Source organism: Pongo pygmaeus, chromosome 1 (assembly GCF_028885625.2).
Source record: "Pongo pygmaeus isolate AG05252 chromosome 1, NHGRI_mPonPyg2-v2.0_pri, whole genome shotgun sequence".
NCBI lineage: Eukaryota > Metazoa > Chordata > Mammalia > Primates > Hominidae > Pongo > Pongo pygmaeus.
This window is the reverse complement of record NC_072373.2, coordinates 20,003,743-20,137,814: the sequence shown is the minus strand read 5'-3', so window position 1 is coordinate 20,137,814 and position 134,072 is coordinate 20,003,743. Positions and strand designations below refer to the sequence as shown.

The 134,072-nt window shown below is 43.2% G+C and overlaps 1 protein-coding gene and 1 long non-coding RNA gene across 6 annotated transcripts; one reads left to right on the top strand and one right to left on the bottom strand.

The window, feature by feature from the left end:
* Nucleotides 1–92,943: 92,943 nt before the first annotated feature.
* LOC134740273 (uncharacterized) lies at nucleotides 92,944–96,803 on the bottom strand. Its single transcript, XR_010127621.1, has 2 exons — nucleotides 96,737–96,803; nucleotides 92,944–95,406 (listed from the first exon to the last, which is right to left on the bottom strand). It is a non-coding gene; the product is annotated as an uncharacterized LOC134740273 (long non-coding RNA).
* Nucleotides 96,804–96,835: 32 nt separating this feature from the next.
* Nucleotides 96,836–130,901, top strand: RAB4A (RAB4A, member RAS oncogene family). 5 transcript variants are annotated; one of them, XM_054488301.2, is made up of 8 exons: nucleotides 96,836–97,147; nucleotides 112,236–112,316; nucleotides 114,528–114,642; nucleotides 121,268–121,330; nucleotides 122,913–123,067; nucleotides 124,414–124,509; nucleotides 128,254–128,390; nucleotides 129,201–130,901. In XM_054488301.2, exons 1-7 carry the CDS (start codon nucleotides 97,117–97,119, stop codon nucleotides 128,367–128,369), a joined length of 657 nt encoding a protein of 218 aa, XP_054344276.1. In that variant the 5' UTR covers nucleotides 96,836–97,116; the 3' UTR covers nucleotides 128,370–128,390; nucleotides 129,201–130,901. The 5 variants fall into 5 exon arrangements, with proteins under 5 accessions (XP_054344276.1, XP_054344284.1, XP_063527413.1 ...); XM_054488309.2 differs by lacking the exon at nucleotides 112,236–112,316 and having other exon boundaries at nucleotides 96,845–97,147; XM_063671343.1 differs by lacking the exon at nucleotides 114,528–114,642 and having other exon boundaries at nucleotides 96,877–97,147; nucleotides 122,951–123,067.
* Nucleotides 130,902–134,072: the final 3,171 nt, after the last annotated feature.

Here is a 134,072-nt window from a genome sequence, read left to right as displayed (position 1 = left end):
AGTGCTTACCAGGTTCTCCAAGGCCACTCCAGCCCACACTCAGAAAGAGCCCTGATCAGCCTGACTCCATTTCAGCTCAGACACTGCCCTCCCAGTCTCTACTTCCCTTAATCACCACATCCTCACGCTGGACACTGTATCGGGGTATGAGGCAGGGAACCTATTCACAGCTCCAAAGGGGCCTGGTCCCCTATTTGGATCTCCCAAAGGGTACTTACTTGTTTTCTCCACTCTTTGAGATTTTTGCTTAATTTCAAATTTCCAAAATATACCATACGTGAACACTAAAAATGTTAGAACACTGTGGCTACCCTACTATGCCTGGACAGGGAAAATTAACAGCTGATAAACTGTAAGTACAAAGGATGCCAAAGTTAATTCTTCTGAGTTTTAATATCATCTAGATAAAAAACAAGATATGCAGCAAGTCTACACCTCAGCGCTCTCCAAGTGACACACCCACTCACATCTGCACACACATTACTCACACTCATACACACTCTGTCACCCTCACATACACTCACATTTATTCACATGTCCTCTAGGCCACACACATGAACACCCACACACACAGATGCCCCAGTACGTTTGGACACACATAGCAGAGGCTCACCCCCAGAGCTTACATGAGAGCAAAAGAATATGCCTTTCTAGCCTCACACTACTCAGCACTAGAATCTACTGGTCCAACAAGACTAGTCTCATTACAATGCCGTAAACTTACCCTGCAAACCAGTGTTGGCCAGTCTCTGTGTTTTTTGTGGATGAATCCCCCAAATGATTTCATTCATCTTTCAAAGCTCAGCTCCAACCCAATCTCCCTCATAAAGTCTTCCTCAACTACTATTAATACCTCACGTCTATAAAAGGCAGAGTGGCCAGTGGAATGCAGCTCACAAGCAAAATTGGGGACCCACTGCTAGAGCCCAGTGCCTTCCTGTCTGTAGCCTGGAGGCGGCTTTGGCTGGCTCACTGAGTCTCCCAGCCCTTGGCATGGAACAGGCCCTTCATCAACAATGAGCCTTCTCATTGACTCTTAAGAAGCTGTGACTTTATTCTGTAGGTGATGGAAATTCAGTGGACACTTCTAAGAAGATTAACCCTGGGAGCTAAGTGATGAGAACTTATGAACACAGAGAAGGAAACAAAAGTCACTGGGGTCTACTTGAGTAGGGGAAGGATGGGGGGTGGAGGGTGGGAGGAAGGAGAGGAGAAGACAAGATAACTATTGGGTACTGGGCTTGATACCTGGGTGATGAAACAATATGTACAACAAACCCCTGTGACACGTCTCTACCTATGTGACACATCTCTACCTATGTGACATGTCTCTATGTGACGTCTTTACCCATGTAACACATCTTTACCTATGTGACATGTCTTTACCTATGTTACCTATTTAACAAATAAAAGTTAAAAAAAAAAAGAAAATTACAGAACACTGCTGGAAAAAATATTTAAAAATTTAAAAAGATTAACACAATCAAATCTGTGTCATAGAAAAAACAAGTTTGGCAGTGGGGGTGGGAGGGGCTAGATTCAAAGGGAGAAAAGCTAGAGGCAGGGAAACGGACAGTCATTACATTTCTGCATGGGTTCAGTTTGTCAGTAGGCTCATGAGCTGCTAGCTCCAGAGGATGCCTGAGACCCCATGTAGTCCAATCTTCTCCACTTACAGCTGAGAAAACTGAGGTGGGGAGAAGAGAAAACATAGCACGTTCTAGCAAAAAGTCAACAAAGGCATGTAGCAAAACCAGACCTTTGCTACCCAACCTCAAAGCACATACGCCACAGTGGAGGATCAAGGCAGAGATACAGGCAGGAGAAGAAAGATCCAGAACAGAACAGGACCTAATTACTTCCAACATGAGTGACAAAGACCATAAACCCCAAAGGAATTGCAGCGAGGGAAGCATCTGCATGAGCTGGGAGACACGGAGTGGAATTTGTACTGGAAAATGCTTGTCCAGGAATTGTGAGTAGGCATTGGGGGACCCCTCCGGAGTCCACTCAACTGACAGAAGAGAGCTAACATGGGATAATACATGTGGTTGGACACATGGGATGCAGGAGGGGAGCTCATGGAGGGCACTGAACCTCAAGCTAGTGAATCTGGATCAGATTTAATTGGCAAAATATAGTCAGTGCGACTGCACCGGACAAATCAATCTGGCTTAACTCTTTTTTTTTTTTTTTTTTTTTGAGACAGATTTTTGCTCTGTTGCCAGGCTGGAGTGCAATGGCACAATCTCAGCTCACTGCAACCTCCACCTCCTGGGTTCAAGCGATTCTCCTGCCTTGCCTTCCGAGTAGCTGGGATTACAGGCATGTGCCACCACGCCCAGCTAATTTTTGTATTTTTAGTAGAGACGGGGTTTCACCATGTTGGCCAGGCTGGTCTCGAACTCCTGACCTCAGGTAATCCACCTGCCTCGGCCTAGCCACCGCGCCCTGCCCAGCTCAACTTTTATGTAACAAAGTTGTGAGTTTTTCAGTCATCATGGACTCCCAGGTTGAAGGTCACATGACCTGAACCTGCGCAGGGGATCCAAGTGTGCAACCACAGTGGGGACCTACGTGCTGGGATGGAAGAGCAGGGACTGAGTTAAGAAGCAGACACTGGATGGCAGGATCCGGGATCCAATCAGATGGAGCTCCGGCATCATCCCATGGCAGGAAGCAGTCAAACCATGCCTCCAGGCATCACCTCATTGCAAGATCCATTCAGACCACACCTCATTACCCTGCGCTTATAAAACACAAACCAAACCCCAGCTTGGGGAGGCAGACTTGAGCATTTCCTACTGTCTCTTTGCCAGTTGAGTCGCAATAAATCTTTTTCTTTTCTCAAAAGCTGGCACAATGGTATTGGCCTCTATGCGCATTGGGCGGCAAGCCACTGATTGCTAGGTTAGAAGTGTTCTTGAAAGTAAGAACAGCTGGATTAAATTTGTATCTTAGGAAGATTTCATCAGTCAGCCTTCAGGATGATTTAGAGAGGACAGTGGAGTTGGAATGACAGTTTTGAAGCTCATGTAAAAAGTCAGTGTATCTATCATTGTGTATTGAATAATCCCATAACTTAGTGGCTTAAAACAATAATCAGTGACTTGTATCTCTCAAAGTTTCTGTGGATCAGGAAGTCAGGAGTGGCTTGGCAAGGGTAGTCCTGGCTCGGTCATGAGCTGGAGGCTTCAAGCAAATGTCAGCTCCTGACCGCAAGTAATGTACCTGCCTCGGCCTCCCAAAGTGCTGGGGTTACGGGCATGAGCCACTGCGCCCAGCCTCCCTGCTTTATTATCTCCATTTTGTAACTGACAGACACTAATCCAAAAATCTCAGAGCTGAGGAAGCACAACCTTCAGACCAACTCTCAGAAGCAGGGCAGAATGAGAAAGACACAGAACCGTACAACATTTGAATCACGATGAAGACTTTCAACAACATCATTCAGGCTCATCCTTCACTAAACCTCCCTACCTGCCTCCTGCCCCATCCCTTCATTTAGAGCTGGGCTCCTGCTGCGGGCAAACATCTACTAGGGCCTGTATGGGAGTAAAGCAGACCTCAGCTAGGGAGGCCAGCAGCAGAAAAACTCGACTTTCACTTTGGGTTTCTGTTTGACTCTTGAAAGCCACATCACCAGGCCTGTTATGCAGCTAGGAGCTATGAAGGTGCAGGGAAAGAGCAAGATCAGGGAGGGCAGCTCACAGAAAGCCTGTGTCTACCCACATAACTGAATTCTGCCACTTCATGGATACTGTGAAAGAACACTCCACTTAAAGAGAGTCACTACACAGATACCCTAACCTGTAAAACACAATAATTGGGAACCAATCAGCAAAAAGGTTTTTGTATTTTTTATTGACATATCACAGTTGTACATATTTATGGGGTGTATGTGATATTTTGATACCTGTATACAATGTGTAATGATCAAATCAGAGTAATTGGAATACCCCTCACCTCAAACATTTCTTTGTGTTGGGAACATTATATTTTTTTCTTCTAGTTTTTCTTTTGAAATATACAATAAGTTATATTGTTTTATTTTGTTTTTGTTTTTTGTTTTCGTTTTTGTTTTTTGAGACAAGGTATCACTCTGTCACCCACGCTAGAGTGCAGTGATACAATCACGGTTCACTGCATCCTCAACCTCCTGGACTCAAGTGATCCTCCCACTCCAGTCTCTCAAGTAGCTAAGACTATAGGCATGTGCCACCACATCCAGCTAGTTTTTCTAGAGACAAGGTTTCCCCATGTTGCCCAGGCTGGACTTGAATTCCTTGCCTCAAGTAATTCACCCACCTCAGCCTCCCCAAGTGCTGGGATTACAGGCATGAGCCACCATGCTTGGCTTACAATAAACTACTGTTAAGTATAACTTCTCTACTGTACTATTGAATACTAGAACTTATTTCTTCTATCCAACTGTATTTTTGTACCCCTTAACCTACTTCTCTTCATCCCTACAGCCCCCTTCTCTTCCCAGCCTCTGATAACCACCATTCCACTTCCAAAAAGTCTTTAAGGGGATGAAAATATAAGATGTGAAAAGATGAGCCCAAATTGGAAAACTGGGATAACAATCTCAACATTTAACAAAATAGAATTCAAGTTAAAAAGAATCATAGGTTACTGGCAAAAAGAATCATACAGCCAAAAGATATAATCACCTAAATTCAAAACCATATATCCTCAAAATACATGAAGCAAGGGTAAATCAACAGTTGTGGGTGAAGACTTAGCACACCTTTCTCAAACACTAATGGCTTGAGCAGATAAAAATTACAAGCAAAGATATAGAGTATGCTTGAACTATGAGTTATATACAGGACTCAATGTCTAACAAAGGGAAGATACACATTCTTTTCAGGCATACATAGGATGTTTCTAAAAATTGACTATGTACCTCAATGGTCAATTCTAAAGAATCAATATTATATATATATCTCCCATATATTCTGTGACCACATAAAAATAAAATTAGAAATCAATATCAAAAAAGTATCTTTTTGAAATACCATATCCAACTAACCCTTAAATAACATGGAAGTTAGGAACATTGACCCCCCGCTCAGTCAAAAATTCACATATAACTTTTGACTCCCTCCAAAAACTTTGCTAATAGCCTACTGTTGACAGGAACATCACCGATAACAAAAATAGTTGATTAACACATACTGTGTATGTTATATGTATTATATACTTTATTCTTACAATAAAGAAAGCTAAGCAAAGAAAATATTATTAAGAAAATTTTAAGAAAGAGAAAACACATTTTCTATTGATTAAGTGGAAGCAGATCATCATCAAAGTCTTCATCCTCATCGTCTTCACATTGAGTAACTGGGGAGGAGGAGGAAGAGGAAGAGTTGGTCTTGCTGTCTCAGGGGTGGCAGAGGCAGAAGAAACCTCCAGTATAAATGTGGACCCGTGCAATTCAAACCTTTGTTGTTTAAGGGTCAACTATGTCTGGAAACCAATTAACATACTAACAAATATATTTATATTAAAATAAACTAAAAGGAAAATTATAAAATAAATAACAATGAAAACACTGCCAAGCAAAACCTGGGGTGCCAGGCCCAGATGGTTACATAGGTAATCTCTACCAAAATTTCAAAGAATAAATAATATGTTACATAATCTAACTGACTCTAATAGCGTATTAAGAAAAATTACAACCAATTAGTATACAGCTCAGGAAGGCAAGAATGGTTCCGTGGAAAACATTTGTCAATGTAGTTAACATTACTAGAATAAGGGAGAACAATTCTATGATTATCTCAATTTCTACAAAAGAGACACTCGGTAAAGTTTAATAACTATGTATTAAGGTGGAGGAAATCTCTTAACAAATTGAAGAAACCAAAGATAGAAAGGGAATGCCTTAACTTAGAAAAGGTTCTACATCAGAAAACTTAGAGCAAATACTCTGCTAAGGGAAAAGCTTGACCCTCACTCCCTTTAATTGTGAAAGCAAGACCATGCTCTTCCGTCCAGGACTGCCCTTTAACATAATCCTGAAGGGCTCAGCCAACAGTGCAAGAAATAAAAAGGAAAGAGCAGAAGAGTGGGAGGGGAAAAGATAAAAATATCATAATTTGCAAACTATAGGATCATCTATAATAAAAAAACAAATGGAGTTTATAAAGATCATTGAAGACCAGAAAAACTTACAAAAATCATTTGTAGCATTTCCCTTTACCATCAAAAGTCAATAAGAGAATGATAATAAGATGATGATTCACAAGAGTGACAAAAATTATCTTGTATCTAGGAATTTAATTACAGAATACTTAAAACCTAGGCGGGGTTTGGTGGCTCATGCCTGTAATCCCAGCACTTTGGGAGGCTGAGGTGGGCAGATCATTTGTGGCCAGGATTTCAAAACCATCCTGGCCAACATGGTGAAACCCCATCTCTACTAAAAATACAAAATTAGCCAGGCATGGTGATGTATGCCTGTAGTCCCAGCTACTCAGGAGGCTGAGGCAGGAGAATCGCTTGAACCTAGGAGGCAGAGGTTGCAGTGAGCTGAGATTGTGCCACTGCATTGCAGCCTGGGTGACAGAGCGAAACTCCATCTCAAAAAAACAGAAAAAAGAATACTTAAGGCCTGTATGGAAAACAAATTTAAACTCTTTTAAAGGACTTTTTTCAAAGATCTGAATAGAGGAACATTTCACACTCTCAGCTGGGTTAGTGTAATAGTATAAAGATATCTATTCTTCCTCAAACTGATGTATAAATTTAATGCTGCACCAATCAAAATTAATGCCAAACTTCTTGAGGAATTTGATAAGCTCATTCTAAAATGTATATGGAAGAATAATGTCCATATATAGCTATTTATTTTGAAAAAGAAGAGCAGAGAGAGACTTGACCTACTAGATATTACCACTTTCCCTAAAGCCACACTAATTAACAGCATGACAATGGCGCTGCAGCAACAGCCACAGTAGTGAGCTCAGACACAGGCCCAGGTGTGTTTGGGGCTATGATAAAAGCAGTTCCACAATCACTGAGGGAAGAACAGACTATCTAGGATGGGGTTGGGAAAACTCACTTGCTATGTGGCAAAAAATAAAAGCAGATGTCTAAAGCCATGTATAACAGTGGAATCCAGATGGGATCCCACCCAAATGTGGAAGGCTGGATTACAAGTTTAATAGAAGATGATATAAGAGAATAACTTTGTGACTTAGGAGTGAAGACGAACAACTTAAAAAGAATCCCCAAAACAGAACGAAACAGAAATTAAATACTGATTAATAGCATTGGAATTTAGCAGTTCTTTTCAACCAAGAACCCCAGGACAGAGTTAATATTTTGTACTTATTTAACAAACATTCATATATACTACATGTCAAGCTTTACTATGTGTTCTGGGTGCTTTAAAATATTGACTGATTCAATATTCTTAGCAACCCCATGAGTTGGGTACCATAAGGTACTGAGATGCACAGAAGTTAATCTGCCTAGGGTCCCATAGGTAACAGGCACAGCTAGAATTCAAACTCAGGTCTTTAGAGCCAAGTTCTAAACCACTGACCTACAGGGCCATGCCACAGAGTGGTGACAGATTGGGACAATATATGTGCTATATCCAAAACAAAGAAGGACACAAATCTAGAACGTACAAAGAACTTCTGTAAATCAACAGCGTAAAACAGAGAAGCCCAATAGAAAAAAAAGGGTGCCAAGTGTATGAACAGGCAATTTACAGGAGAGGAGATACAAAGGACTGCTGACAAGCCTTCAGAAGAGATATTTAAACTCATTATTATCAGAAAAATAAAAATTAAACAACAAAACATCACATTACACCTATGAGATTGGCAACAAGTCAAAAGCTGGGCATGAGGCTCCAGGAGGCTAATTGCATTGCTGGGGCAGGGATGGGATGGACTGGTGCAGTCACTCTGGAGAGCAACTTGGTGGTTGTTATTCCATCTAGGTGTACGCATACTTTATGACTCGGCAAATCCAGCTCATTCATATGTATATTTATGTATGCAGGTATTCAGGAGCTGGATATATATGTAAATCTTCCAGGGAAGTTCTCACAGATGTCCTAGAGGGGAATGAATGTGTGAATGTTCATCCCAGTTTGGTCCTGGTACTGGGGAGTTGAGGGGGACCTGGAAACCTGTTTCTAGGTGAAGCAACGTATACCATGTGGTGGGTACTCACTGTGGAATCCTATGCAGTGGTGTGAAACCACACACTGGGTGTACACACAAAAACACAGACAGAGAAACATTGTGCTGAGTAAAAAAGGAAACAGAATTACAACTATAGCACATTACTATTTATGTAAATTGAAAAGCACACTTACACAAAATTACAGTATGTGTTTTATAAAATATATTTATTGTCTTTTTTTTTTTTTGAGCTAGGGTCTTGCTCTGTCTCCCAGGCTAAAGTGCAATCATGGTTCACTGCAGCCTTGACTTCCTGGGCTAAAGTGATCCTCCCACCTCAACCTCCACAAGTACTTGGAACTACAGGCACATGCCACCATGCCTGGCTAATTTTTAAAAGATTTTTTTAGAGATAGTATCTTGCTGTGTTGCCCAGGCTGGTCTCAAACTCCTGGCTTCAAGCGATCCTCCCTCCTCAGCTTCTCAAAGTACTGAGATTACAGGTGTGAGCCACCGATCCTGGCCTATAAACAAATATTTGTACTGATGTAAAGTTTATGCATAAACTATATTGTTTTTAAACTAAATGTTTGTTTACAAATGAAAAGATGGATACAGACATAGATTCAACATGAGGAATGGTTGCCCATGAAGGAAAGAAAATGAGAGTGGAAACGCCTCTAAAAAGGAATGAATAAATTAAAATTAGAAACCAGGGTGGAATCTTGTGCAGAACAATGATGATTAATGTGCCCTGAGCCAAGAAATATGATTAACTCAGCCCTCCATGTCATGTCTGAGTCAAAAAAAGTGTCCACAATTATGAAACACAATGATTAGGAACTGATCTTTTTTTTTTTTTTATACACAATGGTGTCATCTATCATAGCGTCTCTTTAAACCACAATGTTTCCATATCTCTTTAGACTATTTTGTTTTTTAAAAAGTAAGTTTCCAATTAAACTATTAAATAATGCATCTGTCATACAGGGCTACACCCATATGCCTTTAATATATATATAATATATACATATAAATCAGACATGTTTGCTATCTTTGTCCTAAACAGGTACTTTGGTCTAATTTTTAGAGGAATTGGTCTCCAAACAAGTCCTTCAGAACTAGTCATGACAATCTACTGGAGATGGAAAGAGATCTTAGAAATTCAATCCTACCTAGTGAAGAAATTAAGTTATAGCTGTTTCCTGTGTGACTGCTGCTGCTCTTCCTTTCTCTACACATCAGCTGTGCATGGCCCCTGGGTTGGGCGCCATGCACAGCTATCCTGGGGGCCTGGATGGTGGTGGCCTGTGGCTCTCAGTTTTTCACTCCCTCACTCCTTCCACGGCTGCTGTGTGATGCAGTTACCTGTGTCCATTTAGACTGTCTAGTTTTAACTAGATTCATGCTTACAAAACAGGCATAAAAGATTCCTGCAAAGAAACTGCAGAGGGAAAATAAAGTTAACGAAGCAAGCCAGCTGATCCAGCAGAAAAGAGCAATGGTGGCCTTCTCCCTACTCCTGACACTAGCTCTTCAACAACCATGATAACAGATAAAACAATGGCAATCGAATCAGACCAGGTGAACATTCAGCCACAAACACCGAAACCATCAAGAAGATGTAAAGCCTGGATTTACAGCCACTATTAATCTCTCTTATGTGTGTGTTGTGCCGTGACAGTGGCTAATGATAGCATAAACCATCAAGACATTGAGAAGCTAAACAAAAACAAGCATAAAAGGACAGACCCTTACAAGTTCTTCAGCAATGGTTAAAGTGAGGAAATATTTAATCCACCACTTTGAAAAGCTCACTGCACTTAACGACAAATTTAAAAACTTCTTTCACATCTTCTCACTTCATAACAGTAGACTAAAAACATCACTTAACATTTGGGAAATGCACAATTTTTTCCCTACTAGGGAATTAGATTTCCTTGCTAGAGAAAAAAAAAACGGCTGAAATAAAATATGAAAAACAACTTGGCAACAGACTAAAATGTAATCCTTTGTTAATAGATACTATTGAAAGACACATGTTCAAATGTTGGTGAGCATTTGAAGAAGCAAGCATTAGAATACGTTGTGTAGCCAGGGAGGTTTATTATACAAGAGGAAAGTACGGATGTCCCCAACAGGTCTAGGCTTATAGCATTTGTTAGGTTCTGTATGGATGGTGAAATATAGCTTTTTCGTTCTGCATTTTTAATAGAGATGGGGTTTCAGCATGTTGGCCAGGCTGGTCTTGAACTCCTGACCTCAAGTGATCCACCCCCTTCGGCCGCCCAAAGTGCTGGGATTATAGGCATGAGCCACCGCGCCCGGCCGATGGTGAAATCTGTCTTTTTTTTTTTTTTTTTTTTTTTTTTGAGACGGAGTCTGGCTTTGTTCCTCAGGCTGGAGTGCAGTGGCGCAATCTCGGCTCACTGCAAGCTCTGCCTCGCGGGTTCACGCCATGCTCCTGCCTCAGCCTCCCAAGTAGCTGGGATTACAGGTGCCCGCCACCACGCCCAGCTAATTTTTGGCATTTTTAGTAGAGATGGGGTTTCACCGTTTTAGCCAGGATGGTCTCGATCTCCTGACCTCGTGATCCGCCTGCCTTGGCCTTCCAAAGTGCTGGGATTACAGGCGTGAGCCACCGCGCCCCGCAGAAATATATCTTAAAATCTCTTTTTCTGTGAACCACTAAAGGATGCCCCGGAGAAGATGCACTCAACATTAAATAACAATTCGAATAAAAATAGTGCCCCACAAGAAGACTGCAAGGTGCAGCCAGAGAGGGATCTGCTGCTTTCACTCGAACTTTCTTCTTTAAGTACAAGAAATTATGGGATTAGGTTTACAAATAAATAATTAATTACAATAATTACAATAATTACAAATAAATAAATAATTACAAGCCTCCCTTGAAATTCATTTGCAGAAAAGTTACTGTGGCATACAAGTTGACCACAATGCTACAAGTGCTGCCGAATGTCACCATTGTGGTTAGTTTTATTAAAAAAAAAAAAAAAGAAAAAGAAAAAAAAAAAAGATCTCGGCCGGGCACGGGGACTCACGCCTGTAATCCTAACACGTTGGGAGGCCGAGGCGGGCGGATCACGAGGTCAGGAGATGGAGACCATCTGGCTAACGCGGTGAAACCCCGTCTCTACTTAAAAAAAAATACAAAATATTAGCTGGGCGTGGTGGCGGGCGCCTGTGGTCCCAGCTACTCAAGAGGCTGAGGCAGGAGAATGGCATGAACCCGGGAGGCGGAGCTTGCAGTGAGCCAAGATGGCGCCACTGCACTCCCGCCCGGGAGACAGAGCGAGACTCCGTCTCAATAAATAAATAAATAAATAAATAAATAAATAATCTCTAAACTTTCATTCCAGATAGTCATGAAATTTTTATAGCACAAGGGTTGCCTCGTGGCCAAATACTTAGAAACCTCATCAAAACCAATCATTTCTATTGTACAAGATGTTCCAAGTTGGCTGATAACGTTTCATGATTATATGTGGCATTAAACAGTCTGCTTCCCAGCAGATATTATTAAGACATCTAAATAAATTTTTACAACATTCAGAGTCTTCAAGGTAAAGGTAAAGTTTTAACAGGAGTGAGAGAATAAGTCTTTTAGAAAGAAAGGTGTGTACTGGAGAAGGCATTTTTAAAACATGTGTTTGAAAATGTTTCCATCATTATATAACTTCATTCCTAAAAACCATAAGTGTGACACCAACAATAACCCTCATTTCTACAGGCTTTAAAAACTTAGTAACACCAGGAAAATAAAAAGACAACCCAAAGAATGGGAAAAATATCTGTAAATCATTTATTTGATAAGGGACTTGTATCTAGAAAATACTAAGAACTCTTACAACTCAATAATTAAAAAGACAAACAACCCAATTAAATATGGGCAAAGGATTTAAACAGATATTTTTCCACAGAATATATAAATGACCAATAAGGTCATGAAAACATGTTCAACATCATTATTCATTAGGAAATGCAAATCAAAACCACGATGAGATTACACACACCTACTAGGATGACTACAATAAGAAAAATAAGTATTGAAGAAGAAGGGAAAAAATTGGAATGCTCACACATTGCTAGCAGGAATGTAAAATGATACAGCCACTTTGAAAAAGTTTGGTGGTTCCTCAAAAGAATAAACATAGAGTTTCCATACAACCCAGCAATTCCACTCCTAGGTATATGTACAAAGAAATGAAAACATACAACCATGTAAAAGATTGCACTTGAACGTTTATAGCAGCATTATTCATAATGGCCCAAAGTGGAAACAGCCCAAATGCCCATCAGCTGATAATGGATAAATAAAACATAGTATATCCATACAGTGAAATATGAATTGGCCCTACAGAAGAAGAGAGTACTCACATATAATACAACACGGATGAACCTTGAAAACATTATGCTAATGAAAGAAGCCAGTCACGAAAGACCACATGTTATTCCATTTATATGAAATATCTGGAATAGGTAAGTCCATAGAGACAGAAAGTGCATTAGTGGTTGTTTAGGGGGACTGGGGACAGGGGGAATATGAGGAGTAAATGCTAAGGGTGAGGGTTTCTTTCTGGGGTGATGAAATGTTTTAAAATTGATTATAGCGATGGTCGCACAACTCGGTGAATATACTAAAAGCCACTGAATTGTACATTTTAAATGGGTGAATTGTATCATTTGTGAACTATATCTCAAAAAGCTTCTACCAAAAAAATCCTTAAAAACAGAACTTTCCAACCTGTTTTTAAAATTTCCAAACAACGTATACATAAAGACAATTCAATTAATTTGTAAGAACTTCACTGATGAATGCAAAGAAGGTAGAGACTTAGTTACTGAGTCTCACCAAAGATCCTAGCACCATTAGTAGATACAACTGAAAAATGAGGCCGAGTGAGGTGGCTCACATCTGTAATTCCAGTGCTCTGAGAGGCGGAGGTGGGAGGATTGCTTGTCACCAGAAGTTTGAGACCAGCCTGGGCAACATAGTTACCCCATCTCTACAAAAAAAACAAAAACTAGCCAAGCATGGTGGCACACACCTGTAGTCCCAACTATTCCATAGGCTGAGCAGGAGGATCCCTTGAGCCCAGGAGATCGAAGCTGCAGTGAGACATGTGCTACTGCACTCCAGCCTGGGCGACTAAGGAGACCTTGACTTGAAAAAGACAAAACCGGCTGGGCACAGTGGCTCACACCTGTAATGTCAGCACTTTGAGAGGCTGAGGCAGGAGGATCGCTTGAGCCCAGGAGTTCGAGATCAGCCAGGGCAACATAGCAAGACCCCGTCTCCACAAAAACAATACAACAATTAGCCAGGTACAGTGATATGGGCGTGTAGTTCCAGCTACTCGGGAGGCTGAGGTGGGAGAATTGTGTGAGCCTGGGAGGTCGAGGCTGCAGTGAGCTGTGATTGTGCCACTGTGCTGTAGCAAGACTGTCTCAAATTAAAAAAAAAAAAAAAAGAAAAGGAAAAGAAAAAAGAAAAATTAGTGATAAGGCTTAGTACACATCCCATCAACCATGTATGGCTTCTACTTGGATCCAGTGTAACTTCTTTAGGGGTGGCAACAATTAAACCCAAATATTCAAATAACCAGACTTAATCCAGGCCTTTGAATCACCACATTACTCAGAGTTGAGTCAGGATTTTAGAAGAAAATAAAAGCTATCCAAACATACTTCTTCACTGAGAGGAAACAATTTCTGGACTCTTTCATAAATAAATTATATTTTAAAATATTTTTTATTGCATCATTTTAATCTCTATTTTTGTGTATATTTTAGTATAGAAAATATACTAACATGGTTGTATATAAATACAATAAATCATACATCTCCTTTGGGGATGCATGTCCCAAACCTTTTTGCTGATACAATCCGAGGCTGCGGAGACCTAGGTTTAGAGGAAGAAGCTGAAGTTGGGAAGTTGGGAACTTCCAGCTTTTCCCTTACTTCCTGTATGATTCAGAGTAATGGGTGCAAATGTGAGGGGGCTGAGCCACACTCAGGCCACCCTGAGAAGGAGTTTGCGGTAAGGATTGAGGGAGCCCGGGCCTGGAATACAGGCAGCGGCTGGGGCAGACTGGACTCAGGCCTCGCTCTTATGGCCCTCGCAGCTCCATCTCTGCTGTCTGTCACAGTCTGCTCAGTGATGCAGGGAGCTGGACGGCTGGTGTAGCTGATGGCTTGTCATCTCTTGAGCAGAACCTGTTAGGCCGTCCAGCCTGCAGTGGGGCACACCTCTGGTTCAGGTATAGCCACCCCTGTATGCACACACGTGCACACACACACACACACACACACACACACACACACACACACACACACACACACACACACACACACACACACTGCCTGGAGCTGCTTCCTTCACAGAGCGGGGAGTGAGCTGGAAGCTGGGGTCAGGCAGTGTCAGTTGGAGGAGGCGGCTCCTACAGCAGGCATTATGCTTGACAGGTTTCCTATAATAGACAAAAACCATCCGAGGGCTGGCAAGGACCCTGAAACAGGCCATCTTCCCCATCCAATTTGGGGATATCACTGCCCACCCTTTCTGGAGCCGTGTGGTCCCATGAGCTTGAGGCAGAAGGCCTGGATTCTCGTGTCAGCTCCACTCAAGGAGCTCAGACTCTCAGCACCTGCAGCTTCTCATGAGCAGAGCACATAGACACGTCACCAGTCATTACGAGGATTAAGGGAAAGAGTCATTAAGTGGATCTGAAGATTCCTGATACTGCAATACAGACCAGTAGAGCTGATAAACTCCACGGCCTGTGTTCTTCCTAACAAGCCCCTTTTGTTCAGAATTCAGGGCCTCAATGGAAAAGCATCCAGAAATATCCCATGCCTCCTCAGATTGGTGATACCTCAAATGTTACCTTAAAAACTACATGACAGGTATTCCTGACACCCGAAGGACAGGTATGGCATAGAACTTCAGATTCTCAGAGATCAAAGGAAACTCAGCCTAATCCTAACTCTCCATTTTATGTATAAGGAAATTGGGGTTCCTGGGGAGAAGTAACTTGCCCAAGGTCACTTGCAGCTGCATGGACAAGAAAGATAGTCCTCATGATACAAGCCGGTGTTCCCAAAGTGCCCTGCCATTAAACATTATTGGCAAATAACAAAAGAAAGAAAACAGCCCTTTCCACATGCCACACATTATCTAAAGCAATGTTTCCAAACTGCAAGTCATAACATTTTCTTGAGAAATCACTTTTGTAGATGGAAACTAGGATTTTATTAATAAAAATATAACATGGAATAGAAAACACCAAAGTACAGTCAGTCCTCCAAATCTGCAGGTCACACGTCCATGGATTCAACCAAACAGAGGTCAAAAATATTGGGAGAATAAACTGTGTCTGTACTGAACATGTACAGATGTGTTCTTTTTTGTCATTATTCCCTAAACAATACAGTATAACAATGATTTCCACAGCATTTACATTACATTAGGTATCATAAGTAATCTGGAGGCAATTCAAAGCATACAGGTGGATGCTCATAGGTTACATGCTTCTACTACACCATTTTATAACAGGGACTTGAGCATCCATGGATTTTGGTATCCTCAGGGGATCCTAGAACCAAATCCCCATGGATACCAAGAAACAACTATACATCATTGAGGATGAGTATTTTTTCCTGAAACTTTTTTGCTTTTACATGCACACATACATTCAAATGGCATGTACACACACAGAGACACACATAAAAAGGCACAGATGTGTCTATCAATACTGGGTATATATGTATTGATTTACATTGTAAGATCCATTTCTTACTATGGTAGTCTTCAAAAAAGCATGAAAGTCCCCACTGATCTGGGGACTAAATCTGCAGTAAGCATCATCAATGGAAAGAGAAGTTCTTTATGCATACACAGAAGGGGTGCTTTCCAGGTGCCAACCTGGGGATGGAAGCAGACACTGGAATTACCTGAACAATTTCTGCCACAGGTGAGTTTATCAGAAACTAACGTGGAAGACTACAGGTACCTGCAAAACCAGACAGTCCACTTTTTAGGCTCAGGCCACCATTGCTGCCTCAGCTGAGGACATAGCAGTAGTGCCAAGCAAGGACTGGCCCAGCCAGGACCATCCCAGCTCAGGTCTCCTTGGCCTGGCACCTTCTTCTGCGGACTCAGCCTCCCAAGGATCACGAGGATATTAAGACCTAGGTTCCCTCACCTGCCAATGGTAGGAAGATTCCTGGGCATTCGTCAGGGGGCCCACTTTCTACATGTGATAGAGGACAGGTGCATGGTGTTAGGTTTCAGTTCCTGGAAATAGGACATCCTCCCCTCCCTTCTCTGGCCTGTCTGGGTGCAGTGGGCTGTGGACAACAAGGATGGTCAGCAATTTTGTGGGTCTTACACATCTCAAGGGAGCTTCTGCAACGGGATTTGGTAGAAATATTTCTTGAAGTAAATCGGCCACTGGCAAGGGCTTGACAGTTAACCTGGGAATTTAAGCACTGATGTTACAATCCCAGAGTACAAACCTGGGAGAGCCTGGCTAGACCCTCTCAGCCACAAGTCAGCAAACGTGTCGGTAAAGGGTGAGAGAGGAAATGTGGAGACTTTGCAGGCTATATGATCCCTGTCACAACTATTCAACTCTGCCACTGTAAAGCGAAAACAACGTAAACAGGAAGTAAGCACACAGGCAGCAGTGTGCCGATCAAACCGCACCCACAGCCACAGGCAGTGGGCCAGAGGTGACCCACTAGCCACAGCCAGCCAACCCTGCTCCAGTACAATCCCTTCTTTTTATAGATTCAGAAGTTGAGACCAAGGAGAGGAAAAGGCAGTCAAGTCCCCCAAGTACTCACTGCTAGGTACCAGTTTCTTACACAGAGCCTCAGGCAACAGAACATTTTTGCTAAGTAATTTTGTGCTTCCTGAGTGTTAGGTCTCTGAGCCCAAGCCAAGCCATCGCATCCCCTGTGACTTACACGCCCAGATGGCCTGAAGTAACTGAAGAATCACAAAAGAAGTGAATATGCTTTGCCCCACCTTAACTGATGACATTCCACCACAAAAGAAGTGTAAATGGCCAGTCCTTGCCTTAAGTGATGACATTACCTTGTAAAAGTCCTTTTCCTGGCTCATCCTGGCTCAAAAACTCCCCCAGTGAGCACCTTGTGACCCCCACTCCTGCCCTCCAGGGAACAAACCCCCTTTGACTGTAATTTTCCTTTACCTACTGAAATCCTATAAAACGGCCCCACACTTATCTCCCTTTGCTGACTCTCTTTTTGGACTCAGCCCACCTGCACCCAGGTGAAATAAACAGCCATGTTGCTCAGACAAAGCCTGTTTGGTGGTCTCTTCACATGGATGCACATGAAATTTGGTGCCATGACTCGGATCTGGGGGGACCTCCCTTGGGAGATCAATCTCCTGTCCTCCTGTTCTTTGCTCCATGAGAAAGATCCACCTACGACCTCAGGTCCTCAGACTGACCAGCCCAAGGAACATCTCACCAATTTTAAATCAGGTAAGTGGCCTCTTCTTACTCTCTTCTCCAACCTCTCTCACTGTCCCTCAACCACTTTCTCCTTTTCACTCTTCAATCTCTCCCTTCTCTTAATTTCAATTCCTTTCATTTTCTAGTAGAGACAAAGGAGACATATTTTATTCGTGGACCCAAAACTCTGGCACGGGTCACAGACTGGGAAGGCAGCCTTCCCTTGGTATTTAATCATTGCAGGGACGCCTCTCTGGTTATTCACCCACGTTTCAAAGGTGTCAGACCACGCAGGGACACCTGCCTTGGTCCTTCACCCTTAGTGGCAAGTCCTGCTTTTCTGGGGAAGGGGCAAGTACCCCAACCCCTTCTCTCCTTGTCTCTACCCCTTCTCTGCTTTTATGGGGGAGAGGCAAGTACCCCTCAACCCCTTCTCCTTCACCCTTAGCGGCAAGTCCTGCTTTTCTGGGGGAGGGGCAAGTACCACAACCTCATATCTCTGCACCCCAATCCCTTATTTCCACACCCTAACCTCTTATGTCTCTGTGCCCCAATCCCTTATTTCCATGCCCCGACCCCTTATTTCTGTGCCCCATCCCTTATTTCCATGCCCTGACCTCTTATCTCTGTGCCCCAACCCCTTTTCCCACTTTTCTGGTAGGTAAGAACCCCCGAACCCCTTCCCTCCATTTCTCTACTCTCTCTTTTCTCTAGGCTTGCTTCCTTCACTATGGGCAACCTTCCACCCTCCATTCCTCCTTCTGCTCCCTTAGCCTGTGCTCTCAAGAACTTAAAACCTCTTCAACTCACACCTGACCTCAAACCTAAATGCCTTATTTTCTTCTGCAATGCCACTTGACCCCAATACAAACTCGACAGCAGTTCCAAATAGCCAGAAAATGGCACTTTGAATTTTTCCATCCTGCAAGATCTAAATAATTCTTGTCATAAAATAGGCAAATAGTCTGATGTTCCTGACATCCAGGCATTCTTTTACACATCAGTCCCTTCCTAGTCTCTGTGCCCAGTGCAACTCGTCCCAAATCTTCCTTCTTTCCCTCCCACCTGTCCCCTCAGTCCCAACCCCAAGCGTCACTGAGTCTTTCTAATCTTCCTTTTCTACAGACCCATCTGACCTCTCCCCTCCTCGCCAGGCCGAGCTAGGTCCCAATTATTCCTCAGCCTCTGCTCCTCCACCCTATAATCCTTTTATCACCTCCCCTCCTCACACCGGGTCCGGCTTACAGTTTCATTCCATGACTAGCCCTCCCCCTCCTGCCCAGCAATTTACTCTTGAAAAGGTGGCTGGAGCCAAAGGCATAGTCAAGGTTAATGCTCCTTTTTCTTTATCCCAGATCAGATAGCGTTTAGGCTCTTTTTCATCAAATATAAAAATCCAGCCCAGTTCATGATTTGATTGGCAGCAACCCTGAGACACTTTACAGCCCTAGACCCTAAAAGGTCAAAAGGCCATCTTATTCTCAAAATACATTTTATTACTCAGTCCACTCCCAAACATTATATAAAACTCCAAAAATTAAATTCCAGCCCTCAAACCCCACAACAGGATTTAATTAACCTCGCCTTCAAGGTGTACAATAATAGAAAAAAGTTGCAATTCCTTGCCTCCACTGTGAGACAAACCCCAGCCACATCTCCAGCACACAAGAACTTCCAAACGCCTGAACCACAGTGAACAGGTGTTCCTCCAGAACCTCCTCCCACAGGAGCTTGCTACATGTGCCAAAAATCTGGCCACTGGGCCAAGGAATGCCCGCAGCCTGGGATTCCTCCTAAGCTACGTCCCATCTGTGTAGGACTCCACTGAAAATCGGACTGTTCAACTCACCTGGCAGCCACTCCCAGAGCCCCTGGAACTCTGGCCTAAGGCTGTCTGACTGACTCCTTCCCAGATCTTCTCGGCTTAGTGGCTGAAGACTGACACTGCCGGATCGCCTCGGAAGCCCCCTAGACCATCACGGATGCTGAGCTTCGGGTAACTCTCACAGTGGAAGGTAAGCCCGTCCCCTTCTTAATCAATACGGAGGCTACCCACTCCACATTACCTTCTTTTCAAGGGCCTGTTTCCCTTGCCTCCATAACAGTTGTAGGTATTGACGGCCAGGCTTCTAAACCTCTTAAAACTCCCCAACTCTGGTGCCAACTTAGACAATACTCTTTTAAGCACTCCTTTTTAGTTATCCCCACCTGCCCAGTTCCCTTATTAGGCTGAGACACTTTAACTAAATTATCTGCTTCCCTGAGTATTCCTGGACTACAGCTGCATCTCATTGCTGCCCTTCTTCCCAAACCAAAGCCTCCTTTGCATCCTCCTTTAGTATCCCCTCATCTTAACCCACAAGTATAAGATACCTCTACTCCCTCCTTGGTGACCGATGATGCACCCCTTACCATCTCATTAAAACCTAATCACCCTTACCCCACTCAATGCCAATATCCCATCCCACAGCACGCTTTAAAAAGATTAAAGCCTGTTATCACTCGCCTGCTACAGCATGGCCTTTTAAAGCCTATAAACTCTCCTTACAATTCCCTCATTTTACCTGTCCTAAAACCAGACAAGGCTTACAGGTTAGTTCAGGATCTGTGTCTTATCAACCAAATTGTTTTGCCTATCCACCCCGTGGTGCCAAACCCATATACTCTCCTATCCTCAATACCTCCCTCTACTACCCATTATTCTGTTCTAGATCTCAAACATGCTTTCTTTACTATTCCTTTGCACCCTTAACCCCAGCCTCTCTTCGCTTTCACTTGGACTGACCCTGACACCCATCAAGCTCAGCAAATTACCTGGGCTGTACTGCCGCAAAGCTTCACAGACAGCCCCCATTACTTCAATCAAGCCCAAATTTCTTCCTCATCTGTTACCTATCTCGGCATAATGCTCATAAAAACACACGTGCTCTCCCTGCCAATCGTGTCCGATTGATCTCTCAAACCCCAGCACCTTCTACAAAACAACAACTCTTTTCCTTCCTAGGCATGGTTAGTGCGGTCAGAATTCTTACACAAGCGCCAGGACCGCACCCTGTAGCCTTTCTGTCCAAACAACTTGACCTTACTGTTTTAGCCTAGCCCTCATGTCTGCGTGCAGCGGCTACCGCTGCTTTAATACTTTTAGAGGCCCTCAAAATCACAAACTATGCTCAACTCACTCTCTACAGTTCTCATAACTTCCAAAATCTATTTTCTTCCTCATACCTGATGCATATACTTTCTGCTTCCCAGCTCCTTCAACTATACTCACTCTTTATTGAGTCTCCACAATTACCATTGTTCCTGGCCCGGACTTCAATCCAGCCTCCCACATTATTCCAGATACCATACCTGACCCTCATGACTGCATCTCTGTGATCCACCTGACATTCACCCCATTTCCCCAAATTTCCTTCTTTCCTGTTCCTCACTCTGATCACGCTTGATTTATTGATGGCGGTTCCACCAGGCCTAATCGCCACACGCCAGCAAAGGCAGGCTATGCTATAGTACAAGCCACTAGCCCGCCTCTCTCATTTCCTTTCCATCGTGGAAATCTATCCTCAAGGAAATAACTTCTCAGTGTTCCATCTGCTATTCTACTACTCCTCAGGGATTATTCAGGCCCCCTCCCTTCCCTACACATCAAGCTCGAGGATTTGCCCCACCCAGGACTGGCAATTTAGCTTTACTCAATATGCCCTGAGTCAGATAACTAAAATACCTCTTAGTCTAGGTGGACACTTTCACTGGATAAGTGGAAGCCTTTCCTACAGGGTCTGAGAAGGCCACCGCAGTCATTTCTTCCCTTCTGTCAGACATAATTCCTCAGTTTAGCCTTCCCACCTTATACAGTCTGATAACAGACGAGCCTTTATTAGTCAAATCAGCCAAGCAGTTTTTCAGGCTCTTAGTATTCAGTGAAACCTTTATATCCCTTACGGTCCTCCGTCTTCAAGAAAAGTAGAATGGACTAAAGGTCTTTTAAAAACACACCTCACCAAGCTCAGCCACCAACTTAAAAAGGACTGGACAATACTTTTACCACTTTCCCTTCTCAGAATTCAGGCCTGTCCTCAGAATGCTACAGGGTACAGCCCATTTAAGCTCCTGTATAGACGCTTCTTAGACCTTTTATACCTGTTTTTCTCCTTCTGTTATTCCACTTAGTTTCTCAATTAATCCAAAACCGTATCCAGGCCATCACCAATCATTCTATACGACAAATGTTTCTTCTAACATCCCCATAATATCACCTCTTACCACAAGACCTCCCTTCAGCTTAATCTCTCCCACTCTAGGTTCCCACGCCACCCCTAATCCCGCTTGAAGCAGCCCTGAGAAACATCGCCCATTCTCTCTCCATACCACCCCCCAAAAGTTTTCGCTGCCCCAACACTTCAACACTATTTTGTTTTATTTTTCTTATTAATATAAGAAGGCAGGAATGTCAGGCCTCTGAGCCCAAGCCAAGCCATTGCATCCCCTGTGACTTGCATGTATATGCCCAGATGGCCTGAAGTAACTGAAGAATCACAAAAGAAGTGAAAAGGCCCTGCCCCGCCTTAACTGATGACATTCCACCACAAAAGAAGGGTAAATGGCCAGTCCTTGCCTTAAGTGATGACATTACCTTGTGAAAGTCCTTTTCCTGGCTCATCCTGGCTCAAAAACTCCCCCACTGAACACCTTGCGACCCCCACTCCTGCCCGCCAGGGAACAAACCCCCTTTGACTGTAATTTTCCTTTATCTACCCAAATCCTATAAAACGGCCCCACCCTTATCTCCCTTCGCGGACTCTCTTTTTGGACTCAGCCCGCCTGCACCCAGGTGAAATAAACAGCCATGTTGCTCACACAAAGCCTGTTTGGTGGTCTCTTCACACGGACGCGCATGAAACTGAGAAATGGAATTCCTGGCCCCCTCTTGCCCGGGGCAGCAACTCAAAGTGAAGTTAAATTGCTGGGACCTGGAGTTAGTCACCCTGAGTTCAAATTCTGGCTTTGTCACAAGTCACCTAACATTTCTAAACTTCAGTTTCCTTTTCTGTAGAAAATGAACAATAAAAATGACTTCAGCCATGATTGTACTCAAGTACGGAGCAGTAAAGAAAAGCAAGGTCAAGTATGGAAAGCCAAGCATATAGTAAGTGAATGTCAGTCATTGTTTTCTTTCTTTCTTTGAAACGGAGTGTTGCTCTATTACCCAGGCTGGAGTGCAGTGGCGCGATCTCGGCTCACTGCAACCTCCATCTCCCAGGTTCAAGCAATTCTCCTGCCTCAGTCTCTGGAGTAGCTGGGATTACAGGTGCCTGCCACCACGCCCAGCTAATTTTTGTATTTTTAGTAGAGACGGGGTTTCACCATGTTGGCCAGGCTGGTCTTGAACTCCTGACCTCAAATGATCCACCCGTCTCAGCCTCCCAAAGTGCTGAGATTACAGGAGTGAGCCACCAAGCCCGGCCCAGTCATTGTTTTCAATACCCCAAAGTTAAATGCTCATGCCTGTTTTCACCCCAATAATCTACCCCACCCTACCAATACTTCAAAAGAGCCAAAGCTAATACTTTCATGCGCGTCCGTGTGAAGAGACCACCAAACAGGCTTTGTGTGAGCAATAAAGCTTTTAATCACCTGGGTGCAGGCGGGCTGAGTCCAAAAAGAGAGTCAGCGAAGGGAGATAAGGGTGAGGCCGTTTTATAGGATTTGGGTAGGTAAAGGAAAATTACAGTCAAAGCGGGTTTGTTCCCTGGCGGGCAGGAGTGGGGGTCACAAGGTGCTCAGTGGGGGAGCTTTTTGAGCCAGGATGAGCCAGGAAAAGGACTTTCACAAGGTAATGTCATCACTTAAGGCAAGGACCGGCCATTTACACTTCTTTTGTGGTGGAATGTCATCAGTTAAGGTGGGGCAAAGCATATTCACTTCTTTTGTGATTCTTTAGTTACTTCAGGCCATCTGGGTGTATACGTGCAAGTCACAGGGGATGCGATGGCTTGACTTGGGCTCAGAGGCCTGACAAATACATGTGAACTTACTTTGAAAACTGTAAAACACCATGTGAGGCAGCATCGTGTCCTAATCTTTAATATACTCTTCTCTTTCTGTTCAGAGGTCTCCTTCCATGAATATACCATACCCATTCCCTCCTACATTCATTCGTCATGCATTTAGTGAGCACTTTGGAGCCAGAAACCTCTAGGCAGGTTGGAGTGTGCAGGATCTAGTCATATTGCTCCGCTCACTTGCAAAGACATCATCAATTCCCTTACATACTCAAGTCCTATCTCTCCTCCAGATTCAAGCATTAGTTTTTCCAGGCTGCTGCCTTTTGCCTTCTACCGTCTATTGCTATTCTTACCCTTCTGATATTTTCTGTATTACGAGGGCTGGTACCCTGAAACTTGCATGTCTTATACTTTCTTTTTTTTTTTTTTTTTTTTCTTATTTTTAGTAGAGACTGGGTCTTGCCATGTTCCCCAGGCTGGTCTTGAACTCCTGGCCTTCAGCAATTGCATGTCTTATACTTTCTTTACAGGAAGGTTCTAGTCTATCTTCTGCCATTGAGAAGCACTGGCAGGTAGCTGATATTTGGAAGATGAAAGCAAAGGATAAAGCATTATTCTTCTCTAACAGCAGTGGGTAGGTGTGTGATCAGACAGCAGACACAGGGTTTGTAGTGTCTAGGAGAGCTCCTGTGAGTTACCTGCTTTAACTCAGCAGATAGCCGACTTCCTAGAGGTAGCATCCTACAACTCTAGCACTTTCTAATTTCCTCAAATCCAACAGCTATTCTTGAATTTTGTTCCCCCAACATTTCCAACAATTTTCTAAGTACATCATTCTTTATATTAAAACTTTTTTCTACTAAAATAAAGAGTGGTTATACTATTAATAATTATGAGTGCCTTTTTTTTCAGGAATAAAACTTGCTATAAGCAAACAACTGCCTTTATTATTCTATTCCATTAGTGTCAGGCTTCTTAGCTCCCAAATTATGTTGTAAAGTCACTGAGCCCAGGGACGGTGTCTTATATTCCACGTCCACAGCATCAAGTCTAGGGCTGGGCATGTAGCTGATTAAATAACATGAGGCATCCAGGTGCCCAAGTCTGTCATCTGTCATTCAAAAAATATTCAGTGATCTCTTTCTTAGGTCAGGCTCCCAGGAAACAGACACTCAGGATGGAGGTTTGCCTGCAGAAAGCTGACTGGGGATCAACACCAGCAGAGGACGAGAAGGAAGCAACGGTGGGCAGAGGAAGGAGCTCAGCTTTGATGCAGCCACAGCAAAAGCCACAAAGGTCCCCACAAGAAGCCCTGGAGCTAAGATGGCCATTTAGAGGTGTCCCTTCCCACCTATTGGCAAGGTGATATTTATCCCCCGTTGACCAGCCATTGAATGTGGGCTGCCCCCAGGAAGGAGAGAGGGCCTTAAGTGAGGCTCTTGACCACTAAGGGCAACTCCTAGAAAGAGCTTCAGTTGAAAGCCTTGAGCCAGAGCTGTCAGCTACACAGAGTTCCATTAGCTGTGGGAATCAATGTTCAGTCCTAAAGGAGGGTGCTGCATGGCATACCACAGAATCCACTAGAATCCCATCTAGGCATCAGGCACTACATAATAACTAGTAGGTTGAATCATACGAAATTGCTCGTGTTCAACTGGTTTTACCTCCAAAATAGGCAATCGTATATGATTTGATCTAATAACATTACTAAAGTCTACTATATCTTACAAAATACTTTCATACAAATGACTGTATTTGATCCTCATGTCAACCATGTAGGATGGGTGTTCTTATCAACAGTTTGTTATATCTGAGAAAGCTAAGGCCCAAAGAGACCTGGGGCCTTGCCCAGTCATACATCTGGTAACTTTGGAGCTTGTTTTAGACACAAATTCTGACTTCAAATCCAGTGGCTTTTTTCTCGCATAATACATGGAGAAAAAAAAGTCTGTGGCCTTGAATTTCTTTCTCTCATAAGTTTTACTGCCACTTGACCTCAAAATGTGAAAATAACGGACGAGCCAAGCATGCACCATATCACCCTTTTTCGTAGTTCTAACCAGACCCTCTCAGCCAAAGAAGATTCCATTTCCAGCTGGAAATGCTGTCCTGGAGCAGGAATGAAGAGCCTCTCTCACTGGAATTGCCCATGAGGACAAATGCACCCCCCACTTCCGCTATCTGTAGAATCTACAGTGCTCTTTCCACCTCTGTTATGCCCAGGGGAGGCACATTTCCCTGAGGAGAAGAGCCTTCAAACTGCAAAAGCCTGGATCACGGCTGCTTTGAGAGGTGAATATATACATAACTTCCGATCACTAAGCAAATGAGCAATCTGCTTCTGGTCCTGGTCTTTCTCAGCTCCTGCTCCAACAGACTACATCTGTCCTGCAGCGACACTAGAAAAACCACAACAGGTGGAGCAGGATTCTTGGGGAGACCCAACTGCAAAATGCATGAGCTGCATTGTTCATCTCAGGTGTTGTCAACTGCCCCAGGGTGGAATACACATAACAACCCCCCATCTGGGTAGAGCAGAAAGCACACAAGGGTCTTTGGAAGCAGTTGGTTGCTAGAGGCTGGATAAAGCATTGTTCTGGAGTGCACTGTCTCCTCCACGCCAACGAGAAGCAGTTTTTACACATGCCAGTAGCTTGGGGTTGGGTCTCAGAGGCCAACAACGAATAAGCCTTTGCCTCCATGATGTCATTACTTCCAATGTGGGATCTCATTGGCTGAAGGGCTTGTCACTCACTCACCAGTGCTTTACAGGGATGGAATTCTGTGGAGTCCAAGGTTTTCTCGTATAATGGGAGGCTCCCTTAATCCCTGGCTGAATTTGGCTGCTGTTTTTCTCTCCTACAGCTCAGTTCTGAATTATACACACAGCTTGTGGGTATCTTGGGTTTTTGTGCATTTTACTTTTATCAGCATATAAAAGCCCCTCAATTAGGAATCTTTCCAAAACAGTAAATATTTTCTGGACATTAATGCTGCATAACTTTCAGAGAGTCCTGCTGTTGTTTTTGTTACCCCCATTTTGTCCGTGAGAAAGGAGAGCCTAGAGCAGAAAAACTTCCCAGTCGCATTGATTCTAGGGTGAGAACTGTGAGCCTCAGGATACAGATTTTAAAAGCAGAAAGCAAAAAAAGGAGCCACACAGGTCTAAGCTGTATTTTCTGGGCTGCTGATCCAACGACTCCCACTTCACATTGTGCATTAACTCTGCGGCCTGCTGCCCCACCCAGGCCTGTGCCCCCGCCAGGGGCCTGTGTGCAGGACAGTATTGCAGGAGAAGCGTGTTTTAGGGCCACTTGCATGATCTGGAGCAAGTCAGCATGCCTGTGTGAACTCCAGCTTCCACACCATAAAATGAGCTTAACAGGGTCTCCCTGGCAAAGCGGTTGCCAGGACTAGAGGAGATCACTTGCCTGAGTCCCAAGCACAAAATTGGTGCTCACTAAACAGCAGCTGGCATCAGGGTGATGTCTATCCCAGACAAATGCACTTCAGGGGTGCTGAGGGTTACTCCAGTCCGTAACAGGACAGCAGAGAATGCCCACAGGAGACTGTGGCAAAGTGGCTTCCTGGTGCTGGCCTCAGGCAGAGCGGAGGACCACTTATCCAGGAACACAGGCTCAGAATTGCCCATGTGAACGTCATAAGTGTCCCCAGGACAGTGGGGCCCCACCAGCGTGGGGGTCACACTTCTTACAAAGGTTGTATGTGGAACACACTGTTTTCCATCCAAGCAATGTGCCAGCCAGAACTTCACTGAGCCAGCGGCCTGGGGAACTGGAGACATTTCTCTTCTCTGGCACATATGGGGGCTCCCTACACTTGAGAGAAGTGGGAAAGGAGTAAAGAAAAAAATTCCTGGACTTTTATAACCAAAAAATATACTTCTGTTTAGTGTGGCATTAGGTCTGGACACCAGAAAACCCACCAGGGATATGTGTGCTGGATGTGTACTTTTCATTTAACTTGAGGATAAAACGAGGCAACGTCATTCCGGAAAAGCAGTGCAGAGACAAGCCCCAGCCAGGGCCTTTTGGGAGACGAAGGAGTGGGTGGAGGGGGGCACTGCCTGGTGGTTGAGGAAGGGGCTCCAAGATCAAACACTGCAGTTCTCCCACTCTCTCTGCCTTTCCCCTCCCTCCAAGCCCCTTACTCAGTCACCAATACAACTCCCCTGCCAGCCCCCCACCAGCTCATGCCCCCCAAAGGAACAAACAATGCTCACAGAGTCAGCTCAGATCACACAGTCAGCTCGGAAACAGGAAAGCCTGCTAGCTTTTCGCCCAGGTTGAAGGAGAAATGAAGTAGAGAGTGCAGCCCAGGCCCCACTGCTCCATATTCACCACCCGTCAGTGCTCAGGGGGCTGAAATGTGCAAATACAGCACCTCTCAGGCTGGGCGGGTACAAACCATAAGGACAAAGTGACGGCATGTCGCACTCAGCCTCTGAAACTCAGCTGAAAATTCTAGAATGCTCTCTTTAACACAGTCATCTGAATGCTACGAAGGAGCTTTGATAAGGTTCCCAAGTCCTATAATTAGTCATGCTTTGCTGCAAGGCTGTTTTCAATTTACAGCGCTGCTCACACTCAAGCATGCCCTCACATTTGGCGCGTGTATATCTGAGTACCTTCTGCCTCTATACATGTGTCTCTTAGAGGCTTACTACTTGAGAAGCTTAACTCCTTGCTCAGTGGAGACACAGAAATGCTGGCAACCGGCTTAGGGGCTCTCCTCCACCGTAAGAGCCCTGTCCCCACTGTCCTGAGCACACAGGCTGTGTCATAGCTGTCACCAAGCAATGAAATAGTGCCTTTTTTTTTTTTTTTTTCCACAGATGAGGATTCTGATATTTGGAGAACTTTCTCAAGACAACACAAATGCTCAGTGCTGGAATTGCGATTTCAGATTGGGCCTGTCTGGCTTCTTTTCTGCTACATTACCTCAAATCCAGAGATGGAGCGACGGTTGCTCCTTGACACTGTATCAACCAGCCTCCCTGGGGAGCACAAATCCCATTTCCAAGCCAGGCTGGGACTGGATGGAGAGCCACTCAGGGCTCTCCCACTTTGCAGCAATTATGGGTAAACCACGACTTGCAAACAGCTCCCCTTCCACACTTCTGGCACTGTCGCTGACATGTGAGTGGCGGCCATGCACCAATCAGAGAGCCAGCTGGGTGAGCTGCAGTCGCTGGTGCATCCCCTGGCCTCTGCATCAGCAGCAGGAGAGAGCCCTTTAGATGGTCTGAATCAAGTGTCCCCTTCCCTCCTCCTTATCGTCTTTGGCTGAATTTGCCCAAGGTCTTCACTCACCTCAACCCCCAACCCTGAGCCTCCACTCCTGGCACACTCCTGCGGTGCCCAATATTCTCAGACCCTTCACCAAGTCTTGAGCCTAGCTCTGAATTCCATAACTCAAAAGGTAGGTGGACAGCCCTCCTCAGCACTCTGTGGTTAACATAAGTGCCCACCAGGCCCTCCACCTTGATGAGTTGAAGAAGGAAGCCAGTGAGATGCTTCCTGCACCAAGAGATGGGGCATGAGAGGCTCTCACAGGGCAGGCCTGGCAGCAGTGCAAATTTCTTACAGGGCATCTGCCCGCCTGCTCTCTAGACCCTGAGCAGCTCTCACTGGAACCATTGCCAGGAACAGCCAGGGTTTATCATTTCAAACAACCAACCTTCACCCCTTCACTGAGCATCAATCACATACTCAATGCTGCATAGGAGGTACACTGACCCTCAGCTGGCCTGTTAACCTGAATTTAAGAGAACATGTAGGCCAAGGCAGGAGAATTGCGTGAGGCCAGGAGTTCGAGACCAGCCTGGGCAACATAGCAAGACTCTCATCTCTACAAAAAAATCTAGAAAATTGGCCAGGCGTGGTGGCATGTGCCTATAGTGTCAGCTACTCAGGAGGCTGAGGCAGTAGAATCACTTGAGTCCAGGAGTTCAAGATGACAGAGAGTTATAATTGTACCACTACACTCCAGCCTGGGTGATGGAGCAAGACTCTGTCTCTAAAAGAGTGAGAGCGAGAGAAAGAGAGAGAGAGAGAGGGAGGATGCAAATCACTAAGCACATGTGGACAGGAGCTCTGCAGCCCACCAGGTAAACTTCCAAGGTAGACCAGCTAAGTGAGCAGCAAGTCTCCTCAGACACTTAGCTGTGGCCCTGCTCCTCCTTCTAGGCGGACATTAGTTTCTGCTGCAGAGAACAACACACAGTGTAAGATCACCACGTTACAGCTTTTCCCAGGGAAGAATGTTGCATGCTGGGTGCCACAGAAGAACAGCCTTTCCCTCCCATCTATCAGAGCATGAATATCAAACATTGATCTTGTCCCCTCCTTGACCAGGATAATTCAATTCTGTTCTCAATGTTGGCTCCACTTCAGCCTCTGGAAGGAACTTCATCATGGACTGTCGGATCCAGCCAGCAGGCACTGGAGGTGCCAAGGATCTAAGTCATGATGTTTTTCCTATGGAGATGCTGCAGCAATTAATTCCTGGTCAGACCCCTACTAAAACCACAAGAAATCACTGCCATCTTCAGCGTACTGGACTGTGAATGGCACTCTTGTAAAGGTATTTTGCTGAATTCTATATGGTTCTACACATAATAATTCTAATTTATTACACTCTCAATTCTTCAGCAGCAGAAGTGGCACACACTTGCCCTGTGTCAATGCAATGCTGATGGTTGCCCAGTAACAATGCAAATTAAGGATGAACCCCAACCTTCTAAAGATTCTGCCATGTCATCTACAAGTCCTTCCTAAAGAGTTTTCCTTAAATGAGCAAGACTCTTCAACCACTTTCCAAGTCTCTTGATTGTGGCCAAAAGACAAACTCCAGGAAGCCGAGGTGGGAAGACTGCTTGACATCAGGAGTTTGAGGCTGCCATGAGCTATAATTGTGCCACTGCACTCCAGCCTGGGTAACAGAGCAAGACCCCATCTCTAAAAAATAAAAAGAAAAGAAAAGAAAATTAAGTGAAGAAAGGAGCTCTGGCTTCCATTCTCACCTCTAATTGGAAACAACGAAGAGAGTTTCTATAACGAGTCTGGGTCATTTCCCCTCCTTGTGGTGCTTAGGTCTAGCAAGGAACCAGTTGGGCAGGATAGCTTATCAGACCTAACTCCCTTGTCCCCAGCTCTCTTACCTGACTGGAGCACCCTGCCTGAAGTTGGACATAGTGAAGTCACCAAGTCTAGGAATTATCTAGACACAGGGAGTTCTAAGTAATTTATTTATTTAACAAACATTTACCTAACACTTACTAAGTTCCAGGTCTCATCTAAGCACTTTACATGTGCTAGTTCCTTGAGCCTCAAAAGAGTCTTATTAGGTAGAGTCCATCATAGTCTTCATTTTAAAAATAATGGATCTCCTGTCACCACTCCTTTTCAATATCATACTGGAAGTCCTAGTTAATGCAACAAGAAAAGAAAAGGAAATAAAAGATATAAGAATAAGAAGAAAGAAATAAAACTGGTTTTGCTTGCAGATGACGTGATTGTCTGTGTAGAAAATCTGAAAGAACAGAAACAACAAAAATCTGAAACTAAAAACCAACTATAGCAAGGTTGCAAGATACAAGATTAATATACAAAAGTCAATTGCTTTCCTATGACTCAGCAATAAACAAGTGGAATTTGATATTAAAAACGTAATACTGTTTATAGTACTGTGAAGCAAGTTTACTGTGCGATGATTATTTGCACAAGTCCAGTGAGACAGAACACTCATGTATGCAAGTTACACAAAACAGGTCTGTTACTCACACATAGGCGGTAAGGGACAACAGAAGCCTAGGATTCATGACAAGCCAGTCCCCCAAAGCTCAGAAAAGCTGCCCAGGGTAGATGTAGACTCGATTGCACGTGACCCCACTTGCACCATAGCCAAGGAACCCCAGAAAGCAGCCTACCTTAGGTTTTATCCCCCCAGGGGAACACAACATGCTAGACTAAAGCACTGAAGGACATCCTGCTCTTAGGGGGAACAGGAACGAAGCCTGACTGTTCCAACCAGCTCCTCCTCATCTTGGCATGTTGTACTCCCAGCATGAGGACTCCCAGCATTGAGAACTCCAAACAAGAAAGGGGGAAGAACTGGGTCAGTCTGAAGCCATGTGAAAAACTTCCCAGCAATTAGCACCCTCCAAAATGTAACACTTAGGTACAAATCTAACAAAATATGTGCAAGATCTATCTGAGGAAAACTACAAAAAAAAAAATGGAAAAGTGAGGCCAAGCTCAGTGGCTCATGCCTATAATCCCAGCACTTTGGGAGACCAAGGCAGGCAGATCACGAGGTCAGAGGATCAAGACCATCCTGGCTAACATGGTGAAACCCCATCTCTACTAAAAATACAAAAAAATTAGCCAGGCGTGGTGGCAGGTGCCTGTAGTCCCAGCTACTCAGAAGGCTGAGGCAGGAGAATGGCGTGAACCCAGGAAGTGGAGCTTGCAGTGAGCCAAGATCGCGCCACTGCACTCCAGCCTGGGCAACACAGTGAGACTCCATCTCAAGAAAAAAAAAGGAAAAATAAGGCAACGAGAAGTTGAGTCACTTGCCTAAGTTCACACAGCTTCTATCAGGGAAGGGGTGGGTGGGTAGGATATGAAACTATGGAGCCTGACTCTGACATCCATGCTTGTAACCCCACACCATGTTGCCTTGCTGGTGAGGTTTATAGGCCTTTATGCTGTCGATGAAACAAAAAAGTCAAGCTTTTAAAGAATTAAAGTTAGTTTTATTATATTTAGAGGTATTGCTGAGAACAACAGACCAAGGCCTGTCAGACTGGCCCATCAGACTGCTCCGGTACAGTATTTCAGCCCACTGCTTATATACAGGTGCTGGGAGTTCAGGACATGCAAAATTGCATCAAATTTGCTCAGAAGTTACACTGAAGCAAAATCACATCAAAGTCTGGGTGTAAAAGTACATCTGGTTACAAATTACAGAAGCATAACCACTAGCCTCGTCACTCCTTATCTTATGTGGAGGAAAAAGCAAGGACTAGGGTGATTTATCATTTAAGGAATGTAGTGATTCAGGCAAGAGGGGTGGGGGACTGTGTGCTCTATCCTGTTTTGTCTTTAAAGAATCTTTCCAGAGAACTGAACCTCGTCACAGAGCCAGGAGCTTTGAGAAATTCTGCTGGCAAGCAGAAACGAGCAAACATGGCTTCTTACACTTGCTACTTTGTCTTGGCATGCCCAAGGCACCAGGGACTTAGACTCTACCCTGCTCTCCAGTGATTCTAAGCCATCAGGTATGAGAGCTGGGAAGGACGTCTGGATTAGTTCATCAAGCTCAGCATTCCCATTTAATTGATGAGGAAGCTGAGGCCTTCAGAAAGGAACTTCCCCGAGGTCACTACATAGCCACAGATCCAGTTGAGATCCTAGAAAGAGCACATATGCTTGCAGAACGCCTGCAATGCTGATGAAGCCCTTGTACCGGTGAGGTAGGCTTGGCTATAGTGCACTGACCACCAGCTCTGGAACCTCAATGGCTTAACACAACAAGAGTCTACTTCTTGGGTCCGGCACAGTGGCTCATGCCTGTAATCCCAGCACTTTGGGCAGCCAAGGTGGGCAGATCACCTGAGGTCAGGAGTTCAAGACTAGCCTGGTCAACATGGTGAAACCCCATCTCTACTAAAAATACAATCAATAATTAGCTGGGTGTGGTGGTGGGCACCTGTAATCCCAGCTACTTGGGAGGCTGAGGCAGGAGAATCACTTGAACCCAGGAGGCGGAGGTTGCAGTGAGCCGAGGTAGTGCCATTGCACTCCAGCCTGGGTGACAGAGCAAGACTCTGTCTCAAAAAATAAATAAATAAATACTTTTTGATCAAGTATAATCCAAGTCCAAATGTAGGCAGAGTGCAGAGAAGAGCTCCTCCACACAGGGCACAGCCTGGGTTCCTCTGCCTTCCACCATCTCAACACATGGTCCCTGTTGCTCCAGATGAAGGAATGGAGCCTGGGAATGGGTTCAACCCTGTGGATTCTCTGCCCACATCCAATTGGCCAGAGCCCAGTCAATGGTCTCACCTTACTGCAAGGGAGGCTGGGAAATGTGGTCTAGGAAGAGTAAACAGAAATGAGAATTGGCAAACACTTAACAGTCTGCCCTTTATATACATTATCTCATTAAAGCTTTGTAGCACTGTAGGGGAGCATTATCCCCACTTGTATAGTTGAGAAAACTGAAGCTCAGGGTGATTAAGTAAACTGCCCCATCTTCACCATATTAGTGGATAGTGGAGTCACAATTAAAATTGAAGTCTTGGGACTGGATGTGGTGGCTCATACCTGTAATTCCAGCACTTTGGGAGGCCGAGGCAAGTGGATCACTTGAGACCAGGAGTTCCAGTCCAGCCTGGCCAACATGGCGAAACCCTATCTCTACTGAAAATACAAAAATTAGCCAGGCATGGTGGCAGGCACCTATAATCTCAGCTAATCAGGAGGCTGAGGTAGGAGAATCACTTGAACCCAGGAGGCAGGGGTTGCAATGAGCCAAGATCACACCACTGCACTCCGGCCTGGGTGACAGAGCAAGACTCCATCTCAATAAATACATACATACATACATACATACATTTGAAGTATTTAGGTCTCCACAACTCTCTGTTCTTCGTACCACACCAAATGGGCGCTACATGAATTTCTTGACTCCTATCTTAGTGTTCTTTTCACTACTCCATTCTACTATGTGAGAGTAAAGATAGACAGCTGTATCCTCCCCAGCTTATAGCCAAGGATGTTGCTATTCTCTCAAATGCTATAAGTGAGAGCATAAATTAGCAAAATGTCTTTAGAGAGAAGCTTGTTAATATCTATGAAAATTATAAATGTGCATATTTTTGAACTAGCAATTATATTTCCAGGAAATTCTCCTACAGATAAATTTTCAAAAGTATAAAATGACATTTTGCATAAAAATATTGATTGAAGTATTGTCTGTAACAGCAAAAGAACTGAAAAAAAAGTCTGAAAAGAGGAGACTCCTAAAATAAATGCTGAAACATCCATTTAGTAAAATGCAACAAAAACAATGCCCCATTAAAAATAATGTGAGATGGCCGGGGACAGTGGCTCACGCCTGTAATCCCAGCACTTTGGGGGGCCGAGGCGGGCAAATCATGAGGTCAGGAGATCGAGACCATCCTGGCTGATATGGTGAAACCCCGTCTCTACTAAAAAATGTTTTAAAAATAGCGGGGCGTGGTGGCAGGCGCCTGTAGTCCCAGCTACTCGGGAGGCTGAGGCAGGAGAATGGCGTGAACCCAGGAGGCGGAGCTTGCAGTGAGCCAAGATCGGGCCACTGCACTCCAGCCTGGGTGCAGAGCAAGACTCCATCTCAAAAAATAATAATAATAATAATAATGTGAGCTATCTCTACATGCCAACAGGGAAAATGTATGATGCATGTGGATAAGTGGAAAAAAGCAATTATATATGAGAGATTATTTCATTTGTGCAAAAAAAAGGAAGTATATGCATATATATGCATACAAAGTATTTGAAAGCATTCCCAAGAAAGCATTAAAAAGTAGACAGTTCTGAAGAGTAGGATCAGGAGAAATTCTTACTTAATAACTTTTTGTTTTTTGAGACAGGGTCTCACTTTGTCACTCAGGCTGGAGTGCAGCGGCGTGATCATGGCTCACTGCAGCCTTGATCTCAGGGGCTCAAGTGATTCTCCTGCCTCAGCTTCCCAAGTAGCTAAGATCACAGGTGCATGTCACCATGCCCAGTTAATTTTTTTTTTTTTTTTTTTAGTAAAGATGAAGTCTCACTATGTTGCCCAGGCTGCTCTTGAACTCCTGAGCCCAAGCAGTCTTCCCACTTCGGCCTCCCAAAGTGCTGGGATTACGGGTGTGAGCCACTGCACCCAGCCGCTTAATAACTTTTGACTATTAATGTTTATAATAAGCACAAATTACTTCCATAAATGAAAGAACTATTTTAAAAATATGCTATTGTTGCCAGCTCTGTAACTGCATGCAATATTCTGATTCAACCTGATATCTGACAATGTCTTGCAGGTATAATCTGAATATATATAAATTAAATATATAATTTAAATACATATATTTAAATTCACTCTGCTGATTGCCAAATGCAGAAGTGCCTAAGTCTCCTCCTTTGGTGAGTCTGGAATGGCTGTAAAGGACAGGCTTTGGTGGAGGTGAATTAACACATTTCCACATCAGCTACGTAGGAGCTCACCCAACTGCTCTGTAGACTAGCTGCAGCCAGCTCACACTTTCTCCTTGGACATCTTCAGGACAGCCCCAAAGCTACCAGAAACACTCGGAACTTGACTTAAAAAGAGCCTTGAACGCCACGTCAGCTTCACAACAGCCCAAACCTATGCCAGGGCTTTCTGGAGCAATAACTACATTAAAGGGGATTGATGTATATACACTCACACACATATCTGCATGTATACATGTGCTATATGCTGGGCACTATACTAAGACATTTAACTACAGTATTGAGGAATTGTAGACAGGTTAGCATAGCCTAATTATAGAGAGATCTGGAAACTAGCTGGTGAGGCTGGTTTTGATGACAGTGGAAGCCTATGGCTAGGGAAGTGATATACTCTGATGAGAGTACCCTTTGGGGAAGCTTGATTCTGCAGTGAGCTATGGGCAAGGAGGAAAGAAGGAATCTATTGGTTCTGACAATGAGAAACTGATCCCATGGTTTAAGAAAGTCATCAAATGTGTTCTCCTCTGCCAAGGCCCCAACAAAGGCCCCAATTAGTCCTATCTCATTACTTGACATTCAGATACTTCTACCAGTTTCTCACTGGTTTCCCTTGATGTCAAAGTTCTTCCCCACCACATTGCAATACCACGATTAATCACCATTGAAGATGGCTTTCATCTTGGAAAGGACTTTCCATGTGAACTTTCCACTTTTCATAATCCCTGAATTAAATAGAATCTCCTTAGCCAAGTATAAACGGGGTCCCAGGTTAGGTGTTAGGCAGCGTCAACCAGCACTGCACATTTGGGCGTTTTAGAGTCTGGCCCACCTCAGAGGAAGGAGAAAGTGAGCAGTCTGAGTTGGAGCTGCTGATGAGTGGCTCCTGGGTCCCATCAGGGAATTGAGACTGCCTCTCAGTCCTGAATGTAGCATATGTCTACAGTGACAGGAGAGTTTAGTGAGCTGGAGATATGAGGCAGGAATCTGTGGAGAGGAATGATTTTTAAGTGGATGTCACAGGGAATGGTCGTTGCCTCCACACCTCCATCCTGAAGGACTTTGCCAGGTATGGGCTACAGGAGGGAAGCTGAGAAAAAGGACAGGAAGAGAAACCCTTTGGGACAAGCCTCCAAGAAAAGATAAAGGCAACTGCCTGGGCTGTGACTGGGGACCATAGAGTGAGTCTAGACCCCTGTCGTGCTGACTAGCCTGCAGCATGCAGGCCCTGGCTCTTCAGATCTCCTCAATCAGAAACTTTGGGAGTGGGAGACAAGCTTTGCATTTTAACAGGCACCCCAGATGAGGTGATGGCTCTGAAACATGCTTCAGCGGAACAGCAGGCAAGTAGTACCTTCAGAGAGTACCATCTGTGAGCTAATCATTGTAATATGGGCAGGACGAGGGCATTTCTAACCATGTCAGTGTGGCTCCTCCACAAATAGAGTGTCTTGTTTTGTCAGGGGCAGACCACCCACGAGTTAGATGAATTCACTAGGAGAACTCACAAGACCCAGTAGACAGCTGTGCTCACAGCTGAGATTTATTACAGCAAAAGGGTAGGAAGCACAATCAGCAAAAGGAAGAGGTCAGGGGGAGGCTTAAGAGGGAATCAGGAACAAGGTTCCAAGGGTCCTCACCCAGGGGAGTCATTCCCCTAGCAAGGAATTGTGACAACACATTCAAGATGCTGCCCACCAGGGAAGCCCATTAAAGACTCAGTACCCTGCTGCCAGGGTGGCTCACACCTGTAATCCCAGCACTTTGGGAGGCTAAGGCAGGAGGATCGTTTGAGCCCAGGAGTTCAAGATCAGCCTGGGCAACATGGCGAAATCCCATCTCCCATCTCTACAAAAAATATAAAAATTAGCCAAGGGTGGCGGCATGCAACTCTAGTCCAGCTACTCGGGAGGCTGAGCAGGGAGGATCCTTCGAGCCTAGGAGATCAAGGATGCAATAAGATAAGACTGGCCACCACACTCCAGCCTGGGCAAGAGAACAAGGTCCCATCTCAAAAAAAAAAAAAAAGAGAGACTCAGAACTCAGAGTTTTTACTGGGGTTTGGTGACACAGCACTTCCGCCTGGCAAATACCCAAATTCCAGAATCCCATAAGGAAAGAGATGCTGAGCATCAACTGTACTGTTTGTGCAATTTAGGAACAGCGAGTCACTCTTATCAGTCAGTTAATGGTGGGACCCCTCCCAAAATCTAAGTTTCCGGACACCAGCCAAGGGCCAGCCTTGCCAGGAGGCCTTTCTAAAGAGAGCAATTTCAGGTCACCTGTGTTAACGCTTTTCTTTCTGCACACTAGTCAAAACAATTAGACAAGATAAAGAAATGAGATCTATAAAAGCAACAAAGGATACACAAAATCACCATTACAGTGGAAATCTGAACAGCGTGGGGGTTAGGGGAACCCAGCCCAGGGCAGTTGAAAATCTGAGTATAACTTTTGACTCCCTCAAAACTTCACTTCTAACAGCTTACTGTTGACCAGAAGCCTTAGCAATAGCATAAACAGTCGATTAACACATACTTTGTATGTTACATGTATTAGATACTGTATTCTTGCAGTATAGTAAGCAAGAGACAAGAAAAATATTAAGAAAATCATAAGGAAGAGAAAATATGTTTACTATTCATTAAGTGGAAGCGGATCATCATCAAGGTCTTCATCCTCATGGTCTTCAAGTTGAGTAGGCTGAGGAGGAAGAGGAAGAGGAGGGGTTGGTCTTGCTGTCTCAGGGGTGGCAGAGACAGAAGAAAATCCAAGTATAGTGGACTCATGCAGTTCAAACTCATGTTGTTCAAGGGCCAACTGTATTTTCAGGCAATTTAGTTGTTTACCTGAAAAAAAGATAATCAACTAAAATTGATTAAGTGAAATTTACTATACATATCAAATAAATTTAAAATAAAAATTTTTTTAAAGGCCGGGTGCAGTGGCTCATGCCTGTAATCCCAGCACTTTGGGAGGCAGAGGCGGGCAGATCACTTGAGGTCAGGAGTTCGAGACCAGCCTGGCCAACATGGTGAAAACCTGTCTCTCCCAAAAATATAAAAAAAATAGCCAGTGTGGTGGCACACACCTGTAATTCCAGCTACTCAGAAGGGTGAGGCAGGAGAATCCCTTGAACCCAAGAGGCAGAGGTTGCAGTGAGCCGAGATCGTGCCACTGCACTTCAGGCTGGGTGACAGAGCAAGACTCCATATCAAAAAATATATATATATTCTTAGAACAGCTAGCTTAGAACTTCATCCCAGGTTCTGAATTGCAGAAGGCCCCAGCCGGTGTAACTTTGAATCAAGTTAGAAGCTTTCTTATTACGTGGACCTGGACATTCTGATGACCTAATTGAGATGGAGTTTCATGATTAAAAATCAACGAAGGACCTTTGATTCTCTAAGAGAAACTAAAGAAGCCGTGAGGCCCATGCAGGTACAATCAGCAGAGGCAGTTTTTAGAGCTAGAGAGGCCCATGCCTCAGCCCTTCACCCATGTCATCCTTCCTTCAGAGGCCTGTGAAGGGCTCCAGTGATGTGTTCATGTGTTCCCGTGTTATTGAAAATTTGCAAAAATTATAGATTTTAACTGCAACCAGTGAAGACTACTCCCTCTTATTTTGACTTTAACTTCCTCACACTTCCCATCTTGCCTAGTAGCACTGGAGCAGTGGCCACGGGACCAGTTTCTGCGCCCCTGTGGTCAGCAGTAGGGATAGGCAGTAAGACATTCTTGGGAGCCACCCCAGACCGGGACAGCCAGCAGCAACTGACTGTGCACCGAAGTGACCGCAAACCACTAAACTCAAATTGAATGAGTCCCTAGCTCTCAACAGAGTCCTAAAATGCACTATTCAAGTCCTGCAACATGACTAAACAACATTTTTTAATGTCTCTAAAATGTATTTTTAGAGACAGAAAAGAGAAACCTGAACACAAACAAAAAGCAAAATGTTCATTCAAAATCTTGTTATATCTTAAATATACCATTATGCCTGTAATTGAAAGATGTTTTGGAACATAATTACATATTCCCGATTTGGACATATATAAAAGGGATTTTCTTTGCTCATCTTTAAGCTTATTTGTTAAAAAAAAAAAAAAAAAAACTGAGAGAAAAACCCATATACAAAATTAATGGAATATGAAACAAGAGCAACAATTAGAAGCAAAGAAATTGATGAAAATTATTTTCTTATCAAGAAGGAAATTGTAACTAAAAGAAATTTCAGACTATACAAAATGCAATAATTCATTAAATAGGAAGAAATAGATCTCTAGTAGAAGTAATGGACTATAATGAATAGGCTCTTGTGTTATTTTATAATTCAACTGGTAAAAAAAGAATACATCACTGAATTCACTGGAAAAATATTTAAATTTTGTGCTGATTTGACACAAAATAATGGCATTGATGAAAATAACATAAAACTCCTAACACATCATACAACTAGAGAGACATCCATGACAAATTGGTTAATAAGTTCTGCCAAAATAAAAAGTACTCAACATTAGTCACTGCACAAGAAAACTCAAACTGACCAGTATAAAGAATTTACTGTTTGAATAAATATTAAAAGAGAAAAAAATAATTTCTAATGATTCAAATGCTCACTCAGTGTGCTTATTTCACAGATAAGAAATTCAGTAAAGTGACTGCTTTTAAAATTAATATGGAGAAATAATTCAATATCCTTCAATGAATACAAATCACAACCAGTTAGAAGATAGATTAAAGCGTAATTCACAATTAAAAAAAAAGGAAAGAAAAACTACTTAGAAATAAACTCAACAAGAAACTATTAAGATCTATATGAAATAAAAACTTTAAAATGTTACTACTGAGGCCGTGTGCAGTGGTTCACGCCTGTAATCCCAGCACATCAGGAGGCCGAGGCAGGCAGATCACCTGAGGTCAGGAGTTCAGGACCAGCCTGGCCAACATGGTGAAACCCCGTCTCTACTAAAAATACAAAAATTAGCTTGGCATGATTGTGGGTGCCTGTAATCCCAGCTACTTGGGAGGCTGAGGCAGAAGAATCGCTTGAACCCGGGAGGTGGAGTTCGTAGTGAGCCAAGATTGTGCCATTGCACTCCAGTCTGGGTCACAGAGAAAGACTCTGTCTCCAAATAAATAAATAAATAAATAAATATAAAAAGTTACTACTGGTCACATAAAAAAAATCCTGAGCAAATAATAAGACATATCATATTCATTGAGTGGGAAATACCATAAATGTCATTTCTCCCTAACTTACTCCATAAGTAAATAGCCCATAAATAAACTATCCCTATAAAATAATGAGATTTTTTAACTAGATAAGCTGATACTAAAAATCATATGTAGAAATAAACAAGCAAGGTAGTCAGGAAATTTCTGAAAAAGAAGACTAATAATGGGTCATCCCAGACAAACACTGACATTGTACAACTAATCACTGAAATGGTATTGATGAGAAACACACAGGCAGATAAATGGGACAGAATAAAAAGCCCATATATAAACACAAGTATAAGAGATAATTTAGTATATGTAAAGGGTAACACTTCAAATCAGTGCATAAAAGATGGTGTTAGAACAATTGGATAACCATCTGGGGGAAAAAATGAAGTTGAATTCACACCTCACATCTTACACCATGACAAATTTAACGTAGATTTAAAATTTTAATATAAAAAATTAAATCAAAAGTGTTAGGAGACTTGATGGGATATTTTTTAAATAATCTTGGTATAAAAGAAATCTAAGTGCAAAACACAACAGAAGCCACAAAAAAAGACTGATCCAATCAATCACATACATTTTTTTTTAAGTTTGTAGGGCAAACCAACATAAGTAAATCTAAAAGACAAATGACAAAATAGAAAACACATTTGCAATTCACGTCATTAACAGAGAGCTAATTTGGCCTAATATATAAAAAGTAAAGTAAACAAAAAGAAAAAAAACTATAACCCAATAGGACAAATAGGAATGGATATGGGGGAAAAACAGTTCCTTCAAAAGAAAATGAAAATAGATTTTAAACATAAGAAAGGATGTTGAAATCCACTTGTAATAAGAGGAATGAAAGTTAAAATTTCAGTGGGACTCCTCTTTTTTTACCTGCAAGATTGCAAACATAAAAAATGATTGTTATGGTGGCAAGGGTTTGTAAAATGTGAATATATAGATTGTTGATGGACATGTCAGTTAGTACCTCCATGGTGGACATCTGGCAATATTCATCAAAACTACCAAGCTCCCCCTGTAATCTCAGCACTTTGGGGGGCCGAGACAGGTGGATCACCTGAGGTCAGGGGTTCGAGACCAGCCTGACCAACGTGGTGAAACCCCGTCTCTACCAAATCTACAAAAATTAGCTGGGAGTGATGGTGAGCCCCTGTAATCTCAGCTACTCAGGAAGCTGAGGCAGGAGAACCACTTGAACCCAGGAAGCAGAGGTTACAGTGAGCTGAGAGAGTGCCACTGCATTCCAACCTGGGTGACAGAGCGAGACTCTGACTCAAAAAAAAAAAAAAAATGACCAAAGCTCATATCCTCCTGCACCCAATAGTTCTACTTCTAGGAATGTAACCTGCAGTTATACTTGTATGTACATTACAAAGGGAAAAGTTTGGAAATGACCTACATGACCATTAATCAATTAACTAAATTATAGCTGTATATACACCATGGATACCATGCAGTCACAGAAGAACAAGATCCCTCATGATAGGGAATGATCTCCAAGAGATATTTTTAAATTGATGAAAGAAGCAAAGTACTAAACCGTATCTAAAATACACTAGAATCTTTTTTTAAAAAATGAAGAAAAATATATCTCTGGAAAGACACAGAAGAAATGAGAAGCATTGGTTGCCTCTGGGAGAAGTCATGACTGGGAGGCAGGAATGGCAGGTGCACTATTCCTTGGGTCCTCTTGGATAACATTTATTTTCTTTTTTTTTTTTTTTTTTTTGAGACGGAGTATCACTCTGTCGCCCAGGCTGGAGTGCAGTGGCACGATCTTGGCTCACTGCAGCCTCCGCCTCCCAGGTTCAAGTGAATCTTCTGCCTAGCCTCCCGAGTAGGTGGGACTACAGGCATGTGCCACCACGCCTGGCTAATTTTTGTACTTTTAGAAGAGATGGGGTTTCACCATATTGGCCAGGCTGGTCTCGAACTCTTGACCTCAGGTGAGCCGCCCGCCTCGGCCTCCCAATGTGCTGGGATTACAGGAGTGAGCGACCGCCCCAGCCTGATTTTTCAACTATGCAAGTGCATTATCTACCCAACAAGTAAGTGTTAGAGAAAAATAAACAAATAAGAAAGAAGTAAATGCAGTCCCTTCTGGAGAGGAGAGGAGGAAGAATTGAGACTTTGTCTGCATGGAGCCAGAAGAAGAAGCCTGGAGGTGACAGTAAAGAGGTGTCTCCCACCCAGCCAAAGACAGTGACCACCAGGGAACAAAAAGAGGAAGGCTGTAGCTGTTCTGGAAACCTGATGATTCCAAAGGTGAGATGGGAGGGACCTGAGAGTGGATTTCCAACTACTTCTCTCGTGAGGCCTTGAGATAAAAGCTTTGAGTTATTTTATTAGTAGTACTATTATTACTATTATTATTGGGACCCACAGTCTGATTTTTATCTGCAGAAAAATAGGTTCTCTGATAGTCAGGAATTCCCTCCCCAACCTCGCCATCTGGAACCAAACTTTCTAAACGCTATTTCCCATTCACTTCTTCCCTTCAAGAAGGCTTTACGACAAGTCAAGGCTCTGCTTCCCATTCTCCTAGTCAACTGTGAGATCCAGACCTGGGCTGAGCTCCATAAAACAAGGGGGGATCTATCTGTTCTTGTACTTAATCTTATTCTCCATGCCCTGCAAAGTGCCTGGCACACACATGGCATTCATAAAATGCTGGTTGAACAAACAGAAGAATAACCTCAAACACCTTGCGTGCTTCTCTCTCCCACCTCATTCCCCTCTTTCCCTTTACTTAGTACTCTTTATGTGAATGCCCTGATTCCTGGGTCTTTCCTTGCCAAACACATCATTTAGAGATGGTTATACCAGGTCAGCAGCAGCAGTAGCATCACCATCATCACCTCCACCACCTCTGGATCACTCCCTTGGTGTCAGTAACATTACTTTGGATTCCTGGGAAGATCGAATGACTACGAGACCATCTCTGAGGGCACTATGCCTGCTGTGTCAGCGAAGAGACACAGGGAAGAGCAGGGGAGTTTAGCAAACATGGGACTGTCACTGGGTCTAACTAGGTGACTTAATCCTAAACCAGACTCAGTTCCTGCCTCATCAGGGTTGACTCAGCATCGAGTCTGCACGGGACAAGCATGACCAAGACCAGCCAGGAACAACTGTCATCCTACCACTCACTGAGACTGTGTACAAACAGTCCACTGCCTGGAGGAGGCAGAGGAGATGCTACTTCCTGAAGTCACATCTACCGACCATCTGACTCAGAATTCTCTGAGGCGCTTGTGGAAAATGCAGATCTTCAGGCTTCGCCCCAAACCTCCTGGAGCGGACTGCCACAGTGGAACCCCTGTATCTGTGTTTTAAACTCCCGGGAAATTCTAACACAGACAGCTGGGAAATACACCCCAAGAAACATGGTCCTAGGAAGTTCATATCCTTTGTCATTTTTTATTTTGATAATTTTAAACTTTAGAGAAGAGATTCAGGAATAGTACAAAGGACTCCCGTATCCCCTTCACTCACCAATTATTGACATTTTGCCAAATTCGCTTCCTCTCTCTCCAAATATATATATACACATATATATACACATATATATACACATATACACATATATATACACATACATACACACATATATACATATATATACATATATACACATATATATACACACACACATTTATATATTTAGTCAACATGAAATAATCAAAGGGATCAGAATCCAGTTTTAAAGAGTTTATTCAAGTGCAAAGCTGAGAATGGCCATTCAGGTAAATGAACAGAAATAGACCCCACAGAAATGGGGTAAGCTCTCTGAAGTTAAAAGCTGTCTTGCTTATATAGGCAAAACAAAGTTTAGTAGGACTATAACATTTTCCATACAAGGCTGGGTTTATGAGTTACAATTTAATTAGTTACAGTTTGTTTTCTTTTCTGTATAGCTTGTTTTCCTTTCCAATTTAAAAGAGCATATAGCATCCTGTCTTAGACAATGTAACAGCATAAAGTCTTTGTGTGAGAGAGGAAAGGGAGAAGTTAATCTATAATGAAGATTAACAGTTAAGTTACTTCTACAGAAAGAGAAGCAGCACCTGAAAGAGTAAGGTCAACTATCATTTACTGAGCCAGGCACTATGTTAAGTGTTTTCTTTCTTTCTCCTTCCTTCATTAGTTCCTTCCTTCCTTCCTTCCTTCTCTCTCTCTCTCTTTCTTTTTTTTTTTTTTTTTTTAACTTTTTTGAGACAAGGTCTTCCTCTGTTACCCAGTTTGGAGAGCAGGGGCTCCATCTGAGCTCGTTGCAACCTCTGCCTCCCAGGTTCAAGCGATCCTCCCACCTCAGCCTCACGAGTAGCTGGGACTACAGGCTAAGTGTTTTCTGTACATTCTGTCATCTAGGCTTCAAAACCAAAATCACAGAGGCTACTATAAATAAATTTTTTAAAGTCCCAGACAATAACAAGTGTTGGCAAAGGTGTGGAGAAAACTGGAACTCTTGTGTGTTGTTAGCGAAAATATAAAATAGTGCAGTCACTATAGAAAACAGTACGTTAGTTCTTTAAAAAATTAAACATAGAATTACCCCATCAAGTTTGGATATCCTGGGTAGACATCCAAAGGAACTGAAAACAGGGACTTGAACACATATTTGTACACTCATGTTTATAGCAGCATTATTCACAACAACCAAAAGGGGAAACAACCACATGTCCATCAGCAGATAAATGGATAAATAAAATTGTTGTGTCCATACAATGGAATATTATTCAGCCTTTAAAAAGGACATTCTGATACATGCTACAACCTGGGTGAGTGTTGAACACATTATGTTAAGTGAAATAAGCTAGTCACAAAATAACAAATACTGTAAGATTCCACTTACATTAGGTACCTAGAGTAGTCAAATTCATAGAGATTCAAAGTAGAATGGTGGTTGTCAGGGGCTCGGGAGAGTGGGAAATGAGGTGTTACCATTTAATGGGTACAGAGTTTCAGTTTTGGAAGACAAAGAGTTCTGTGGATGGATGATGATGATGGTTTACAATAATGTGAATGTACTTAATCCTACTGAACGGTGCACTTAGTGTGAAAATAGAAAATTTTGTGCTATAAAAATTTTGCCATAACAAAACAAATCCCACAAGTGAGGTGCTATTATTTTGCAGCTGTGTCAACCAAGGCACAAAGATTGTGGTGCAAGTGAGAAGCAGAACAAGCATTCTCACTGGGCAGCTGGACTTTAAAATCTGGGCCCTATCTATTATCATATACCTTATGCTATCAATCATCAGCCATCTACCATCCACCATCTACCATTCACCGTATTCCATATACCATTCATCATATACCATATATACCACCTGCCATCTGCCATATACCATCTGCCATCCATTATCTACCATTCACTATATACCATATATCATCTCCCATCTACCATCCACCATCCTTCATACACCACCCACCATATGCCATCTGTCATCTACCATCCACTATCTATTATCCACCATATTCCATATACCATTCATCATATATCATCTACCATCTACCATCCACCATCCACCATTCACCATGTACTATCTACCATCCACCATCTACCATATTCCATATACCATTCATCATATACCACTTATCATCCACCATCTACCATCTGCCATCTACTATCCACCATCCTCCACCATTTACCATGCACCATCTACCATATTCCATATACCATTTACCATATCCCATGTATCATCCATCATCTACCATCTACCATCTACCATCCACCATCATCCACCATTTACCATGCACCATCTACCGTCTACCACATACCACTGCCATCTGCCATCCACCATCCATCATATACCATCCACCATCTACCATTCACATGTACTATCTACCATCCACCACCTATCATATTCCATATACCATTCACCATATACTATCTATCATCCACCATCTGCCATCTACCATCTACCATCCCCCATCATGCACCATTTACCATGCACCACCTACCATCTACCACATACCACTGCCATCTGCCATCCACCATCCATCATATACCACCCACCATCTACCATCTACCATCTATTGTCTATCATCAACCATTTATCATGTATATCCACCATCCTTCATCTGCCATCTGTCATATGCCATTCACCATTCACCATCTACCCATATACCATGTACCATCCAGCATATACCATCTACTCTCTGTCATCCACCATCTACCATATACTATCAACCATCTAACATCTACCATCCACTATCTACCATATACCATCTACCATCTGCTACATACCATATGCCATCTGCTTGGTAGAAACTTCCCCTTTGGGCACTGATGAAAGCTTGGTGACCTAAAAGAGTTGGCATGGCCTTTCCAAGGTAGCTGGTTACCATCAGAGACTAACCCTCTACCCTAATCAGTTGTAATATGGCCACAAATTAGTAGTTGTCTAACTCTATTTACAATGTGAAAGGGAATTCGAACCCAGAACTTACAAAACCAGAGTAAAGTCTAAGAATTCTTCAATTGATTCCATTCCCTGATTTCCCAGATTTCAATGAGGAGGCAGCTGCCAGCTCTGTCATTTCCAACTTTGTTTTCCCATTGGGCACATCCACCCGAGGCCCATCTGGTAGTTACTGAAATGTGTCACAGGGGCAAACAACCAAAGGAAAATAGTCATCACAAAGCAACAGAAACACAAGTGTTTCAACCCTGATGAAATAGTCTTCCCAAGGCTATTTATACTGCGTCATCTTCAAAAGGTCACCAGGCACTGGATGACTTCATCTATTTACCCTGATTGAGCACAAAGTCCATGTCCTGCTTGTGGCAGTGGCTGCCGTCCCTGCCCCACACTCACCCCCACGACAGCCATGTTCCTGCTTATGCCCACCCTCCTCCACCCCACACTCACCTAGAGGAGGAAGGGGCCAGGGAAGCCTGCCACATCTGTCAAGACAACCTCCCACCCAGGGTCACAGCAGCAGGTAGCTAGTTTAAATTGTGGTATTTACAACCAAATGAAAGAGGGAAGGAGTCAAGTGGCGATCACTGGAAAGTAAACACTGCAAAACCTCCAAAACCAGAAGCCCAGAGGCACATTTTCTTTGGGAATAGGCCAACTATTTGTTCCTTTGGCAAGTGTGGGGTTTATTTAACTAGAAAAAGAGAGCCTGATTTAATTGTGTGCATGCACGTGTGTGTACATACACACACGGAAGGGGGGTGGTAACGGGGCTTCTCCAGCTAGTCAGAGTTTCTGCTCTCTTATGTCAGAAAACAGGCCAGCACTCTGAAGTCAAAGTCAATTACTGAACATGGGTGTGCTCTTCCTCTTTATTTGCATTTCTGGAAAGGAAGGGGAGAAGGGGTATAAATAACCATTGTTAAATGTCTGCTCTGACTGGGTAGACGCTAGGCCAGGGGATGTTTAAAGCAACAGCCCTCTGTAAGAAACACATTTTTGTTGCAGCCCCGTACACACATACACATCATACACACACATTTACACATATAGTTCATGAAAATGATATTAACTACATGTGAGGCACTCTGCTATTTTCTATTCTATTTCTTATGTCTTTTTTTTTTCTTTTCATTTTTCAGAGACAGGTTTTTGCTCCATCTCCCAGACTAGTGTGCAATGGTGTGATCATAGCTCACTGCAAACTCAAACTCCTGGGCTCAAGCAATCCTCCTGTCTCAGCCTCCCAAGTAGGTAAGACTACATGTGTACACTATGCACCACTACACTCAATTAATTTTTTTATTTTTTATCTTTTTTTTTTTGTAGCTACAGAGTCTCGCTATGTTATCCAGGCTGGTCTCAAACTCCTGGCCTCAAGAGATCTTCCCACCTCAGCCTCCCAAAGTGCTGGGGTTGCAGGTGTGCACCACTACATCCAGCCTGTATCTATTTTTTTTAATTGAGATGAAGTCTCACTCTGTCACATAGGCTGGAGTGCAGTGGCACAATCTCAGCTCACTGCAATCTCTGCCTCCCGGGTTCAAGTAATTCTCCCAGTCAGCCTCTCAAGTAGCTGGAATTACAGGCAAGCACCACCACACCTGGCTGATTTTTTGTGTTTTTAGTAGAGACAGGGTTTCACCATATTGGCCAGGCTACTCTCCCAACTCCTGACCTCAAAGGATCTGCCCCCTCGGCCTCCCAAAGTGCTGGGATTACAGGTGTGAGCCACCATGCCCAGCCAAATTTTTAAATTGAAGTCTAACATATATGCTAAAGTTCATGAATCCCAAGTGTAGAGCTTGATGGATTTTTAAGGGCATTTTATTGTATAACCAACTTTATTAAGATATGATTTATAGGCCAGGCACAGTGGCTCATGCCTGTAATCCCAGCACTTTGGGAGGCCAAGGTGGGCGGATCACAAGGTCAAGAGATCGAGATCATCCTGGCCTACATGGTGAAACCCCGTCTCTACTAAAAATACAAAAATTAGCTGGGCGTGGTGGCAGGCCCCTGTAATCCCAGCTACTTGGGAGACTGAGACAGGAGAATTGCTTGAACCCAGGAGGCAGAGGTTGCAGTAAGCACAGATAGCGCCACTGCACTACAGCCTGGCGACAGAGCGAGACTCTGTCTCAAAAATACGTATATGTGATTTATATACCACAAAATTCATCCACTTAAAGTGTACACAGCTCAGTAGATTTTTGTACATTTCCAGAGTTGTACAATTATTATCAAAATCTAATTTAGAACATTTTCATCACCCCATAAAGAAACTTTATACCCAATATCTGTTCTAATTTTTTTAATGTCAGTCATAATGAAATGAAATCTATTTCATTCATGGGTCAGAATTGAGAATTGTAAAATCAGTGTAGCTGTTTCAATAAAATGTCTCATTTATTCCTCACAAGACCTCAAAAGCAGGTGTTAACTATGCCCAGGTCACAGAACCGAGAGGCAGAGAGATGCACAACCTGTCCAAGGTCACACACTCGTAAGCGACAGAACTGAAAGTCCAAGCCGGTCCTCCAGGCACCCTTTGGAGTTCTTCCAGTGGCATTGAGACAGCAAGAGCCACTGTCTGTCCCCTGAAGGGTGAATGCTGCAGTCACAAAAGCAGGCCAGCCCCACACATATCTTTGCAGTGCTGGGAGCCACCGCTTGTGGTCAGCAAGGTGATCTCACTGCACAAAACTGATTACAATCAGAAATGCTGCCAGACAACATGGGCTCAGAGCTCAGCAATGAAATGCATAATTGGGCTGAGTTGGGGTGATGCTTAGCACAGCAGGATTCGGAAAATGACTTTGAGAAGCAAACTAATAACAAAAGGCCTTCAGGAAGCATGCCGCATCGAATTCTTTTAACCTGGAACAGATGACCACATTTCAGAAGCTGCAAACCATCACATGCATATATGGATATTTTTAAAGCATTAAACTATTGTTGTCAGGTGAAAATTAGAGCAATTTCAATGACATGCATCGAAAAATCCTACAGAACAATTGTACAGCATGTTATAATGAAGTGCAGATGAAAAGTTCATGTTTTCTCTCATATCCCAACCCCTCAACTGGTGGAAAGGGGTGTGTGTGTGTGTGTGTGTGCGCATGCACGCGCATGTCTGTGTGTGCTTGTGTGTAGTGTGTTTGCATATATGTATGTTTATGTATATATGGGCACGTTTGTGTGTGAGTGTGTGTAGTATGTTTATGTATATGTGTTTGGTTTGTAGGTATAAGTATGTATATGCATATATTTGTGTGTATGTATTTGTATGTTTTTGTGTATATGTTGTATGTGTGTTTGAGTGTGCATATGCATGTTTGTGTATATTTGTGTGCATGCTTGTATTGTGTTTGTGTATGTTTGTCTATGTAGTATGTGTTTGTGTTTGAGTATATGAGTGTGTTTATGTTTATATGTGTGTGTTTGAGTGTGTGTGAGATTCTGTGTGTGTGTGTGTGTGTGCTGCAAGAGCAGCCAGGGAAAGTGTTAGGATGCATGGAATGGCGAAGGTGCTGGCCAGCCTTCCACAGCATATGCTATTTAATAAGCATATCTGACTCATCCACCACTTGGCTTGTTGGATGGTAGAAGAGAGTGGAGGTCCTTAGGAGAGGAAAGTATACTAGAAATGAGTGTTTTCCTTTCCAATCTAGCCCTATCCTGTTTCTAGATACCCCTAAGTTATTAAACCAGGTTCCCCTTAGAGATCTGTTTCATATTCTATAAGTAGAATTTATGTATTTGTTCAACAAGCATTGCCCGAGCAACTTCAACTGGGACAGACAGCACAAAACTGTTTCATTTTCTCCCAGAAACTCCCTATTGGTTGGCATCTAGGATCCTGTCTGAGATGTTCATGAACATACATTACCACCTTGGATGCTGGGGAAGAACTGGAGTTTGGTCCATGCCCAAGAGCCATGCCAAAGAACCAGAAGCCCTACTCCCAATCTGAACACGCCTGTGCTTTGGGCTCAGATAAGCTGATATCGCTCTAACTCCCAATCAAAGCCAGGGTCGGGGCCCCGTGGAATAGCAGGAGAGGTGGGTGCAGAGCAGTGGAGTGAGCATCTGATGGGGCAGGGTGCGCACCTCGCCAAAGCGGGGAGTGGCTTTGTCACCCACCATTCTAGGATAGGCTTGACGTTTCATGGCCAATTCACAGCAATGGGGGTTCGCTCTGTAAGACGCAGTGCAGGGTTAAGGGGTGCGGATTGATCCCAAAAGTGAACAGAGCTGATCTTGATAGAGGTTGGACCTCCTTAGAGCACAGGATGCTGGCACTGAAAAGCAGTGACAGGGCTGGGGTGCAGTTCAGGGCAGCTGGGTCCGGCCAGCAGCAGCTCATGGCCGGCGTCCTCAGCAGCCTCTGATAACAGTGACAGCACGACCAGGTCTCCCCTAGGAAATGGGTTCCTTTGAACTTTTCAAAGGTATGAAGGAAAGCCTCCCTTTTTATGAGTTCTGCTGCAGGCAGAGGAAGTGGCTGTGTGTAGAGGAGAGCAATTAGAGGCAAAAGTTGGGAAACTGCTCTCCAGGCAGGGCATGCTGCAGCCTGTCGGGGATGGATGGAGTGTGGGCCAAGTTTCTAGTGCCCTCCTTCTGTGGGATCTGGGTGCGGGGAAGAGCTTCTGGACAAAGGCAGGAAGCCACTTCAAGGCATCCCCATTTGGGATGAATCCACTTTGACCCCGCTTGCCGCAGTACTCTGGAAGACAGTGGCTTGGTCCAGCTCCCCATTCATCCAGTGTTGTTAGAAATGTCTAAGTAGGCCGGGTGCGGTGGCTGACACCTATAATCCCAGCACTTTGGGGGGTTGAGGTGGGTGGATCACCTGAGGTCAGGAGTTTGAGACCAGCCTGACCAACATGGAGAAACCCCATCTCTACTGAAAATACAAAAATTTAGCCGAGCATGGCGGCACATGCCTGTAATCCCAGCTACTCGGGAGGCTGAGGCAGGAGAATTGCTTGAATCCGGAAGGTGGAGGTTGTGGTGAGCTGAGATGGCGCCATTGCACTCCAGTCTGGGCAATCAAAACTCTGCATCAAAAAAAAAAAAAAAAAAGAAAGAAAAGAAAAGAGATGTCTAAGTAGCACCGATATCAATTCTGGTGCTGGGAGATAGTTAGTTCTTTTTTTCCCCAGCAAGTCTGCGTCCGCAAGTGCCCTATCACATCCTAGAGCCACACAGCTCTCCTGCAGGGATCTAGACCAAGATTAACACATGATGTGCTGCATCCCACAAGGTGGACACCCCTTCCAGTGTGCCTAGGATTGAGTGGCTTCCTGGGATGCAGGACCTTCAGGGCTAAAGCCAGAACAAACTGGTCCCCTACCCACATGACATTTATCCCTCCACGAAGAGACCCAGGCCTTCAAAGGGAACAAACTAAGCTACCCCTGTGGACAGAAGGCATCTAGACCAGCCCTCCAGTTGGAAGACAGACCCAGCATCATTTGAAGATTAGAGGTGTGGAGCCTTCCAGATCAGTCCCCAACCAAACCACTGGTGCCAGTCCAGGCCTGAATGGTCCCCCAAGCCAGGCTGAACCGAGCCTGGGCACTGAGCTCCACCCTCCTCTGAGCCAGCTGAGGTTGTGTGCCCGTCCCACCCACCCGCCCTCTCTGGGATCCCAGGTCCCTAGAGCAACTCTTCTCACATCTGCCCAGGTAGGTGCCTGGGTATGGTGAGGATGCACGCCATCCAGGGTGATATCCACATGGCACTGCCAGTTCTGTGCATCGGGCTATAAAGAACACTCTCGTGGGGTTTATTTTTGCTGACATCTCTTAGCCTTGGTCGGGTGGAGTGGGGTTGGGGATAGGTGCAGTGTGAGCAAATTGTGGCTAATTTTGTTTCTGCTGACCAAGAGACTAGATGAGGTTTATAGAATGCATCTAAAAAGCTGAGGGAAGTGGAATGGGGTTTCTGCTGGCCTTCTTTTCACCCTACGGGTGGCTTAGCCTCTCCTCTGTATATCCCAGCCCTATGCCTACAGAGGCTCCCTTGTACCCACAGGCGTTGGTCTCAGGCCTGGATACAGGGAAATGAAGAGCATGGAGAAAAAGTGAGCAGGAAGGAGAGGAAAAGGAGGCGGATGGGTAAGGAGACAAAAGAGAGGGCCCCCAACTTGCCTCAGTGCCCTGAGTAAAGATGTTTACCAATTCCTAAATACCACAGTGGCTAAGAGCTCTACATCTATCAGCCACATGCGGACTCCTCCAACAACTCTAGAAGCCAGGCTGGGTTCTGTCCCATTTTTACATAAAAAGAAACTGCCTCAGAGAAGCTGAGCAACTTGCCCACAGTAACACAGCAGTTAGTCTCATCACAGGGAGGCGTGACTGCAAAGCTCTCAGCAGCGATAATATACAGCTTTCTGTCTTTTAAACTTCTATTTGCAGAAGTACACGGTGAATCTCCATGCCAAGGAAGCTTTCTATCATCCTAACTGAAAGATCTACAGGCACCGAACTCATTAACAGAAGCATCTGGTGAGTCAGAACCCCTCGCCTGAGAGCTGGGAATGGCTGATGCGCACCCCCTGCCGGCTGTTCCGAAAACAATCAAATAACGTGAGGCTGGCAGCCTGGACAGGGATGCTTCACAAAGAAACGAGAAAACGGCAGCCATGCTGAGACTGTTCTGGGTTTGGAATATGCAGTTCTGGAGACAAGAGAGAAAAGAGAGGAGTAATTCAAAACGGCTAGTTCCCTAGAGGAATGTTTGAGAGAGTGGTTGTAAAATGCAAATTGTCTTTCAGCTTGAAAATTTGCAGTGGCAGGTAGATTCACACAACCTGAATTCAGAATACAAAGAAAGGGCAAGAAATGAGATGTAATCCTTGACTAAAAATAAAAACAATCACAAAAGCCATACGTAGATATATAGAAAATGTTGACAAAAAACAATATTTGAGTGCTTACTATGAGCCAAGCACCATTCTAAGAGCTTTACCTTTATTATCTCATCTAATCTTCATAGCAATCCTATGAAATACTAATTTATCAGATGTGGAAAATAGGGCATACAGATGTAAAGCAACTTGCTTAAGGACAAACAGCTAGAAAGCAGCAGTACTTTACAGGGATAGATACAGTAAACAAAAGGCAGGTAGAAGAGGGACTACAGGTTGCTCTTATCCAGAGTGTTTGCAGCCAGGTGCAGTAGCATGTGCCTGTAACCCCAGCTACTTAAGAGGCTGAGACAGGAGGACCTTTTGAGCTCAGGAGTTTGAATCCAGCCTGGACAATATAGCTAGACGCCCTCCCCCTCCCGCCACCCGCCGCCGCAGCCGCCCCCCCTCACCGCCATCTCTAAAAAATAAAAAATTCCAGGCATGGTGGCTCGCACCTGTAATCCCAACATTTTGGAAGGCCGAGACTGGAGAATTACTTGAGCCCAGGAATTCAAGACCAGCCTGGGCAACATAGCAAGACCTCTCTCCACCCCCATAACTATAAAAAATTTTTTAAAAATTAGCCAGGCATGGTGGTGCTCCTGTAGCCCCAGCTTCAGGAGACTGAGGCAGGAGAATCACTTGAGCACAGGAGGTTGAGGCTGCAGTGATCACGCCACTGCATTCAGCCTTGGTGACAGAGTGAGACCCTGTCTCAAAATTAAATAAATAAATAAAAATGCTTGGGACCAGAAATATTTCCAATTCGGGAATTTTGTGGAATATATGAGATATATTCCAAAGTCAAAATTTTTAAAAAGATATATAATGAGGTATCTTGAAGATGGAACCCAAATCTAAAGACAAAATTCATTTATATTTTATATATAAACCCTTATAAACACAGCCTCCAGGTAATTTTATGCAATATTTTTAATAATGTTGTACATGACAAAGTCTTGAATGTGTTTTGACTGTGATCTGTCACATGAAGTTAAGTGTGGAATTTTCTACTTGTGGCATCATATTGCTGCTTAAAAAGCTTTGGATTTTAAAGCATTTTCGATTTTGAATTTTCAGATTAGGGATACTCCACCTGCTTATACTGCGGGAACAAATATGCCGGCTTCCCACACGTGGGAAGTGATAGTGTTTTCCAGGAGTGATGAGGTATTTGAGCTGCCTGTTGCTCCTTCCTTATTCCCATTCCCCTTGTAACCAAAACAAACAAACAAACCAGCCAGGCATGTGTAAGCCCGAGGGCTAAGGTTGTTCATGTCTGACCACAGTAAAGAAGCCCAACCAGCTCCCCCTCCCAGAATTGGAATTTCTGCCCCCTGCACCATGAAAACATCACCTCACCTCCTGAGCGGAGTAGCCACAGAGAAAAAGAGGGTAAGGAAGGGAAAGAACCTTAGGCTTGGGGCTGTTTCCTATACTTGTGGTTTTTAAAAGGAATCTGGCGTTCCTAGGCAGACAAGAATGCAAACTGTCCAAGGTACAGAGACACCTGAATCCTTTTCCTCAGACCCAGAGAGCCGCTGGGAGGTCATATTTCCTGCTTTGCTTTCTGCTGTAAGATTCTGTTGTAACTCCTTGCCTAAAGGAGTGGGTGAGTGAAGGGGGCAACGTTTCCTACAGCGGACCTCCGTGTGACTCCAGCTCCTCCCTAAAACATAAAGCCTGCTAGAGCATGGAGCTGAAGAGAGTGAAGAGAAATCACTGCGTGGCTTCGGGTGTCAATGGCAGGTGTTCTTGCTGTATAGAGGGGCGCTGAAGACTCCCTGGACGCAAGTCTCCACCCCAGTTAGAGGGAGGAGTTGACAAACTGGGGGTGGCTGCAGAGAATAAGTTTCAACCTCAACACTGAAAAACAGCCTGGGGATCTTGGCAGGGTTTTAGCCCTCACATCTGCCTTCGAATGAGGGACTTCCAGCTGACCTCTGACAGTGTCCTCCAGTATTATGCAAGGGCAGAGTTAAGCTTTTGGCAGCAGGCAGGAGCACAGAAGTGCCAGGGACATTTTGTTAACAAAGCACAAAGGGTAGAAGGAAGGAACAAGCCATTCTTGTCCACTGTGCAGACTGAGCTCCATTGTGTTGATCCAACATGACAGAATTTGTTTCATTAAAGACTCCCTCCTCACCACCACTGTCAAAGTCAAATCCCTCCAAAAGCCAGAACCCGAGCCCCACTGTGCTGCAAGGATTCTGCAGCTCTGCAGTCAGTGGGTGAAGCCTAAAGCTCCAGCAAAAATCCAACTGCCCAGATCTGCAAGCTGTGGGGAGGGCAGGCCATTTGGCCATAACCCACCCACTCAAGGAATTGCTCCTTTCCACTTGTCTGGGCAGAGTGGGAAGGAGAGCCTCCAGAAACCGGCGGGGAGGAAGTTTGCTGGGGCTCCACTGTGTCGCTGATTTATGGAAGCCTTTCAGGGCCAGAATGACACCATCCACCTACCTCCTGCTAATTCATATTCTCAGAGCTTTAAATCATGGTGACAGCCCCACCAGGCGCTCTGATCAGTTGAGGGCTTCCAGGGCCCTGCGGGCCAGAGCACCCCACAGCCGCACTGCAGGTTACACCCCCACCTGCCCCAAATACATCCCAGCTCCTGCTGCTTTCGGGCCCTCTGCTCAGATAATCCACGGAGAAATGACCTTCTTTTCACTGATGTAGAAGCTCTCTCAACTGAAAAAATTGCAGAAGTTAGAAAAAATAATTGACATTATGACTCACCCCTACCTCCTACTATTGCTAAGCTTCGAAGTAAACACCGGCTACTGTAAACTGAATAAATGCTAAATCACTAAGATCTTTTGTTAAACAAATTCTGCCACACCACTGCTGTCTTGCTTGGCTGGAGGAATTTTCTGATCTCCCAAAGCATCTTGAGTGCCGTTATTTCCACCCCACCTTTAAATGTGAGACCAAACCTTTGAAGTATACTGCCTCTTGCAAAAAAATAAAAATAAAAACCACACACACTAAAAAGCCTCATTATTTCTGAGGAACACCACAGTAGCTCACTCTCTGTATGGTAGCTATAGTCAAAAGCACAAAAAACAAAGCAGGTAGAAGCAGAAATTAGGCAGGAAATAAAGACCAAGCTGGCGAGAAATTGGAGAAAGGCTTTCCAAAGCAATGTGACAAGGAAAAGGGAAACTTGAGAAAGATATTTTTCTCCGAGATCAGAGCTGTGCTCCACAGCCAAAGTTAAGGTGAGCCCTGCAATTGTCAGCCAGTAAGCATTTATTATGCTCCCAGTACACACCTGGCCTTGTATTTGGAATAAGAGGTCACCTCCGAGTTTATCTAAGCTCTTCTAGAAAAACAGATCCATCTTTATACATTTAAATTATCCAGTCTGCTATGTGGCTTTTCCTGTCCTGCTTCTTGTGACGTAAGGGATTCTGTCTTTGAAACAAGGAGGCCAGAGATGTACTGTGATCCATAAATTCAACTCAGGATCAATCAAGCTACTCAGGATCCTGGGATCTTGGCCAGGACGTGCCCTAACTTGCTTTATGTACAATGGGCTGTCATGTCACTGTTCTCTCAAAAACTCCAGACAGGAAGTAAGGGTTATGACTAATTTCAAAGGGCACAGCGGGGAGCCACACTGCCTGGAAAGCAGGCTGCAGGCATTGCCTCCCGGGGAGTTTGATTCTGAGTTTTATTCTAACATGATCAAAGCAGTAGTTGGGGTGGGGAGCATTCTGAAAAGGAAGCATCAGATTAGGACTATCTGAATTTAAATTATACTTCTACTTGGGAAAATATGCATTTAAATCATCAACAACTTCAAAATTCTAATGATTCTGTGAACTATTGGAATTAGTAAGAGACTCATCAAACCAAGGGTAATTAAATGACCAGCTGTGGGCAGTGTGGGACTTCAGACAAAGCAGAGGCCTGTGTGAGGAGGCACGAGCTTGGCCCTCTGTGGGGCGGGGTGGGTGGTGATTTTGGTCAGGAAAATACACCAGCAGCAAAGGCACCACTGCCAGTCCACACATGGGCTCTTAGTCTTGAGCCACTCCACATCGATTTATTTCCCTTACTGCGCCTGTGTTAAGGAACGGAAGTTTTCTCCATGGGCATGTTTAGGTAAAGCCGGCTGTGCACAATGACCTGGGCAGGTGGGAGGCTCTCCAGGGACCCTTCTCTATTTGCCTAGGCATTTGGCTCTCTCCTGCCTCTATCACAGGTAGACTGGCCTCTTAGACTAAGCCACTGGACAGCTTGGGGGAAATGGGGCCTCTCTTTTTTCTTTAGGATAAGTTTCAGGTGCTCTAACAGAGACTCACAAGAATCGTGGCTTAAACAAGATAGATGTCTATTGCTCTGTCTCCCAGTCGTCCAGGCAAATAGTAAGTCAAGGCTGGAATGGCAGCTGCACAGGATCTAAGACCCTGGTTCCTCTTTTCTAGTTGCTCTGCCATCTCTACAGTGCTGCCCTTGTTGGCATTCTCCAAACTGGCTTCCCCGCCCCAGAATGTTCTAGGCAACAAGATGGAGGATGGGATAGAGAAAGATCACACCCCTTCCTGTTAAGGATATGATCTAGAAGTTACATCCAATAATTTCACTCACAGTCTTTTGGCCAGAACTGAGTGTGTTACCACACCCAGAGACAGGGGCATCTAGGAAATAAAGTCTTGATCCTAGGCCACCCAAATGCAAATCCTATCACTATGAAAGAAGGAATGGATGGATATTGGGGCTCCACCAGGCAGTAACTGCTACCCATAGCACCTCACTTAAAACAACACATCACATCATTTTCAAGCAGTGTGCAAAGAATGGCCCAAGATAATGATAGTACTGAAAAACCACCTTTGCAAATTTATAACAGTGAGAAAATTATGACAGTGAAAGAGATCTGATCTAACCAATCCCCATCTTGTCTTTAACCTCCAAACTGCCTTGGTCATTCTTGAGCTTGGGCCAAGCTAACTTGGGGAGTTACAAACTTTAGTTTACAGTTTAAATAATAATAGTCCTTCCCCAAAACTGAACTGCCTTTGTAAAATGAATAAAGGACCACCCAGTTAGGAGGATGAGAGAAGACTGAATTCTGCTAAGATGTAGGTGTAAACAATTACCAGCCATTATTCTGGAGGTCACAAGATTTGCAACTTCCCCAGTTACTCCTGCGGATAACATCCCTCTTAAAGAACCTAAAATTGGTCTTTGGAGATGTCCTTTCAGGATTTTGTATTTCTCATGACCAGATGACCGGACCTTGACTCTTGGCCCAACCAGTCCTGTGGACCCACCCAGAAGCAGACTCAGTGCACGAGGACCATTTTCCATACCACTATGATTGTATCCCCAACCAATCAGCCACATCTGTTCCCCTCGCTGCCTGCCAGCCAAACAACACTCGATAAACCCTAGCCTCTGAATTTTCCTGGAGGTTGACTTGAGTAACATCTTCATCTCCCACACGGTGTGGCCAGCCTCATGTCAATTAAACTCTTTCTTTATTGCAATGCCATGGTGTCAGTGAATTGGTTTTGTCTGTGCAGTGGGCAGGAAGAACCCATCAGGCGATTACAACATCATTATCAGAAGCAAGAGGAATGGGGAGGGGAGCCAGCAACTGAAATTGGATGATTCATTTCAGAATGCTAAATGGACCTCTGAAGGGACATTGGCTTGGAGATCTGGCACTTTAACTCAGGGGAGAAGTCAGATTTGGAAACCAAGGTGGCAGTCATGATGGGAAAGAGCAGGGATGCCATCCAATAGTGAGAAGATGTGCCTTATCTAGGACAGGCAGAGTACTGTGGCTATTATCTGAAACTGTCTCCCCAAAGACACTGTAAATCCTGCTCTCCAGTAGTATACCATGTTCTGAATGGCACTAGTGTTTAACCTTGGAGGAAAACGTGTTCCTTTTTCCTATCAAGTCCGTATTTGAAGACTTGATTGGCAATGACTCCTCCTAACTAGGCAAACTGGCACCTTCTTGATGTCAGTCCCTTTTAGCGAATGTGTACACACTGGTAGGGGGTAGAGGGGAAAAGACAGGAAGAAGAAAAGTGCTGAGAATTCCAGGTCACTCACTGCAGCACAAGCTGGCTACCTTTTCTCTGGCAGTTGTTGTTAAGGGCATTTTCCAGCACCCTGAAGTTTTCATCTCCCATTGTTCAGCCACCCATTTCTAAAGAGTTAGCATAATAAGTGGGATCAGGGGTTAGGTGGACTGGGCACCAGCATCTTAACCCTGGGGGTAGAGATAGATTTCTGGCTTTTAGAAGCAAAGTTGATTCTAGAGTATAAAATGCTGCCCCCACCCTGTTCCAGGGCTGCTGGGTGTGAAAGGAAAAGAAATCTTGGGACCCTAAAATCACTAAGCCAAAGGGAATAGTCAAGCCGGGAGCTGCTTAGGGCAAACCTGCCTCCCTTCTACTCCTGAAAATGATAGCTACTAAGATTTTTTTTAAAAGCTACAAACCTCCCTCACAAGGAATTTCCTTATGGACAAAGGACAGAGAGAACTCGAAGTCATCCCTCTGCTCACTGAGATGAATGCATATCTGATTGCCTCCTTTGGAAAGGCTAATCAGAAACTCAAAAGAATGCAACCATTTTGTCTCTTATCTACCTATAACCTGGAAGCCCCTCCTCACTTCAAGTTGTCCGGCCTTCCCGTACAGAACCAATGACGGAGTGGGAAGATGATCTTCCCCTGGAGTTTGGACATCCAGTGGCCAAACTCCTCTCCGACTGCCCCGCAGCCGAATACCTCTCAGTGCTCAGACATTCTCCTCTTTCTCTGCCGTGCCTTTCTGCCATTCGTCTGCTTGTCTCCTTGTCTCCTTGTCTGCTTCTGGAGCCTGGGGTTTAGGGTTTATACGGGTGCAGGATGGCCAAGAGGCAACCTTTTGGGTGTGAAAACAGGAATCCCTGTCCTCATTTAGGGTCACGGGTATCTGGGCTTCAGGGTGGGGGCCTTTGCCGGAGAACCGCCCTCTTCTACCCAGTGTTTCCCTGTCTCCTGTCCATATCACCAGCAGATGGTGCCTACTTTTTTAAAGGCATCATCTTATCTGCTAGCTGTACCTATTTTTTTTAATATATGTTTTATTTCAATAGCTTTTGGGATACAAGTAGTTTTTGGTTACATGGATGAATTGTCTAGTGGTGAAGTCTGAGATTTTACTGCACCCATCACCCGAGTAGTGGCCCCAGTAGTGTACATTGTATCTAATACGTAGCTTTTTTATCCTTTATCCCCTCCCACCCTGTATCTATTTTTAATTGCTTTGTGAACTAAGGCAAATGTGATAAAGAGGCATCTGATGTACCGGCTTCTAGCATACAAGAAAACATATTTCTTGAGTATGCTATTACATGCTTGACACTTTATATACACTATTTCATTTAACATCCCAACAATCCTAAAACCTGGGTTTTGTTATTGAAGAACCCAAGGCTCTGAGAGTTAACTAAACTTGCCCAAGGTCACACAGTTAGAAAGTTGTGTGGGCAGGATATAAGCCCAGTCTGGCTGCAAAGCTATGTTCTTTACACTGTAACTTACTTCTGAAGGAAGGAGGCTTAAAAATAATCCATGCAGAATTTGTATCAGCTTGATATGTGTGCCTTATTATTATTATTATTATTATTATCATTATTATTTTGAGACGGAGTCTTACTCTGTTGCCCAAGCTGGAGTGCAGTAGCGTGATCTGGGCTCACTGCAACCTCCACCTCCTGGGTTCAAGCCATTCTCCTGTCTCAGCCTCCCGAGTAGCTGGGATTATGGGCCCCCACCACCATGTCTGGCTAATTTTTGTATTTTTAGTAGAGACGAGGTTTCACCAGTTTGGCCAGGCTGGTCTTGAACTCCTGACCTCAGGCGATCTGCCCACCTTGGCCTCCCAAAGTGCTAGGATTACAGGCATAAGCCACCACACCTGGATTGCCATATTATTTTAATAGAATAGGATAGGACAAAACTTAGAAGGTATTGGATACCATTTTCCAGGCTGAAGGAGTATTGGTAAGACACTGTCAAAGAGAAATGCACCACATACACACGAAGAGGAACCATTTGTAGGTGGTACATAAAAGGGTAAAAAATAGGCCGGGCGCAGTGGCTCACGCCTGTAATCTCAGCACTTTGGGAGGCCGAGGTGGGCAAATCACAAGTTCAGGAGTTCGAGACCAGCCTGGCCAACATGGTAAAGCCCTGTCTCTACTAAAAATACAAAATTAGCTGGACATGGTGGTGCATGCCTGTAGTTCCAGCTACTAAGGAGGCTAAGGCAGGAGAATCGCTTGAACCTGGGAGGCGGAGGTTGCAGTGAGCTGAGATCGCAGCACTGCACTCCAGCTTGGAGGAGAGAGTGAGACTCCATCTCAAAAAAAAAAAAAAAAAAAAAGTTAAAAAATAATTATACAAGGAATATACCCAGAGTTTTTTATTAGAAAGTGTTGTATAAAATCTTGAAAGTAGAATAGTTCTATAAAATGTATTATCTATAGATCAGTACGAGAAGATATAAAAAGACATATTTTTAAAACTAAACAAAATGAAAATGGAAAAGCAACATTAATGTTATATGTGGTGTCAAATTAGCTTATTAAAAGAAATATAAAATCTAAAATCATATTAACTTAATAAAAGAAATGTAAAACCTAACAGAAAAACGAAAATTAGAGGATAGAAATACCAAATGTCAGCGGAGTTTAAAGCAACTGGGACTGTGATACACCGCTGATTGGAGTGTAAATTTTTTTGTTGTTTCCTTGAGAAACTATTTGATGTTACCTACTCAAACTAAACATACACCTATACTCTGACCCAATAATCTCACCCCTAGGTAAATACTCAAAACAAAATGAATGCATGTGTCCACGGAAAGACACATGCCTGCGCATTCACACCAAGTGTATTTACAATCGTCAAAAACCAAAATAATTCAAATATCTATTAACCGTAGGTAGATATTTTCAGTCTCTTGGCTTATAAAGCCTTCCATGATTTCCTATTGTTTTCTGATCAATTTTATTTCTTGTTCCTATTACCTAAAAGCTCACAGTTCCAAACAGGTGAGATTCCTTGGTCCCCACTGGATGTGACAAGGAAATATGTTAGGGACTCTGCACATTCCGGCAGCTGAGTCAAAGGATGGACAAACCTTGGGGGTTAGAGAATTAATTGCCCTGGGAAGGTCTCTGCAGGTTTATCTGCCTGGATCGAGGTGTTTACATTTCAAAGAGTAATAAAACCTGCATCCATTCACTTTGGTTTTGAGTGGCCAAAACAATCCAGGGACGCCAGTGCTGTGACTTAAAAGAGGAAGCAGCCAATTCACAAAAGAGTGAATAAACATATACAAATGTCCAAGCTCACCAATACAGAAAAAAAAAAATACAGCACAGCTCAATAACATTTTTCATTTATCAGTTTGGCAGAGTTTTAAAATTTTTTAGCAGCCAGTGGTGGAAAGATGCAGGTGAGCCTTCCCACACACTGGGGATGGAAGTTACTTTGGAAATAAGTTAAACGCCATAACTCACACACACCCATTGTTCGTTTTTGGAATTATCCAAAGGAAATATAGTGGATCCATGCAAAGACAGCAATTTCAAGAGGCTCATCATAGGGTTATTTTTGATAGAAAAACCTAACAGTCCAACAATAGGATGTTGGTTAAATAAGGTATGATATATCCATCCATTCTGAAATGCTGTAAAAAAAAAAGTATTTAATGACATGAAAAATGTTCACAACCCATTGTTTAATGAAGAACAAATTATAAACAATATGCAAAGTGTGTGAATATATAGGTACTGTACACGTGCACACATACGTGTAGTGTCAAAGACAGAATTACAACAAATTTTGTTACAGATCTCATTGACTTTTATTGGCGATGAATCAGGGCAGCCTCCATTCTACAAAATAGAATGAGAGCTTCCACCAGGCAATGGCAGAACCGTGGGTTTTGTAAGTTAGAAACAAGGAACAGAACAATAGGCAAAAGCTGATTAGTTAACATCAGGTTACTTCAGGTTGCTTTTGTAATAAGGGTTAAAGCAGAGGGGACTTCCTTATATACTGCTGACTCAGGAAGGCTGGAATCTCCTGTTTTCAGGAAAACCTGGTCTGTTTTGGAAATCTATCTGCTTCTTTAAAGTTTTAGTTTGATTATGTGGCATTTAGCATGAGCAACTTCATTTTGATTTGGTCTGGTCTACTGGGGCCTAGCGCAGGAGCTAGTCTAAGACAATGGCCTCTCATAATTTTTGTTTAACAATAGAAAAACACTGGAAGCCTATATTACCAAATTGGTGGGAATATGGGATATTTAAATTTTCTTCCTTCTGCTTATCTATGTTTTCTAAGTTTTCAAAAATGAATACTCATTACTGCTGGATTAAGAAAAATAATAAACATTATTATATTTAATAACACAAAGGAGCCAACTGAGAACTGGATGCAGCTTGGTAGTTGCCCGGGCAGGACATTGTCCCAAGCTGAGCTCCTCCCCAACATCCCTCAGGCCCAGAGCCAGCCCTTCCTCCTCCCGAGCCCCCTGCCCTGGGATTCTCAGACCTTGAAAGCCACAAGTCTTGAAAGTCTCTGAAGGAAGAGACAGGGAGCAAACGGAGTTTCTGATGCTTCTCCCAGGCAGGTGGGATCATGATGCAGGATTTTTCTTGGCCCCTTTGTGGGACTCACAATGGTGAATCCCCATCTACTTGGCCCGCTGTACTCAGCCCCTTGCAAGAGGGAGCACATGAGCAAGCAAGTGCAGGATCCAGCTGGCCGCTCCAGGCACTAGCAGGAGCAAGCTCCATGCAGGGCCCATGGCCAGACCAGGCATGAGTAAATGAGTGTGGGATCCAGCTGGCTGCTCTAGGTGCCAGCAGGAGCAAGCTCCATGTGGGGCCTGCGGCAGCGCCTAGGTGGGAGCACCCACAACCCCAAAATCCCAGAGGGAGTGTTACAGTGCTCTCTTAGTTCCCCCATCTGCAGACAGCTATGTGTTAGCAGCTCAGTTGGCCATTTATCTTGCCACACGGGGCAGCTGCTCTTCACCAGCAAGGGCAAAGGGCCAGTGTGATGGACTTTCTGGGTACCTGCACTTGGTGGGTCCCAAGCTCTTGTCCGGTGTCCAAGAAGAATGAGATCACATGCATGAACTGAAGGATGGTGAAAGCGAAGAATTTTATTAAGCAATGAAAACGGCTCTCAGTGGAGAGAGGAGCTGGAAAAGGGATGAGAAGGGCAGGTCACCTTCTCCAAAGTCAGGTTGTCTCTTCCCAGAATTCAAGCCATCTCTCTCCAAAGTCAAGCCACCTCTCTTGAAGTCTGGCCATCTCCCCCAAAGTTCAGCCGTCTGTCTCTACCAACTGAGTCTGGAGTCTTTATAGGCACAGGATGGGAGTGGGGTGGGCCATAGGTAGTTTTGGAAAAGGCAACATCCAATTGGTAAAAAGACATTATTCATAAAGAACCAATCAGGAGAGATTGGGCAAACAAGAATAGTTCTCACTTTGGGCCAGGCACAGTGGCTCATGCCGATAATCTCAGCACTTTGGGAAACCAAAGTGGGCAGATCACCTGAGGTCAGCTGTTTGAGATGAACCTGGCCAACATGGTGAAACCTCATCTCTACTAAAAATACAAAAATTAGCCAGGCTTGATGGGGCACACCTGTAGTCCCAGCTATTTAGGAGGCTGAGACAGGAGAATCACTTGAACCCAGGAGGCGGAGGTTGCAGTGAGCGGAGATGGTGCCATTGCACTCCAGCCTGGGAAACAGTACGAGACTGTCTCAAAGAAAAAAAAAGTTAGCACTTTGGGCTGTGGGTTTCAGGCTACTTTGGCTTGAAGGTGGGGTTTCACCTGGGACCCATCCCTGTCTGCTTAGAATTTCTCTGCTTCCTGCTTCTATCAATGAGATCTTACCAATATCTCTGAACCCATGGTGTTCCCTCCATATGCTTGTCAGGTGCTAACCTACAGTATTAATACTTCAGTCCACTGTGGGTTAAATAGGTATATGTGAGCTGGGTGAGACCTGACAGCAATTGTTTCTAGGAGAGTACATTCCAGGATCCAAACAGTTGGCTTAATTAGACACTTTCGGCACCTAACATACAGGTAATTGAGAATTGCCTTTACACAGCTTTCAGTACATTGAAATTGTTTAATCACAGCCAGCAATGAGGATTCCTCAAAGAAGAGCTGTTCTCAAAGGTTCCATTGTGAACAGCCCCTTTTTGCTATTGTCCTGCAGTAGCAATCCCATGATGGAAACAGAGAGCCAAAAAAAAAAGACTGTGGCTACATTATGATGGACTTGGTGAGCATGCACTGACCTTACTTGCTCTTTAGGGTGAGTGGACATAGGCGCCCATCAACCCTGCTCCAGTCAGCACCTGGTCAGAGTCACTAACTACAACAACGACACCATGGGGACCCCTGGGGCTGTTGTCTGTGGGGCTTTGTATCTTGGCCAGTAAAGCCATCCTAAAGTCAGTGCCAAAATCAGAAGCAGAGGGGGCCCGGCCTCAGCTAACAATACTGTGGGGAAGTTCAGCGAGGCTGTCAGCCCCCTCCAGCCCCCAGTCACTCTTGAAGGGTTGTGACAGTCACCCCCTGCTGCTGGCTCTGAAACTACCCTCCCACCCCTCCCCGGCCTCCAACTGACTCCTTTAGGGACTGCTTACCCACATAAAAACAAAGAAATTTTTCTTTTTTCCCCAAAGAAGGTAAATATGGATGTGAAAAGTGGGCAGTGGTCCAAAAGGAAAACTGATGAGAGACAAGAGGACTGTGCTTAGAGCTGTCCACCCACTGCAAGTGTTTGGCAGGGCCCTGGAGTCTAGGCACTTCCATTTTGTTTCCCAAGTGGCCATGACTGGTCAACACCTAGGATCTCTTTTTTTTAATGTTTGATAATGAACATGCCTGTACCTACCCATCATCATCCTTAGAAAACACCACTTTACCAAAAGAGAGAAGGGGGTGATTATTCATCCCCTAAGGAAGGAACTCCTGAGGCCCCCTTTAAGTATTAACTTGTCTCCTATACCTGGTTTTGAGTGGTTTATTGAGATAAGATCCCAGGCCAAATCAGGACCCTGAACAGTCCCCTAGACTAGGGGGCCCAACAAACTATGGCCCAAGGGCCTTTTCATAAATAAAGTTTTATTGAAACACAGACACTCCCATTTGTTAACTATTGTCTATGGCTGCTTTTGTGCCACAGTAGCAGATGCGAGGAGTTGTGACAAAGACCACATGACCTGCAAAGTTGATATGGTTTGTCTCCATGTCCCCACCCACATCCCATCTCAAGTTGTGATCCTTAGTGTTGAAGGAGGGAGGTGACTGGACAATGGGAGCAGACTTCCCCCTTGCTGTTCTCGTGATAGCATTCTCATTAGACCCGGTGGTTTGAAAGTGTGCAGCACCTCCCACCCCCATCTCCTGCTCTGTCATGTGAAGATGTGCCTGCCTCCCCTTCGCCTTCCGCCATGATTGTAAGGTTCCTGAGGCCTCCCTAGTCATGCCTCCTGTTCAGCCTGCAGAACTGTGACTCAAGTAAACCTCTTTCCTTCATTAATTACCCAGTCTCAGGTATGTCTTTATAACAGTGTGAGAACAGACTAATACAAAAGGTAAAAATATTTTCTATCTTGCTCTTTACAGACAAAGGTCACCAATCCTTGCTCTGGACAGCGGCAGGCTGCTGGAGCCTATCTGTTGCCCGGATGTAGGCCCCAGTAGTTTCCCTAACATTCACATCACCAAAGCTGTCTGCTGCTTTTTGAGGAGAGGTATGGAGAGGTTAGGAATGTGGGGGAGGGGGACTTATTGGAGGAACAAATGAGACAGAGATGAAGGCAATTTAAAGTCTTCAGAAAAAGAGAGGGGTAAGATGACAACAACAAGAATGAAAAGAAAAGAAAGAGAGAAAGCATCTCAAAAAATGCATAAATTTATAAGCATATATAATTAGATATAAAAAATTACTATTCTAACATAAAGTTTTAGCTAATGCTTAAATCAGAATACATCTGCTACAGGCCAACAGGCATATAAAAATTAGAATAACAATAGTAAGTCACCTTGGATTTCTATAGGTCTTTTCTTCTAGTAAGTTCAAAGCCTTTCCTTCTAATCTCTCATCTACTTTTATAAAATTTATGAGAACTGTTCTCATTTAACAGATGAGAAAACAGGTTAAACTACAACAAAATTGGATTTGAGGTTTCTTAACTTCAGATGACCATATGATTTTTCATCTAATAACCAGTGCTCCTTTTGTGAGCAAATAGGGGAGGGTGCAATTAATAATTACACTTGGACAACAGGTGTAAGCCAAAACTGTCCCAGGCACACATTAATTCTCACTTTAATAATCTGTGTTCCACAGAGAAAATAGAATTAGGAAAGTTCATTTATATGATTTTCAGCAAGTCAAATATCCACAAACTTACTTCTTGGGAGTTTAGAATGTAAAAAACAGAGAAATGAGGTTGTTGTATAGAAATTTCACAAGCCTAGCCAGGCATGGTGGCATGCACCTGTAGTCCCAGCTATTTGGTAGGCTGAGGCAAGAGAACTGCTTGAGTTAGGAGTCTTGAGGCTGCAGTGAGCTATGATTGTGCCACTGCACTCCAGCGTGGGCGACAGAGCAAGACCCCATCTCTAAAAAGAAAAAGAAAAAAAGAAACTTCACAAGCTCAGAATTCTAGGAAGCAGCTGAGCTGCCCACCTCTAGTCCTGGGGCCTCAAAGCTATTAGCTTATCAACTTGTCATTAGGACCAAAGCAGGAAGAGTTCTGAGGAGGAAAGGGAAGGGAGGTGGGAAGCAATACCTATAGCCAAAGGTGCTCTGAAAGCCACAGAGAATCTGGCCTAAACTGGGAACCCGGGCCCAGATCTCAAAGCCCGTGTTCTTCCATGAAAAGGTGGAATAGTGGAAATTGATTATTCAAATACTTCTCATGCTTTGGCAGAGAGAGGAAGGAGGGAGACAGGAGGGGAGGGTTGTCATTAGCCTTTGTTGGCTATTCAACTTTCTGTCATATAGGAGACAGCTCATAAATGTTGGATGAATGAATGATTGATTGAATGTATTTCCCTGAAGCAAACTTAAATGGACTTATTAGCTCAAATATTGGAATAGCATTTGTAGACACAAACCAAGATTTCAGAGGGCTCCAATACTTGTACTGGATTCCTCCACTTCAGTCCAGATCCCTCTCCCAAGTCCTGTAAAATTAGAATAACATAATATGTGTATAATTATATTACAGTGTTTATGCAATGATTTAAAGAGTTAGCATATATAGGGTGCGTAGAATAATACCCGCCCTGCTGTAACCATCGTATAAGTGGATATGATGATGATGGTGGTGGTAGTAAAGGTGGTGGTTAAGGCAGAGGGGAGGTGGTGATGGTGGTAATGAAAGTGGTGAAGGCAGTGGTCGTAATTGTATTGGCAGCAGTAGTGGTGATAAAATCCAAGCACCATAAAACAATTTCAAAAAGTCTAACATACATACAGTTGGAGTCCCAGGAAAAATAAAAAACGAAGAATAGGTTGAAGCTCAGTAATTCCAGGGGGAGAAAAAAGAAATAGGGCAGAAGAAATATCTGAGACATGGTACTCAAGAATTTTCTAAGATTAGACAAAAATGACAAAACCACAGGTCCTAGTTCAGAAAACCCTAAGTAGGATCAACACAAAGAAAAATACACCTGAACATTAGAGTCAAAGTGCTGAGAACTCAAAGATAAAGAGAAATCTTCCAGGAAGCCAGAAAAAAAATTACTTATGTAGGGTAAAAAGGGATAATAATTATAGTTGACTTATTGGCAGAAATCATGGAAACCAGTAGGCAATGGAGAGAGAGCTTTACAGGACTGTAAGAAAAAATCCTGTCAACCTAAAATTATATACCAAGCAAAAATGTCTTTCAAAAATGAAGGCAAAATAAAGAGTTTTTCTAACAATCAAAAGCTGAGATAATGTATTGCTGTCATGCTCTACAGAAATGTTCAATAAAGTTCTTCAGGGAGAAGAAAAATGATACCAAGTAGAATGTGGGATCTCAAAAAGAAGACAAAAGGAAGAAAAAGAATGCCCAATGTGATAAATACATAGGTAAATGTAAAAAAAATTAAAAAATAAAAATAAATAAAAGACAACATTGTGTTCTTTCAGATATAATTTTTTGTTACCTAAAGCAGGGATCATAAACTATAGCCCACAGGATAAATACTGCCTGCTGCCTATTTTTGTAAATAAAAATATTTTGGAACACAGCCATGCTCACTTATTTCCATCTTATCTATGGCTGCTTTTGTGCTATAAGAGCAAGATTAAGTAGTTGCAATAGAGACTGTATAGAGTGAAAAATATTCACTATCCAGCTCAGAAAGTTTGCCAATCTCTGGTCTAAATGTATTGTGGGGGCCGGGTGTGGTGGCTCATGCCTGTAATGCCAACACTCTGGGAGGCAGAGGTGTGTGGATTGCCTGAGGTTAGGAATTCGAGACCAGCCTGGCCAACATGGTGAAACCCCGTCTCTACTAAAAATACAAAAATTATCTGGGCGTGGTGGCGCATGCCTGTAGTCCCAGCACTTTCTCAGAGGCCGAGGTGGGTGGACCACCTGAGGTCAGGAATTCGAGACCAGCCTGGCCAACATGGTAAAACCCCGTCTCTACTAAAAATACAAAAATTAGCTGGGCATAGTGGCGCATGCCTGTAATCTCAGCTACTCAGGAGGCTGAGGCAGGAAAATTGCTTGAACCCGGGAGGCAGAGGTTGCAGTGAGCTGAGCTTGTACCACTGTACTCCAGCCTGTGCGACAGAGTGAGACTCCATGTCAAAAAAATAAAATAAAAAATTAATGTATTGTGGGATTTATAATGCATGTAGACGTATGACAACAGCACAAAGAAGAAAAGCAGAAATGGAGGTATACCACTGCACAGTTCTTATGCTATACAGGAAGGAAGACTGGGGTAAGTTAAAGATGTATATGTAGACCCTAGAGTAACCAGTAAAAAATAGTAATAGAACAAAGAGGCATAGCTAATAAGCTAAGAGCCAAGATAAAGTATAATTAGAAAAAATACTCAATTATTCCAAAAGAAGGCAGGAAAAAAGAAAGAAGAAACAAAGGACAGATGGGACAAACATGGGGGTGGGGGACAAATGCAGGAGAGTAGATGGAACCCAGTTGTATCAAGAATTACATCAAATAAATGGTCTAAACATTCCAACTAAAAAGCAACAATTAGCTGGGCACAGAGGCATGTACCTGTAGTCCCAAATACTCAGGAGGCTAAGGCAGGAGGAGCCACTGAGCCCAGGAGTTTGAGGCTGCAGTGAGCTATTACCACACCACTGCACTCCAGCCTAGGTGACAGAGTGAGACTCTGTCAAAAAAAAAAAAAAAAAAAAAATGAAAAATAAAAGTAAAAAGCAGAAATTGTCAGGTTAGCGTCAAAAAACAAAAAAGCAAGACTCAGTCTATGCTGTCTATAAGAAACCCACTTTAAATATAAAGACATAAATAGTTTAAAAGTGAAAGGCTGGGAAAAGATATGCCAAACACACACTAATCGAAAAAAGCTAAAGAAGCTATATTTATAGCAGACAGAGTAGTATTCAGGACAGAGAATATTACCAGGGATAAAGATGAAGATCCTATTATGACAAGCAGGTCAATTCTTCAAGAAGACATAGCACGATTAAATGTGTGTGCCCCTGATAACAGAGCATTAAAACACAGGAAGGAAAAACTAGTAGAAAGAGAAAATAGACAAATTCAAAATTATAATGGGAGATTCCAATATCTCTCTCTTATTAATTGATAGAATAAGTACACAGAAAATCAGACAGGATAGAGAAGATTTCAACAACATTCAACCAACTTAACCTAATTGACATATACAGAACACTTCATCCAACAAGGCAAAATGCAAATTATTTTCAAGTCCTCATGGAACATTCACCAAAATAGACTACATTCTGGCCTGTAAACTAGATCTCAATAAATTTAAAATGATTAAATTCATACAAAGTATATTTTCTCACCTCAATAGAATTAAATTAAAAATTAATAGGCCAGACGTGGTGGTTCACTCCTGTAATCTCAGCACTTTGGGAGCCTGAGGCGGGTGGATTGCATGAGGCCAAGAGTTTGACATGGCAAAACCCTGCCTCTCCTAAAAAAACAGAGAAATTAGCCAGGCATGATGGTACATGCCTGGCTAATTTTTGTATTTTTTTTTTTAGTAGAGATGTGCCTGGCTAATTTTTGTACTTTTTTTAGTAGTCCCAGCTATTCAGGAGGCTGAGGTATGAGAATCACTTGAACCCAGGAAGCAGAGGTTGCAGTGAGCTGAGATCGTGCCATTGCGCTCCAGCGTGGGCAACAGAGCAAGACTCTGTCTCAAAACCAAAGAAAATTAATAACAGGAAAAAAAATTGATACTAGCTAGGGTTATCTAGAATGCGGAGAAATAGCATTGCTGACAGGAAAATTAGCATAAGCTTTCTGAAGGCTAATTTGGCTCTATGTACCAGGAACTTAAGATGCACATCCCTCTAATCCAGCTATTCTATGTCTAGACATTTATGCTAACAAAATAGCCATGGATGTGGGTAAAGATTTCAGTACCAGATTGTTCAAGACAAAGCTAGTGGCCAGGCATGGTGGCTCGTGCCTGTAATCCCAGCACTTTGGAAGGCTGAGGTGGGTGGATTGCTTGAGCCCAGGAGTTTGAGACCAGCCTGGGCAACATGGTGAAACCCCGTCTCAACTAAAATAATAATAATACAAAACTTAGTTGAGTGTGGCGGTGTGTGCCTGTAGTCCCTGTTACTCATGAGGCTGAGGGGGGAGAATCACTTGAACCCCAGAAGTGGAGGTTGCAGTGAGCCAAAATCACACCACTGCACTCCAGCCTGGGTGACAGTGAGACCCTGTCTCAAGAAAAAAAAAAAAAAAAGACAAATCTATTGCTAGTAGCAAAAAGAAAATTTTTTTTGAAATATCTTAAATGTCCAATAATAGCAGATTAAATGTTTTGATATGTTCAAATAGAATACTATGTCATGATTTAAAATATCTTTATGGAAAAAGTATTGGCATGGAAAAATATTCACCATAAAATGTTCATGTGAAAGAAGTAGATTATGAAACAATACATACACTATATCCCAATAATGTGTGTGTGTGTGTGTGTGTGTGTGCATGTATGTGTGTAGAAGGCTAAAAAGCATATATTTCTGTTTTAGTCTGTGCTGCTGTAACACAATATCACAGACTGGGTAATTTATCAACAATAGAAATGTATTTGTCACAGTTGTGGAGACCGGGAAGCCCAAGATCAAGGCACCAGCATGTCTGATGTCTGCTGAGGGCTGCTCTCTGCTTCTGTAATGGCACCTTGTTGCTGAGGGAGAAGACAAACCCTGAGTCTTCACTTGGTGGAAGAGAAGAAGGGGCTGAACTGGCTCCCTCAAGTCCTTTTATGAGGCACTAATCCAATCATGCGAGCAGAGTCCTCACGGTCTAATCACCTCCTAAAGACCTCGCCTCTTTCTTAATACTGTTACATTGGGAATTATTTTTCAACTCGAATTTTGGTTTTGTTTGTTTGTTTGTGACAGAGTCTCGTTCTGTCACCCAGGCTGGAGTGCAGTGGTACAATCTCAGCTCACTGCAACCTCTGCCTCCCAGGTTCAAATGATTCTCGTGTCTCAGCCTCCTGAGTAGCTGGGATTACAGGCAACCACCACCACGCCTGGCTAATTTTTTGTATTTTTAGTAGAGTTGGGGTTTCACCATGTTGGCCAGGCTGGTCTAGAACTCCTGAGCTCAGGCAATCCACCTGCCTCGGACTCCCAAAGTGCTGGGAGTACAGGTGTGAGCCACTGCGCCCAGCCTCAGCATGAATTTTGGAAAAGACACAAACATTCAAGCCAAAGCAATATCCTTATGTTAATTCCAGTTATCTCTGACCATGGAATAATGGATAATTATAATTTTATTCTTTGTGCTTCTCTGTACAATCCAATTTCTCTCTACAATAAATATGTATTGCTTTCAGAATCAATGAAAATAAGTTGTATTTAAGAAAAAAATTTTCTCTTCCCAGTTTGAAATACATTTTCTTTAAATTCAAGTCTACTGCCACATTAGGCAGGTTTTGTTTCTTTTTTGTTGTTTAAATGAAACAAGTAACTGTTCAGCAAGTGGCAAAGAATAAACTCTCCAGGCAGTGGTAAGAAGTAGGAAGTAGGGAAAGAGAGAAAAGAGCTGCTCAGGGTCAAAAGAGGCACTGACAGGCTCGGGGGTGGAGTTCAGAATGCCAGGTTAGCTGCCAAGGTACAGAGAGAGAAAGAAACAGAGAGAAAAGGAGGGAGAGACAGACAGAGCGGAGAGGGAGGGAGAGAAGAGAGCACACGTGTGTGCTTTGACCAGCAGGCCAGGATGGGGCTGTTTTCCTCTCCTGTGTCTGCCTCCACCTTGCAGGATCATTTGGAGTCATTGCAGGGCTAGCTTAGCTCTGCCTGAGTCACCCCCAACAGGTAAACTTCTACCAGCAGTCTCTCCTTTCGGTTAAACAGTTGCTTTATCGATCTCGTGGTTTTTCAGTTAACATCCTCAGGATCCCCACTTCAGCTCCCACCTTCTCTCCCCAGGTCTGGCCTCCCTAGTCCCGGTTTTGGCTCCATCATCCTATTTCCTTCACTCCTTCCCTCCAGCTTCTCCCCAGCTTCTTCCCTGCGTGCATCTGCACCTCAGCTTCCCAGTGCTCTGTGTTCACTTTGCTCACCGCTCGGGCTTCAGCATCTCGCATTATGTTGGTTGATAATTCCCCACCAGAGAGCCACACACCCCTGAGGAAGAAGGGAGAATCCACAGGTTTCTGGAAAATCCAGGAGGCGGAGCAGGCTGGAATGGAAGGTAGAGACAACTATGAAGGTTGAACACGTCATCTGTGCAGGATCGTTCATACTGTCATGCGGCTTGACACCAGAAATCTGGGTATTGTAATGTCGTGTTGGAAAGGAGTTTGTGTGCCTCAAACAATTACTCTAGAGATGTTTTACATGACAATGACGGAGTAGAGGAATCTTCTAATTCCTACCAAATTAGAAGGGAATTCCTCCTTCCTGCCTGCCTGCCTTTCTCTACTTCCTTTTCTTTCTTTCTTTCCTTCCTCTCTCTTTCTCTTTCTTTCTTCCTTTCTTTCCTTCTTTCTTTCTCTCTCTCTCTCTCCTTCCTTCCTTCCTTCCTGAGACAAGGTCTTGCTCTGTCTCCCAGGCTAGAATGCGATGGTGCAATCATGATTCACTGCAGCCTCAACATCCCAGGCTCAAGTGATCCTCCCACCTCAGCCTCCTGAGTAGCTGGGACTACAGGGGCTTGCCACCACACCCAGCTAATTTGTGTGTGTGTGTGTGTGTGTGTGTGTGTGTGGTAGAGATGGGGTCTCACTATGTTGCCCAGCTGGTCTCAAACTCCTGGTCATAAGCAATCCTCCACCTCGGCCTCCCAAAGTGTTGACATTACACGTGTGAGCCACCACGCCCAGTCTCTATTTCTTAATAGTGTCAGCAACTGAAAGATACAGAAAAGGAAGTCTGTTTGGTGTGTCTGTTGCCTCCCCAAAATCTTCAGCCTTTGTAGGACAGTGCATCCCAATGGGCAAAACCAGAAAATATTTTTTTGTGAGCCCGTAAGTAATTGTCTGCAATAGACATGCAGGGGCCTCTACTGTCATCTCTTATGCAACTGAACTTCCTAAAAACTGTGGTGTTTATCTCTTCTGTTGCTCAGCACTGCTGGGACTGGGACTGCAAAAAACAAAAAAGCACCCAGGTTTACTGCCCTTAAAAAACTGACTGTCTGCTCGAGGAGATGAGCATATACATGACAGGATGTGACAAGATATTAAGCAGAATGTGATCAGAATCATAGGAAGTATATACAAAAGATGGGAACACTGATAGAGGTGACTACAACCACCTGCTTTGTAGAAGAGATGACATTCAAGCTGAGCTTTAAAGGATGAGTAGGAGTTGGCCAGAAATGGAGAGGGGGAATAAACCATGGGGAAGTAGTACACAGGCATGGCATGTTTAGAGCATTTTTGGAGCAGGGTAACCAGAATATACTGGAGGTTGCTAATAGAGGAGATTGGAAAGGAAAGGGTCAGATTATGAATGGATTTATGTATTATGCAAAGAAGTTTATATCTGACCCTTTTTTTGACAATCTGGCATTTAGCCTTATCATAAAATAAAGATCTCTCAATGCTTCACATAGAAACTTCATCTGATCTCTTGAGGATCAAAAAATGGCTTTCTGGGTTTTTTTTCTTTCTCTCTTTTGTTTTTAATATCTCACATATACTTTAACCACCATAAATTCAAGTTTTCTCTTACTCAGACATGAGTTGCTTAACAATGGAATAATTCATTTCTTTATTTCTCAACATTGCCCTTTTGAAGGTTTTAGGTTTTAGGTTTTCTAAAACTCTGAATACTTTTGGCTATCATTATCCAGGGAAAGCCTGAAGACACTCCAAAGCACAAGGACAAAAGAGACCTTGTTAGATCTAATTAAGTGCTCCAGCACCAGGGGCACAGGGAGCAAGAAAGAAATACAGAGTCAGAAACTGAGCTGAGTTCTATGGCAGTACAGAGTGAGGCCTGCTTCACTGTGGACTGGGGCAGGGAGGCCTTCATCTTGCTCTAAGCTGTGCAAAGTACCTCCCACAATGCTAAGTATAGAGCTACTCAATAAAAACTATGCAATGTGGCTGGGCACAGTGGCTCACAGCTGTAGTCCTAGCGCTTTGGGAGGCTGAGGCAGGTGGATTGCCTGAGCTCAGGAGTTCGAGACCAGCCTGGGCAACACGGTGAAACCTCGTCTCTACTAAAATACAAAAAATTAGCTGTGCATGGCAGCATGTGCTTATAATCCCAGCTACTGGGGAGGCTGAGGCAGGAGAATCACTTGAACCCGGGAGGCGGACATTGCAGTGAGCCAAGATGGCGCCATTGCACTCCATCCTGGGTGACAGCACGAGACTCCATCTCAAAAAAAAAAAAAATGCAATGTTTAATAAACTCTCTCTTATCCTGATCCTCCTTCCTCTCCTCCTCCTCCTCCCACCACCACGTCTCTCCTCATTCCAGGTGGCTTTAAATACCAACTGTATAATAAAGCCTCCAACATGTATTTCCCCAACCTTGACCTCTCTTGACTTATACATCCATCTGCCAACTCAACATCCCTGTGTGATAGTTAACAAGCAGCTTATGCTCTACAAATCTTGATTTCTGCATCCTTTATGTGGCAGACGATATTGACCAAAGATGGGCACAATACCTCCTATCCCACATTTTCTTCTACAATGTGACATCGACACCCTTCCATCCAGTGCCAGGGTCCGTGTCTCCTTCCTTTGAACTCAGACCAATCTTCGTGACTCCTTCAAGCAATAAAGGACAGCAGAAAAGAGACTATGGGACTTCTGAGGCAAAGGCATGAAAATATCACATGCTTCATATCTTGTTTTCTTGGGAGGCCACTTTTGGAGCCCAGCCGCCATGCCATGAGGGAGTGAACCCCAACATGAGGAGGTGCAGGAGTTCTGGCTGACATCGCAGCTGAGGGCCCAGCTGACAGCCAGCATCCACAGCCAGACGTGTAAGTAACAAGCCTCAGATGGCTCCAGCCAGCCTTTGAGCTGCCCTAACTAATCCCACCTGCAGCCATCCCCATCGAACCCTGCCCAGGCTGCAATTGGCGAGCAAATCAAATGATTGCTGATGTTTCATGCCACTAAGTGCAGGATGGTTTGTTTGTTTGTCACTCAGCAGAAGATAACTGAAACGCATCTGCCGAAACCTGCTCTGATAATAGAGCCATTATCTACTCCATTGCTCAGGAAAAACCCCACTCTTCATCTCCCAGCAAATCCAGTGGATTCTGCCTTCAATTATATCCAGAATCCAGCCATTTCCTGTCACCTCCCTCCCCATCCCCCCAAGCCTCTATCATCTTTCAGGATGGGCAACAGCCCCTAACAGCTCCCCATGTCTGGACTTTGTCCCTTACAGCCTAGTCTCCATGAGTCTTTAGCATCCTAGTGCCTCTTGTTAGTAATTGTCTTGTGCCCTGTCCCTTAATCGCATCAGGTCTCACTCAGAATTTAAAAATAGAAAAATGCTTTCAGTGGCCTACAAGACCCCATATTCTGCCCTACACAGCCTGGTTCACTCCCCATGCCATTGATCTCTCTGCCCGGGCTGCTGTCCCTGCAGGCCCCACCAGTATGCTCCCATCTCAGGGTCTTTGTCTTCTGGAGGTCTCTTTCCCCAGATACCACAGCCTTTGCTCCCTCCCCTCCCCTTCGGTCTGGGTACAAATGTCTCCTTATGGAAGAATCCTGCAGGCACCCTACTGAAAGCAGAACTATGGCTTCCCCCACCCTCTCACCCTCCAGGCAGGGCCGACCCCCTCACCATTCATTTTTTTCACTTACTTATCACCCCTGATGTGCTATATATTTACTTATTTGCCACATCTGTCTCCTCCCACGCGCAAGTATTGCTCCATGAGGTCAGGAACTCTGCTTTCTTTACTGCTGCATCCCCAGGAACCATAACAGCACCTGGAATTAATGAGCATGCAATGTGTACTTGCTGAGCAGATGTGAATGAATTACTTTGAAACTGACGCCAAAGGGCACCATCAACACAGAGGTGAGTGAGTCAGAATAGTCCCGCCTTTGTTCCCGCTCCCTTAGGATAGTTTCTCTTTACTTGACTTCTTTAAAAGAAAATCCATCAACAAGTTAATCACAAGGAAAATACTGAGGGGTTTTCCTCACTGCCAGACATTTAGAAAATACTCTGCATCTTTCTTCAGCCTCTAGGCTTCCTGACATTCCTTGAAGATGTTAGATCTAAACAAGCACCTGAGACAACTACTTCACTGAACTAAACACATGTAAATATAATCTTGATGACGCTGCCTTAGAGGTAGAATTGTGTACCTCCAAGTCACTGAGACTTTCTGCTACTCTAGAAACCACTTCCTGTGTTAAGTGCAAAATAGGCATGATTTTATCTGTGTTCAGAAAGAAAAGTCAGAAAATTAAATCACAGTGATAGCTTATCTTATGCACAGGGCATTTTTCTTTTAACAACTAGAAGACTTTAAAAATCAAATATGTAATTTATATACCTTACAGAAAGATTTTAAAACATATATTAAAAAGTGAATAAAAATAATTTAAAATCCCAGAGGCTCGGTGCAGTGGCTCACGCCTATAATCTCAGCACTTTGGGAGGCTGAGGCAGGCACTTGGGGCCAGGAGTTCGAGACCAGCCTGGCCAACATGGTGAAACCCCATCTCTACTAAAAATACAAAAATTAACCAGGCATGGTGCCACACGCCTGTCGTCCCAGCTACTTGGAAGGCTGAGGCACGAGAATCTCTTGAACTCCAGAGGCGGAGATTGCAGTGAGCCAAGAATGCGCCACTGCACTCTAGCTTGGGCGACAGAGCAAGACTCCATCTCGAAATAAATAAATAAATAAATAAATAAATAAATAAATAAATAAGTTTAATTTAATCTAATCCCAGAGATAACAATTATTACTTGATGCATATTCTTTTACCATTTTGTCAGTGTATCCATCTACACATTTATATTTTTTCTTATTAAAATGGAGCCATACCAAAACAACTGCTTGAAGTCTGTTTGAAGTCAGCTTTGCCCTTTAAGATTTCAAAGATAGGCCGGGCGTGGTGGCTCACACCTGTATTCCCAGCACTTTGGGAGGCTGAGATGGGCAGATCACCTGAGGTCAGGAGTTCAAGACCAGCCTAGCCAACATGGTGAAACCCTGTCTCTACTAAAAATACAAAAATTAGCCAGGCGTGGTGGCATATGCCTGTAATCCCAGCTATTTGGGAAACTGAGGCAGGAAAATGGCTTGAACCCAGGAGGTGGAAGTTGCAGTGAGCCAAGATAGCGCCACTGCACTCTAGCCTGGGCAACAGAGTGAGACTCCATCTTAAAAAAAAAAAAAAAAAGATTTCAAAGAGGTAGAACCTTTACAAGTCTTCAACATTGTCTGTAGGGAGAAGAACTCGACACGCAGCTCGGGACATCCAGCTCCTGGTCCCTATTCAGCACAACATTAAATGACAGGACCTTGGGTAGAAATACTTTCATTCTCAGCATGTCAATTTACCTGCCTGTTAAAATGAGCCAGGTAACTACAAAAGCTAGGCACAGATAAACTCTGTGGCTTCTCCCCTTGGGTGCCAAAATGTTAAAGCTTTGAAAACGGCAGAGGATTTTCAGGTGTGGCATCACACTGCCACCCCTAGGCTCCTTAGAGATGTCCTAGAAAGACTGAAGCCTCAAGAAGCCCTAGATCCTAGCTACATTTATTCAACAGCTGGATAATTTACATGCTAGGGGGAATTCTTACAGAAAATGCCATTCATTCATTCATTCATTCACTCACTCAACAAATATACAGTGAACACCCATCCTATGAAAAGCTAGATTTATAAAAAGGGTAGAAAGGCATGACTGATATTTGCCTTCAAGAAACAGTCTAGGGGTAGTAAGTATATAGGTGAGTACATGAGAAATTATGACACAGCCTGGCGGTTGCCATGGAATATGTAAAGGAGCACTGGAAAGTCATAGTTCAGGAAAAGATCATGGAAGAAATGACACCCTGAGTCTTGAAGAAGGAATAGGATATCAGAGTACAATGATTAGAGAAGGTTGGAGAAGGAGGACAAAATGGGAAGAAAGGACCTTTAAGGTAGAAAAAGCTTCCTGCACAAAACTCACAGCATGTCTGGAAATGATGAGTGGTTTTGAAGCGCCAGAGCAGGAGTGTGCCTGGCAGTAGACAAGAAGGAGCAGAGAGTGGGGTGGCCAGGCCTGGAGGGATGTCAGCTTCAGAGTCAGAAGAATTCGGGCTCCCCTAAACTCAACCATTCATTTGGGGGTGTGGGGGAGATGAGGCAGGTGCTGAATCAGCAAGATTTCAGCTCTGAGCTTCTCCTTATCTCTAAAATGGAATCATAAAATTCTTAGTTCTTCTAAGAATTAGAAAGAGAGTGTGAAAAGTGTCTGCCATGTAGAAGACATTCCATGTGATGATAAGGTTATTGTTATTAAAAGTAAGTTGGAGTCAGATCATGGTGTGCTAAAGAGGTTTTTTATCCTATGGGCAGTGGGGGTCACGGAAGGATTTAAACAGGGAATTACACAATTCGATTCACGTTTGACAGAGCTCTCTGTGGACCCAATTGGTACTTAACCTTGGAGCCCCTTGAAATTCTATCTAGAATATTCTGTGTAAATGCATATGTGTACTTTACTCAGGAAGAGTCCCTAGTTTTCATTAGGTCACAGTGAGCCTGTGACTCCATACAGGTTGAGAATCACTGACAAGAGAAAAAACACGTTGGGCATGGTGAGATAGGCAGGAAGGGGAGGTAGAAAGAATAAGGAGGTGCCATATTGTAAAAATACTCACCAGACCTGTGGAGACGACCACATGGAGAGGAACTGCAGCCTCCTGCCAACAGCCACGGTGGGTGAGCCATCTGGGAAGTGGGTCCTCCAGCCCCAGTCTAAACCTCAGGTGACTGTAGTCTCACAAGAGACTCCAAGTGAGAAGCACCCAATTAAGTTGCTCTCGATTCCTGATCCATGGAGACGGTGTGAAAGAATAAGGTCATCATTTGAAGCTACTAAGTTTTGGGGTTCATTATAGAGCAATAGACGACTGATATATTCCTTTAAGTGTTACCAGGACTCCATTCCTGGGCATCACTGCCTTTGGCTCATTTGAGAGTCAAGTTTTCATGAGAAGCTTCTTTGTAACATTTCCACTCACAGACCTGGCAAACTGACTTCAGAGTCTAGATTTTTTTTTTTTTTTTTTTTTTTTTGAGATGGAGTCTCGCTCTGTTGCCCAGGCTGGAGTGCAGTGGCGCGATCTTGGCTCACTGTAACCTCTGCCTCCCAGGTTCAAGTGATTCTTCTGCTTCAGCCACCCAAGAAGCTAGGATTACAGGCACCCACCACCACACCTGGCTAATTTTTTTTTTCTTTTTGTATTTCTAGTAGAGACAAGGTCTCACCATGTTGGCCAGGTCAAACTCCTGACCCCTGACCTCAGGTGATCCACCCACCTCGGCCTCCCAAAGTGCTGGGATTACAGGCATGAGCCACCGTGCCCATCCAGAGCCTAGCTCGTAATCACTCCGCTCTACTACCTCCCACCTTCCTTTCTTTATGTAATAAGATTGCAGTACACAGTGCTGTACAATAAACAAAATGTTTTTATACACATAGTCACACTTCATCCTCACAGGGATCGTGAGGCAGGAGAACAGTTACTTTTGTATTTCTCCATTTTGCAGTTTATAAAACTGAGGTTCAGAAAAATTGAACTTCTTTGCCCAAGGTCATTCAGGTACTAAGTGGTAGCTAGGACTCAAAGCAGGTTTTCCGACTCAAATCCCCAGTTCTTTCTGTATTCGTCTGCTTGGGCTGCCATCACAAAGCAGCATAAACCGGGAGACTTAAACAACAAACATATCTCATCTCACAGTTCTGGAAGCTGAAGTCCAAGATCAAGGCATCAGCAGGGTTAGAACCTTCCGAGGGGTTGAGAGAGACTCTATTCCATGCCCCGCTCCTGGCTTCTGGGGGATGCTGGCAATCCTTGTGCATTCCTCGGTCTGCAGGTGCATCAGTCCAGTGTCTGTCTCCATTGTCACATGGCATTCTCTCCTTGTGTGTCTCTCTCCTCCTCTTTTTTTGTTTTGTTTTGTTTTAGTCAGGGTCTCCCTTGTTACCCAGACTGGAGTGCATTGATATGATCATAGCTCACCGCAGCCTCGGACTCCTGGGCTCAAGCCATCCTCCCACCTAGCCTTCCAAGTAGCTGAGACTACAGCTGCGTGCCACCATGCCTGGCTAATTTTTAAATTTTTAGTAGAGATGGGGTCTCGATATGTTGCCCAGGGTAGTCTCAAACTCCTGGGCTCAAGCGATCCTCCCGCCTCAGCCTCCCAAATCGCTGGGATTACAGGTGTGAGCCACTGCACCCAGCCTCTCCTCCTCTTATAAGAACACAGTCATACTGGATTAAGGGCTTGCCCTAATGACCTCACCTTAACTTCATAGTTACATCTGCAAAGACCCTTTTTCCAAATAAGTTTGCATTCACAGGTACTGGGGCTTAGGACTTTAACATATCTTTTGGTGGGAGATACAATACAACCCACAGCATTTTCACAACTCATATTTTCCCTTAGCAGTCGTTGGACTGTGCCTAAACTGCAAATTCTTGAAATCACCCTGCTGGTGCTGGCCTTGTCACAAAGCACAGCCTGGGAAAGGAGCATTCTGGAAGAGTATGTCAGTGAACCCACCAGGGGGCACTACGTGACCAGAAAATAACCTCAAAACACCAGCGGTTCCATTAAATTCCATTCTGTTAATGAATATTCTTTCTTAACTTTACTTCTTAAATCAGCAACTTCACATTTGATAAAGAGTCAAGGATTTCCTGATACTCGAATCACAGATTTCCGAGCAGCTTTAAAACTCATTGTTCCCCTATATGTAGCAGTGGATTGCTAGTAGCCCTACCAGATCCTTGAATTGCTCTGGAATGCCAAGTGGAGCTAAATTGAGGGGTCAGGAACTCCTCATTGGATTTGAGATTCAAGTGAGATTATATATCTAAAAATAAGTTGAAGAGCAGGATAGCCAATCTCTGCAGGATTGGGGTCAATCTGTCTCTGGGAGGTGTTCAACTCTAAGCAAAGCTGCACGAGAAGAGAAATCTGCATTCTGCTGCTGCCTCCTGGCTGGCCCCACTACTCCTCCCTTCCTGTTTGGACACATGTCCCACAAACTTGCCCCGAAACCCCACTGCCTACCAGGTCTCAAAGAGGTCCCAAGTTCCAAAGCCACTTCCCCCACAAGCACAATTTCCAGTTTCCTTAAAGTCAGCAGTAAGGAAAGGCCTCTCCTTAACTGAAACAAAATGTGAAATTCTTTTGGGCAAATCAAGAAGGGATCTGGAAGGAAAACCCACAGGGCAGCCTCAGTATCAGCAGTCCCTGAGTCCCGCTCCTGTGTGTTCTTTGGGATTCTGGCATTTCGCCTTAACACAGACGGCGCTCTTCTGGGCTGATTAAAGGCTTGGCATATTCTCTCCAGGTCATCCCTACTGTGTGCTTATAGGTGGTGCCAGCACTCATTCATTAATTCCACAGATGTTTGTTGGGCACCTAAAATGTGCCTGACACTGGGGCAGATGCTACGGGAGAAAAAAAAAAGAAAGCTCAAGTCTCTCCCCTCAAAGATTTTACATTATCAGCTCAGAGGGCTCCAAACTCCTTACCCAGCCAATACCCAACAATTCCTACAGAATGGGGGCAGGGGGAGTAAATTTTTAAAAGCAACTGAACAGATAATGTTTTAAGGAGGAAATCAACCATCTCAACAGAGATGATCGAGGAAAAGTTCTGAGTCAAGATCCTCCCTAAGAAAGGAGGGAGAGGGCCGGGTGCAGTGGCTCACACCTGTAATCCCAGCACTTTGGGAGGCTGAGATGGGAGGATCGCCTGAGGTCAGGAGTTGGAGACCAGCCTGGTCAACGTGGTGAAACCCTGTCTCTACTAAACATGCAAAAATTAGCTGGGCGTGGTGGTGGGTGCCTATAATCCCAGCTACTCGGGAGGCTGAGGTAGGAGAATTGCTTGAAGCCAGGAGACTGAGGTTGCAGTGAGCCGAGATCGCACCACTGCACTCCAGCCTGGGCAACAGAGCAAGACTCCAACTCAAAAAAAAAAAAAAAGAAGGAAAGAAAGGAGGGAGAATGCAAGAAGGAGAGTGAGACTCAGGAAAGAGCAGGGGGAGTTGACAACCAACCTTTCTACCAGCTCTCATTTAGCCCATAGTATGTTTCTAACCCATAGATATTTCTAACTGAAAAATATCTCCGAGCAACATGTCCTCACTGCTCAGACATAAGGATTTTCTCACTCACTGCATTTAATGCTGTATTCAATCTCTGCTGTTCCCTGTTCCATTTTCCACAAGTGGCAGTGCCTTTAGGAACAAAACCATTCCTCAACCCCCAGCAGGATTTCTCCAAATGTGGGACCACCTGCATTAGAAATACCTGGGGTCGGCCGGGCACAGCACTCATGGCTGTAATCCCAGCACTTTGGGAGGCCGAGGTGGAGGGGGTGGATCACCTGAGGTCAGGAGTTCGAGACCAGCCTGGCCAACATGGTGAAACCCCACCTCTACTAAAAATACAAAAATTAGCCTGGCATGGTGGTACGCGCCTGTAATCCCAGCTACTCAGGAGGCTGAGGCGGGAGAATCACTTGAACCCAGGAGACAGAGATCGCAGTGAGCTGAGATCGTGCCACTGCACTTCAGCTTGGGTAACAGAGCAAGACTCCATTTCAAAAAAAGAAATAATTAAAAAAAAAAAATGAAGGCAGAGATAGGAGCAATGCTTGCTGGGAACACCAAAAATGGCCAGTAAGGCACCAGAAGCCAGGAGAGAGGCCTGGAGCAGATTTTCCCTCAGCTCTCGGAGGGAAGCAACCCGCTGACACCTTGACCTCGGACTTCTGGCCTCCAGAACTGTGAGACAATAAATTTCTGTTGTCCAAGCCACTCAGTCTGTGGTACTTTGTTACAGCGGCCCCAGTCATCTAATCCAGGAAGGTGCCATAGTGCAACACAACAGAGTCTGATTGCATGCCTGCTGGCCTGGCTGCTAGTCCACACAATTTCAGGGAAAGGAAGAGAAAGTTTAATGACTCTGACCTAAATCTCTCTCTCTCCTGTAAAGTCACAGGGAACATCAATAAACTCAGGAAGCTTTTTCTATTAGGTCTCATTAGTCTTCCATTAAAGGGCACATTTCACCAAGCTGATAGATGGAAATGGTATTGGCTACTGTCTGAGCCCTAATAAGAAGCTGGTGGAACACAAATGAAGATGTTTGAAAGGGCAAGAAAGACATGCTGCTGAGAGATCTAGAGGTGGAGCGTATGGTGGGTGGTCTGTGCAGTGGGGAAACCCCCACCCTAGTTTCCTGGTTACATTTTCCCATGTGAAAGCCAATAATCTGTTATCAAAACTTCTCAAAATCAGCCCAGAAAGGGCTGCAAAAAGGCATAAAAGAACTCTTGGGGGTGACAGAAAAGTTCCATACTGGGACGAGGTTGAAGTTGTCGCATGACCGTGTACATTTGTCAAAACTCATTGTACACTTAAAATTGGTGAATTTTGTTGTATGTAAATTATACCCCAGTAAAGCTGATTAAAATGTTAAAATTAACCATAAAAGAAAATTTCAGTTGGTGGTGTTCAGGGGCAATTTTATTTTATTTTGTTTTATTTTTGAGACGGTGTCTCACTCTGTTCCTTAGGCTGGAGTGCAGTGGCACGATCTTGGCTCATCGCAACCTCCGCCTCCTGGGTTCAAGTGATTCCCCTGCCTCAGCCTCCCGAGTAGCTGGGATCATAGGCATCTGCCACCATGCCCAGCTAATTTTTGTAGTTTTAGTTGAGACGGGGTTTCACTATGTTAGCCAGGCTGGTCTCGAACTCCTGACCTCGTGATCCGCCTGCCTCGGCCTCTCAAAGTGCTGGGATTACAGGCGTGAGCCACAGAGAATTTTTTTTTTAAGCAGTTGTTGTGAAAACTATCTTTTAAATAAGAAACCAGGCTGAAACAGGCCATTTAATTTGAAACACAGTATCAAAAATAAATAAGTAAATAAAAGATAATTCTATGGTACTTTTATCAGAATATGGAGGAAACACATAAATATAATTAAAAAGAAAAGAGGAACCAGAAAATTCTCTTTTTCTGAATACAAAACAAGAATTTAAATGACTCGAATGAATAATCCCTGGGTATCAATGCTGTTAAATGCAGAAATAAGCAGAGATGCATCACATTAGAACTGATGGAAGATTTGCTGGTAACTTTCAAATGAGAAGGTGAAGGTAAGAAATGATCGTATCACTGAACTCAAGAATTCTATCCACAACTCTAGCCTTGGCTTAATGTTGTAGACTGTTACATCAAGCATTTGTAGCACATTCCTGTGAGATAAACAAAATCTGTATGCTTTGGAGGATGACAAACTCAAAGATCTGAGTTTAATACTAGAGAACTGGATGTTAACTTCAGGACTATTTTCTATCTTAAAGCTAACGTGAGCTTATGCTGAATTTCTAGAAGTGCTCTGGGAATGTTTTCTACCACAAACCCTTTCTCATCTGTGTCTCCATACTTATTTGGCGTCACAGTGCAATAAAGAGCCCTGGTTTGGATGTTACCCTTGACTATAATATAAAGATAAGAAAAGCAACCTTGTCAAGTGGTGTAAGGATCAAGGAAAGTGACATAAAGCACCCAGAACAGGGCCTGGCTCAACAGAGCGCTGTTTTCCTTAGGCATTAAATAATTCAATGCCTTTTGAAATCATAGCTCTGTGTTTTGGGCTTTTTATACTGCATTTTTAAAAGGAGAGGTGTCAGTTTGTTTTGGTTTGAGATAGCAATTCCAACATTGATACATATTAGCTATGGAAACTGGACAAAATATGTAATCCATTTGGGCCTCTGTTTCTTCATCTGTAAAATGGGATAATACCTCCCTTATAAATCTGTTGTAAGAATTAGGTTTTATAATACATGTAAAGCACTTAGCACTATACCTAGTGTTTATCAAGTACTCAATAAATTATACTAGTATTAGATGATACTTTAGTTTTATTATAGCCTTCCCACAATCACTTGGTGGCATATAAGAGATCCACAATTTTTTTTTTTTTTTTTTTTTTTTTGAGATGGAATCTCTCTCTGTCACCCAGGCTGGAGTACAGTGGTGTGGTCTTGGCTCATTGCAGCCTCTACCTCCGGAGTCAAAAGATTCTCCTGCCTCAGCCTCCCAAGTAGCTGGGATTACAGGCGTGCACCACCACATCCAGCTAATTTTTGTAGTTTTAATAGAGACAGGGTTTTACTATGTTGACCAGGCTGGTCTCAAATTCCTGACCTCAAGTGATCCGCCTGCCTCGGCCTCCCAAAGTGCTGGGATTATAGGTATGAGCACAGAGCCCGGCCAGAGACCCCCACTTTTAAATTTCCCATAAATCAACATATTTACAGTTAAGTTCGTTACATTAAATCCATAGAGAGCTGCTGAGTTTTCTTTCATTAATTCACTTATTCAACATCTTCCGAGTGATTGAGGGTTTACTATGTGCCAAATACTATTTTAGGCATGGGGATGGAGCAGGGAACAAGGCCAAAGCATTTCCTGCCCTTATAGAGCTTATAATCTAGAGAGGGAGCACACAATAAACTAATAAAGGATATGTATTTTAAGTGATGTTAAATGCAATGGAGTGGGGCACAGAACGAAGTAGAGGGCAAATGAAGTGCTGGGGGGATGAAATGGAGAGGGGTCGCTATTTCATATAAGAAAAGAAAAGCACCCCTTCATGAGGTGCCCTGTGAGCAGAACACATGGGGGCTGTGAGGGCCATGTAGACATCTGGGACAAGAGCATTCCAGGAAGAGGGAAAAAGGACATGCAAAGGCCCTGAGGTCAAAGGCTGCTTGATGTGTACAAGAACCAGCAAGAAGGCCTGTAGGATCAGAGTCAAGAGAATGAGGGGTTTGGGGGAGTGGACCATGGATGACTTTATAGGCCATTGTGAGATGAGGCTTTGAGCAGAGGGTGGCCTGATGGGACCTATAGTACCCTCCTGCCCCTGACACTGGCTGTTTTTTTGTTGCTGTTTTGTTTTGTTTTGTTTTGTTTGAGAAAGAGTCTCGCTCTGTCGCCCAGGCTGGAGCGCAGTGACGTGATCTCGGGTCACTGCAACCTCCGTCTCCCGGGTTCAAGAGATTCTCCCGCCTTAGCCTCCCAGGTAGCTGGAACTACAGGCACCCACCACCACGCCCGGCTAATTTTTGTATTTTTAGTAGAGGTGGGGGTTACACCATATTGGCCAGACTGGTCTCGAACTCATGACCTCAAATGATCCACCCACCTTGGCCTCCCAAAGTCCTGGGATTACAGGCAACACTGGCTGTTTTAAAGGACAATTGTTACTTATTTTTGGTTTTGTTTATTTACATTTTAATAGGATTGCTCTAGCAGCTGTGTTGAGAAAAGACCACACAGGGAGAAGCATAGAAGCAGGAAGGGGAGGTAGCTGCAAAAGGCAGGAGAGAGGTGAGGCAGGCTGGTGCAGGAGGTGGTTGGGGTTGGGGGGTGGGGCAGTGTGAGTAGCAAAAGCAGATTCTGGATGCTCTGACAGTAGAGACTGTAGGCCTTGCTGATGGATCAAATATGGGTGTGAGAAGTCAGACAGGACTCCAAGGTTTGGCCCTGGTGTGATGTTTAATATTAAGTGTCAACTTGATTGAAGGATTCACAGTATTGTTCCTAGGTGTGTCCGTCAGGGTGTTCCCAAAGGAGATTAACATTTGAGTCAGTGGACTGGGAGAGGCTGACCCACATTCAATCTGGGTGGGTCCCACCTAATCGGCTACCAGAGCGGCTAGCATAAAGCAGACTTGCTGAGTCTTCTGGCCTTTATCTTTCTGCCGTGCTGGATGCTTTCTGCCCTCGAACATCAGCCTCCAAGTTCTTCAGCTTTCGGACTCTTAGACTTACACCCGTGGTTTGCCAGGGCCTCTTGGGCCTTTGCCCACAGATGGAAGGCAACACTGTCAGCTTCCCTATTTTTGAGGTTTTAGGACTTGGACTGATCCACCACTGGCTTCCTTGCTCCTCAGCTTGCAGATAGCCAATCACGGGACTTCACCTTGTGATCGTGTGAGTCAATTCTCCTCAATAAACTCCCTTTCATATATACATGTATCCTATTAGTTCTGTCTCTCTAGAGAACCCCGACCCTGACTAATACACCTGGCAAACGGCCATTTACTGAGATACAAAAGATTGCAGAAGGCACTGGTTTGGTCAAGAAATCTGGATGTTTGGTTTGTTTGTTTATTTATTTCGAGACGGAATCTCACTCTGTCGCCCAGGCTGGAGTGCAGTGGCATGATCTCGGCTCACTGCAACCTCTGCCTCCCAGGTTCCAGCGATTCTCCTGCCTCAGCCTCCTGAGTAGATGAGACTACATGTGCGCGCCACCACGCTTGGCTAATTTTTTGTTTTTTTTAGTAGAGACGGGGTTTCACCATATTGTCCAGCCTGGTCTTGAACTCCTGACCTTGTGATTCACCCACCTTGGCCTCCCAAAGTGCTGGGATTACAGCCGTGAGCCACCGTGCCCGGCCTTGGTTTTTATTTCGTTAGTATTAAGAAACCTAATAGGCATTCATTCAAGTGGACGTATCAAGTAAGCAATTGTACATAGAAGCCTAGGCAAGCTAGAAGTTAAGGAATCATCAGCTTTAGATCATATTGAAAGCCTTAAGACCGGATGAAATGAATGAGCAAGTAAGTGACTGCAGAGAAAGAGTGCCACAGACTGAGCTCTGGACTCAGACAGGAGGAAGAAGCAGCACTCCCTGAGCTGGGGGTTGTGCAGAGTTGTACAGAGAGAGAGAGAGAGCCAGAGGTTTGCAGAGGGTTCCCTTCAAGTCTTCTACTGAGCAGTGCAGGCAAGTGAAGAAATAACTGCATTTCAATTCCCTATTGTGGTAGGCACTCCTACCCCATGCTAGATAAAGCATCACCTGCAAATATTAGAGAAAACAATCCCCAGCACTCACACATGGCCCAGAGGAACTCCTAATTCCACCAACCATGGTGAAAACCTTCATAACTCAAGGACTTGTTGAGTAGAATGCTGCTCAGGGCCCACCCCCTAAAAAAAAGTGTAAAAACATGACCTGAAGCATCAAGCTCTTTCCAAGGAACTTACCTGCACCCCAGAACAAAGCTCAAAAATATTTATAAAAATAAACATTATATGTATCTCAAAGTAAACTTCTCAATGTCTGGCATTCAATAAAAAATTATCTGGCTTGTAAAGTAGGAAAATATTACCTACAATGAAGAGAAAAGCCAATCAATATAAACAATCTCAGAAATTACTTAGGTGATAAAGTTAGTAGAAATGACACATGTTCCATATGCTTGAGCACTAAACACGGAAACCAGAGGACCCAGATGCAGGTCCAGACACCGAGTGAAACTTCTGCAGGTGAAATGGCAATGCCTGAGAGGAAAAATACGCTGGATGGAATTGACAGCAGATTAGATACTATAGGAAAGATGAGTGAATTTAAAGACACAGCAATGGAAATTACACAAAAATGAAAAACAGAAAGAAAAAAGACTGACAAACAATGAACAAAGCCTGAGTTAGCTGTGAGACAAATTCAAGTGATCTAATATTTGTGTAGTAGAATCGCCAAAGGAAAGGAGAGGCATGGGCACAAAAAATATTTGAAGAAATAATGGCTGAAAAAATTCCAAATCTGATAGCAACTATAAACTCAAAGACTAGAGAAGTTCAGTGAAACTCAAGGACAAAAACTTTAAAGAAAATCAACACCAAGGCACATCATAATCAAATTGCTTCAGACCAGTGATACAGATGAAATCTTAAAACCAGAGATAAAAGACACGTTGCATAAAAGAAATAAAGATAAGAATGGCAGCTGACTCCTTATCAGAAACAAAATAAGCCAGAAAACACTGAAATGGTATCTTCATGTTAGGAAAAAAAAATTGAAAACCCTAAAAATCGAAATTGAGCAAAAATAGCTTCAAACACAGAAGTGAAATAAAGACTTTTTTGGATCTATAAAAGCTGAAAGAATTAGTCACCAGCAGATCTACACTTCAAGATCTGTCAAGGAAAGCCCTTCAGGCAAAAGGGAAATGAGACCATGGAAATCTAATCTACACAAGAGAATAAGGAGTCCTAGATATGGTAACTATGTGAGTAAATATAAAACACTTTTTTCTTATTGTTTAAATCTATTGAAAAGAATTCGCCGAAAATGCTGTATATATGTACAAAGTATTGAATATTATTCAGTCTTCAACAGGAAGGAAATTCTGACACATTCTACAATGTTACAGATGAATCTTGAGGACATTATGCTAAGTGAAATATGACAGTGAGGAAAAGACAAATACTGTATGACTCCATTTATATGAGGTACTGTACCTAGAGAAGCCAATTCCTAGACAGGAAGTAGAATGGTGGTTGCCAGGCACCGTGGGGAGAAGTGAATGGGGAGTTGTTGTTAAACAGGTAGAGTTTCAGGTTTGCAACATGAAGTGTTCTGGAGATGGATGGTGGTGATGGTTGCACAACAATGGGAATATATTTAATGCCACTGTACATTTCAAGATGGTTGAGATGGTACATTTTACGTCTATTTTACCACAATTAAAAGGAAAAGAGAGACACAGAATTAGTAGCTTATTAAGTAGAAACAATAACAATGTATGTGGGCGTACAACATATGTAGAAGTACAACATCCTCAGCACAGATGCTGAGGGAGGATGGAAGCAAATGGTTGTGAGTTTCCTATACTCTGTATAAAGTAGTGTATTATCACCTGGAGGTGGACTGTGATGAAGCCCTATACTATCAACCCCAAAACCACCACTAAACCTCACAAGAAGTTATTCTTCCTAAGCAACAAATGAGATAAAACAATCACAAAAATGCCTCCGTCCACTGAAAAGGCCTAGAAATAGCAGTCCCCTGGAGCAGCAAGCACAAGCGTACACATATATCAAAAATTATCAAAATGTACACTTTAAATACGTGCAGGCCGGGCGCGGTGGCTCACGCCTGTAATCCCAGCATTTTGGGAGGCTGAGGCAGGCGGATCACCTGAGGTCAGGAGTTTGAGACCAGTACGGCCAACATGGTGAAACCCCGTCTCTATTAAAAATACAAAAATTAGCCAGGTGTGGTGGCGCGTGGCTGTAATCCCAGCTACTCAGAAGTCTGAGGCAGGAGAATCACTTGAACCTGGGAGGCAGAGGTCATAATGAGCTGAGATCACACCACTGCATTCCAGCCTGTGCAACAAAGCAAGACTGCATCTCAAAAAATAAAAGGAAATAAAATAAATACATACATACATATGTGCAGTTATGCCTATCATACTTCAATAAAATTGTTTCAAATAAAAGCACAATGAGCTACCTGGACCGGTGAAAATTCCAGTGGTAGTCATAATGTCTTTCCACAGACTTTCTCTTCTGCATTCTTTCAGGGACATAATAATGTTGCATTTCCTGTCCTCTTTGAAATTAAGTGTTGCCACACGACTTGCTTTGGCCCATGAAATGTAAATACAAGTTCTTATAGCAATTCCTGGTAAGTGCTTCTCTAGCTAACGCACAATCCGTCCTAATGCATAGCCACTCCTACCTGAGTGATTGTGGAGATGCATTTAGATAAAACACACTCGGTCAGCCTGGGTCTAGGAGGGCCCATGAGCAAGTCTCTGCTAGTGGGAGTGGACAGGTAGTCTGAGTGAGGAACTTTGCTGTGTAAGTCATAAATGGGTTGAGAGATCTGCATTACTGCAGTTAATCTAGCCCATTCTGACTGAATATTCCCTAGCAACAGAGGTATCTGATCATGGACATAGTTTTGACAGTGGAAGGTAAAGTGGCCCAGTAACCTCTGAGGTCTCTACTTTCTTGAAGATGTGAGTTATATGTCATAGTCTCCACCAGTTTGGGTGTGGAATTGAGCTTCCATTTTCAAGTCTCCACTTGTATGTCCGGAATTTGGCTCCTTCTCAAGGTAACACCCAGGGATTGCTGAGTTCCCAAGCGCTCAGACACAAGTCCACTCATTTTCTTCAATTCCAGTTACCAAAGAAAGTCACCATTCCACCAAGGCTGTGACCAGTGCCCTCCACCAGGCCTAGCTCCAAGAATCTCATGCATCAAGCCCCAGGGCTCGTCATGTTGGGCATTAAATGTAAGGTCATGCCACATTCTTTAGCATTGTCAGGAAGCAGGAAGGAAAGTACCAGATACTTGAAGGACCCACTGACCTGGAAAAAAGTGGGATCTAGTTTCAGCTTGAAAAAATCCTTCTTCATAATTACATTTCCCGTAGGCAAATCTCCAACATGCCTAGGCTATTGTATATCTGTTTTTACTGTGTCATAAACCTCCCCCAAAGAGAAGGGAGACAATAACTGGAGAAAACCACAAATCAATTTTGCACTATTTTTTTCTTCCATATAATCAGCAGTGCCTCAGAATCAAAGCAGTCTCTAAAAATATTTTGAAGAAATGTATTTTCTTTCAAAGATCCAAAGTTACTGAGATGCAAAGAATCTTCCACAGTATCATCCAAGGATACTGAGTGGCTCCTTCAAACTTCGCCCTTGCATATTTCTTCTTCCAGTTGTGATACTGCAGTTACATTTGCAAACCAATGGATCCCTTTGGGTGGTTTTTCCAAAACAAATCATCTTTCCCAAAGGCCTACCTAAGTCTTCATTTTCCACAAAGTAGAAAACTGCCCACAGCTTTGGAATGGCAGCATAATTTGTATTTCTACCACCTTGTCCAGGTTTCAGGGATCTCTGGTCCAGTTTCAGTCAATAACGCTAACTATCACTGCAGCTCACTGACTTCTTTCTTGTACATAGCGGTTTTTCGCAGGAAGAAAACAAATCTAACGAATAGGAATAACTTCAGGTGATGCTGTTTTCTTCCCGCTTCCTGGGATCACTGTCTTTCCTCTGAAATGGTTTTAATCAGAACCAATCTGTTATACTCAGGAGCCTAAATCAAAAACGACATGCAGAGAGACAAACAAGAAAGCAACAAATGATCTGAGCCATTGAACGAGAAATATATACAAAACAATTTTAGGAATTACAGCTCTCACAACTTTTCACCATGGGGCCTTCTCTGTGATTTAGAATAAACTGCATTTATTTGTTATTAGGATCGGAGACAAGAGAAAAATACCGACCCAAATAGCCACTGGGGAGGAGGGAAGCTCTGAGGTCAATTTACGTGGAGGATGGAGCCAAATTGACTCACACACACACAAAAAAGTATGTACTGGCATTTTCCACACAGTCCAGGTCACTTGGGAGCTTAGCCAAGGATATTTTGAGCATTCGACTACCTATTGTGAACAAGGTTGGGAACTATGAGGCGCTATGTGGCCCTGATCAAGCTCAGATGTGCCAAATCCTCAACCAAAATTCTCTTTCCCATAAATGTTTATCTCTACATTTCCCACAGAAGGGGATTCTAACTCAGTTTTGCTTCTGAAACCAAACTATCCAAAGCCAGGTGAGATGACTCACGCCTGTAATCCCAGCAATTTGGGAGGCCAAGGAGGGAAGATGCTTGAACTCAGGAGTTCAAGACCAGCCTGGGCAACATAACGAGACCCCACCTCTACAAAAAATTTAAAAACTGGCGCGGTGTGGTGGTGTGTGCCCCTAGTCCCAGCTACTCAGGAGGCTGAGGCGGGAGAATCGGTTGGGCTGGGCTGACAGTGCCAGACCCTGTTAAAATATAAAAATAAAAAAAACTCCTAAATTTGGAAACACATCCCCAGCTGAGGGCCAGGAGATACTTCTCAACCGTAATCCAGAACCCTCTAAAACGGGATGTGGAGAGGCTGCTGTCTGTAGTCTTGCGATGACCCTTCAGCACCTGGGCATCTTGCGCTTCTGTCATTCCGCCCACACCCGCTCAGCTCCATCCAAGAGGGCCCGGCAGTTTGGAGTGAAAGCTTAGCTTCCCAACGGGTAAATGAACCTGCCTCCCATTCACAGGGCGGCCTCTGGCTGGACACCTGGGGCCTACTGCCTCCTTGTTACACATTAACCAAGTTCTGGCCTCGATCGTAACAGCGTCAGGGAAGTTTTTTCCTGGCTGACAGCCACAGATGATGACCGAAGACAACGTCTTAACTGAGACGGGCCAATTTGGCAAATGGACTGCTTTCCTCCCCAGTGCGGGCACCTTCCTCCTCTGTCCGGCAACTGGACCCCACTGTCCCCAGCCCTCTGTCACCCTCAAACCTGCCCACCGCCCGCCTCTACCCGACCCTCCCTCAGGGAAATCGGGACTCAGCCCCCAACGCCCCCACCTGCCGCTCTGCCCACCACGGCGCGCACCGCCAGAGGGCCCAGCCCGCGCACGTGCTTCCGGCGCGCGCCGAGGTCCCCATGCGCCCCGCCCTGGCCTCCCCGTGCGCACGCGCGAACGCGGCGTGGGCCGGGCCTCGCGTAGCCCATCTCCTCTTCCTCCTGGCGGTCGCGGCCGGACGGCGGGTGGAGGGCCCTGCGCCTGCGCGGAGCTGGAGTCCGGCTGGGCCGCAGCCGCTGGGAGACCGGCGGTTGCCGTGGGGACCGGTCGGGCCCCTCCCTCCTCTGGTCCCCCGCCCCAGGTCCTTCCCCACCGAGACGCGCCGGCGGACCGCGGGCGAGTGCAACCGGTGACCCGGCGAGAGGCGGCGCCGCTCCCAAGATGTCGCAGACGGCCATGTCCGAAACCTACGGTACGAGGCCCGGGCTGGCGGGACGCGCGGGTTGGGCCGCGGGGGGCGTCGGCGGCGCGGGGCCGGGCCTGGGCTGCGGGGGTCTTGAGGGTGGCGGTGGCGCCGGCCGGAGCCGGGGGACGGATCTTGGAGGTGTCTGGGCTTGGGACCGGGATGAGGGACGCGGGACGCTGGGGACTCGGGTGGGGTAGCGGGTGCGCGGGGCGCGGGGGTGCTGTGCACAGCGCATTGGCGTGATCCGCCTTTTCAAGTTTCCTCTTGCTCTTTCTCTGCTCTTACACTCTTAGCGCTTTTCCCCTCTCAGTCTAATGTAAATAACTGAAGGTTTGGAAAGCCAGCTTGATGTTCCGTTTCAGCTGCGATATTATCCCCAGCGAGCCTGTGAAGGGTTTAGGGCGACGCTTGTGTTCCTCAAATACTTCAGTTTGACCTTTCCTGGTTTGGAATTCCTTGCTTTACATTGGGATTACAGTGAGGAGTTATTGATAGACTAATTCATCTCTTCCTCCGGAGACCTCTTGTTTCGTTTATTTCTCCCTCCGTCTCAGTGTTTTTTAGCCTTTTCTGGGTTGCATTTTGGCTATTTATAAACATGTCTTGTCTCTTTCTTAAGTCCGTAAGCACCTTGAAAGCAAAGCCCTGGCTGTTTAATCTTTGTTTCCCCTGCAGCACCCAGACCTGCAGGTGCTTGACAAATACTGTTTTGAATAAGCGAAAGCTTTCCCAGTGCATATACTGTGTGCTTTTTTTTTCTCCCCTTTTTTGGCCTTGCGTGGTAAGAATAAACAACTTGTACTTTGTATCAGAGTTGAATATTAATAGATGTTTACCAGTCCCTAATCACTCTTTCAGATGTATGTATTCTCAGGTTAAGACTTTGATTTGGAGTTTTACAGTCCCAGAGAGAGGCTCAAGTTCAAAATTACGTACCTCAAGCCAAATTAGTCCTGTCTCCATCTGTCCTGGCATGCTGCTTCCTTCTCTGCAACAAATACTGTGGAATGACATTAGGGAAGCGGGCACCGTGCTGGGAGGGCTGTAAGTCCTGCAGAAACACAGCAGACACGGCTCTGGTCTCATGGAGCGTAGTCTATTGAGGGAATGCAGTATTAATCCAATTGTGATACTAATGAGTGAATAATTAAAAACCAGGCAAGAGTTCTGAAGGAGTGTGGTCCGTGAAAGTGTGTTAGAAAGAAAGATGACCCAGATAGGGGTGTCAGGGAGGCATTAACCAGGCAGCACGCAGAACATCTCAGGCCTGTGGGAAGGGTAACTTAAGAAGGGTGTGTTTTGAGCACCACACTGGAGAGATGGATGAGGAGACAGAGAGGAGAGGGTCTTGAGGAAGGCGTCAGTTTGTCTTGTAAGAAACAATGGGAACTTTTGGAAGGGCTTCCATGCTGGGGTCACAGTGCATTTGGTCCACCTTCAATGAGTGACTCCTGTGACTGGTACTGCCCTGTTCTTGGTGACAAAGGGGCATGACATCTGTTCCTAGAAGGCTTAGGAAATCCTCCAGTAAGTCGATGCCTTCATCAGGACAAGTGTTTGCAAATGCTTCTGAAAATGGCAGTGGTCTGGTTCTTCCTGTAGAGAACCACAGTCAGAAATGTTGTAAGGAAAACATGCTCTTTAGCAATTTTTGGTTACATCTTTACACCTCTTTATTTTCAAGGGCTCTTTAGCCCAGGCTTAGTTTCTTTAACCTGAGTAAGGAGCACGGAGCACTAGGGGAAGGGTGGAATGTCCGAATAAGAAAAGCAAGTGGGGGTCATGAATCTTAAGAAAGGATTGGAAGAGTTCAGGAGATAGAGCTTTTATGTTTCATTTTTCGTATACGCAATGATAACAACTGATAAAATAGAGCATATCTTTGGCATCTCCACTTCAGACACAGTTAACTGAACTTTTGAGCTTCACAGATTGATTACATTCTGATCATAAGGCTTTGACCATTAGTATTCTTATTTCATGGTAACTTCCAAGTATGTTTTTACTTTGCAACTCTGAATTGAATCTTTTCTTCTAATAGAGGAAATTAATCGAAAACTAGTAGAAACTGATAAATAGAAAATGAGGCCAGAGGTGATGGCTCACGCCTGTAATCCCAGCACTTTGGAAGGCCGAGGTGGGCGGATCACTTGAGCTCAGGAGTTCAATACCAGCCTGGCCAACATAGCGAAACCCCAACCCTATTAAAAATACAAAAAATTACCTGGGCATGGTGGTATGCTTGTAGTCCCAGCTACTTGGGAGGCTGAGGCATGAGAATTGCTTGAACCCAGGAGGTGAAGTTTGCAGTGAGCCAAGATTGTGCCACTGCACTCCATCCTGGGCAACAGAGTGAGACTCTGTCTCAAAAAAAGAAAATGAGTTTTAGAAAGAGCTAGCAGGACAGTTGAAGTTTGCCAAGCTGAAGTAAAAGTCACCTAGAACCAAGTCCTAGGCTGTCACTTTGACGTATCAGTGGCCATATTTATACAGCATTGTTCCTTAAAAGTGAAACAGGCTCTGTGCTGGACATTTGCCTCTGAGCTGGTGAAGGAATGTTTGCCTAACCTTTAAACTCCTTTGTACTCTGTGCTCATTTGCTCTTCTGTAAAAGGAGGCTCTGTGTAGCTTGACAGAGAGATGAGGAAAAATCAAGGGCCAGTGCATGAAATGTACTGGGTTTTTGTTTCCTTTTTTTTTTTTTTTTTTTGAGACAGGACCTCACTCTGTCACCCAGGCTGGAGTGCAGTGACACAATCACGGCTCACTGCCGCCTCCACCTCCCCATCTCAAGTGATCCTCCCACTTCAGCCTCCTGGGTAGCTGGGACCACAGGTGCATGCCACCACACCTGGCTAATTTTTTTTTTTTTTTAATTTTTTTTGTAGAGACGGGGTCTCTCTCTGTTGCTCAGCCTCATCTAGAACTCCTGGGCTCAAGTGATCCTCGTGCCTCCACCTCCCAAAGTGTTGAGATCACAGGCATGAGCCACTTGCCCTGCTGAAATGTACTGTTAATGAGCTACCTCTCATTAATGTGTTCATTTAATATGCTTTTTAACATATTAAAACAGTATTTCACCTTCCATAGACTAAGTAGTGTTGAACATTTTTGTTGCTTTGAAGTCACCACATGAATACTGTACTTTATGTAATATTGTGAAACAAATTGAAATCTTAGGTTTTGGATGAAACCCTTAATCTGAATATGAAACAAAATTCTACTAAATGCCATTAGATACACTACATTCTTAAAGCCCTGGCCAGTTAGTATGGCTTGGGACTTCCCAAGGAACTCTGCCTCAGCCATCTGAGACCTGGGAGATTACAAATTGGCTGAAAGTAATTTTGATGCTAAGCAGCGATGTTCAGAAAGGAGCTAAAAAGTGTATGTAGTGGGAAAATGCCAGGAATTTCTTTTAAAATTAAGTGCTGGGGCAGTTCGAGAGTGAGGAAAAATCTAATACAAAATCTCTACATATTTTGAGTTTATGCCGTCTACAATGGGAATAACATATGAAACAGAAGAATACAACTCAAATTGCTGGTTCTATGCTCATTTTTATTAAAATATACTCGTAATGTTTTTATTTTGTGCTTCATTTTGAAAACAGCACAGTATTACAGTATTTGCCATATAATTTTGAGAATTATCAGAATATTTTTCTTAAAAATGTATCATTGTAGGCTGTTTGGGTTGAATTGTGTTCCCCAAAATATCTGTTTAAGTCCTAACCCCTTGTACCTGTGAATGTGACCGCATTTGGAAATAAGGTCTTTGCAGATGTAATCAAGTTAAGATGAGGTCATCATACTGAATTATGGTGAGCCCTAATTCAGTGACTGGTGTCCTTATAAGATGAGGGAAACTTAGACACAAATGCATTCAGAGAGAAAGAGATGTGAGGATGGAGGCCAAGATTGGAGGGATGCATCTACCAGCCAAGGAGTGCCGAGGGATGGCTGGCAACCACCAGAAGCTAGAGAGAGGCAAGGAGGGATCCTTCCCTTGAGCCTTCAGAGAGAGCTTGACCCTGCCAGCACTCTGAATTTGAATGCCTGGCCTCCAGAACTGTGAGACAATAAACTTCTGCTGTTTTAAGCTTCTGAGTTTGTGGTTCTTTGTGATGACAGCCCTAAGAAACTAAAATATAGGCTTTGCTCATCAAAATACGATTCATGGAGAAATTTAGGATGACAAGGCAAGATGGAGTGAAGAAGATATCCTTGGTAAAGGAAATAGCATTTCTTTTCCTTTTTTTTTCTTTGAGATAGAGTCTCGCGCTGTTGCCCAGGCTGGAGTGCAGTGGCGCAATCTCGGCTCACTGCAACCTCCACCTCCCGGGTTCAAGCGATTCTCCTGCCTCAGCCTCCCAAGTAACTGGGACTACAGGCGCCCACCACCACACCTAGCTAATTTTTTTTTGTATTTTTAGTGGAGACGGGGTTTCACTATGTTGGTCAGGCTGGCCTCCAAACTCCTGACCTCATGATCCGCCCTTCTCAGCCTCCCAAAGTGCTGGGTTTATAGGCGTGAGCCACCCGTGCCCATCTGTAAATAGCATTTCAAAGTCACCTGGTTCCAATAAAGTATGAAATAACTTGCTGTTAGGGAAATCACCCCAATTGCTCTTTACCTTAATTTCATGAAAGATGGAACAGGTAAACATGTCAACAAAGGAATCCTGTAACACCAAAACAAAGGACATTTCTTCAAGTTGAATAAATATATGATTATACATGTTTGTCATTTTCTTTTTCTCATTCACTGAAAGCTGGTGAACATTTCAAGTACCAAAGTTTGGGAAACATTTCACCAGTGCTTATCAAACTAATGTGCACACAAGTCCCCTGGTGTATTAAAATGTAGATCCTGACTTGGGGGGTGAGGGAGATCTGCATCTGACCAGCTCCCAGGTCGCACAGGTGCTGTTGGTCCAGGGAGGCATGTAATGACTCCACTCTTGAGAACTTTGAAAACATGGTTTTTTGAAAAAACAAAATATTATTTTTTCTCATGGTCATTTGAACTGTAAAGTATTCCAATCCATGCCTGTGACTTTACTGCTGATGCTCTGATGACTGTAACATCTATATTTCTAGTCACATCCTTCACTCAAGCTACAGATCTTGTTTTCAGCTACCTAACTACACCTGGGTGGACTACAGGCATCTGAATGCAATACGTCCCAAACCCAACAAATTACTCACGCCTATACCCCATCTTCTATTTTTCCTGTGTTTGCCTAGAAGATAAAGTTAGAGTCCATTTTTAATTCTTCCCCCTCCTTACCTCCTGGATCTATTTGGTTTCAGTCTTTTGAGCTGACTTCTTAACATGGTTTAAGTTACTGTTTACCCTGAAAGATGCAAAGAAAAGTTAAATTAGGGCCAGTTTACACGATTAAAAGGTAAGAAAATTGGGTTTCATTCCAAAGTTCTTCGTCGCAGTGACTTGAGCAGCTGTGCTGACTATCTTACAGCTTGCCACACAGCATCTGCACCACTGTCCCTAGGCAGCTTCCACAGCACCTGGAACCTGGGTTCATGAGGATACGAGAGCCTCCTGGGCGAGGATGGGAGTAGTTTTCCACTTTAGAAGAACTATATATCTATATATAATATAGATATATTATATATATATAGTTTATATATAAATTATTTACAATTTATATATAATTATTATTTATATTTATATTATATAAATTATTATTATATCAGTGGAAAGTAACAAAGAGTTGGCCTGCTAAGTAACTGGCTTCCTCACGTCAGCCTCCTCAATGCGTGTGATCCCAACAAATGCGTCAGGAAAATCAAAGACCCAATCACGAACCTGGAGCAATTGTTGGGGAGTCTATGTTGCAAATGTTAAATTTACAAGGGTCAGGATTCCGCCGTGCCAACAACGTTTAATTCAGGCTTAGGTAGACCGCGGCTCCTACAGGCACACTGCAGAGTCCCATGATTAGCTTTTGCTGCCTGTTCCACCTCCTTTACTTCTTATTCTTCCTGTTCCTCTACAGGTCGTGTGCTCCTCTGCGCCCAAACGTTCCACCTCTCCTAATCAGCATTTCATCAAGGTTCCCACTGTTCAGTTCCTCCCTGACCATTGTACCAAAACTTTTTGTCCTTTAAAGTACATGTCATCTTATATTCTGTCCTCTGCCAGCTCCTGTTGCTGTTATCTGATGACCCTGGGGATAGTCCTTTTTCAACAAGGTCATCTATCCTATGGTCTTGCTTTTTGCTCCAACTCCTGACTGATCCTAGGTCACACTGCAGTGTCCTTGCAGAGGTCAGTCAACAACTCTGCTCCACAATTCCTTGAGTTTAGTCAAGATGAAGTCAGGTCTCTTCTACCACCTCTTCAGGTACTCACTTCCCTAACTGCTCCCTGGACTTTGTCACCTATCCCATTCTGACCACTCCAACTCCATCCAGTCTTCACTGTAAGAGCTTCAGGCTGCTGGTCCATCTCCTCCCTTTCTTCTTTTTTTTTCTGAGACAGTCTCATTCTGTTGCCCAGTCTGGAGTGCAGTGGCACTATCTCATCTCACTGCAACCTCCACCTGCTAGGTTCAAGTGATTCTCGTGCCTCAGCCTCCTGAGTTGCTGGGATTACAAGTGTGCGCCACCACGCCTGGCTCATTTTTGTATTTTTAGTAGAGATGGGGTTTCACCATGTTGGCCAGGCTGGTCTCAATCTCCTGACCTCAAGTGATCCACCCACCTTGGCCTCCCAAAGTGCTGGGATTACAGGCATGATCCACCGTGCCTGGCCCCTTTCTTCTTTTCAGGCAATGAGCTGCTCTCTCTTCAGATAAGACACTCATGGCTTTTCCTTCCACCTCGTCCTTCTTTTTCTTTCAACTACACACACTTTGCACAGCTCCAGCCCTGGCTACCCAGCCATCTGCCTTGCCTGCTGTGCAGACAGAGCTCCTTTTAGATTGAGATCATTGCAGATGTATGGTCTCTGCTTCCAGCTGGGTACTCAGTAATATTTAGCAATCATTTTTCTTATCCTGGCCACCTGTCTCTCCGCATCAGCTATTTTAAACCTTCACACATCTCCTCAAGCCCATTCTCTCACTCCTAGTAGATGACCACCAGTAGATGTAAGGAAAAGATGCCATGTATGCAAACTTGCTTACCTCATCCTTAACCCTTTCCATGTTGTCTCAGAAGAAGGTCTCTCTTGTCTAAAACTAACCCCAGCCTTCTACTTTGGACCCCATCTCTAAAGCTTCAGGTCCCCTTCACCCATCATATCTGTTCCCCTCCTTTCCCTTTCCACTGGTAGCTTCCTGACTTTGTGCCTTCCTCCTTTAACCACCTCTGTCTCCTTTCCCTCACAGCTAAGCTGCTTATAAGAGCTGTCAGTACTTTTTGTCAACAGTGTCTTACTTCCTTCATTCTTCAACTGACTGTAATTAGGATTTTGCCCCTACCTGAAGTGATGTTGGTTTCACCAGGGATGCTGATGATCAGTCAGTGGACACTTGGCAGCCTTTATCTTACTTAGCTTCTCTTTTCATATTCGGCCCTTATAAGAACTGCTTCCCCAAATCTCCACTGTGTTGGCTTACGGGTATTTTCAACTTAATCTCTGAATTGGCAACTTATTATTTTGCCTTAAAGCCTATTCCTTCTCAGAACCTTCAGCATCTCTTACTTCAGTTTTTGTAATCACAGACCCTAAGCCTTTAATTCCTAAAGAAGGAAACCTTCTTTAAATGACTCCATTCTACCCAAATTCTAGTGCTATATACCACAGCACTTAGCCTCTTCTGCCAGGAAGTAAGACACATGAAATGCATCATACAGTCAGAGGCCATACATCTGTGCTTCCTTTCTGACATTTGGAAATCTTGAAAGCAAGGCCATTGCTTGGGGAAAAAACTAGAAAGGCAGAGGTCATCGTGTCTGCTGAATATGGCTTAATTTTCTTGAACACTCAAGGTCATCACTGACTATCGACTGCTGCACAGAATGTGCTGTGCTATTACGGCCACTTTCTAGCTCATCCCCTGCTGTCCCCATCTGCCTTTGTGCCTGTAGTTCACAGTCCTACTTTAGTATATACCTTTGATCTGCTGCGGTTTGAGGCATTAGGTAATACAGCCTGCTTGAAGTGAATGTAAAACAAGTCAGTCAATTCCAAATGAGGTGTCTCCTGTAGAGTTAATCTTTTTTTGGCTTTATGTTTGCTATTTCAGTGGCTAGGAGGCCTTTTTTTTCCTGGTCTTTATTTTGTCTGTGTTCCTGAATGGCTGACATTTGTCCAAGATTGAATTCTAATTATTTGATACCTTTCCTATTATCTCATTTGACATTTCTCATACGAAAAGCTAAAAGTACATTAGAAGGATGTATCTGTTTTAGATTTTCTGTTTTGGGGTGTGGTCTTTCCCTTCAATCTTAATTCACTCTGGAGGAAACCCTTATCAGGTGAATGTAATTATCATCAACTGAATGAGAAAAATTTATTGTGAATTTGAGACAAGTTAACGTTCACTATAATAAACACCAAATCTAATTTAAGTGGGCACAATTATTTAACCAGTTCACAATTATTTAACCAGTTCACACTTAGTTATCTTATATAACCTACATAGGCATTTTACCTTCATTAATTACTCTGTAATATGGCTATTCACCTGTTCCTGTTAAGCCTTTCTGTAGTTGTTAAGCACTATACACTTAACATATAAAACATACACATGGTATGCTATATATATGTCATCCACTGTTAAGCAAGGAAAAAGAAAAAACCACAGATTAAAAATACAAAATAAACCCATAAAACTAGTACAGATTCTGCCATATTCTGATATGGAGTCATGATGAGTGAGATCATCATTGCTGCAAACCAGCAAACATTGAACACTCTGAGAGAACATGATGCATTCCTGCCAGAATGATTTCTGTGAGATCCAGGTAATTCAGCACTAACTGAAACTCCTCATGAAGTTGGATTCTCATCATCTACCAAGGAATAATTCATTGTCTCCTTATAGTTTTATCTATGTTATCTAAATACATGTATCACCACACAGAAAAAGAATTGATGGACAGCTCAGCTGCTTATCTGCTGCTCCTTCCTTCTAGTATTGTTTCCTTCTTGAATCCTTTGCTAGTTCTTCCAGTTTGGGGACTGTGCATAGTAAACTTACAGAGTCATTGTCTGATGATATCACGTATTTTTTTTTCCGTTAAGCTTTCTATTTTGAGATCATTGCAGATTCATATAGTTTTAAGAGAAAATACAGAGTTCTCATGCACCTTTTTCCTAGTTTTCTCCAATGGGAAAAACTTACAAAACTATTGCAGAATATCACAACTAGGATATTGATGTTGACACAGATACAGGACACTTCTGTCACCACAAAGATCTCTCCTGTTGCCCTTTTATAGGCACAGACTTCCTTCCTATCACCACATTATCCTTAGCCTTTGGCAACCACTATTCTCCATTTCTATGATTTTGTCATTTTAAGAATATTATATAAATGGAATCTTGCAGTTGCAATTTTTGGGGATTGACTTTTTCACTCAGTATAATTCTCTGGAGATGCATCCAGGTTATTGCATCTATTGACAGTTTAATCCTTGTTATTGCTGAGTAGCATTTCTTGTTATGAGTGTACCAAAGATTGTCTAACAGTTTACCTGTTAAAGAACATCTGGGTTGTTTCTAATTTTGGGCTATACCAATACAACTGCCATAAACATTCATGTACAGGGTTTTATATGACTCAAAGCCTTCATTTCTCCGAGATGAATGTCTAGGAGTGCAGTTTCTGAGTCATATGGTAGTTAAATGTTTAGTTTTATAAGAAACTGCCAACCATACTGTTAACATTTTACTTAATGTTAAAATCTCGAGCTATAATGGTGGGTTTGTCTGTTTGGCCTTTTAATTGTGTTAGTTTTTGCTTGACGTATTTTACAGCTGTTTGGCATATACACGTTCAAGATACCTATATCTTATTGGTGGGTTTACCCTTATGTATTAATAGTTATGTAATGGACCTTTCTGTCTCTGGTTATTTTCTTTGTTCTGAAGTCTATTTTATCTGATATTAATACAGCCAGCCCTGTATTTCTTTGATTAATGTTTGTATGATACATCCTTTTCCATTCTTTCAGCAGCCCATATCATTATAACTGAAGTGAGTTTCTTGTAGACGGCGTATGATTAGGTCATGCTTTTTAAGTCAATCTTCCAATCTTTGTCATTTAATTGATGTATTTATTCCATTTACATTATTGTAATTATGATATTGTATGACTCAGGTTTGCCATTTTATTTCTCAGTTTTCTTTTCCAGCCTGCCTTGACTGGCCATTTTAAAGAATTCTGTTTGATTTACCAAGAGTGCTTTGGAATATATCTCTGCTCATAGCTTTTTCAGTGGTCACTCTATGTCTTACTTTATATATACATAACTTATCATAGTTATATATATATATCATAGTTTACTATTGTCATCTTTTTATCCTGTCTTGTTTTAATTGCCTTAAGTATTACCTTTACATATTTTAGAATCATATAGATAATACTATTTTTCTTAAACAGTTAAACATAATGAAGAAAACTCAAGAAGGAAAGCCTATTGTATTTGCCCATGTTTTTGCTTTCCATGTTCTTTCTTCCACTCTGATGTTCCAAGATTCCTTCTTTTATCATTTTCTTCTTGTTTAGAGAAATTCCTGTAGCTATTCTTTTGCGGGTAGATTTCCTGGTGATAAATTCTGTTAATTTTTTTTTAAATCAGAGAATGTCTTCATTTACCCTTTATTCCAGAAAAATAGTTTCACAGGACATAAAGTTCTGGGTTGAAAGGTTTTCTTTCTTTGAGCACTTGAAAAGTACAGTCACTCTCTTATGGCCTCTCTGGCTTCAGATGAGAAATCTGCTGTTATTCGAATTGTATTTCCCTTGTAGATATGGTATCATTTTTCCCTGGCTACCTTTAAGACTTTTTATTGGTGTGCAGTTTACAGAAGTTTGATTATGATGTATCTTGTCATGGACTTCTTTGAGTTTATCCTGTTTGGGTTCATTCAGCTTTCCAAATCTGTAGATTTATGTCTCTCACCAAATTTGTTTTCAGTGCTATTTCTTAGAGTGCTTTTTTCAACCACTTTCTCTTTGTCCTCTCCTTCCAGGACTCCAGTGACATGAATGTTAGATCTTTTTCATTGTCCCCAGGTCCTTGAGGCTCTGTTTATTCATTTCAACCTTTTATTCTTTGTTGTTCAGATTGGATACTTTATCATTTTGTCATCTAGTTCACTGATTCTTTCCTGTCACTTCCATTCTGCTGTCAAGCCCATCCACTGAACTTTTATTTTGGTAGTTTTATTTTTCAGTTTTAAAATTTCTATTTGGTTCTTCTGTGTATCTTCTAGTTCTTTGCTGAGATTTCTAGTTCTTTGCTGACAATTTCTAATTTTTTCATTTGTTTCAAGCATGCTTGTGTTACTTGTTGGATATGATGACTGCTTTAAAATCTTCGTCAGATAATTCTAACATTTGTCCTCTTGACATAGGAATATGTCTATTATCTTTTTTCTTTCAGTTTGAGGTCTTCCTAGTTCTTGGTATGATGAGGAGTTTTCAACTGAAACCTGGATATTTTTATATTATGTTATAGGACCTTAGATCTTTACTTAAATCTTTTAATTGTCTTCCTCTCTTGGACACTACCTTATCACTGCCATCATGTCTAGATTCTGGAATCTAGAAGTTCAGATTCCCCACTTGCTTCCATTGACACATGAGAGGAATTCATCTTGTTACTGCTGGGTAAGGATTAGAATGTTCTCGTCCCTCTTTCCCTGGTGACCTCCACTGACACTGTGGCAGGGGCACAGAATAGCTCATTACCCAGCCAGCAGAGATGAAAGCCCTAGCTTCCTACTTGGTCTTCTCTGACACCATCTTTGTGGGGATATTGATATGCCTGGTTGTAGCCTTGCAAGGGTGGAAGTTTAGGGTCCCCATTCGGCCTTTGCTGGCATGGGTACAGGTTGGACTATAGTTTTTGCTGTGGTGCTTGGCTAGAATAGAGTCATTACTGTGTAAGAGTTTTCCTCTCTCTTGCTTGGCTGCCCCTTTTTTGGTCCCATGGCTACAGAGAGCAGGCTTTTGCTAGGACTTTTTTTGTCTGCATCCATTGGCATTTCTGGGTTGCCAGCTTGTTCTGCTCCAAGCCTAGGATATAAGAGGCAAAAAGAACCCCTTCCAAATCATTCCTTGGGCCCTGAAATCCCTGGTTCACTGAAATCTCTGGTACACTGGCCTTCTTTTGCTCCACTCTTTCAGAGTCCTTTTTTTTTTTTTTGAGACGGAGTTTCTTTCTTGCTGCCGAGGCTGGAGTGCAGTGACACAATCTTGCTTCACTGCAACCTCTTCCTCCCAGGTTCAAGCGATTCTCCTGCCTCAGCCTCCCGAGTAGCTGGAATTACAGGTGCTCGCCACCACGCCTGGCTAATTTTTTTAATTATTATTATTTTTAATAGAGACAGGTTTCATCATGTTGGCCAAGCTGGTCTCAAACTCCTGACCTCAAGATGATCCACCTACCTTGGCCTCCCAAAGTGCAGGGATTACAGGCGTGAGCCACTGTGCCTGGCCTCAGAGTCTTTGATATTTCTTTTCTAGGGTGGTTTTTTGTTGTTGTTATTGTTTTTGTTTTTTTGTTTTTTTGTTTTTTTGGACTGAGTTTTGTTCTGTCGCCCAGACTGGAGTGCGGTGGTGTGATCTTGGCCCATTGCAACCTCCACCTCCCAGGTTCCAGCAGTTCTCCTGCCTCAGCCTCCTGAGTAGCTGGGATTACAGGCACCCACCACCACGCCTGGCTCATTTTTGTATTTTTAGTAGAGACGGGGGTTCGCCGTTGGCTGGGCTGGTCTCGAACTCCTGACTGAGGTGATCCACCCGCCTCAGTCTCCCGAAGTGCTGGGATTACAGGCATGAGCCACCACGCCCATCCTTTTCTAGGGTTTTTCGTTGTTCTTAGTGAGAAAAATAGGAAAAAGTTCTTCTACTCCATTGTCCTGGAAGTGGAAGTCCACCTGGGCTTTAAGGGTAATTTTTTTGCACATCAAATGCAACAATGATGGGTTGTTGTTGCCCCTCTTCTCAGCCCTGTGAGGATAGTACCCCATTGCTTTCGGACCTTTGGAATCAAGACACCTAGTTTCTTTATAAGCCTTCTTTCCTTTCTTTCTTATTGCTTTTACAGTCTTCATGTGTATTCTGCAGTTTCACAATTGTGTATTTATGTGTAGATTTATCGTTATTTATTCATCTCATGGTTCAGAGTTATTTTTTATTTGAACAGTCCTTTAATTTTAATTCTATAAAATTCTCAGCCATTATTTCTTTTAATATGTGCTCTCTACCCTCATTCTCTTATTTTTTTAATTTCAAAATTCCTGTTAGACCCATGTTAGATCGTTTCCTTCAATCCTCCATGTCTCTTGAGTTCTTTTATATGTTCTGTCCTCAGCTCTCAGTACTGCCTACTGGTAATCTCCGGGTTTTATTGTGATTCACTAATTCTCTCCTCAGTTTTGTCCATTTTACTCTTTAACCTATCCATTGACTAATTAGTTTACAGACAGAGTGCGCTGTCACCCAAGCTGGGGTGTGGTGGCACCATTCTAACTCACTGCGGCCTTGAACCCCTGAACTCAGGTGATACACCCTCCTCAGCCTCGCGAGTAGCTGAGATTACAGCTGTGTGCCACCACACCCGGCTAAGTTTTTTAGTTTTATTTTTTTGAGGAACAGAATTTTCGTATGTTGCCCAGGCTGGTCTTGAACTCCTGAGCTCAAACAATCCTCCCTCCTTAACCTCCCAAAATGCTAGAATTACAGTTGTGAGCCAACACGCTCAGCCTGGAACTTTTTAATGCTAACAAAATTCTAATAGCATTATTTTTAGTTTGATTGCCTGTAACCGTGTGAATATTATGAGAGGTTGAATAGGCTTCATCTCTCAGTGGTGATTAACATAGTTCTTAAGAAACTGGTGACAGAGGTAGGCCATCAGTAAAGCAACACATCTTGGAGCTTAATTGAGGAGGGAGTGCTTGGTCTGATCTGGAAAAGAGTGTGGAGGTGACACTTTCAAAGGTACAAATAGAGGAGCCAGGAATACAGAGCAGAGCCTTTGAGGCCACAGAAGGAGTCAGGCAGCAGTGGGGATTAGCAGTGGTGGGTCAGGAGCAAGGGTAAGGAGTGGACTTAGCAGCTGAGTGAAACGGAGAGGAGGGAGTTGGTGTTCTGGTACTCCCGAGCTCCTAAGCTCCTAAGCTATGCAGAATTACAGTTCTTTGGTAACAGAAAAAACAAAGTGAATTAACATGGGTAATATGAAGTTACTGATACTACATCATGCTAATTAACAATTTCCATTTGGAAATCCTTTTTATTTCCATTTTGTAAAAAATAATATCCCAAATTAAATATATTACTATGTGTAAAGAAGAAATTATTCAGTTTGTCATTGAATCAGACAAATTTCACACTTGAAGTGCTGACCTAAACTTGGCTTATGCCGTTACAAATTACAGATGAGGGAAAAGAAGCAAGACCACGTAAATCTGCAAGCGCAGACAAAACTTATTTTTTTCCTTTTCCCTTTTCCCCTGCTTTTTAAAAAGAAGAAAGAAGTAGACTCTTCAAAGTCTACCAGATTTATTCTTTTGTACAGAAAACACTTGAAATTTCTAAACTAAGTTTGCTGCCAACTGAATATGCATATTTCTTTGAATAGTGGCTAGCAAAGGGACAAGTTTTATTCATTCCAAGAGTAGTTTTCAGACTTTCAGCTTGCAAAGTAATTATTCAAAGAGCACAGTTTGGAAAACCACTGAATTAACATGTCAGCCAAATATCTAAAATCCTTAAATGTGAAAAGGTAAGTCAACATGTATATTGTCATTTCACAAGATACTCAGTTACCTCTTTTTCCTGTTATATTAACAACTAAGATACTAAATTTTATGATCATGATCTAAGAAGAAATTCACAGCACCATTTTGAAGTTATTTTCACAGTCTCTTTTTATCTTTCAGATTTTTTGTTTAAGTTCTTGGTTATTGGAAATGCAGGAACTGGCAAATCTTGCTTACTTCATCAGTTTATTGAAAAAAAATGTAAGTGTCATCAAATAGTCATTCTTCCGTGCATGTCTCCTGAGAGCCCTCTCGCTCAGATTTGTTTACAGTAAAACTTAAACTTTTTTCAGAGGAAAATGTAATAGTTTGAAACTATTTTGAAGGGTTATGTTATTAAACTTTGGGTGATGTGATTTTTTATTAAGTTAGCATTTCTATTTAACAGTGGTTCAATGTACAGTTACTTATACTGTACATTTTCCAGATGCTGAGAGATCATATAGTGATGTTGAAGATAGCAGAGGGGTTCTCTGGCAGGAATCCCATTTCCTGACAGAGCAGCCAGAGAAGCTCTAGGCATGCATTTTGGATAAAATAACAACATTTGGTCCTCATAGTGGGCTTGTATTGTAGTTAAGGCAGTTGTTGTCATCAATTCTGTTTTACAGGCCAGAAACAGACCTCTTGACCACACAGCCCATCTTTTACCATCGATCTTCACTGTTTTGGTAAAGGAGGTTGAGTTTTTTATTTCAAATAATGTGAGATCTTGGAAGGCTGTAGAAGACTGTAGGTTTGAAAGGCCCTTAAAACAAAAAATGCTTTTATAATAATGGGAAGAATTGTGGAGAAAGACCTGTCTAGTTAGTGGCAGGTGGGTGAAGGCTCAAAAACAGAGTGTCTTATTAAGTTTATCTTAAGAAAGTATACGTGAGGCATGGTAGGTGGTGGGTAAAAAGGAGAAAGAGCCAGTTTGGGGTGTTTTGGCAGAAAGCTTTGAAGAATAATAAAATCCTAGAAATTTACTCTGCTACTTCCATTTTCATCACCCAAGAGCTTGTTGGAGCCTGTTTGTTTAGTGACATGGACCCAGTGTGGCTTAGTCACAGAACCGGTCCTTACTGAATTTAACAAGTATTCATTCACTGGATAGTTTATTTACAAGTTGCCAAGACTTTGTGTGGTACAGTCTTAGAAAAGAATACCCAGAGGGTTCTGGGCCAAGTACCCAGCTTATATAATCATTCTGTCCTCCTCAGAGAACTCCCCTGCATGGTCCTCTCCGCAACTTCTCACAACAGTGATGAACGGAAGGTCTCTCTTTGTAACCAGGATGCCCCTGGCCTTTAGTTACTGTTTTTTGAAGGATTTTACTCTGCATTTTTCCTGGTAGTTTACTCCTAATGGAATTTCCATACTAGTTCTATACTGTCTGGGCATGAAACAGACTAGCATAGTCACTGTAACCATTTATCTACCCTCTGCCCTGTAAATAATAAATCCAGTTGCCAGTGGCATCCCTGATCTCTGAAACAATTAAATTTTGTTCTGCAGTTACAAAATATAAACTAGCCAATGGACTGTATAGCCTAGCCATGATATTCAATTTTAGCTTATCTGTTTATCATCACAGAAATGTTCTTTCATAAGCAGTGTATTCCCACTGGGTTTAGCAAAATACTTATTTTGCCTGTCTCCTGCCCATTCAAATAGTACTAATTTCTCCAACAAATTCATCCCAAATCATTTCCATAGAACACTACGATTAATGAAATCTCAAACACCTGTAGCTTGCATAGGGTTTTGTTTTGGGGTTTGTTGGAGGGTGTATTGTTTTGGGGTTTGTTGGAGGCTATATTGTTTTGGGGTTTGTTGGAGGGTGTATTGTTTTGGGGTTTGTTGGAGGGTGTTTTGGGGTTTTTTGGAGGGTGCTTTGTTTTGGGGTTTTTGGAGGGTGTTTTTTCTTTGGTTCAATTTTTTTCCTCCTTTTCCCTTTTCCTCTGCTTTTCCTTCCACTCACTGTTATTTCTTTAGACTATTTAACCATTCAAATACAGTAGTTGAAACTGTCTCCACCTCATTACTTACTGAGTTCCACACCTGTCACTGGGCGTTATGCCCTTCAGAATGGTACCCTGGTATGTCAGCAGTCAACATCTGTGAGCATCTTAACAGTGCACAGTTGGATGTGGTTCGGATATGGCAGGGCTACCTTCAGGCATAGGTTTTTAAATGTATGATTTGTTTGGGGGTTTTGAGAAAAATCTTTATGTCTCTTTGAGAATAGGGGCTGTGTGTATTATCTTTAAAACTAAATGCATCTTCTCAGTGGAATGTTGGAGAATTGAATGGCTAGAGTAATGTCCATTCCCCATTGATGTAACTCTTGGTTTTAGTGTCACTTGTTTAAATCTATAAGCCTGTTAATGTTCTACAATTAAATATGCTGTTCTTGTTTTTCTTTTTTAGTCAAAGATGACTCAAATCATACAATAGGAGTGGAATTTGGTTCAAAGATAATAAATGTTGGTGGTAAATATGTAAAGTTACAAATATGGGATACAGCAGGACAAGAACGATTCAGGTAGCTTTTCTCTAACTTAATAAAAATATTTGAAAATTTGATTTAAAATAATTGATGATATTCTCTCAATATATAAGGTCTCACTCCCTCCCCAACACACCCCTTCCTTGTCCTAATCTCAGAAACTTCATTTTTGGAAACTTTGATTGACAAGACAGCTAAAATTCAGATTAGCTCTCTGCAGCATGGATTACTAAAGAATACAGGAGGATCTCTGGGCAACTGCATTATAACTCGGAGGCTGACCCATTCTCAGGAGGATGTGGCACTGTGTATTGTACAGTATGTTTCTAGATTTAAATCAAAGCACAAGCTTGTTTTTCTGTGTTCCTTTAAAGAAGAACTTTTTAAAACCTCTTGTGAGGGTTTGTTTTGTTTTACATTAACTAGAGCATGTTCTGATGTTTGATACACACTCCACAAAATATTCTCTCCACACTTTTTTTACAATAGGGTCATAACTGAGGCTCAGAATGACTTCAGTCATTGCAATGGGGTTACATGTTTAGTATTCTGTAACTACTAAAGCAAGAAAATAGATTAATATTTTAGTTGTGGTTTTTGCACAGATGCACAAAGTCAGAACTGATATTCATAGTTTTATAATTCAATGAAATAAAATCCACCCCATTTGTAAACATTTCACTTGAAGTTGAGTATATGTCGTATATTAAATAATTGAAGTTTGGCTTGGCACAGTGGCTCATGCCTGTAATCCCAGCACTTTGGGAGGCTGAGGCAGACCTCCTCACCTGAGGTCAGGAGTTCAAGACCAGCCTGGCCAACATGATGTAACCCCTTCTCTACTAAAAATAAAAAAATTAGCCAGGCGTGGTGGCAGGTGCCTGTAATCCCAGCTACTCTGGAGGCTGAGACAGGAAAATCACTTGAACCCGGGAGGTGGAGGTTGCAGTGAGCTGAGATCACGCCATTGTACTCCAGCCTGGGCAACAAGAGCAAAACTCATCTCAAAAATTAATTAAGTAATTGAAGTTCAATAATTGCTTCAAAAATACCATAACCACCTTTAATCACCATCATTTTTCTGGAAGCATTGATTAAACATGGTGGATTCAATTAGACATTTATGTCTTCCCTCTCAGAACCCCACTGAAATATCTATTAAGTAACTGAAATTGAATTAACTCAAAAAGGCCAAGATTGAGTGAGTGCACAATTATGATTGAGAGATTTCCAAAAAAATCTTAAAGATAGGAGGTAGATGGTGCTCTGACAGCAGAAGGAGCTCCACCTTAAGTGCTGTAATAGAAGCCATTTCTTCCTCCAGAGTCCCAGAAAAGGTCAGGATTTGGAAGCATCAGGTTCTACAGGAGGTAGAGGTTACAGAGGTTCATGTTTACACCCGAAATAAGAGGCTCAGTCTTTTACATTGAAATGGGGTCTAGACTAAAGGTCATAAGGCCCACCTGAGGGCGTGGGGTCAGGCCTGAAAAGAGGGAAATTAAGTGAAAATGAAAGCCTCTGGGCCCCAACCCACCTCCCCTACCTCTTCCCTGGTCGCTGGCAGCCAGGTGTGTATGTCCCACGTAGGAGAAAGGAGCCTTCTCTGCAGAAAAATGAATAGTCAGAAAGGAAAGGCTTGAAGGGACTGACATTTTGCTTTCCCAGTCAAACAGCCCAGTCTCTGTCCAGTCATCTGAAAGTAAAACCCTCCAAGCCCACCTGCTCCACCCACATATAAAGAGCTTCTTTTAGACTTTTTCATTACTTGCTCTTAATGATCAGGCAGAAGTTTGAAGAAAGTTTCTATAGCAAAAGAGAGAGCTCAAAGTAAAGAAGCTGGAACTTTGAGGGAATAAGAAAAACACACTAAAACCACAGTATCCTTAGGAAGAAGAGCAGAGATTGCATTGAAGTATGTAATAGAAACAAAGTCATACTTAAAAAGAGCAATCAGAATAATATGTTAAATAAACTTATGGTGAAAAATGGGAGAGATGACATAAAGAATCCTCCAGAATTAATCCAGAAGATGCAATGCCTATTAGGAGTTCCAGAAGAGAGAAGAGCAGAGGGAACAATAGAAGAAAATGTTTCACTGAAGGAATGAGATTCCAGATTAATTGGCCCACCTAAAATCAAACATAGTAAGGAAAAAGTCCAGACCAGAGCGTGTCATGTGAAATTTCAGAACACCACAGATGAAGTAAAGACGACCAGAAAGGTTCCAAGAGGGAAAAAGCAGCCACATATAAAGTGTGAAAAACGGAATTGCTTTGGACCCTTCCACAGCAACATTGGAAGCTAAAAGAAATGGAAGCATTGCCTTCAAAACTCAGGGTGAAATAATTCTCCAACCTAAAATTCTAAACTTAGCCAAACTGTAAGTGTGCAAGTAAAGGCTGAATAGTAACAGATGTGCAAGAATGAGGAGGAAGCCAAGATTATCTTTCTTAGAGACTTCTTAGAAATGTACTTTCTTAGAAAGTTTAGGAGGATATAATTCACCAGGACAAGGGCATGAACCCAGAAAGAGGAAAATGAAGCCAGCCGGAAGATCCAGCTCAGAATGGCACAGGTCTAGAGGGACGGTGAGGGAAGACGAAGACAGCAGTCAGTATGTGATGGCACTGCCCTTCCGGGAGGACCAGGGGAACAAGTGAGGGGCTCTGTAAGTGAGCTCACAGCTCTGTCAGAGCGGGGAAGAAACAGCTCTGAAATTCAGTTTCCTAAACCTTTTGTAGAAATGAGAAGAAAGAAACTGTAATATCCATGAGTGTAAGGGTTTTTGAGTTTTCTGTTTGTTTCCCCTGTGCCCAGAATAGTGTCTAGCACACAGGGGCGCAGTATGTGCTCTTTTAATGACTTAATTAAAGGAAACCCAGTTACCAGAAAGAGAGAACTCACCTCGCTTTCGAAGAGTAGGGCTCCCAGAGAGGAGTGAGGCAGGAGATGGCTGTGTTTAATTTAGAGACTTTTCGTAACATTTCACTTTAAAACTATCCACATGTATTATATTGGTTAAATTACTTTTGTAAGAAAATTTAACACCTCAAAGTAGTACTCTTAAATGTGTAAATTTGTATACTTGAGTAATTTGTATAAGAAACCATTTGTCAAAAGACAGTGTAGTAAAATAAATTTGAAAGTAAAATTTTAAGAAGTAGATGTGATACAGCTTGTCTTGAAGAGAACTCGTAGTTCCCTCTTCCTCTAGAAGCTAGGCGCCTGCTGAGCAAGAATAGAAAGGCGCTGTCTCTTAATAGATGTGAACAAGCGAGGCCTTTCCCCCTGCCCTAGGAGGGCAGAGGGTGAAGAGCAAACAGTCCACTCTGCACCTCTACCTGCCGCCAGTCCTTAAAGCGTGTACCTCTCTTGGTAACAGTCTCAAGGCAGAGAGGAAAAGCTTCAAGCTACATGAAGACCTTGAAGCTTCCTGACTAAGAGCTAAAAAGTACATTTAAAAGTAGCTCCTCTTTTCCAAGTAGCAAAGTAATAATTAGGAATTTTGTTTGTTTGTTTGTTGCAAGCTCCACGGGTTTCTTTGTTCTCCAAGGATAGTTCATTTCTGTGGTGTCTTTTTTTTTCTGACATCAAGTCTATGGGGTTTTTCTTCACACCAGCCAGTCGGATTCTCTGACACCAGCTGGGTGTCCAACACTTCAATTCACTTTTGACACTACCCAGAGTTAATGGAGACCCTCCAGGCTAAGGGCTTAGTCTCCTAGACTGCCACCCCTGCTTCAGACACCAGTCACAACTGGAGTGCCCAGGCTTCCTGCACTTCTTGGCCAGCTACAGATCTGGCAGTTCCCAGGCCCTCCATCCCTCACATCCCTGTCAGGTTGGAGAATTTGTTAGAATGATTCACACAACTCAGGAAAAACATTTTTCCTGGCATTTACTGGTTTGTTAGATAGGTGTCAATTCAGGCACAGCCCAGTGGAGGAGATGCTCAGGAGGACGAGGTATGGGGATGGGCCACCTCCCAGCACCTCCATGCCACCACCAGCCCAGGAGCTCTCTGAACCCCATCCTTTTGGTTTTTTTGTGGAAGTTTTATTACAAAGGCACGATTGATTAAAACATTATCCATTGATGATTGACAATCTCCAGCTCCTCTTTCCTCCCCAGAGGGCTGAGGTGAGGCTATAAGTTCCAGCACTCTCCTCACACGGCAAGGGCTCCCACGGCCATAGTCCCGATCCCAAGGCTCTCTAGCCTGCTACTCTTCCCACGATTATCTCCTTGGCTTACAAAAGACACCTTTATCACTAAAGACATCATAGAGTTTGGGCCTCTGTGCCAGGAACCTGGGACGAAGACCAAATATGTTTTTTTTTAATTTAATTAGGCCACAGTTAAGTTCTGGGAATGTCTAGCTAGCAGTGGTCCAGGCCCTGTGCTAGGCACTGGGATCCTCTGGTGAGTGAGACAGCAGAGCCCTGCCCCGTGGAGGGGAGGCAGGCAGCCAACACAGAGGCAGAGACAGAAAGAGCATCCCACCAAGTGGGATGGTGCCACCAAGTGGAGGAGACAGTGCGCTGAGATAGACAGAGGGGGTCCACTGGATGGCGGTGCTTGGGGAACGTTGCTGAGGAGACAGTGTTAATGAGACCCAAGGGACAAGGAAAGCCAGTGGTGTGATGAGCCCAGACGGGAGTGGCAGGGGCTGGCAGCAGGGAAGAGAATGGGGCCAAAGGGCCAGGTACAGTGACGGGGATGTCCTGACGTGGGCCTTGATGAGTTGGGCTGCTCTGAAGAATGGACTGTGGGCCACACATGGCAGCAGGGACAGCAGCGTGGGCAGACACAAGATTTGTGTAGTGTAGGAGACTGGACTAGGCTGGCGGAGTGAATGTGGAGGTGCACAGGAATTGAGAATGAATGTGGAGCTGATTTGCTTTAGAAACAGAGTGTGCGTGGTGTTGCCTCTTCCTAGGCCAGGATGGGCCTGGAGCGTGGGACCAAAAAGAGTTCTGCTCTGCAGATGTTAAGTTTGACATGTTTATCAGGCAGTCTCATGGAGATACAGAGGCAGCACTTGGATCTGAGCTGGAGACAAAATTCGAGTAGAATGTTAAGAGAGCCCAGGACCCAGCTCTGAGGAATCGCAATCCCAGCAGGGCAGATTCAGAAGAATGACCAGAGCCAGAGAAGTGGCTGGTGAGCGGGAGGAAGACTAGCAGAGTGCAGGGCGCAGAGGCTGCACGAGTGAGTGAGGACAGAAATGCCCGCGCCAGCTTCGGTTGCACAGAGGGTGGGGACCTTGACAGGCTTTTGGGGAGTAGCAGAGATGAACACCAGGTTGGGGGTAAAGAAGAGGAAGCTGCAGGTAAAGACAGCTCTTTCAGAAAGTTGGATGTGGGGCCAGGCATGGTGGCTCACGCCTGTAATCCCAGCACTTTGGGAGGCCAAGGCGGGTGGATCATCTGAGGTCAAGAGTTCGAGACCAGCCTGGCTAACATGGCGAAACCCCGTCTGTACTAAAAATACAAAAATTAGCCGGGCGTGGTGGCGGGTGCAGCTACTCAGGAGGCTGAGGCAGGAGAATTGCTTGAACCTGGGAGGCGGAGGTTGCAGAGCGCCAAGATCGCGCCATTGCACTCTAGCCTGGGTAACAAGAGCGAAACTCTGTCTCAAAAAAGAAAGTTGGATGTGGAGAAGAGCAGACAGTGGGGCAGTAGCTGAAAAGATTGTGCAGCATATTTCTGTTTTGTGTTTTAAGATGGGCGGTACCAGAGCCAATTTATTTTTATTTTGCTAATAGGAAAAATCCTGAACTCCTGGCTTTTTTTTTTTTTTTCTTTCTGTTGCCCGGGCTGGAGTGCAGTGGCATGATCATAGCTCACCGTCACCTCGAACTCCTGGGCTCAAGCAGTCCTTCTGTCTCAGCCTCCTGAGTAGCTGGGACTACAGGTGTGCACTGCCATGCCTGGCTAATTTTTTATAGAGACAGGGTCTCTCTCTGTTACCCAGGCTGGTCTCAAACTCCTGGCCTCAAGTAGTCCTCCCTCCTGGGCCTCCTAAAGTGCTGGGATTATAGGTATCCGGCCACTAATGGGAAAAATCTCACAAAAAAGGAGAGATTGACAATGTAGGGGAAAACATGTATGACTGAAAGACGCCTTCTTGAATGTGAGAGTGGGTATGACGTGGTGGGACACTCAGTTTTCCCGTAGTCATGGGACAGGGACGCAGGTGGGTGCAGGGCCGTGGTGACTGTGGATTCCTGTGGTGACTATGGATTCCACTGCCCCAAGAGGTGGCGAGAACTGGAAGAGATGGAGAAAGTTGTGCCGGGGAGTGGGGTAGATGAGGAGCCCACAGAGAAGTGAGTGGATTGCTGAGCCCCTTAGTGTCCATCTAAGGGGTGGTGCTGGCTTCCGCCTGCAGACAGCTCACCCTGCTAGGAGTTCTCGAGACATCCATCAGAGAACTGCATCCGCTGTGAAGGAATCTCCTACTTGCCACAGTGATGTGATTTCAGGCAGAATAACCCCTCACATGTATGTTCAGATATCTTTGAATCATTTCTCTTTTAAACCAGTGTCTGTCCCTGTGTTGTGGTTTACAAAGCAAGCATGGGTGTTTTTTCTTGGGAAGGTGGGATACAGTAAAGGGTCTCAATTGGTTGAAAGTAAAACCAGTATAATTCTTCCAGGTCCGTGACGAGAAGTTATTACCGAGGCGCGGCCGGGGCTCTCCTTGTCTATGATATCACCAGGTAATGCCAGCTCCTCGTGGTGAAGAAGGGTGCTCAGTGCCCTGCAGCCCAAAGGCTGGTCTTGGCGAGGTGCCCTCCGTGCAGTGTGTGCTTTGTGTGTCCAGGGATGGTGGTGTGGCTGGCATCCAGGAAGACCCTTAGCCCTTCCATCTGGGGTCTCAGAGGTCTTTGAATGAGCCCCTCCCACTGCTTTCCCCTGCAGAGAAATGTGTTTGTAAGGTTTTAGGTGGATAAAGCAATCCATGCTATTACATTACATTTCTTGACATGATGCTTGGACACTTTCCTTAAGGTTCACAAAGCTTTATGTATGGAAAGTTATTAGAAGTGAGTTGAGAGAGGGTGAGGACACAGACTCTGGGCTGAGACTGCTGGGTTCAAATCCCAGTTGCAGTCACTAGCTGGTTGACCCTCTCAGGCCAGGTGCTGCAGCTGCCTGGGCCTTAGTTTCCTTGTCTGTAAGATGGAGGTAGTAATAATCACATGATCCTCAGGAGGTTATTGGGAGGTTTAAATTAGTTAATGTGAAGCACTTAGATCTTCACAAGCTGTTTGTGACATATGGCAATTTAGCTGAAATAAAATAAAAAATTCTGTTCCTTGATTGCACTGGCCACATTTCAGGTCCTCAGAAGCTACATGTGGCTGGTGACTACCATATCAGAACAGATTATAGAACATTTCTATCCATGAGGAAATCACATTCAGCAGCGCTGATCTCAGTAGCACTGTCTTAGAAATGTGTCATCTAAATGCAACACCTGGGGGCCCTTTCTGGGTAGGAACCTGTCCAGTGAGAGGATGTCACTCAGCCGCTTCCCTCTTCCAATCTGTGTCTCGGGAGCCAGGCGTTCTGAGAGGAGGCAGGCAGTTTCTGGCCCAGCCCTTCCTGCACTTGCCCAGGCAGTGAAAGGCTCAGCCTGCTAAAGTGTGAAGTCATCAATCAGGCTAGCAAAGGGCCACGAGAAGAACTCAATCCTTAGACACATGAGGGCCAAAAATAGTAAGTCTGAGAGTTGGTCCTGGAGTCAGACAGAGCTGGTCAAGTCCTGACTTTGCCACTGGCTGCTGTGTGACCTAGGGCAACGTAATTAATCTCTCTGGGCCTTGGATTTCTCAGAGAAAAGGGGAATAATGGCAGTCTGTGTCATGGAATCCTTATAAACAATCAATGTGATAAAGTCCTGTAAAACAAAGTGCTGGCACATTGCAAGGATTCATTAAGTGGCAGCAATTAGCTATGAAATCTTGCCTGCCAGAGTCTAGTGCCTTGCACATGCTAAGAGCTCAATAGATATTTGTCAGATGAATGAAGGAACATCTCTTTCCTTTTGCCCTATGACTGGACAAACGAAAAATAACAAAATATCTGACTTACTGTCTCATTTTACCGGAAACAAAACGAAACAAACTCTGTGGGTATGGTATATACTTGGTGCATTCACGTTGTCTGAGTTATCTTAAAGGTGTTGGTGCCATTACCCTAAAATGTTGAAAAGCGGTATGAGTAGTGAGAATGACTGGAAAGAGTTGCTAGTTTTATAAAATACATGTATTATTTTCACAATCTTATATTACACAGCCGAGAAACCTACAATGCGCTTACTAATTGGTTAACAGATGCCCGAATGCTAGCGAGTCAGAACATTGTGATCATCCTTTGTGGAAACAAGAAGGACCTGGATGCAGATCGTGAAGTTACCTTCTTAGAAGCCTCCAGATTTGCTCAAGAAAATGGCAAGTGACCTTTTATTTCTTACTATTTTTCAAATGGCATATTTGAGGATAATAGCATTTCTTTGAATTTAAAAAATTGGAATTTCAAGATTAAATTAGATTTAGGAAATGTGGAATTTCCAATTGCTTTTTTCTATAAATTAGACCTATTTAGCATATTTTTAGTATATTGCATTCTGCCTGCAGAAGTTACTATAATGATAAAAGCAAATGTAGTAACATTATGTAATGACTTTTCAGTCTAAGGTCTTTGAATATTAGAGATCTTGGGCTAAAGTGAAATTTATAACAATAATATTTAAAGACTCTAACCAAATGATGTCATTATTTTTTAATGTATTTTGAAGGAAATTTGGTGAAATATTAGCCCAAATAGAAAGGGAAGCGGAAGAAGAAATACTTGGCTCATTGGCTTCATTTGCTAAATTTAAGTCATTTGGTTATAGGCGACTTTGAAACTTTTTTGAATTTCCATATCGAATACATGAAAATGCCACGTAAAATTAATGATTGCTTAATTAATGGATAAGAGAATGATTTTTTAAAAATTCAGACATTTTAAATAACTTTAATTTTTAGAACCAAAGACTAGAATATCCTAATATCAGTATTTGGACTCTAAGGTTCCAAATTGTATTGTAACTTGACTAGTTTCTTGCTAAGAAAATAAACATGAGAGAAATCCATATGCCATCATGACAGTTTTTAAAAAGCTGTTTAGAAATCAGAAGTTTAGAATGTTAACAAAGATGAAAAGGAATTTAGATGTCATCTAAACCCGTTTTTACAAGTGAGGATACAAGAGGCTAGAGAGGCCATGGTTTGCTGAGAGGGCAAGCAGAACAGGCCCTTCCGCTGAGATGAACAGCCACTCTGGTGGGTAGAAAGAGTATTATCCTATACTGTCTCTTCATGGGCTGTATGACAGATTGCAATATAGTCCCCTAAAAAGTGTAAACACTGGTAGGTCATATTTGTGGTGACACTCAGATTGTTTGAAGAAGGACATTGCAACTTTCCCTGAAATCAATGGCAGGGCCATTTTGGCAAGCCAGCTCCTTCCTGATGGGCTCTCATTTGGCTGGGGAAGCCTGGTTGCTTGCTCAGCCCCTTCACAAGGTTAAGTGCTAGCACAAGATAGCAGTTACTTTTCAGAAAAGGCTAAAATTCTTCTAACATTTAAAAAACACATAATGACATATATTGATTTTATATTTACAGAAATATATGGTTTTAGGTCATAAATTATATTTTGTCTGCTTTTCTAAGAGAATGCTACACAGGCTTTTGTAAGTGAAAATTATGATCATTTTCTAAATATGACTTTTGTTTGATGTCCATTTTAGAGCTGATGTTTTTGGAAACAAGTGCGCTAACAGGGGAGAATGTAGAAGAGGCTTTTGTACAGTGTGCAAGAAAAATACTTAACAAAATCGAATCAGGTAAAAGCCTTTCCATTAATCAACTTTTCTTCTGCATATTTTACACTGTAGCTCAGTAGATCACCTTTTAATTAATAGTTTCAGGAGTGATTTAGTAAAGAATATTCTCTCTGTACCTGCCAACCTAAAATCATCACATATGAGTTCAAAGGTCCTGTTCTTATCAGGATGGTTTCCATGGTGATGAAAGTGGATGGGCACACCAGCTCAGCTGTGGAAGGGTAGTCAAGGTTTCAGGAAGTGTTTGCATTTAGAACCATAGTCTTTCTTTGGTCCTTCACTAAACGGAGGAAGAATAGGCCTTTGTCCACTCTGTCAATGGCACGCTAATTCTGTTGGGCCAGTGGTCATGTGTAAGGGAGTTATAGGTACATGGTAGTGTCGATTGTTGCAGATTGGGCATCGTGGAGCTATGGAGTCCAGAGTAATTTTATTTCTGAAGCTTACTGAGCATGCCTCAATTATAAAATGCCTCGTTTTTGTATTTGTTGCTTATTAAAATAATTTAAAATAATCCTAATGTAGGCAGCTGACGAAATACTGTGCAGTTGTCATTTACTAAAGTAACTATATATGGGCATCACCTTTTAATTGATTCATTCAAACATCTGAGTGCCTATTTGTCAGATGCTGGGATACAAAAATGAATAAATCACACCCCTTGCCCCCAAGAAACTGTCTTTCATGGGAGACAGTCAGAGGATAATTATAATATCACAAGGCTGATGTAGTAATTGAGAGATGCACAGGCTCAGGGTAACATGAAGAAGGGCACCTGCTCCAGCCAGAGGATGGAGGAGGTGTCAGGGAGGGCTTTCAGGAGAAGGTGTTAGATGATCTCAATCTTTCAGAATATAAGGAAGAGTGAGCCAGCAAAGGGAATGAGGAAGAGGGAATAGCAGGAGAAAAGGTTGAAGAAAGGCAGGAGCCAGCCAGTCCTCATCAAGGATCTAGAACTTTATCTTGTGGATTACCAATTCTCAACCCTGGATGAGCACTAGAGTCACTGAGATGCATTAAAAGTTCTAATCCCAGGCTCTGCCTCTGGAGACGCTGAACTAATTGGGCTGAGGTATGGTCGAGGCACCAGTGTTTTTAAATGTTCACTCATGCGGTTCTAATGTTCATCCAAGATTGAGAACCAGTGCTGTAGGTGGTGGGTTGTCAGCAGGTGGGTGATGTGATGGGTTGTGACTTGAGATAAGTCATGTATGTAGGGGGTTATGTTGAAAACAAACTGAAGGGAGGACAGGCCTGGAGGCCAGGATACCAATTATAAGGCATTTTTGAGTAATCCTAGTAAGAGATGACTGATTAATGCTTTAACAAAGATATGGAAGCAGAGATGGAGAGAGAGAGATGGATCTAAGATATATTTAGGCAGTAGCATCTTACGACTCATATGCCCAATAGTGGGACAGGACAGCTGATTCTTAGGTGGGACAAGGTGAGGAGGAAGGGCAAGCAGGGGAGGAGGAACCAAGGATGACTCACAGCTATCACACTGGTGTCTCTAGACAGAGATAGGGTGGAGCCAGAGGAGAAGCAGGGAATGTGAGGGAATAAAGATGGCTCTGTTGCGAATGTGCGGCCTTTGCGGTAACACTGAGACATGCACATGGAGTTATCTAGTAAGCTTGGGGAAGAGTTCCTGGCTGGCAGTATAAGTTTGGGAACCATCAATATATAGGAACAGCTAAAACTGTGGAAGCAATGTGATCGTCCAGAGAACAATGTTGAAGGAGAGCAGTGATCAACAGAACCCTGGAGTTGGAGGATGAGCAGAGGAAGAGGAATCTACAAAAAAGATGAAAAAGGAAATGGTCGGAAATGTGTGAAGAAAATCAAGGGAATGTGGGTATCACTTAAGCCCTAATTATAAGCAAATCAAAGGAGTGTTCATTATGTAACGTAATAGTAACAGAGGGAAGCCTCATAAGCTAAGACTGAGCTGAAAAACACACATTTGGATGGGGAATAGAAAGTCAGTGATCATTTTGATCAAGAACAATTTCAGCAGAATTATGAAGGTAGAAGATGGCCGTCCGTCAGGAAGAAGTAGGAGGTGAGCAAGCAGAGTGTCCACTCCTCTCCTGAGGAAGCGCAGGCTGGCACTGTAGGGTGCAAAGGGTTAATTTAAAGCCAGGGTTGTGGGTGATGGGAGAAATTCCAGTTTAAATGCTGAGGGGGAAGGAAAGAAGAATGGGTGAGGAGAGAGCAGGGAAGAAGGAGGGTGCTAGGTGGAGTAGGAGGGAGGAGAGTCGGGCCCAGGTGGAAGGGCTGGGTTTCAACAGAAGTGGACATGTCATCTTTTTGTATTTTTTTTTTTTTATCAGAAAGAAAAAAAAATTACTAAGCTTGGTACAAAAACCAAGACTCTGTTACATAAATCATTACAGTTGGTTTGCTGTTGAGTATTATTAAGCTCAGCATGAGGTTGTATTTACATGACCTTGCTATTTTAATATTGTATCCCTGAATGCATCAGATAGAACAACTCATATACAGTCTTCCAAGATGTGTTTTTTTCTGAGATCATCAAAATCATAAGTACCTCTAGGTGAAAAAAATATAAGGGTATAAATCAGGATTCTTCAGCAGTACTTTTTATTTTTTTAATGGGTAATACATTCAAAAACCATTGTTTTCTTCCCTTTTTTTAATATAAAATGTATCATATGATAGACTACCACGCCTTGCTTTTTTACTTACTATTGTATAACCTACAAATCATTACAAATCAGCATATAGTTTCCGTATATACATAAATACATAAGGTACATATATATAACACCTAATGTCGTACATATATATAACACATAATGTCATACATAATGTGTGTGTGTGTAATGTGTAATATGGGTTGAGTATCCCTAATCCAAAATGTTCCAAAATCTGAAACTTTTTAATTGCCAACATTGCCACTCAAAGGAAATGCTCATTGGAGCGCTTCAAATTTCAGATTTTCAGATTAGGGATGCTGAACTGTTAAGTATAATGGAAATATTTCAAAATCTGAAAAAATCCAAAATATTTCTGGTTTCAAGTATTTTGGATAAGGACCGCTCAACCTATATTTGGATAAGGACAGCTCAACCTATATGTTACCATAATTCATGAGCCAGTCTACTTTGGACATTTGGGTAGTTGTCAGTATTTTGCTATTATAAGTAATGTTACAGTAAATAATTTTATATATATATATATATATATATGTTTTTTTTTTTTTTACATGTGCATGAGTCTGTGTGTCAGACGAATGCCCAGAAGTGGAATTGCTGGGTCAGAGAACATAAGCATTTGGGATCTTGGTGTAGAGGCTGTCACATTTTCTCCTAGTGATGGGCTTATTTCACTAAAGCCATGTCCACAGCGTGTAGTATCATCATACTTGGACTTTTGGCCCATCTAATAAGTGAAAAATTGTATCTTTGTAATTTAATTTTAAATTATTTTATATAAATAATATATTCACATAATTTGAAATTCAAGAAGTATAAAAGAGTATGCAATGAAAAGTCCCCCTGTTACCACCCCCTCCTGTCCCCAGCCATTCCTTATGTATCCTGCTAGAGATGTTTTGTGCCAGTGCAAGCAAACATATATATAGTTTTTTCCTCTTTATTCAGAATGGTGGGATATATACACAGTGTTCTGTACTTTGGTTTTTTTTTTTTTTTAATCTATTTTTGGAATTAAAGAAACATAAAGCCTTTTTTAAAAGAAGACTTGCTTGGTCCTTAGGTGAGCTGGACCCAGAAAGAATGGGCTCAGGTATTCAGTACGGAGATGCTGCCTTGAGACAGCTGAGGTCACCGCGGCGTGCACAGGCCCCGAACGCTCAGGAGTGTGGTTGTTAGGAGCCAAGGGAGAGCACACAGGTAGGTTTGGACACCTCCCCGCCCCGAGTTCCTGGCAAGCTGAAGTGCAGAGGCCTGTTAAAGCTTTGGGAAGCTGCAGTATGAAAAAGAGAGGATCCCAGCCGGGTGCAGTGGCTCTAATTCCAGCACTTTGGGAGGCTGAGGTGGGCCAGTTGCTTTAGTTCAGGAGTTCGAGACCAGCCTAGGCATCATGGTGAAACACCATCTCTACAAAATACAAAAAATTAGCCAGGTGTGGTGGCATGCACCTGTAGTCCCAGCTACTCATGAAACTTAGGAGAGTTGCTTGAGCCTGGGAGGCGGAGGTTGCAGTAAGCCAAGATCATACCACTGCACTCCAGCCTGGGCGATAAAGTGAGAACTGTCTCAGAAAAAAAAAAGAGAAGGAGAAGAACCCATAAGTTAAAGTTGGATGTTCTAACTGAAAGAATTGAAACTCTATAGGAAATTCTCATGCTCTTGTTCAGAAAGAAAGGAAGGGCAGTTGGTGGTTGACGGGAAGGGTGAGATATCCTGATTCCTTATGTCAGTGAGGAGCCCTTCCTGGATTGATTGAGGTCTAAATGAATGTGCCTTTTGCTAAAACAGGAGGCCCATTTATAAAATTGACAAATGTCTCCCTTTAACTTTTTAAAGCTTCTTCTTTTTTCCCATTTACCACAGTGGACGTTTTATTTATAGTCGACATCATGTAGTAGGCACAGACAAGTATTAAAAGACAAGATATTCACGAATTCTCTTTTAGGCTTTAAGCTGTATTTACTTTTGCATTTATACGCAGATTTTGAAATTGTTCTTAATATTTTTTAGGTGTTCATACAGTGGCATTTGGGACACAATCGTTGGAACCTGAAGAATCTGAAGTTTTTTTTACCACCATCCTTTTCTACTCTGTATGGAAGTAGATCTTTATGGGGAGAAGAGAATTTGGGGTGTTCTGCAAGCCAGTCAAAGTGGCACAGCAAATCATATAAATCGAATTAAATGGACAACACCGTTAGATGTGTATGTAAAAATTTTCTGTTTCATATTTTCCCTTTCACTTTCGGTTTAAAACATGCTATGTACTGTATGTCCTGTAGCCCAGTGTGTCTCCACAGCATGGAATCTGATGTATGATATGATAGAATGTGGCACTAAATGCAGTTTCAGATTTTATTTTTTTTAATCATATGAACTAAAATTGTCAATTGTGAGGTGTGCTTTTCTCATCATGTTGGTTATATTGCACAATTGGTTATATTTATGACCTGATATTCAAAGACTCTGGCATTGATAGCCAGTGTGTTTTCTTATTTAATTCCGTTTACTACGTTCTACATGGTGTTTACGTGATCCACACTTGAAATACTAGATCAGTAGACATTCACTAATATACCAAAATAAAATGAAAAATGGAGTTTTTCTGTGAACTTTATACTGTCCAGCTCTGTTGATTTTAAAGCCTCTTCATCCAGGTCAGTTCAGGAAGTATATCTGGAGTACCTGCTCTGTTTTAGGCTGTGAGACTAGCACTAAGGATTCTGGTACCTTTACCCAAACCTACTGGGCTACTAATACTTCTCTCAGCAGTTGATAAAATACAATAGACCATGTAAGCTGGGGCCACTCATCCATTTCCAGTTTGCTGCTCTCCCTGCTAGAAAACACATTGTTTGTACTGTGCTTTTTCTGGAATTCAGTATAATGGCATCACTGCCTGTTTTTCACATCTTTTGTTTCCTGTTCATTTTAAGGAAACCTACTAAATCCAGTTAATATTAAAAGGACACCACTCATTAAGAAATTTCTTTATGGCTTCTGCTGAATACTTAAATGCCTTACTACAGTTATCAAGTTGACATGTTTTTAATTCATATAAGGTATATTGGGTATATTGAAGTATATATTGTATTACAAAGACTTGTTCTTGTATTTTAAAATGTCAGTGCAAAAAATATATGGTAGAACCTTTCTTTAAAGTTGAAATGCAGTATTATTTAAATCTGAAAGGTTAAAAAGCTTTCTTCATCTTACATATGTTCTTCCACTGTGACTTTTTAGTTGAAGACTAGTAAATTAACTTTTAGTTAGAAGATGCCTACTGCTTTTGTTGTTTATTTTAATCAGCAGAGCACAGAGACACATAAAAACTCTGGGAAATGACTAGGATAAAAATATCAGTATGTATCTGTTTTAGATATTTTGAGTTTTGCTTTTTTTATGCCTCGAATATTTTATTTCAAAAAGTATCTGAAGCAAATTCTCAGACTGAACTACTTCTTAGACCTCACTGTAAGAATGTTTTATTCAATGTCTCATTTATGATAGATTTGCAAGCTGCTCATTTTTGAACAGCTTTTTGCATGGGATAGGAGCATGTCTATTCTAACACATCAGCTTATTCAAAAGCAAGAATTTTAAAAATAAGATAAATGTAAAGTTGTTTTATAGACGATCCTGTTAATTAAACCACAGACACCATATATCCTTCTGCATCCTTTGACCAATAAAAGTTGCTGGAGAACCAAACCATGGTGGTTCTTAATCAGGCTTTGCCTTTAGGGAGAATGAGGAGGGGAGATAAATTGGTATTGTTCAGGCTAGTAATAAATGTCATGTTTCTATTTCCCGCAACTCATTAAGTTTTCAGGAAGCTCTTAATTTAGATTTCTAGGAAAGTAATTATTCAGTCTTCCTAGAAAAAGATTATAAAGACCATTTAAACTGGAGATTGTAATTTATTCTTTTACAGTCCAGCATTTAGGTGAAAATGAGAACATCACAATTTGGGAAGCTGTAATGGTTTCGTTGAAAACATTACTTGTGGCTTGTATAAGAGTGGCTGAATTCAAGAACATTGATTCCTAGCAGATCAATAATAGTATTTAAAGAATCTGATGCTAAAATTAGAAACCTAAATGATTTGTAATTTGTACTGTGACACAGCAGATGATGTTTCCTTATTTTCTGTCATCTTTTTATGTTTTTGGAGAGGCACATTAGAGGTGCTTTAAAAAAAACCTGTGAATTTTTAATATTTTGTGGTGCCATTTGTGAAGCACCTCTTTCCTGATCCATCTAACTCCTCCTGTACATACAATCTGAGTTTGTCCCACTTGTTGACTTGGTTACTTCCCTATTGTATTTATTTCTTTAAAGAGTTGTTTTAGAATTTTAGAGGAATTTATCTGAGAACACAAGATTTACCACTTTCAGTAGGACAAGTGACCCAAGTTGTTGGTCACCAGCCTCAAAGGTTAGAAAACACTACCTACTACCTACTGATAGAAAATAATGTGGTTAGGGAATCTGTTTTTTTCTTTTAAAAGAGCATTTGTGTACTTTTTTCCTTCATATATCCCCTTCATTTTTTTTCTTTTTCTTTCTTTTTTTTTAATTTTATTTTTTGTAGAGACAGGGAGGGTCTCACTGTGTTGCCCAGGCTGGTCTCAAACTCCAGGCCTCAAGGGATCTTCCCACCTCAGCCTCCCAAAGTGCTGGGATTACAGGCATGAGCCACCATGCCTGGCCCCCCCAGATTCTCCCTTTATATACTTATAAATTTTTTATAACAGAGATTTTCAAATATAGAGAAAAATAGCCTGATGAACCACTATATCAGCCAGCTTTAACAATTGCCTACATTTTGCAATCTTGTTTTCTTTATCTTTACCCAGCATTTTCATGCTATAGTACTTGAAAACATCCAAGGCATCTGTCATTTCACCCAAAAATACTCAGGGCCGGGCGCAGTGGCTCACGCCTGTAATCCCAGCACTTTGGGAGGCTGAGGTGGGTGGATCACGAGGTCAGGAGTTGGAGACCAGCCTGGCCAACATGGTATAACCCCGTCTCTACTAAAAATACAAAAATTAGCCAGGCGTGGTGGTGGGCACCTGTAGTCCCAGCTACTTGGGAGGCTGAGGTGGGAGAATTGCTTGAACCCGGGAGGGAGAGGTTGTAGTGAGCCGAGATCATGCCACTGTTCTCCAGCCTGGGCAACAGAGAAAGACTCCATCTCAAAAAAAAAAAAAAAAAAAAAAAAAAGTAGGTCAGTATGCATCTTTGACGATAGCATTTTCTAAAAATTTTATGAAATTTCCATACCATTGGGAACTTACAAAGCCAAGGCTATTTATGTTTTTCATATCTTGCAATCATATAAAGTTGGTTTTCTGGTATGTGCTAAAACAGCAAAATGTGTCTTTCGTGAAGCATTGGAGGCAGTGACTTCCCAGCATGTGTCCAGTTGTACAGAAGTGCTGTTCCCTGGCCCAGGGGCAGTTGTACCTTTAGCAGGGACACCAGGACCATCAGCCTGCTATACGTAGCCAGCATGGCTTTGGAGGGCTGGTACCCCTTGTTGTACTGGTTTTAAAACACTCCTGCCAATGTAATAACATGAGGCATATTTACTTTAAATCATCTCTACAAATTTGAAGATCGCATCTTCAAACTACTCTATTTGAAGAATGTATTTTACTGTAAAGGCAACATTTAACTTTGATGCATGCTTGTCTGGACCATATGTAACTGTATAGAAGGGGGGTTGAGCCATTCCTTTTTTTGTTTGTTGTTGTTGTTGTTTGTTTTTTTTAATTTTCAGAGACACAGTCTTGCTGTCACCCAGGCTGGAGTGCAGTGGCACAATCATAGCTCACCACAGCCTCAACCTCCTAGGCTCAAGCAATTCTCCTGCCTCAGCCTCCTGAGTAGTTGGGACTACAGGCATGCACCACTGCACCAGGCTAATTTTTTTTTTTATGTTTTGCCTCTATGTTTCCTAGGCTGGTCTCAAACTTCTGGCCTAAAGCATTCCTCTCACCTTGGCCTCCCAAAGCCTTGGGATTATAGGCGTGAGCTACCACACCTGGCCCTCCATTTCTTAAACTTGCGGTAATCTCGGTGTGCTCCTTCATGCTGAAGGGCATTGTCATGAAACTTCTATGGAAAACTCCATGGAAACTGGATAAGCCTGTGCTCTCAAAACTCTCTAACTTCTTGATGCAATGTGTAAACTTCATTTTAAAGAAAACTAGAGTGAAGAAAACAAACTTGCTTAATTTCTGAGTATTTTACATTCTAAAATGTCATGAAAATAATTATGTTTACTAAATATTGAAGGACCGAGTAATGATGCATGATGGTAAAAATGCTAATTTCTGTATGTTTGGGTGTGAGCCCTCAAATAATTTTAAATTGAATAGGAAATTTTATAATATGATTGATTTTAGGCAAATCTACCACATTATTAGCTTTTACAGAAAAGTCATCATATTGGTTTGCGTGGCCATAAAGGTACCTACCATGCCCTTGTACTATTCTCACTTCCAGCAGAAAATGCTGCTTTTGTAGGACACTCGTGCACCTCTCTGAACGCCTCTGGCTTTCTCACAGTCTCTGTGGGGACTCGAGTTCCTCACCTGGAATGCTCCTCAGCCAGCCCTCTAAGTCAGTCGAGCAGAAGGCCTGCTGCTCTTTGGGGTGCAGTGTGCAAAACTTCTCTGCTGCGGCACTTTCTCTGACCTCAGCATATGCAGAGCTCCATATGCTCTCATATGACCTCAGCATATGCAGAGCACACCCAGCTCGCCTGATTCTCTGTCCGGACCTCATTTTTTGTTATTGATCTCATTGATTGTACCTTGTCCTTGTTTGTCTTCTCTCCTGGGCTAAGAGCTCCCTGGGACAGGGCTGCTT

Bases quoted from the DNA above. Each gene is read 5' to 3' on its own strand.
- RAB4A (XM_054488301.2), top strand. From the start codon at position 97,117: ATGTCGCAGACGGCCATGTCCGAAACCTACG. The intron at 97,148-112,235 runs GTACGAGGCCCG...TTTATCTTTCAG, and splicing joins GGCCATGTCCGAAACCTACG to ATTTTTTGTTTAAGTTCTTG. The intron at 124,510-128,253 runs GTAAAAGCCTTT...CTTGGTCCTTAG, and splicing joins ACTTAACAAAATCGAATCAG to GTGAGCTGGACCCAGAAAGA.